Source organism: Mytilus californianus, unplaced genomic scaffold (assembly GCF_021869535.1).
Source record: "Mytilus californianus isolate M0D057914Y unplaced genomic scaffold, xbMytCali1.0.p SCAF_2, whole genome shotgun sequence".
NCBI lineage: Eukaryota > Metazoa > Mollusca > Bivalvia > Mytilida > Mytilidae > Mytilus > Mytilus californianus.
In genome coordinates, this window is record NW_026262668.1 from 34172923 (window position 1) to 34317101 (window position 144179).

General features: G+C 33.0%; 1 protein-coding gene and 2 long non-coding RNA genes across 4 annotated transcripts; 2 read left to right on the plus strand and 1 right to left on the minus strand.

The window, feature by feature from the left end:
• The first annotated feature begins 23906 nt into the window (after positions 1-23906).
• LOC127729766 (uncharacterized) lies at positions 23907-59033 on the plus strand. Its single transcript, XR_007994824.1, has 5 exons — positions 23907-25785; positions 29175-29474; positions 31148-31257; positions 34573-34694; positions 58878-59033. It is a non-coding gene; the product is annotated as an uncharacterized LOC127729766 (long non-coding RNA).
• Positions 59034-59284: 251 nt separating this feature from the next.
• Positions 59285-94573, minus strand: LOC127729759 (3-oxoacyl-[acyl-carrier-protein] reductase FabG-like). 2 transcript variants are annotated; one of them, XM_052237633.1, is made up of 9 exons: positions 94454-94573; positions 88003-88142; positions 69714-69806; positions 69172-69310; positions 68420-68460; positions 63384-63453; positions 61812-61848; positions 61197-61260; positions 59285-59584 (listed from the first exon to the last, which is right to left on the minus strand). In XM_052237633.1, exons 1-9 carry the CDS (start codon positions 94488-94490, stop codon positions 59426-59428), a joined length of 780 nt encoding a protein of 259 aa, XP_052093593.1. In that variant the 5' UTR covers positions 94491-94573; the 3' UTR covers positions 59285-59425. The 2 variants fall into 2 exon arrangements, with proteins under 2 accessions (XP_052093593.1, XP_052093594.1); XM_052237634.1 differs by lacking the exon at positions 94454-94573 and adding an exon at positions 89580-89616.
• Positions 94574-126254: 31681 nt separating this feature from the next.
• On the plus strand, positions 126255-133062 carry LOC127729765 (uncharacterized). Its single transcript, XR_007994823.1, has 3 exons — positions 126255-126380; positions 131333-131386; positions 132329-133062. It is a non-coding gene; the product is annotated as an uncharacterized LOC127729765 (long non-coding RNA).
• Positions 133063-144179: the final 11117 nt, after the last annotated feature.

Consider the following 144179-nt stretch of genomic DNA (forward strand, 5'->3'; position numbering starts at 1 on the left):
GAATGAATGAGGTCTAAGAACTTAAAAATTTTTAATTTACCTATTCAAACCATATCATTATTATTTGCTTTTATATATAAATCAGAAATAATCAATTTAAAATGGAAAATTTTAAAGAAAAAAAAAATCCCTCCCCTAAATTTTTTGAACCCCCTTATGATTCATCACCCCCAAACTCAATCCCAGCTTTCCTTTTGTGATATGGAACCTTGTTGTACAATTTCATAAAGATCCATACACTCACACACAAGTTATTGTCCTGAAAATGCTTGTTTTTTGCCCCTCTTTGGCCCCTAATTCCTAAAATTTTGAGGCAATTACCCCCAAAATCAATCCCAGCCTTCCCTTTGTGGTATGGTACCTTGCAGTACAATTTCAGAGAGATCCATACACTTGAACACAAGTTATTGTCTGGAAACTAGAAAAATGCTATTTTTGGCCCCTTTTTGGCCCCTTATTCCAAAACGTATTGGGCAATTACCCCCAAACTCAATTCCAGCTTTCCCTTTGTGATATGGAACCTTGTAGTTCAATTTCAGAAAGATCCATACACTTACACACAAGTTATTATCATGAAACTAGAAAAATGCTTGTTTTTTGCCCCGTTTTTTGCCCCTAATTCCTAAAATTTTGAGGCAATTACCCCCAAAATCAATCCCAGCATTCCCTTTGCGATATGGAACCTTGTGGTACAATGTCAGAGAGATCCATACACTAACACGCAAGTTATGTCTGGAAGTTACAAAAATGCTTATTTTTGGCCCCTTTTTGGCCCCTAATTATACCCCACGCAACAAGTTGCGGAGGGTATAATGTTTTTGACCCGTCCGTCCGTCTGTCTGTCTGTCTGTCAGTCCTGTTTCTTGTCATCGCAACTCCTCTCAAACCACACAACAGAATTTCACGAAACCTTTATAGATAATAAGGACATACTATGTAGTTGTGCATATCGACAGGAAATTACGATTCAATTCTTTTTCTAGGAGTTACGCCCCTTTGAACTTATTTACTTTAATGTACTACTGCAACAGTTTGTCATCGCAACTCCTCTCAAACCACACAACAGAATTTCATGAAACCTTTTCAGATAATAAGGACATACTACGTAGATGTGCATATCGACAGGAAATTACGATTCAATTTTTTTTCCAGGAGTTACTCCCCTTTGAACTTATTTGCTCAATATACTACCGCAACCTTTTGTCATCGCAACTCCTCTCAAACCACACAACAGAATTTCATAAAACCTTTTCAGATAATAAGGACATACTTCGTAGATGTGCATATTGACAGGAAATTACGATTCAATTTTTTTTCCAGGAGTTACGCCTCTTTGAACTTATTTGCCCAATATACTACTGCAACCTTGTGTCATCGCAACTCCTCTCAAACCACACAACTGAATTTCATGAAACTGTGTAGATAATAAGGACATACTATGTAGATGTGCATATTGACAGGAAATTATGATTCAATTTTTTTTTCTGATACAATTTTTTTTTCTTACACTTATTTTATTTCTCCAATGACAATGTGGGGACATGGGGTATGTGAGCGCGCTCACTAAGGTTCTTTCATTCCTTAACTGTTGGTACCATAACCCCAAAAATCAATCCAAACCTTCCTTTTGTGGTATTGAACCTTATGGTAAAATTTCATGGAGATCCATTCGCTTAAACTAAAGTTAGAGTGCGAAAACCAATGTGTCTTCGGACGACGATGACGACGCCAACGTCATACCAATATACGACCAAAAAAGTTTTAATTTTTGCGGTCGTATAAAAACCTCTGAAATATAAAGCTATACAAATAATTTACGGCGTTGCCGCCTCCACCATCAGATTTTATTCTGTATGCCTCGCATTCTGCCACTTAAAAAAAACCAACTGAAATTAGCTCTCATACCTAAACCTGGTCGGAAGGCTTTCAACTTAACAGTAGACAATGAAATGTAATAGCTACTTACTAGCTTCGTCAATTTTTCTATTTTGTTTTTATCTGATTAAAATTCTGATCTATATCAACTCGCGTGCTCGTATATATAAGCTCATATGCATGAGAATAACAAAATCAGAGATCTACATTTCAATAAGATTGATGTTGTTTACAAGTGTTTGTAAAATACATCGATGCTGTACATATATATAACCCTCTTTTAGTAGATAACCTTTAATTGTCAATTGTAGGCCAATTTATGCTTAATAAGTCATATAAGTGTGTAAGATGGAGTGATTAATTAACCTGTTTCTAATTGTCAATTTATTTTCATAACTTTAACAGAAACCCTTCCCCTTTTTCACCGTTTGCAGTTTTTCTTATTTCTATAAAGCAAAGATATACTCAGACCTGCTAATTCAATCCATTCTGTGTTAATATTACACCGCAGTTTTGGAACTAAGTACAGTTTGATGTGCTTCTACAGTCACCTAAAGAAAATTGGATATTTACCCAGAAAATCATTAAAAACAGCTTCTATCAAAAGACAGAAAAATAACATTTTGGGAGGGCAACTTATAAATGTTAATATCTATAAAACATCTCTAGAGATCACTTGTATCGAATCTTATGTAAAAATTCTGAATTTGGTCAAGGTCACTATTTAACAGCTGAATGAAAATTGTAAATGTGCACCCTATAAGTACAAATGTCAATCTCGAACAATATTTGACAAGGTCAGACGAAACCTGCCAGACAGACATGTACACCTGACAATCATTCCATACACAAAATATAGTGGCCCTATTGCTTATAGTATCTTAGAAATAGACCAACCAACAAAAACTAAATATTGTCCAATGAAATTGAAGTCAAGGTCAGATGAAACCTGTCAGTCATACATGTATGCCTTACAATCATTTCAAATACCAAATATAGTTGGCCTTTTGTTTATAGTATCTGAGATATGGACTTGACCACATAACTTTAACCTTGATCACGGAATAAGGTCGAGGTCAGGTGAACCTTACCCGACTGACATGTAGACATTGCGAGGAACCCATATACCAAATAAGTTATCCAATTACTCATAATAAGCGAGTATTACACTTAGGGAGCTACCATTTGATTTTTATGGGGGGGCTAGGATGAAATTTGAAAAAAATAGGCAGGACAGGAGTTTTGATTAAAAAAAAAGGCAGGATGAGATTATTTGCAAAAAAAAAGGCAGGATGACAATTTATGTAAAAAAAAAGTCAGGATAAACTAAAAAAAAAAGGCAGGACTCAATAGAGTGAAAAATAAAAAGGCAGGACCGAATAGAGGGAAAAATAAATAGGCAGGACAACATTTTTCATCCTAGCCCCCCCCATAAAAATCAAATGGTAGCTCCCTTAACAAAAAAACTAATTTTCTTTCAAGCAGTCACTGAACCATGAAAATGAGGTCAAGGACAATAGACATATGACAGAAGGAAACTTTGTAACATAAAATATCTTCACACAAAATCTGAAGCATCCAGGTCTTCTTCCTTCTGAAATATTAAAGCTTTAAACAAATAGTTTACACCATTGCCGCCTGACCACTGGATTATAATACCTATGTCTCACAAAAATAGCATTTTAATAATTTGGTGCATCGGAAGCACTTTTTATTTATCTCATCGGGAACGCTCAAATTCAATTACTGTAAACCAACAAATTTTCGCGACTTTTGCGAGTAGAAAAATAACGTGAATATAAATCTTCGTGAATATGAAAAACTTGGATCTACCCTGATTAAAATACATCAAGCAAATTTGAAAATCGCGAAACTAAATCGCTGCGAAGTGGTCTAGAAAGGGATAAACGTGAAATAAAGTATTCGCGAAAATAAGTTCATTTACAGTATTTGAAAAATGGCCATGTATAAATACTTCGATTTATATGACTGTAGGGTGCTTACATTTTTTCAGAAACTATCTAAGTTCAACTTTGCCTGTTTGAAATGGAACCTAAAAAAATAGACAAATATAACAACAAATTATTTTGAATCTATGTGTATTGAACTTGTCGACGCCTCTGTCTTTAAAAGTCACCCAAAGACATTTTTTAACAGAATGCCGATGGTTATCTCAATGATAGAATAAATTACAAATACAAGCTTATTTGAAAGTAAAGTCCTTTCATTTATAGCTAAATGTTTATGAAATCAATTTGTTTATTTAGATCAAAAGGTGCCAATTTTGCTTATCCGATTAATAACTCTCATTTTTGTTTGCATATTCCTTGAGGTGTTTTTCATAAGAAGTTTTGTATAAGGTCGATAGAATTGTCTTATACTACCATAGCTAAAAATAACAAATTTGGAGGGTGAAAGTACTGAGAGTTTCTAGTCCCTCAAGGGAAGAAGATTTTGACAAGAAATGCAGCTAGTCACATAATAGTGAGTGACAAAAAAAATGTGAATTAAGGTTATATTTTTCAAAATATCACACATTAAAAACAAAAATTTATTTGTAAAAAATTATTATGCTTAAATAATTGCAAACAATACAAGCTGTCAAATTGGCTCCACTCGTTTTCGAGTCACCAAACTAATCTTGACTTTCATACTGTGTAACACTTAAAACTTGATATTTATACATTGCATTACTAGACCATATGTTATTGATAAAGAAAGAATAAAACCTACCTTACATAAGAAACTTTCAAAACCCCCAAAAAACCTGCAAAGTTTCTACTTGACCATGTTGACGATTGCGGGAAATGAAAAGATAACTCTTACATGTACCGGAAGTGTGATTACGGCGCGACTTTTTACCCCAATATACCCAACATACCCCAATATACCTAAAAAAAACAGTTTAAACATAATTTGGAAGTTTAAAAAAAAAGTCGCACCCGTGTGATTACCCTATGTCCCAGACAATGAAAAACCATGAAAACTGTAATTATAACAAGTGGAAATTTTTAACTATAGATAATCTAACCAAAGTCATATCAAATGAGTTTTATCCATTTTGAAATAATATAGGGCCTCACTAATTAGCGACAAGAAGCGTCAAGAAGCGACAAGTAGCGTCAAGAAGCGACAAACAAGAAGAATAAATTTAGCGACAAGAAGACTATCTAGCGACAAGAAAACTTTAAAAAATATTATTAGAATAAATATATTAACAAAAATATGCATTGACAGCAATAAAGAGATTTTCATTTTTTTTTTATTATATTGATAGATGAGTCAAGACAGGAACATACTGTTCCCAGGTCAAGATAACATTTGGAGGTTTGCCTGTGATCTGAACAATTTCTTTCAAAGAATTAATATTGATGACAGCTTGCATATATCATCAGCAATATTTTGTTTGTTTAATAGGATAGGTACCTATGTATTCTGCTATTGCTTTATTCATGGTTGCCTGTGATCTGAACAATTTCTTTCAAAGAATTAATATTGATGACAGCTGGGTGCATATATCATCAGCAATATTTTGTTTGTTTAATAGGATAGGTACCTATGTATTCTGCTATTGCTTTATTCATGGTTTCAAGAGAATGGCCAGGCATTTTTTTCGAACCAGCTGATTATTTTCAAGGCTTGTAAGAATTATTTCTTTTCATAGAAGCATAATGACGCTTAAGGATGAACAAATTAGAATCATGGTTGGAGTAAAGGACGTGTGTCCCTTATTGTGTTTATACAACAGTGAGCAACTGTTGAACACTCAACATTGTCTTTAATTACCTTTAATCTTCAATCAACTTTAAACTATGCATAAACATCATACATATCGTTTGATAAGTCAATACCCAAATAAAATATTCACGTTTTAGTAACATTATCTTTTCTGGACACTGATTCACGTATAATGCATTTTGCATGCAGTCAGTTTATTATATTTTAGACAAAGTGTTAAAAAATTTATAAAATAAATATATTATTGTTCTAAAACGCAAGAACATGTAAAAATTAATATCATACTATGACAGGGAAAATTCTATATTTATCAATATCTATCAATATATTTAAAAAAAAATGAAAACCACTTTACTTTCCGTATATTAAAATAAAAATGTCAATGCATATTTTTTTAATATATTTATTTTAATAATATTTTTATTAAGTTTTCTTGTCGCTAAATAGTCTTCTTGTCGCTTCTTGTCGCTAAATTTATTCTTCTTGTCGCTTCTTGACGCTTCTTGTCGCTAAAATTCTTCTTGTCGCTAATTAGTGACACCGATAATATAAGTTTTATAATTTCTTGTCACACGGATGTGTTCAGTGTATTACAGTAAATACATTTACTCTCTTTCGGTAGTAGCTAAGGGTGTTAAAAATCACATATACCTTTTCTTGCTCTCTATTCAGTGGCGGATCCAGAACTTTTTGTAAAGGGGGAAGGGGGGTGTCACGGAATAGAAGTTCCTTCATAATATAAGTTCCAAATGGAAACAGTATTCTGGAATATTATTTCCACTGGAATAAATATTACAGTAAATGTTCCTAACGGAATAAATGGTATAGAATATTTGTTCCAACAGGAACAGATATTATGACATTGTTTATAAGAAAGTTTCCAGTGGAACTTCTGTTAGGCGGAACAAATATACGTTGACAGGGGGAGGGCACTGACTGGCCTAATGGGGGCCCGCTCCAGTCATGCTTCAGTGATTCCCTATATAATCAACCAAATTTTTCCCACTAAAGAGTGGGTTAACTATATTAACAAGGTAAATTATTTCTAAAATAAACGCATATATATTTTTGATGTGGTGATCCTGCAAATAGGGTTGATACCCAATAGAAGAAAATTAAAAGCTTACACATGCCTAGGTTGGGAACAAACCCCTTATATATGGTAATACCTGTATAGAGTGATTATCCTTCTATAGAGGGGTATATTTGTTTAGAATGGATTAAAGCAGGAAGATTTTATATTCTAGTATTATTGGGTATAATCTAAGGTATCAATTATTGCACTTTACTAAAAATTGTGACGCCCATGAGTTTTCTGCTCAAGTGACAGAACTTGCAAACTTTTGTGTACCATCTGAACACCTGATCAACAACAATAGGGACAGTTGACCTTTAAATTTTATTTTAATCTAACAATAGAAATCTGTTCATTGAGGCATATATGAGTGGAATTTACCTGATCATCACAGTGAGCGAAATTCAATTATTCCTAAACTCTATATGGTCATAATAATGAATGGGAAAAATTGACATTAATAATGATTATGGACTAAGTTTGAAAATAGATCAAAATAATACAGTGACACAAAACTCCGTTTAATAATTAGGGGTCGAAAAGGGGCTGAAAACAACTATTTTTCTGGTTTGCAGGCACAGTTCGGGAATTAGGGGCCAAAATTGAACATTGTTTGATTTCATCAAATTAAATTGTTTGTTTTATTTGATATGGTCAATCAAACAGAGTTTTAGATTTTTTGATTTTGTGCTTGGTTTTCAAAGTTGGTCCAAATTTGGGTCTATAATTAAACTTTGTTTGATTTCTTCAAAAATTAATCATTGGTGTTCTTAAATGTGTGCAATCTAACAATGTTTTAATTTTTTTTATTTTGGGCCTGCTTTTCAAACTGGACCCCATAAAGGTCCAAAGTATCCAAAATAAAACTTACCGGTAGTTTGATTTTAACAAGAAATGAAACAATGTGGTTATTTGATATGCTGAATCCAACCATGTATTTAGAATTTGAATATTGGACCATAATTGGTAAATGTCCAATTTTAGAATTATTTAAGAACTTATACCACATTAATTTTGTGTCAGAAACTATGCTATTATTACATATTTGCTCAGAATCTAAATTTAGAAATGTTATTGCACAATTAACAGAAATTTTATGTTGGGTCATAGTTGAAAATAGATATAACATCATATCTAATTTTAGAAAACTATATTTGTGGTTTACATCACTGGTTCATGGAAAATAAATTGGTTCATGGAAAATAAATTGATTCACCGACAATAACTTTAGTATAAGTGTATGGATGTGTAAGAAATTTTAGCACAAGGTTCCATACAACAGTAGGAGGGTTGGGATATTAAATTGTTAATCAAGCTCTACATTTATAGATTTATTGCACAACTAATAGAAATTTTAAATTGAGTCATAGTTTGAAATAGATTTGCTGATTCAGATATATTAATTGTGGTGATAATTGTGTTCTATTTAAAGATTTTAACATGTTTGAATATTTTCTTATGGTTGAAAATTCCCTTGGAAATTAAAATAGACCTTTGTCCATCTGTTGAAGTGGAAATGTAGGTAGGTGAAGTTTTTAAATACAATCGTGCCATACATTATGTTATGTTACATCTTAATAAAAAAAATGTTATTTTTAGATAATAATCTATTTTTATTAAAGGATATATTTCATTACAATACATTGTGTAGAAGAAGTTGTTGACATTGATAAATAAGTTGCAGATATTAGTTTGTGACAAATGAAAGTAAAAATATTGGGAACTATTAATTATATATATAAAGTTTGATTACACTAAGCGTTTTATACAAAACACACATTAAGACTTTTAAAAAAATAGTTATAAAGAAACTTTTGACAACTGACTAAAATCAATAAAACAGATACAATCATTGATACACTATCTATCTTTATACTTATTAATTACACCAATTCTGTTCAAAGGGAAGTAACTCAAAATACAATAAAATCATAATTCACTATTAAACACATAACATTATCTCCCTTTGAATACAAATTTCCAAACATTTCTAGGTGGCACAATAGTATTTACATTCCAGTGTTTTGGTTGCTCATTTGTGTACCCTCCTAAGTCAATGTATCTGAACAGTGTGATCGGACAAAACATACAGTTTCTACTAAACAGACTTTCCCAAACTGAGGAAGGAATCACGTGTAGAAAATTATAAAATAATTTTACATACAGGTGAAAAAGAATTTTTGAGAATTTTATATTCACTGCATGATAAAAAAACAAAAACAAAAAGTGGCCTCAGATTAAAAACGATAGCAAAAAAGTAAACGGTCATTCATTTCTAAATATTATATTGAAAGTACTTCAGATGTGTATGTAGAATTTTGGGCAGTGTTAGAAAGTGGAGAACATTCTCAAAAGGCAAAAAATAGTTTGATGACTATTTTGAGGCCCTGCCCCCTAGGACATGGTCCAGTGACTTTGATTTTGTTTTTCTTTGTTGAAATATTTGTTTGTTTTTGAAGATGATTAAGATTATCATAATGTGGAATGCTATACCCCTATTTTTGACATTTTTACCTATTATGTTTGTTTTGTTCACACATTGTTGTCAATATAATGGAATTTTATGCGACTGTCATACAAGTGAGAGGTTTAGCTAGCTATAAAACCAGGTTTAATCCACCATTTTCTACATACGGAAATGCCTGTACCAAGTCGATTTTCTTGGGGCTATTGTCCTAGCGGTTTTGTAATTAGGGGCCAAAAAAGGTCAGTTTTACTGGTTCATGGAAAATAAATTGGTTCGCAGACATTAACTGTAGTATACTGTTAACCGGGAAATTTTTGCGCCATGTTTTTTCACGATTTACCAACAAGATCTAAATTTTCTTGGTTTTGAATTCGCGATGTCCCGGTTTCATTTAAGTTTTTCATAAATAATTTGCAAACTGTACAGTTTTACATGTATTTAAATCAAGTGATAAAATAGATCAGAAATACTTTTTGTCGGTTCACATTTAAAGTTATAAGTCATGTTTGCTTGTAAAAACACAATCAAATTAAACATAGAGGAATGACCTAATTAAGAGTGAATTAAATGCTGACAGTATTACAGCTAATTAATTAATCTTTTAATCTGATCGATCTCGGGGCCGTAACTACATTGAGGCAAATGAGGCAAATGCCTCATGTAGGAATTTTCAAAAGCTTGTCTTCAAATTGTTTTCACGGCGAGTGTCTTGCAAGAAGCAAGTTCTGTTCACCCTCTGACGTCGCCCCTGTTTTTTCGGGTTCCCTGTTTCTCATTTAGTTTTAGTTTTCAGTGTTGATTATCTATTGTTTGTAGTTATGTGTCTTATCTGTTCCCGGGTTTGTCTCTTGTTCATTGATTGCCCTTCTTTATGACTATTGTCATAGTGTTGAATTTCATTTTTAATTAGCAATTTTGTTTTAAACTTGAGTTTTATTATATTTAGGGACCTTTTGTCTAATTTTAAAAACTACTTTAAATTGTAAAAAATATTTGAAATTAGCTCTCGCCTTTTTGTTCTAATGCGGCGTTAAGCGAACACCAATCATTCAATCAATCAATCTTTATGACTAACGCTTCAGTTGTCTAATATTCCTTAAAGTTTGATAATTGTATAATGTATATGGCATATTGTAGTGTTGAAGATATTGATTTTAATAATAATTTGTTGCAATATATGGCTTACATTGTCCATATTTACACAGTCAATACTGAGCCCATAGCCTATTCACGGTGTAGATAAGCCAACGATTATCGGGGCTTGCACAGGCCCCGATTATAATTTATTTTATCTCATTGTGACTTTGAGTTTAATGGTTTGAACGCAGCCAATATGTCATTGGAAAATTGGTTAAAGACTGGTTCTTTGAAAAGGAAAAAAATCAATGGTAAGTGCAAGAGTCCCCCACCCTGTTCCTATAATTTGAATGATTAAAATTTATTTATAGTAAAAATAATCATTTGTTGCAAATACAACTGGTTAAGATTTTCATTGGTTTAAGAAAATTACGGGTTTCAGCACTGGCATAACATGCTGTTTCTACTAATTTATTCAAAATTAAACCAATGCGGAGAATAATTTTGAAATTTCTGACATACCGCCTGATTTTCACTTAACTCAAAATACCCTTAAACTATTGTTCAGTTACGACGAAACCCTTGATGAAGAGTTAACGCTTGTTTATGTAAGCAACGCATTGATAATAAAAATATCGAACTAGCATAGTCAAATTGGCGGTAATTACCATTGTTTACTTCAATTTGATAAAAAAAGTGGGTGTTATATGCCAAAAAGTAAAAAAAAAAAAAGCAAACACTTTGGTTGTTGTCGTTAAATATATCCCCGACTCGGGCGTGGATCCAAATGAAAAACGGGGGGCGGGGTGCGCATTCACATAAAATTCTTGATCAGAATAGACAGATCCGACATTAATCAGCCGGTATACATATTAAAACAGCACAAACATGTAGCAATGAGGTCTTCGAAAAGTTTTTCTGAGTCTACCCTGAGTGTACCTTTTTATCCCAGTTAGGAACTAAATCAAGTTGTAATTGAAATGTGTAATAAAAACCTAATTCACATAGCTAAATCAATGATGATCAGCCCCCTCTTAACTTACTTTGAAAAAAAAACATAATTGATAGGTATTATACGTTTTTCTGCAAGCCAAAACTCAATAACAAAAAAAAAAAAAAAACCAGCAGCCACACACTTTACTATGTGAAATACGATTTGTCCTACATATCGGTCTTTTGATGTTGTCACTACAAACTTAAAGTCGAACATTGAATCTATATATTTTGCTTTGAGACCAGAATATTGTCGAAAAAATAATTGTTTTTCAGATTAAGAAAGGGTACAGAAAACGCTTAGAATGCACGATTTTGCGTCATTTTTTCCAGAGCTTCTGGGGGCCTTAAGCAGCCCTCAGACCCCTCGTCGAAAAATTTCCCGAATATATTTTGCCTCACTTTTTAAAGAGGCTAGTTACGGCCCTGGATCTGTGTAGCAGATACAATGAGGTAATCATTTTAAAACTGATTGACAGGTGTCATTAACATAACAGTAACGATAGTTGTTTATATAAAAATATCCGTTGATGTCCACTTGCTTCAGATGTCTTCCATGTTAATTAGACTATCATGAGTTAAAGTTTTGATCTCTAACATTGACTTTCATCTAGAAATAGTTATGTTTTGTCGTCAGTAAAAAGATGTTTTAATTAAGTTCAGTGGTCAACTACATATCCTATTGATAAAACTTCATGTATGGTCTTCATCTTTGTGTCGGTTTTCTTTGAAATGTTTGCGGTTGTTTTATTTTTATGCTTTAACCAATTTGCATGAAACTTTGGTGAATTGTTTATATCTATTGACGTGAGGTCCCTTTCAATTTTTATTAAGGAGAAGGTCCAGTAAGTGCTAATTTTGGCCTAATATCCAAATACATCTAATGAAAGATTTAGGCATTTTTTAAACACTTAAGTGTCTACTTCAGTCGATACAATTAGTTTATGTTAAAGATTTTAACTAATTTGTCATTAAAGACGCTCAAATTCAAGCTTAAATATGAAAATTTATCAAATATGCCAGAAAACGCCACTTTTAAGATGGTTTTTGTCTAAAATGGAAGTGGCCGCATTCGTGTTCAGTCTCAACATTAATATATGTTATACATTATCATTAAATACAATATATATTTAAATATAAAGACTGAACACAAGTGCGGCCACTTCCATCTTCGACAAAAACGGTCTTACAATAAGCACAAATGCTAAAATTGTTAAGATTTCAGAATTTTTGCATGAAATAATGATGTTAGTACTTGATGCATGTTCACTATATTGTAAAAAAACAGCCCATATTTAAGTAACAAAAGTATTCTACTTTCCAATTGATAGCTAAAAGTTTATATTTTTAAAAACTTTGTAAAAACGCCATAATTTTAAGCCAAAAAGAGGTCTTACCAGGCCTACTCCTTTTAGATTTTACGTTTCCAGATTATGGGGTTTTATTCATTAAAAAGGGAGGATTTTCCAGTTTTTCTGACCATAACGCAAGAAACTTTGGTGAATTGTTAATATCTATTGATGTGAGCTCCCTTTCAATTTTTATGAATTTTAGATTTTACATTGCCGAATCATAGGGTTTTTTTCCTTAAAAAGGGTGATTTTCGAGTTTTCTGACTATTACTCATAAATGCTTTGAGCAGTTTTCATGAAACTTTGGTGAATTGTTTATATCTATTGACGTAAGCTCCCTTTTGATATTTTTTATAAATTTTAGATTTAAAGTTTCTGAGTTTAAATCTATTAAAATATCCTCCTTTTAGTATTTTATAATTTCTGGTATGACATTGAGGAGTTATGGAACTTTATTCTTTGAAAAAGCGACGGGCGAATCATGCGCTCATGGCGCAGCTCTTTATTATACGACCGCAAAAAAATTTTGCAGTCGTATATTGGTATGACGTTGGCGTCATCGCTGTCGTCCAGCGTCGCCATCGTCCGAAGACACATTGGTTTTCGCACTCTAACTTTAGTTTAAGTGAATGGGTCTCTATGAAATTTTACCATAAGGTTCAATACCACAAAAGGAAGGTGGGGATTGATTTTGGGGGTAATGGCCTCCAAATGTTAAGAATTAGGGGCCAAAAAGGGGCAAAAAACAAGCATTTTTCTAGTTTCATGACAATAACTTGTGTGTAAGTGTATGGATCTTTATGAAATTGTACTACAAGGTTCCATATCACAAAGGGAAAGCTGGAATTGAGTTTGGGGGTAATTGCTTAAAACGCTTAGGAATAAGGGGCCAAAAATAAGCATTTTTCTAGTTTCCAGACAATAACTTGTGTTCAAGTGTATGGATCTCTCTGAAATTGTACTGCAAGGTACCATACCACAAAGGGAATGCTGGGATTGATTTTGGGGGTATTTGCCTCAAAATTTTAGGAATTAGGGGCCAAAAAGGGGCAAAAAACAAGCATTTTTCTAGTTTTAGGACAATAACTTATGTGTAAGTGTATGGATCTTTATGAAATTGTACTACAAGGTTCCATATCACAAAGGGAAAGCTGGGTTTGAGTTTGGGGGTAATTGCCCTAAACATTTAGGAATTTGGGGCCAAAAAGGGGCAAAAAAACAAGCATTTTTCTAGTTTCCAGACAATAACTTGTGTTCAAGTGTATGGATCTCTCTGAAATTGTACCGCAAGGTACCATAACACAAAGGGAAGGCTGGGGTTGAGTTTGGGGGTGATGAATCATAAGGGGGTTCAAAAAATTTGGGGGGGGGGGTTTCTTTAAAATTTTCCATTTTAAATTGGTTATTTCTGATTTATATATAAAAGCAAATAATAATGATATGGTTTGAATAGGTAAATTAAAAATTTTTAAGTTCTTAGACCACATTCATTCTGTGTCAGAAACCTATGCTGTGTCAAATATTTAATCACAATCCAAATCATTGTATCAAGCTTGAATGTTGTGTCCATACTTGTCCCAACTGTTCAGGGTTCGACCTCTGCGGTCGTATCAAGCTGCGCCCAGCGGAGCATTTTATTTAGTATGCATTCTACATGTTAATGTCTGTTTAGTGTGTTAAAACTGCAAGTCAAAATTTGGGTAATCAAGTCAATGCATTTGACATGTAATCATGGATATGTTTGGTTGTTTTTTGAAGAAAAAAATAAGCTTTATATCGGATAACTTTTATTAATCTGAATTTCTTTAATAGGTACTGTACAAAGGGAAGTAACCCTTATGGTATTAAATTATTATCTCCCCTATCAACATTATCTCACTTATGTGCTTCAACTGACTGCCTGCATTTTTACATGTACATGCATATTAACATTTTGGTGAAAGCAGTTAATCCTCTTGATCTATGTTGTCATATTCCTTTCATATTCATATAAGTAAATGCCACATGGATTTATACGCAACAACAATAGGACAACAACCCAATGCCAAAGATAATTGAATGACATCTAGAGGTTAATATACAGTCTCAAACAATAGACCAAAATAAGAAAGTACAGCCAATTGTTGAAATGTATTATTACATGTATTTGCAAGATTTAACATATTATATTTTTCACAACTTTTTTAGTACTAGTTTCATCCTACCATTTTATTAAACTGTGAGTTCATTGCCGCTAGTCTAAAAAGGACAATTAGAGAAGCCAATACTATTGGGACATTGATTTGAGAAAAACAAAAAATGTGTCTATTAAAGGGGTAAATAATTGGTCATACATATAGATTTGGAATCTTATTCTATTATGACGTCAGATTTGGACGTCGACTTGAGGAATAGAGGTCGATTAGAGACTGGACATCAATCTGAGTCTTGCATATGTATATATAGTGATTCAGTTGTGACGGTAAATAGACACTGAAAAGTCTGATAACATTTTATAGTTTTGAATGTTTGTTCACCTGTTTACTACAATTAGGTGGAAGTATGTTATATCAAAAAGAGGGGCACTCAGCATATATTAATTTGTGCATGAAGTGACAACTATTTGCTAGGAACCGAATGTTTTTACCACAATTTTGTTTAAAGTTTTAACGGTACGTACATATAATATAAAAAATTTACATGTCTTTTTTAGGACTTCTGATCCATGTAGTTTGGCATGTTTGTTAGATCTATCATAGATGTGGTTATGAAGGGGGAATGTTCATGAAGGGCCTGTTTTACAAAGTATATCACTGGATTGAGCTCTTTGTCTAAGTGTATTCGTAAAGTGCTTAGCTTTGAGCTCAGATCATTGTTATGCAAATGCATTCTTTGTGAAATAAAGATTTGACAGACAACTCACATCTGCACATGATCTGCAAGGTAAGATGATTAAAACTGTCAGCACAAGGAATTGTTGAAGTAGCATCCATTCAATGTAAGTAGTTAAGGGGAGATTAAAGCATTTTATTTACATTTTAACCAAACATTTTTTGTCCAGAAGTCAAATAAAAAAAAGTACAAATTTACCAAACAATGCTACTCGTGCTACTAGCAATATGATGCTAGGTGGTTTTGTAACACTTTTTTTAAACATCTGTACTGCCTGCTGACGATGTCCTGAGTGTAAATGGTCATTGACTTATTATACATTATGTTTATTTATGTAAAAGAAAAGGACAAAATTCACAAGGCCTAATCGATTTCTAAAATTATCTTTTATTGTTCAACATTTATCATTCATTCGTTAGTTTCTTAATTTGTGTAAATGTTAATTACAGCACTTCATTTTATACCACAACAAAACTGCATCTAACTGTACTGGTATCACTTATATTTTTATCCATATACTGTAGATTCATTTATTTTCGTGGGTACCAATTTTCGTGGATTGAGGAAAATTTCTACTTCATTGAACATTTAAATTCGTGGTTCATCTAATCTAATACTGAATCCACAGCAACAAAAATCTTAAAACAAGAATGATTTAGCAATACCTTTTTCATTTTAAGTACTAATAAATCATAGTTCTTATTTCTTCAAGTCTACACTATTTGTCATACTGTGGATTCATTTATTTTCTTGGGTACCAAATTTTCGTGGATTGATGAAAACTTGTATTTTCGTGGACATTTAATTTCGTGGTTTTGCCTAAGTCTGCATACAACCTTATGGAAAATCTGTAATTCGTTGAACATTTAAATTTGTGGTTCACCTGTACCCACAAAATCCATGAAAATTGGTAGCCAACGAATAATAATGAATCCACAGTAATTTATTTCTAGAAATTAAGAATCATAAACAAATTCTTTGGATTTACCAAGTTATTGTACCCCACACAACAAAATGAATAAGTATAATGATTTTTACCCGCCAGTCCGCTTGTCCATCAGTCCTGTCCTTTTTATTGCAACTCCTCTGAAACCATACAACAGAATTTCAGGAAACTTTGTAGATAGTTCGAATATATTATGTAGATCATCATATCCACAAGAATTTTTATCAGTTGACTTTTGTAGGAGTTATGAGCATCTGTATTGGTATCTGCCATATCTTGTAGATTGTCATTACTTAAAATCATTAGGTATCTTCTAAGAAACAATTTCGACATTTAAACGAAATCTTTTACTAATGATACTGGGGAGATCCTTAACAAATTTACAGTTTTTGTGGACAAACAAGAAATGATCACCACAAAGGAACATGAATAGAACCATACAAAAAGTACATGCATGCAGGTTCTCAGATACCATCTTGCATATTAAAATCACATCATGCAGAAATGCACCTAATGTGTTCCACTCCTAATTTTGAGTTTTTGCTGTTATCCAAAATCAAAGTTGTGGAACATATTTATCAGAATCATTTTGTAATCCATGTAAGAGTTTTTTCCTTAAACTGTTAAATGGCTTTCACTGGTATGTTATATGTCAGCTTAAATAGTTGATGATTACACTTCATATATTTTTTTTAATACTAGGCTTGGAGAGAATGCAAGGGCATAGATAAATATCCACTAATACGTCGTCCGAAGACACATTGGTTCTCGCACTCTAACTTTAGTTTAAGTGAATGGATCTCTATGAAGTTTTACCATAAGGTTTAATACCACAAAAGGAAGGTTGGGATTGTTTTTTGGGGTTATGGTACCAACAGTTAAGGAATTAGGGGCCAAAAAGGGGTCAAAAATAAGCATTTTCTAGTTTCCAGACAATAACTTGTTGAACGGTGTATGGATCTCTCTGAAATTATACCACAAGTTTCCATACCACAAAGGGATGGTTAGGATTTGCTTTGGGGGGTTATGGCTCAAACCGTTTAGAAATTAGGGGCAAAAAGGGGGAAAAACAAGGTTGTCCTGGTTAATGGACAAATACTTTAGTACAAAACATAATTTAAGTAGTGTAAGGGAGATAAATCAAATACAAATTGATAATAAAGAATTATTCTTCAAATATTATTTTTTTTTCAAATTTCAAATATTGAAAAATTTCAAGAAGTAATCTTTAATTGCACAGTATGGCACATTAGATTTGTAAAATCTTTGACCACATTTATTTATTTGTAATGCCGAATCTAACCCTGTATTTAGATTTTTAATTTTGGGTCCAGTTTTCAAATTGGTCTACATTAAGGTCCAAAGGGTCCAAAATTAAACTTAGTTTGATTTTAACAAAAATTGAATATATGGGGTTCTTTGATATGCTGAATCTTAACATGTATTTAGATTTTTGATTTTGGGCCCAGTTTTCAAGTTGGTCCAAATTGGGGTCCAAAATTAAACTTTGTTTGATTTCAACAAAAATTGAATATATGGGGTTCTTTGATATGCTGAATCTAACCATGGATTGACTGATCTAGAACAGTATGGTAATGAGTGGCCACAAATGTGAAAAATTATCACCATTTGTGGTCCTAATGTTGAAATTTAATGGTACAAGGGAAGCAAATCATTAGCATGGATGATCATCTAGGTCACCATGCACAGCTATAGTTCCTTTTCCCGTACAAAGGGGACTTAAAGAGGAAACCATTTCTGGAAATGTTTAGAGAGACAAAATTTGGAAAAGTGGGTATCAACTTACCACAAATGGCTACCTACTAAAAAATATAAAGAATTGCATAGATCAATATTGAATAAAATTATTTTTTTTTACAGATACTAGGATTATTTAAATAAAAAGTTTTCCCACCAAATTTTATAATTCTATGAATAGCAGTTAAAAGAGCCAAAAAGCAATTTAAATGCTTCATTTCATATATATGTAACACTGTAACACTCAGAAACGTGTCCTTCCCCCAAACGTGTCCGATTCCCCCAAACATGTCCACATGACGTCACTGAACTGCAAAACATGTCTAATCGTAAAAGGGCGCCAAATCGTGTCATTTGTCTAAACGCCCAAACGTGTCCATTTTTTAATGAACACCCAAATGTGCCCAATCCCCCAAACGTGTCCATATATCAAGCTTAATTTTTTTCTTTTACTGGAACTATTATAAATACGTAGGTTATTTGGTTATTGTTTTTTTCATTAACGTATACTCATTTTACTATTTCATTAAAAAATAGAAATGAATTACTTTAGGTCTTTTTTAAACCGGCAATATAACCTGAGTTAAAGTGGGGGCGTTCGTTCGGCTGTGTTGGATGTAAATGTAAGCAGCCATGCTCAGTTAAATTGTAGATACCTCCCATTCTCTGCACATTAAAACCTTTGTAGCAATTCACTCTTTCATGGTGCCATCAGTTGTATTTTGGAAGGCAACATTTTTTTAAAATTTCCGCAACTTTTATTTAAAACAGCCTCTAGCTAGCGCTATTACATAGCGGAGATTGCAGTAGTTTCTTACTGAAGCCATAAAAAAATCGGTCTTCACTCTCTCTTATTTTTTTTTAGATTAAAATCCCAACTAGTGTTAATCCCAAATAACCGTCAAAATTTAGGCCCAATCCTAAATTCCCGGTATGATAATAGAACCTATATACAGTATTTATTGTTAACATGATGTCGTTCAAATAATGCATGAAATATTTGGCACTGGACGTTATTTCTCTTGTTCGTGTGTCTTTAGTGATGCTCGAAACCTAAAATTTATTAAAAAACCTGAAAACCAGTTTATGATTTGAAGAGCTTTTAAAATATCAGAACTGTTGAAAAAAAGGGAAGTCAATTCTGCTGAAAGCCCGCCATCGGATTAATATAATAGGCATCATCGGAGTTTATTAGTAACACAAAATTTACACAGTAAACGATTAATTCAACTGCACTAGAATTATTTGTATGTTCGCTCTAAATGAGCATGAAATACTTGCAACTGGACAATAAGCAAATTCAGTCAAAAGTTAATACATATGTTACATATTAAATTTGCAATTATGATAATCATTAACAACCGGCATTGAACAAACTAATGCTAATAAATTACTACCTCATCAACTGCATGTTTCCCCCATCATAGAATTGCCGTAAACGTTATTGATTTCATTTAGGACATACATGTATTAGCGCTTAAAGACATGAGACTTTCTGGTGTTTAACAGTGGACACGTTTTGGCGAATAACAATTATAGGACACGTTTGAGGGTTATGAAATCGGACACGTTTGGGCAATATTGAATATTACGGACACGTTTTGGGAGAATAGACACGTTTGGGGGAATCGGACACGTTTGGGGGGATGGACACGTTTGGGAGTGTTACATATATGTAATGATTATATTAATAAAAGGTGAAGTGGGGAAATTTCCAATAAGAAAGCAACACATTATTAATCATTTAAATGATATAAATAAATTATTATTTACCTCAAACACCACATTTTAGTATTAGAGCTGTTCCATTAAAACGCACTCCGTATTCAGGGAAAGCACATTGAAAATACAGAAGCCATCCATAGAACGTAATTTAAAGTCCTGCATATGTTTTGATCATGTACAACATAATATTTTACACCCATCCATAGTGGCAAAAGTTGCCTTCCTTGGGTCCCATGTATATTTTGATGGAACTGCTCTTATATACTATCAGTTAAATTGGGAACATAATACAAATAAACTGTACCTCATTTGGAATTGTTATGTTAATTATAAAGCTTTGTGAACAACTGTAGGTCATCCTACAACCTTCAACAATCAGCATAGTAAGCTTGTTTAATTTCCAGAAAAAGGTATACGCTTAATTGCTGTATAAACTAAATAAAACCTGTCAGAATTACAAAAAAAAATAAGGAGTTTACTACCTGGTCAGGTCAAACTATAGGAAAAAAAATTTGGTGCTTCTGTATTAAGTGTCCTGGTTTAAAAGAAGGCTTAAAGCTAACAGACTCAATATAAGACTTGTGGTTGGATCACATGTCTTCCAGAATATTTTTATTTTCAGGGATTAAAAAAGTATAGACTGGAACAAAACATCATTTCCCTTGGCTTAGGGAGATATGAAGATTTGTTCACCCTCAAAAAGTCATATTTCCCTCGGGCAATACCGGGGGGGGGGGGAGTCGGGAATATGAATTTTCTTGGGTGAAAAAAATTTCATATCTCCCTCAGCCAAGGGAAATAAATGTATAGTGTCACCTTTATTGGGAATGAGTGGAAAGAAGGAGTCTATTAGTTCAACAGCACCTTGTAAAAAGTGTACAACAATTGAAAATAGTGGACATCCTGTGTAACCATTCCCACTGAAAAACATATTGAATATATATAACAGAAAGTCAAGAACTTCACATCAAGAAATGTATTTTTTATCAGAAAGTACTGATATTTACAAACTATAAACAACTTGAACTCATTGTCAAACAGTGCAATAATGAAAAACTGAGTGGAAAGTTTTAAAATAGCATATATAAAAAAAAACATGCAGGTAATTACTGTAAAGGATTTTAGCACCATATAGCAGCACAGAAATAATTAGATTGCAGAGTAAATACCATGTCCAGATATGCAGTGCTCCAAATATAAAAGAGGTTCATACCGGATATTTTTATCGAGACGACGGTTCTCGTTTCTCTCCTCTTACCGTTAAGGTTCCTCACATCATGCGGATAATTCTAAAACTTTTCAAGACTTATCATCATAATACCCTGATCCAAAGTACTGATGAATAATTTGGATGCATATGATATATACTATGAAAAGCTGTATTAAATAACAGAGGTCTTTTAAGGCTGCAGATTTCAAAAATACTTCTGTGGATCACTTCATACTGGTCGAGGACCAGTTACTATCAGTTACCAGTTACCGTTACTTGCCATCCTAGTTAACAACAGAAGCTTTGCATACTGCTATTATATCTTCAGACAAATGTTTTTACTTCATTTGTAAAATATCTGTTTTGTTTGATCAGATTAAGATGGGGAAATGTTCAATTTTCACAGGCACTTGTTTCTATCCATGGGAATGTCAACAAAATAGAAACACTTAGTGCCTGTGTCAATTTTCTATAGATTGTAAACGCGTTATGGGAAGATACATGTGCGGGAAAATGACATTAATCGCTTTGTTACTGTTAGGTCCTTAATTTTTGAAAACTTATCGTTTATAGACATTGCATGATCTTATAGAGATAGCTATTATCTAACCTGGATTAAGAATATACAATTTCTTTCAAAAGAATTTAAAACGACTTATAATTTACAAGATTAAAGTCTATACATCTCTTCAATACAGGATAAAGGGTTATATTCAAGCGACATATTCTTATTGGACCAAATAATGGTCAAACTGGTAATATGTTTAGTTCATTTGACATACTTTCTTCTCTTCTTGCTACACAAAAGCAAAATTACAATATTAATGTCCCGATTACATGTTAATTCTACATGTATCATTTAATAAGTTTCAATAGTGACGGTAAATGGTCATCATACCCATAAAATTTCCCGCAAAAATCGGTTTACTAGTATCCTACTTTTAGTTGTTTATAAGAGGAATTAAAATCAAAGTCCATGGTGCATGACCTAACTTTTGGTAACCCTCCATATGTTAAAAGAATATTTCCCCAAAGACAAATGAAAGAGTTCCCGTTAAAAATTATTTGAGAAAAACTGTGAATTTCTGACGGTAACTGGTCCACTATACTAGCTTTGGAACCTTAGCTCTTATGTTATAGTCTGCAAATTGTCAAAAAATATCATACATTTGTAAGGACATGGTCTGCAAATTGTCAAAAATATCATAAGGACCTAATAGCTACGGTTTGGGAGCTACACTCGCTAGCTACAGAATCATCCCTCTTAAGATACTGTGTGGCACAAGTTTCTAATTTGATCAGTAAGGAATTAGCTGCGGCACAGTAGCTCTTATGGTCCTTTTAACATATTTTGATAATTTACAGACCATAAAGGAGTAGGTTCGATATGGCCCCTATTTCTAGCTACAATTTCAAATTAGGATTTATTGACCAATATCACAATGAATTATAATTAATACAATGACTAATTATAAATAAGAAGTATGTTTTTATGTTGAAAATTGGCGTACTGACAATCTATTCATGACATCACAAATAGCACTCATTTTGATTTTCCATGAAAATTCAATAAAAACGGGTAAATTTCCATTGATATTTTAGACAGGAACCACAGAGTGCATGTGTCTACTACAAAAAAATATCTTTTAACATAATGTTTGATATAACATTTTACATATCTGACTTGAATATTTAGTTTGTCGACGCCTGCCTTTTATATTTCCAAGGCCCAAATCTGGTTAAAATCTGGAAGATTTTGTAAAATTTCGCAAAAATCTCTATTTTTGGGAGGTAAAAATCAGCGCTTTTAAATAAAAATAAAAATAGCTCTATTTGGCTTTCTTACATGTCTTTTCATCAACTTAAAATATTTTTTTATCTTGAAACTTAATAATCGGGGCCAAATATGGTCCTTACCGAACTTCCTCCTTTTATTAAATTTGATTATTTACAGCCTTTGCGTATTATCATGATTATATGTGTATGTATATATTTTTCCTCTGCAAAATTTTTATTTTCCGTTCTGTAACTTAAGTTAATGAAGTTTGCCCCAACCAAACATGAAACCTATACACAATACTTATTACCACAAAACTAAGATCAAATACAAATTTGGGTAGCGTCACTTTTATCGTTCTTGAGTTATGTCCCTTTGTAATGTTGTATGCAAGCGGGGGCATCATCTGTGTTCATGGGGACACATTTTATGACCCTGCTTTTCGTTGTCCACGAATATAGTTCCCTTTAATTAAGGTGTATTTGTTCTTTATTTTTTTCATTTCTTAGTTTTTATGGGGTGGAAATGAAAGAATAGAGCTGAAATAAATTTTTGGATGTTGTATTTTAACTGATTTTGATATGGAAAGAGTGATTAGGCCAGGTGCAAAAAGGTAATATTTACAGTTTTCGGAACATCTCTTGACTTGTCCGTAGGGGTACTCGTGTATTGGCTAAATTTGTAAGATGTTAAAGTGCAATCTTTCTGAATGTTGGATATATGTTTGGACTAGTACTGTACATTACGCACAAAAATAATTTGACAAAAAGACCAGGTGCAATTTTTTTAATGAGACAAAACGTTATAAAGAACTAATAGAGGAATTTAATTGTGGTCTGTGGCCATCTAATTTATGAATTGTATCCAAAGTTTTGATCCATCAACAAACATGGCCACCATGGCTAAAAATTGAACATGGGGTCAAATGCAGTTTTTGGCTCTTATCTCAAAAACTATAGCAGTAAGGGCAAAAGTGACATTGGGTTACTGTCCAAAATAGTTTACTTTTATGATATTTAACTGTTTTTGGTTATTATCTTTAATACACTTATGTGCAGCATAAGTGACTTTATGGTACAATGAAATATTGTAACTTTTAATTGTAAGTCTTTTGATATATGTTCGTAAATTTTAGAAATATGTAGAAAATAGTTTTGTACAGTACATAGGTGTATTATAATCTGACATGAAACTTTTAGGAATTTTGTAATTGATATAGGGGCGCTTCTTTAAGCACATGTTTCAATATGCAGCCTCTTTTTCAAATAGCTGCTGAAGGCAGAAGGTACAGAAATTTGGTGACACTCAATTTCATAAAATGTTTTAATCTAGGCATGCTTTTAAACACACTTATACTAGGTCATTCCATTTGCCATCGGCTTCACAACTACCTGAAATCAGGAAATGATCATAAGACACCAATTAGACTTCAATTTGGCAAAAACTACAACTGTGGAGTGGCATGGCGTAGAAGGAAGAACTATTCAACTTAATAAACCCGAATGTGTTATTCTCCTAGCTGGTGGTAACGATGTTGCAGAGGACACGTCTGTTGAGGAATTGGCATATAAACTGATAAGTTTCTGTTCGCTCCTGACAAATACGTATGGCGTTTGACGAGTAGTAACATGTGCCCTCATGCCACGCTTCCCACAGGATAATTTCAGATTTAAGAAATGTGGATACAATTGGGACAATACAAGTGTCCGAGATAGGGCATACAAGAATATGTATTTCAAAAAGGCACACGAAATAGATAAAATGATAAAAAAACGAGGTTGAAAAATCATCGAAATTTATCTTTTGGGATCATAACAAAAGATTTTCCTTCGAGTCACCACAAACAAAAATTCATGCAAAGATAAATTTATTACCGATGGAGTACATCTAAATATGAAAGGTCAATACCACTTATACAAGTCAATACGAGGAGCAGTTATCAATGCCTGCAAAGAGATTAAATTAGAAAACAGAAATTTCACACGTATCTGAACCATACTCGTAAATTTTGTAATCTTTGGAAAACTTCCGGTGGATAATCGCAACAGGATGACAATCAAAACTTTGATGCATAATCATGGTTCAAGTAGTAGTTACTATAAATAAATACTAGTTAACAACAAAATTTACATATCAATCCCCTATGTACAGTTTTTCGATTGATATCATATTACATATCACATTATCATCATACTTGACTTTTATACTAATGTATGCCATGTATATGTTTGAACTTTTGTTTATGCTTTTCTATGATGAGGGCCTCAGGGAAGATTAGTTATATAGCTAACTGTGTAACCCTCTTAAAATAAAGTATTGTTGTTGCTAAAACTAAATATTTGGTCACCGAAAGGTAAATTATTACGGCGGAAACTTGCAATATTTCAGATAATAACAGACACAAACAAACATATTTAATGATTGAGGATCGTCCAGATTAAAATTATTCAAACAAGGTTAACATGAATAATCAAACTTAAATCCAAAGAAAAATAAATAGACAAATTCAATAAAAATAAAATAGTCCTAATAAAAAAAATTAAAAAAAATTATAATGATTAAAATATTGAAAGTATTGTATTAAGTTTGCATTAGTATATTTCAGACAATGCCTCCAAAAAGAAAATCCTCATATGGAGTGGCAGGTGCCATTAAAAAAATGAAGAATGCCGTCCAGAGGAAGAAAATATCCACAGCTAACCCAAGTAGGCCTTACACCCCACCTAATAATACAGCAGTTATGTCTCCAGATGACATGGAGGACCTGACCAACAGGGTCACAGAAAGGGTCGCCAGCTGCATGGAAAGGAGGATGGAGGAAATATTCAATAAGATTACTTCCCAAGGAAATACTTGCAATTCAGGAGTTCAGGAGGCTGAGATCCAACATCATGTTGACTCTCTGAACAGAAACATTCAAGGTACATGTAATGGAGATCAAAACCATGACAATAACAATGTGGTTGTCAGTCCAGAGGTTCTTGCTGTACAACCAACAGTTGAGAAACAAATTGTTCGAGGGCAATCAGCATTTGTCAGTTGCTCTCTCAAAACAGGGGGCAACATCCCCGATAAGATAAAAAAAACAAATATGGGAGGGAAGATACATTTACTTCCATTCCCTCTTTGATAATGACGAGACCAAATATAGATTACAACTTGTTCAAGGGGCTGACAACCCTGAATTGTCAATTACAGAAGAGAGAAACAAGAGAACATTAACCCTTAACCAGTGGCTATCAGCCTGGAATAAATTTACTGCGATAATATGTACAAAAAACCCTGAATTAGGGTCTGTCATTCCCCACCATATGGAAATTATCCTGGAAATGTCAAGAGAAGGGGGGAACTGGCAATATTATGATATTGAATTCAGGAAACTATAAGAAAGAGGAGAAGCACAATGGGGTGTACACACCTAGAGCTATATCTCAGAGCAAAATTGCAAGTAAAATGTTAAATCTGGGAATGACAACAACAAAAGTGGTAATACTTGCTGGCCAATTGGGGTATGCTTTTCATTTCATAAGGGTTTAGGTTGTAAGTTTGGTGAAAAATGCAAGTTTCAACACAGATGTTTCAATTGTGGTTTCAACCACTCATTCTCAACATGCAAAAAACCAGTTCGGCTTCCTTATAAGTTCACACAAACCAGTAATAACTCAAAAAAGATACAAGGCGGGAATAACCAGCCCTTTCGAGGTGAAAACAGAATACCCTCCCTATCTAGTAAGAGACGACACCTCCTCCCCAAGGACAGAAAAAACTGTCCCCACCAGAAAATGATATTAACTATAATTCTAATGGCAATACACCAGTTAAGGTTGACAGGCTTGCATATTGGTTAAAAGGATATAATATTAAGATGTACAATTACTTAGTTAAGGGGTTCAAATATGGGTTCGACGTGGGATTCAGAGGTTCTGTTCATCATAATAACTTATTATCAGCAAAGACTAAACCCGATATTGTTAGACAAAAAATTCAAAATGAAATAAGTGCAAATAGAATTGTTGGCCCTTTTGATTCAAAACCTTTTACAGAAATGCAATTATCCCCTCTTGGCCTAGCAGAAAAGTAACTGCCTGGGACATATAGAATGATCCACCACTTATCTTTCCCTAAAGGGTCATCAATCAATGACAACATACCACAAGACAAATGCAGCGTACAGTATGCTTCCATTCAAGATGCAATAGAACTGATTAAGACCGTAGGAAGAAAACGTTTTTGTGCAAAAACTGACATATCAAGTGCATTTAGAATGATAAACATAAAAGAATCACAATATAATCTGTTTGGTTTCATGTAGGATGGGAAATACTATAAAACGATAAAAATCTGAAAATGGGTTGTAGTTCAAGTTGTCAAATTTTTGAGAATTTTAGCACAGCACTTGAATGGATCGCCCAAAATAAAATACTGATTCCAAACAATGTACATATTTTAGATGATTTCATGATAGTTGACAAAACTGAAGATGGATGTAAGAAAAAATTAGAACATTTTCTTGCAATTTGTAATGATATGGGTATACCAATTTCAAAGGAAAAAACATTCCAGCCATCGTAGGTCATGAGTTTTGTTGGTTAGGAAATAGACACTAGGTTGATGGAAGTTAGACTTCCCATCGATAAGCTTGCAAAATGTCACAATCTTATAACCGTAGTGTTACAAAAAGAAAAAATTACATTGAGGGAACTTCAATCTATCATTGGTACACTCAACTTTGCTTGTGCAGTTGTCATACCAGGAAGGGCATTCCTGAAAAGACTAATAGACTTAACTATTGGGGTCAAACAATCCTTTCATAGAATATGTATGACAAAATCAGTTAGGCAAGATCTAAATACATGGCAAATTTTTTTGAAGAATTTTTATTAGACCGTTGGTTAACATCTGATCAGCTACATTTGTTTACAGATGCCTCTGGTACATACAGTTATGGTGCTTTGTTTGGTTCACAGTGGTTCTCAGGCAAATGGGACACAAAATGGCAAAAACAAAATATTGCCTTTTTAGAGCTATATCCCATAGTCTTGGCAGTTGAAATATGGGGCCACCAATTCGAAAACCAGTGCATAAATTTTCATACAGACAATAAAGCTTTAGTGTCTGTAATTAATAAACAAACATCTAAAGATGTATAAATTATGTTCCTAATAAGGAGACTAATTCTACACTGCTTGAGAAACAATGTGAACTTTAAGGCAAAACACATATATGGTTAAAAAAATGTATTGGCAGATGCACTTTCTCTTCAACAGGTACAGAAATTTCATCGGTTAGCACCATGGGCAGACACTGTTCCAAAACCAGTTCCCAATCTACCAGATTTGCCAAGCTACAGAAACCCTTAAATCAAATTTTTAACAACATCTTATCTGACTCCTCACAAAAAACTTATAGAAGAGCTCTTATCCACTATAAGAATATGGCATTAGATTTCAGTTACCACTTACTAGTTCAGATCTCATATTATTTAAAGCACATTTGAAAAACAAAGATCTTGCATCAAGTTCTATCTCAACATCAGCAATTGGTTTTATACACAAAATTAATAATTGGCCTGATACAACCGATTCATTCATTATTGATAAGGTGCTGAAATCAGTGCATAAGGGAAGAAATCAAGATATGAGACTTCCAATCACTAGTACGATTTTGAATCAATTAATGAATACATTAAAACAGAAAATATCTAATAGGTATGATCAAATTTTATTCAAAGCAATGTTCACCCTAGCATACCATGCTCTTTTAAGAATTGGGGAGAAGACAGTCAACAACAAAAATTACAATCATGTAATTAGTTTTAGTCAAGCTGTTGTTACACAAAAAATTGTTATCAATTTCATGGACTTCAAACATTCTAATGGAAAACAATTTCATTTAAAAAGAGCTAAGAATAGAAATGACAATATTTGTGCAGTAACGACACTGACAAGTTACTTAACTTTGAGAACAAACAAAGGAGGTACACTATTTCTCAACTCCAGTGGAGAAGCTGTTTCTAGACAATTATTCCAACATGCATTGAATGGTGCTATGAACTTTTGTGGGCTCAGCAGAGCATATTACAAACCTCATAGTTTTAGAATAGGCTTCACCACCGATGCAAGTGCAAAAGGATTGTCCACAGAAACTATAAGAACATTAGGTAGATGGAAATCTGATGCATTCAAATTGTATATAGACAATCAGGTAAAATTTATAACCTTTAGTCATGTTTATCTGTCTTTCAACTGATCATGATATGATGTATTTTGTGAATGAATTACTGACGTTTATTATTTCATATTTTGTACAGGGCTTGTGGGTCACAGCTCGTTACATATCGCATACAGAATAACAGTTCATGTTTATATGGAAACGGTGGACAAATGGAAAAAGATGAATTATGACGCTCATTTAAGCTGATACAAGGACAACCTAAAACCCGAAATTCATCCGTTTACCATTGAATTGACCAAATTTTACTGAGAAGAAATTGGCAGAAACCAGCTTGCTAGGACTGGAATCTTAAAATCTCCCATTTGCGTTTAGTAATATTAAGCAGTAAACTAATAACAATATATAAGGAAATACAGTTATTTGACGAGGAAAATAGGTAGTAATACAATTATTGAATGTATGTCGTTGTTGTAAGAATTCAGTCGTTAGTAAACATATTTGGTCTATTACTGCATCAAGTAAAAACATTTGTTTGACACAATGTCTGTAAATTGTGTCTTTTTAGTATATGGTTGGTTTGTATCAAGTAGATACATTGGTAGGACACAATGTCTGTAAATTGTGTCTTTTTAGTATAGGATTTGTTTGCATCAAGAGATACATATGGGGACACAATATCTGTAAATTGTGTCTTTTAGGGTAAAGGACATTTGTGGGACTCAATGTCCGTACATTTTGTCATCATTTCATCCTTTTCAGTTTAATCAATTAGAAACAGTTGTTGAACGCTATGTCTGTAAATTGTGTATCTTTAGTATATACATTTGTTGCATAACTTTTTAATTTTTTATTAACGGTACGTACAATTATAAGTTTTATCATTTGCATTAGTAGGATGATGGTTGATGCAGGTTTACTTTAGGGCAGCGTTTTCAGCTCCAAAAGAGCTTTATACGTCATGGCGGTATCTGATCCCAAAAGTTGAGATGTTACACTATTATTAACAAATTTATAGTCAAGGGGAGATAACTCGAAATTGATTGACTTTTCAAAAATTTCAATTTCAATAATTGATGACATTTGTTTTTTCACTTATTATATAATATGCTTATGGGTTCAGATTATAATGAAAGTATTGTATATTTAAATTCACAATTGGTACTTATAATTGTAGTGTATGCAAATTTTATACATATAAAAAAGAAGATGTGGTATGATTGCCAATGAGATTACTCTCCACAAGAGACCAAATGACACAGAAATTAGCAACTATAGGTCACTGTATGGCCTTCAACAATGAGCAAAGCCCATACCGCACAGTCAGCTATAAAAGGCCCCAAAATGACAATGTAAAACAATTCAAACGAGAAAACTAACGGCCTAAGTTATGTACAAAAAATGAACAAAAAACAAATATATAACACATAAACAAACGACAACCACAGAATTACAGGCTCCTGATTTGGGACAGGCACATACATACAGAATGTGGCGGGGTTAAACATGTTAGCGGGATCCCAACCCTCCCCTAATCTGGGACAGTGTTGTAACAGTACAACATAAGAACAAACTATAAAAATCAGTTGAAAGAGGCTTAACTCATCAGATGGATAAAAATACAAATACTACAAATACATGTGGACGTGGCTGGGTACTTGTACATCCAAACAACAAAAAGACACTAAGTACAGATCTGAGAGTACTCGCAGTTACTGACAGCTAGTTCAAAGCCACTAACAACTAATAAAAAAAATCATGCATCTAAAAAATGTATCTTTTGACATGATTGATTTTGAAACATAAACTGTCACATCTGTGGTCTGCATCATCATAACATGTGTTAGTTTTAATTCGACTTCAGCGGACCATAAATATTATTATAGATAGAGAGAAATTGTAAATGGTAAAATTGTTCAGCAAAGTAAGATCTACAAATAAGTAAAATGTTTGAAACTGAAATTACAGGTGAGTGATTTCAGGCTCGCGTGAGCCTCTTGTTTATAATTTCAAACATATTTTATGTGTTGATTTGATGAAATTTAGATTCTACAGTTTTGACATGAATATAGGTTTATTCTTCTTTGTTAAACTGTTAAATTTTTTTTTTAGAGTAAAGCAGTATGTTTCTAGGAAACTTAGATGCAAGTTTAGGTAATAACCTCAATGAATTTGAAAGTCATTTACTGAAGTCTCAGGAATTAATGTTGGGTCGCGGAAAGGTATGTTTCTACAAAGTAGCTTTACTATCTTGTATTCAAGTGCAATATTTCTGTATTTAATGTTATGCAGACACTTAAAGGGGCACTAGCTACAAGATATATAAAAAATCTAGAGTATGATTTTTTTTGTTCAATCATTAATGAAAGTGAAATAGTGAAATAATAATTTGCTTTTAGCAGCCAGTATTGTTCAATTTGTCAAATTAAGCTAAGAAACATTGATGATGAATTATTCACTTCCAAGTTAATAATTCGACCTCATTTAATCCGTAATCATGTGAACTTCAATTTAACCCCTTAGCTAGAGATGGATAACGCATGAATTGTACGTGTGCGGTTATTTAAAGGAAAAGAATGTCAACATTGAAAGTGAAACAAAGCTAAATCATTTGATTGACTGATTTGATCCACAAAAAAATCATTCTTATACAGGTAAAAACGATGATTAGCATATATTTTTAATCTATAATATGAAATTAAACAGACCTAGAAAATTCCAATTGCACGCGTTTGCTTTCTATTTATATCTTTATTTATGTTTATATCGCTTATATGACAATCGGAGGTATTTGGAGGTCAACTTGATAGTTAATTAGATGGCGTCAAGACTAAAATACATACTAAACGAAGCTACATATTATCAAGCTCATGCCCTGTAAATTAATTATTTTAGACTTTTTATAATTTGGATAAATGTTTTACATGGTAATAAATCAAATATGAGAATTTGAGTCAAATCAGTGAACATGAATTTGACAGATAGTGCCCCTTTAAAGTTTGTAATTGACAACATTGATATGAATAAGAAGATGTGGTATGAGTGCCAATGAGACAACTTTCCATCCAAGTAACAAGGTATTTTAAGTTGACAATTATAGGTCAAAGTACAGCCTTCAACACGGAGCCTTTTCTCACACCGAACAGCAAGCTATAAATGGCCCCAAAATGACCAGTGAAAAACAATTCAAACAGGAAAATCTAATCTATATACAAAATGAGAAACACCTATGAACCACACCATCTAACGACAACCACTGAACAACAGGCTCCTGACTTAGGACAGGTGCATATAAAATATATAAAAACATTTTGACAGGCGCGCCAACCTTCACCCTAACCTGAGACAGTAGTGTAACATAACAACATGAAATGTATATAATTTCAACATCTGGTTTGTTTTAGTTATAATAAACAAAGATGGAATATGATTCCCCAAATCTTACATGTTCTAGTTATTTTGAAAATCAGCATAATTTAAAATCAACCAAAAAAATATATTGGTATAGTGACAACCGTCTTCCTTAACATCTCTGAAATCAATATTAAATTTTCAATTATCAGGGAGCTTTTTGAATTTTAAAACTTTAAATTCACTATGGGCAAGAATCATATCTTTTATCTTTAATTTTAGAGTTAGCTTTATGAGAAGGAAAATGAAACAATTGAAAAATATGAACAAGAAAAATTATCAATGAGCATGATATCAGTCAAATGTATCATTGCTGCAAAGAACTAGTTCTTGGAATTAAGAAATTAGTGTAATGTTTTATTAATACTAAAAAAATGATGAAATGTTAAACACATAAAGGGATCATTTAATTTATTTAACACTATTTGCTGAACGGGTAGATTTGCTGTAAGAAATGTTTGCATTATTTTTTTATTTACAGATAACTTTTGTTTTTAGCTATCTAATGATTCTACCCGTTATATTTTTGGCTGGGTTAAGAAGTCCAAGCTAGTCTATATTATGGTGATGTCAGGTGGGGAGGAAAAATTGGAACATGATTTGTGTAACTAACTCCTACAGTTTAAACCAACCCAGATTCCTGAAACTTTACAGGAAGCTTGCCCATATGCTGAAGTTGTGCACCTGCTTTTATAGAATTGTTTACAGAATTTTTTTGACATGGGAACTTAGTAATTTTTCAGCAAAGTTAAGAGGGTACCTGTAACTAATTTCTCCTACAGTTTTCAACCAATGTTCCTGAACTTAACAATAGTCTTGCACATATGTTGAAATTGTGCAACTGCTATTATGGGAAAGTTTACAAAATCTCCCAACTCCTACAGTTTTCAACCTAGATCTCTCAAACTTGACAGGAACATTGTTCAAATTGTTTAGTTGGTCACCTACTATTATAAGTTATATGGTTCGCTACTGACCCCCTACGGATCCATAGAGGGTTAGTAAAATCCATAGGGGGTGAGGCCGAAGGCCTTCTCATTGGTTTTCCTGTTTGAATTGTTTTTCACTGGTCATTTTGGGGCCATTTATAGCTTGCTGTTCGGTGTGAGAAAAGGCTCCGTGTTGAAGGCTGTACTTTGACCTATAATTGTCAATTTCCAGACGTGGAAACTTAGTTTGTTGTCCAGCAAAATTTTCAAAAGAGTGTACACATTATATGTTATTCAGGTCTCAGACAGGGTATATAATGTGACATTCCCAGCTTAGAGTTTATATTCCCTGAGCCTTATGGGCCCTAGGTCTATATATTTATCGCATATATACGTGAAGCATTTTGTAATTTGCTGTGAAAATAATTCTATCGTGTATGCAGTAATTTCTAATAACACTTTAAGACATTAATTAAGTATTTGATGTGTAAATCGCGTGATTTTAAATTAAAAAAACATATTATTGACGGAAACATTATTTTCCCTCTGTCAGCCTCCGATGTTCTTTAGGTGTACTGTATAGCATAAGACTACGTCACATAGTAACGTTCGTTATGATGACGTTGTTGAGGTTCCAATTGGGATTAAAAAAAACCTCGTATATATCCGGCAGTTTCCTGAATATATTCTGACATCTCTGTGTTTTTATCCAATCACAAAACTCGACACATTTGTAATCCGTAATATATTGTGTAATCCACCCCTTCTACTGTTTTCAGTGGCGGATCCAGAACTTTTCATAAGGGGGGGCCCGCTGACTGACCTAAACCGCCTATGGTTTTAGACCCAGATCCTTGAAACTTGACAGAAAGATTGTGCATATGTTGAAGTTGTTTACCTGCTATTATTGTTAATAGTTTGAAGAATTCTTATCATTCTTTTCTGGAATTTGGAACTGTAATACTCTGTTATTTTCCAGAAAATTTAAAAACAGGGTAATATTTTTTTTGTAAATAATCACCTTATACAGTTTTCAATCAACATTCTAATTCAAACATCATATAAACAACCCTGCAAATTGAGACTTTAACCCATTTTTATGTTTCTTTGACTGAAATCACATAGCCTTAGTATGACATATAACTGGATAAATAGCTTGTTTAAAACTAAAGGCATGTTTGTATATTTTTATTACAGAGAAGTCGTCCTGTACCTGTGATAATTCCAACAGATGTAAAAAGCACTCTAGATTACTTGTCTGATTCAGACATTAGAGAAAAAGCAGGTTATGGGATGCAAAATGGCTTTTCCCTCAAAATGTTAGTTTAGAAATGAAATATTGAAACTTTGAAGTAAATACATGAAATATAGATGATTTTAGTTGCCCCTCCTCAATGTGAACAATTAAATTATTGCCTTTGTTTGGATGGATTGGAGAGGTTAGATATTCTATAAATTGCTGTGAAAAATTTCATTAGTATCTGTGGTTTTCAGGTCACTTTTGAAAATGCATTTGGACATGTGACCCTTTTAAAGGAATCATAGAAATACAAATAAATATATAAATATTTTATTGGCACAAACACAATAACAATAATTGGCAAAGACCCATATTACAGTACATTATTACAATGGAAACATCATAATGAAATATGTTATTGTTAGAAAGACAAAATCTTATTTCTATGATCTAGACATTTTAGTTATATAAGCACTAGTCACTTTCAGGACTTTTAAAGAGTTGCTATTAAAGGGAAAGTCCGCGATTTTTTACTTATCATCTAAATATGTTAATCTTAACATAAAAAACACATTCACAAAGTTTTAAATTTATATTCTTTCTTATAACGGAGAAAATCAAGTATTTGTAACCTTTTTGGTTGACCTACGTCACTGGGTTGTGACGTTTTAACCCGATTTGTTGAATCATGGGAAAAAATAAAATCTGTTAAAGTCTTAATTGCTTATCAGAATTTTACCTAATTAAAAGCGCACAGATGATCGTTGGTCGTAGTTAATAACCACAATATAAGAATGAAAGAAAATGAATATGCGTTAACCGTTTTGTATTGATTGAATAAAACTTCCTATGTGAAATTATCTAAATATAAATATTTTCGAATTAATTTCATAAATTTTTGTTGAGATTGTTTCATAAAATATCTATTGAACATTTTTACTGATATTGAACTGAAATATTTAACGTTTTATTTACCGTTATAACTTTGATAACCATTTCAATACAAAATATATGTGAACAGAACGTGTATACTACTTTGTAAAGTCATTGTTTATTTCTCGATTTGAGGAGAATTCCTTTGAACTTTACCTTGCAGCAATTTAGCCTCAGGCGTACACAGGTGTGAATTCAAGCGTACACAGGTGTGTATGTTGTCAGTTTGAATGGATTAACAGAAAGAGTATACCGTGTTTAATACACCAAGATGAAATATCCGATGACAATAGAGAAACAATTATTAAATTGTATAAATTAATTGAAAATAAACATTCAATTTTTTTTCAATTCCGGAAGTGTTTACAATATTACAGTGGAACAATTTTCGATTACGTTCTATGCAAATTGCATAAAATTGAAATATGAAGTTAAAAGAATAGTACTTTTAATCTTAAAAATTAAATGTTTCATTTCCCAATTAATAATAATTGCACATCTGTTTAATTTACTTTACCGGAATTCTTTAACTTGTATTTAAATCTGGCGATGTTAAAATGCTAACAATCGTAAAACTATCTTAATTTTTCAGTTTTTAATTGAAAAAAAAAATACAACAGTACAACATGCATGATTTTTTAAATTTTCTTTTTAACATTTCATTCTTCAAAATTAAGTTAATCTGCCAATCACTTAAACGAATTATTTGTAAAAATAATCGTTTATTTCATTAATGGATATACATACATTATAAATCTAAGCTAATACATTATTTTGCTTGAGGATTTTTTTTAACAAGTTTTTTTTATATTCTATGATAATTTTGTGCAATGCTGAACAGGATAGCCATTATTAATCCAAATAAGAAATACAGTAGTTGTAATAAAAGGCATATCTTAGTAATGTATAACTGATATTGACGATTTTAGAACAGTTCGTCCCAACCTCGTTGTTCTTGAAACAATCTTTACTAGTAGACTTGTAAGTTTTCTGACGTATAAGCGCCAGAGGTTCTTTCTAACAGACAAAGCAGACTAGTAGCGTTTCGTTAGTTTGTTTTTTGGGGGCAGGAGAGGCCAACCACTGGTACAGATAAGCAGAATCACCATACAAGCTTATGTTGTCAACACTATCAGAAAAGAGTTCCCATCATCGGATTGGGTATATGAAGGCCAAGAATGTACAAGTGACATGTCTGACTCTGAACAGCTAGTAAACCGACTTAATAATGATCTATAGACATCGACCGCTTGTTCTTGATATTTGAAACTGCATGCATATATACGTTTATGAGAGTGATTATTTATCTTGTGTCTGACGAAAACTAAATGCCTGCATGGTTATATCTTGCCATTTTGTAATGGTTTGATGGGTGTTCACCCAAAATCGTAATTCAAAAATTGTGTTTGTGAGATGAAGATTCACTTTAATAACGAATTTCGTCTATATATTTCACAAGTGTATACCACGAAGAAGCTCTAAAGGTATATTACTCCCATTTTGTTTGGGTGTGAACCATCGATGTTTACAGCAATATTTAATGAATAAGATGATGATGGTAGAAAGAAATATGAGTGTCATGTGGCAAATATTACATGAATGTCGGATCATGAGTTATCTATCTGTATGAAAAGATTTCCAATACAACCATATTGAGTAGGAATTTTGACATGCTATATTCGAGTCGTACTAGTATTACAGGCTTCTCATGTCGTTTGAATCAGACTGACACATCTTTTACTTTATGATGTATGAAAGGTTCTATATATATATTAAATGTAACAATAATCAAACGCCTACAGGCAATAACTAAACGGGTATGAAGTTTTTATACAGATCTCTTTTTATTTACATAATCATTAACAAACTAAATAAATTGAACAAAGAAATTGAACAAAGAAACACAGTGACACTACGATATAGCATGGGATACCGGCTTAAATATCTTTAACCATTCTATGCATCAAGTTATCGCACGTGAATACCAATTTGGAACACGATGTGTGATTTTGTATAACTAAAAATATCAAACGAGCAGTAACTTTGTCTAACAAACATTTTTTTTTTACTATGCCTCTCTTTATCTCTTTTCCTTTACAATTACTATTACCCTTTTCGTCGATCATTCTCTATATAGTATATTGTTCTCTATTCAGTTAGTTTTTTTTTCACAATGCCACTCTATCTCCGCTCCTTTACAATGACTATTTCCACTGTCGTTCTAATCCTTATAAAGATAGGGACATTAGACATAGAAGGAGCTCTCTTATCTTCAATAAATAAATATTGATACTGACTATAAGTGCTGCATTTTTTTACATCTGCATGTTTGCCAATCGTCAAAAGCTTGTATTTGCGTGAAGAAATTTTTTTTCAAAAGAAGGGTCCAGAATCATGACAAAACAGTATTTATTTCACAAAAAATAAGGTCATGTTTATAAAATTTTAAAACTTATTATCAGAAAAAAATAGTGGATAATATTATTATCAGAACATCATTCATTAACAGGACTGGTGGAATTATAATTTCAAACACGCACAAGATAAGCAACGTCGAATACAAATATATGTGGTTCAATAAATGTTACCTGTGCACGCCGGGTACCTCTGTAAATAATCCATGCATGAACCTGTATTATATAATTGTGTAATACGAATTTTTAGTCGACAGGATGTCACTTGAATACACATGGACGTGTATCTAATATACGTCCTTGTGATAACTAACTGAATGTGTCGCTCTGACACGACATCTATCAATAATTCTGACATACCTATTATCAATTCGGGAGGAAGCCAAAATGTATATATATATATATATAATAAGATAACGTAAATAAAATTAAAAAAGACTTTTGATAAAAAATTGAGATGTCCAATTTTTCAATGTTAACATTTCTATAACCTGGGAATATTATACTATATCAACATATCTTGTCTTAGCTAAAACCTCTTCCAAACGTTGCTCCTTGTCAATAGCCGTTAAATATCATAATTAAAAAATGTTATTTATCGTATAACTTTATTAATTTGAAAAATCATCTTGTCTAAATACGGAACTATTCTTTATATAAATCAATGCTTTTTATATAAAAGAGGCATACTAATGAATCTTTTGTAAATCCGTGATTGTTACAAGAATACTGCATTTTTCTTTCTTATAATTGAAACTTTTCTTCCTCATCAAATCTATATTTTTTCTAATCAACGAGATCTTATCATATACGGATTTGATAACTATAGCTATCAGAACTGCTAGGTTATATTGTTATTTAAAAAAGTATAATTACCACCAAATCTCCCTCAAAACAAGATTGTTCAAAATGGTCTTCACACATCAACTTGTGCTTGCTATAGATGCAACTATTTGCTGTTAGTTTAAGGTTGTACAAACATGTCTGATACAATTCTTTCTTTTTTTGTGGGTTTGGGAAAACTATTTAGACTTTTGTCATAACCTTGTCGGACAGAACAGCCGTACGCTTGACAAGACATTTTCATACTGAGTGATCGTCTACGGTAATCCCCGATTGATGATGGGAGTTTTTAACGCACGGTCGGTAAATCCCTGATTCATTTTGGTATTTGTGGTTTTTAGATATCACGTGACTTTTTAGATCGAACATGCCGACAAGATGGCGATATGTCGAGAACTGATAGTGAATTTCAAAAATCGATTTTGATCTCTTTTCATAGAGAATAAAAGTTTTTTATTTATGAACATTTTTTTTTAATGCTTAAAGAACAAAATATCAATTTTTCATTTTTTTGCGGAGTTTCCCTTTAATGCAACATTTCATATTAACCAGATTCCCATTATGAGTTGTAGGGATTATATTTGAGATAATATTATAAAAATCTAAAGTCATCATATTTTTCACACTTAATTAAAAAGTGATTCTCATCTTCTACCTCACACATACATAAAAGTACATATATTAAAACTGAATTATATATATGTGTTATCTAAAAACATGTGATACAATATTTGCTGATTGAAAATAGATGATTGAGCATATATATAATTCTAGGGAGAAACTGTTCATTGTCGTGATTGATCACAGTTATAAAGAAACACTGTCCAAAATCTCTTGTTTAAGGCATCTTTTGTTAGTTTCCTCTTCGGCAGATCTGAAATCTTCAAGGTCGGTCTTTCTGTCTTTAAGTGCCAACCTTGAAAAATAGGCTGTTATCTGCTGCCCAGTTAAATAATCCTTCCTGGAAAATACATATTTCCCCTCCTCTTGCAACTGTCTCATCTCATCAGCTGCTTGAAATGGATCCACTTTTCTACCCGATACCTTCCCAATATCAAATTTTTCCTTCATGTAGTTCACTTGGGATTGACTAAAAACTGTTCTTTTCTTTTTACTCTTCAGTGCCCATCCTCTTCCCGATTCTGAAGTACGGCAGTCACTTAAGTTGCAATCAAGTTGAACCCTTGTTCCGTCAAACAAAGAATTAACCTTTTGCCCATACATTGATTTTGCTTTATCTTGAGTTGTTTTTTCATTGTGATAATCACAATTACCAACAATGATGTGTTGCTCCAGTGCACATTGAGTTTTAAAAGCTCTTGTGCAGCCATCTTTTGGGCAATCATATGGCTGATTTATGGAGTTCTTTTGTTTTTTCGTATTGGTTCAACAAGTTCTTCTTCTTGTGCCATAACTGAAATTGTACTTATTATTTTCAAACAGAATTTTATAATTTTATTTAGTGTATAAATATGATGAAATTCTAAAAATAAATAATCACAGTCAACTGCATTAATTCTCTTACTGAGAAACATGCAAAATGTGTAGCCTTTACTTTTACTGTTCAGTCCAACCTTCCATAGAAAATACAGATTAAGAAATCATAAGCATGCAAAATGCCCGCTGTTGTCTGGATCATTTTCTGTTCTGACTCTTCCACAATATTACATTTTTTTGCTTGAATTTGAGGTTACATTTGTGTTTATCTTGTAATTATTAGTTAACTCTCTTACAAGTACAATAAACAGGTGATGTATCATGTCCAGTACTATAGAAAAAATTTCACATAACATTTCATTGCATATAAGAAAATAACCATCACTGGAAGTTAACCGATCAAATTTTCACCCTTATTCTTCCTGTGTACAAGCTTTAATAACCATGTAACCTCAAGTTTCCAAAATATTCTATAAAAACACCAAATAAAAAAATAATGGTACTTTGAAACACCCAAGATATATGTCTGTGACACAGATCGTATATTGGTATGACTTTGGCGTCATCGTCCGAAGACACATTGGTTTTCGCACTCTAACTTTAGTTTAAGCGAATGGATCTCTATGAAATTTTACCATAAGGTTCAATACCACAAAAGGAAGGTGGGAATTGATTGTGGGGGTTATGGTACCAACAGTTAAGGAATTAGGGGCCAAAAATAAGCATTTTTGTAACTTCCAGACATAACTTGTGTGTTAGAGTATGGATCTCACTGACATTGTACCACAAGGTTCCATATCACAAAGGGAATGCTGGGATTGATTTTGGGGGTAATTGCCTCCAAATTTTAGGAATTAGGGGCCAAAAAGGGGCAAAAAACAAGCATTTTTCTAGTTTCATGACAATAACTTGTGTGTAAGTGTATGGATCTCTCTGACATTGTACCACAAGGTTCCATATCACAAAGGGAATGCTGGGATTGATTTTGAGGGTAATTGCCTCCAAATTTTAGGAATTAGGGGGCAAAAAACAAGCATTTTTCTAGTTTCATGACAATAACTTGTGTGTAAGTGTATGGATCTTTATGAAATTGTACTACAAGGTTCCATATCACAAAGGGAAAGCTGGAATTGAGTTTGGTGGTAATTGCCTAAACGTTTAGGAAGAAGGGGCCAAAAATAAGCATTTTTCTAGTTTCCAGACAATTACTTGTGTTCAAGTGTATGGATCTCTCTGAAATTGTACTGCAAGGTACTATACCACAAAGGGAAGGCTGGGATTGATTTTGGGGGTAATTCCCTCAAAATTTTAGGAATAAGGGGCCATAAAGGGGCAAAAAAACAAGCATTTTTTTAGTTTCAGGACAATAACTTGTGTGTAAGTGTATTGATCTTTATGAAATTGTACTACAAGGTTCCATATCACAAAGGGAAAGCTTGGTTTGAGTTTGGGGGTAATTGCCCTAAACGTTTAGGAATTTTGGGCCAAAAAACAAGTATTTTTCTAGTTTCCAGACAATAACTTGTGTTCAAGTGTATGGGTCTTTCTAAAATTGTTGTTACTTTGAAGCCGATCCATCATCCAAGATGGCCGCCAGCGGGGGACTTAGTTTAACAAAGGACCCTATGGGAAATACATACAAATGTCTTCTTTTAGAGAACCACTGAATGAAATGAAACCAAATATTGCATGAATGCTCTTTATGAGGTTCTGACCAAGTGTTGTTACTTTGAAGCCGATCCATCATCGAAGATTGCCGCTAGCGGGGGTAGCGGGGGACTTAGTTTTACATGGGACCCTATAGGAAATACATACAAACGTCTTCTTTTAGAGAACCACTGAATGGAATGAAACAAAACACAGCATGAATGTTCCTTATGAGGTGCTTACCAAATGTTGTTACTTTGAAGCCGATTCATCATCCAAGATGGCCGCCAGCGGGGGACTTAGTTTTCCATAGGACCCTAAGGGAAATACATACAAATGTCTTCTTTTAGATAACCACTGAATGGAATGAAACCAAATATTGCATGAATGCTCCTTATGAGGTTCTGACCAAGTGTTGTTACTTTGAAGCCGATCCATCATCCAAGATGGCCGCCAGCGGGGGACTTAGTTTTACATAGGACCCTATGGGAAATACATACAAACGTCTTCTTTTAGAGAACCACTGAATGGAATGAAACAAAACATGGCATGAATGTTCCTGATGAGGTGCTTACCAAGTGTTGTTACTTTGAAGCCGATTCATCATCCAAGATGGCCGCCAGCGGATGACTTAGTTTAACATAGGACCCTATGGGAAATATATACAAACGTATTCTTTTAGAGAACCACTGAATGGAATGAAACCAAATATTGCATGAATGCTCTTTATGAGGTGCTGACAAAGTGTTGTTACTTTGAAGCCGATCCATATTCGAAGATGGCTGCCAGCAGGGGACTTAGTTTTACACAGGACCCAATGGGAAAAACATATAAATGTCTTCATTTAGAGAACTACTGAACGGAATGAAACAAAACATGGCATGAATTATCCTGATGAGGTGCTTACCAAGTGTTGTTACTATGAAGCCGATCCATCATCCAAGATGGCCGCCAGCGGGGGACTTAGTTTAACATAGGACCCTATGGGAAATACATACAAATGTCGTCTTTTAGAGAACCACTTCATGGATGAAACCAAATATTGCATGAATGCTCCTAATGAGGTTCTGACCAAGTGTTGTTACTTTGAAGCCGATCCATCATCCAAGATGGCCGCCAGCGGGGAACTTAGTTTAACATAGGACCCTATAGGAAATACATACAAATGTCTTCTTTTAGAGAACCACAGAATGGAATGAAACCAAACATGGCATGAATGTTCCTTATGAGGTGCTGACAAAGTGTTGTTACTTTGAAGCCGATCCATATTCAAGGATGGCCGCCAGCAGGGGACTTAGTTTTACACAGGACCCAATGGGAAAAACATACAAATGTCTTCATTTAGAGAACTACTGAATGGAATTAAACAAAACATGGCATGAATGTTCCTTATGAGGTTCTGACTAAGTGTTGTTACTTTGAAGCCGATCCATCATCCAAGATGGCCACCAGCGGGGGACTTAGTTTAACAAAGGACTCTATGGGAAATACATACAAATGTGTTCTTTTAGAGAACCACTGAATGGAATGAAACCAAATATTGCATGAATGCTCCTTATGAGGTTCTGACCAAGTGTTGTTACTTTGAAGCCGATCCATCATCCAAGATGGACGCTAGCGGGGGACTTAGTTTTACATAGGACCCTATGGGAAATACATACAAACGTCTTCTTTTAGAGAACCACTGAATGGAATGAAACAAAACACGGCATGAATGTTCCTTATGAGGTGCTTACCAAATGTTGTTACTTTGAAGCTGATTCATCATCCAAGATGGCCGCCAGCCGGGGACTTAGTTTAACATAGGACCCTAAGGGAAATACATACAAATGTCTTCTTTTAGAGAACCACTGAATGGAATGAAACCAAACATGGCATGAATGTTCCTTCTGAGGTGCTGACAAAGTGTTGTTACTTTGAAGCCAATCCATATTCGAAGATGGCCGCCAGCAGGGGACTTAGTTTAACATAGGACCCTATGGGAAATACATACAAATGTCTTCTTTTAGAGAACCACTAAATGGAATAAAACAAAAGATGGCATGAATGTTCCTTATGGGGTGCTGACCAAGTGTTGTTACTTTGAAGCCGATCCATCATTCAAGATGGCCGCCAGCGGGGGACTTAGTTTAACAAAGGACCCTATGGGAAATACATACAAATGCCTTCTTTTAGAGAACCACTGAATGGAATAAAACCAAATATTGCATGAATGCTCATTATGAGGTTCTGACCAAGTGTTGTTACTTTGAAGCCGATCCATCATCCAAGATGGCCGCCAGCGGATGACTTAGTTTAACATAGGACCCTATGGGAAATACATACAAACGTCTTCTTTTAGAGAACCACTGAATGGAATGAAACAAAACATGGCATAAATGTTCCTGATGAGGTGCTTACCAAGTGTTGTTACTTTGAAGCCAATTCATCATCCAAGATGGCCGCCAACGGATGACTTAGTTTAACATAGGACCCTTTGGGAAATACATACAAATGTCTTCTTTTAGAGAACCACAGAATGGAATGAAACCAAACATGGCATGAATGTTCCTTCTGAGGTGCTGACAAAGTGTTGTTACTTTGAAGCCAATCCATATTCGAAGATGGCCGCCAGCAGGGGACTTAGTTTAACATAGGACCCTATGGGAAATACATACAAATGTCTTCTTTTAGAGAACCACTAAATGGAATAAAACAAAAGATGGCATGAATGTTCCTTATGGGGTGCTGACCAAGTGTTGTTACTTTGAAGCCGATCCATCATCCAAGATGGCCGCCAGCGGGGGACTTAGTTTAACAAAGGACCCTATGGGAAATACATACAAATGTCTTCTTTTAGAGAACCACTGAATGGAATGAAACCAAATATTGCATGAATGCTCCGTATGAGGTTCTGACCAAGTGTTGTTACTTTGAAGCCGATCCATCATCCAAGATGGCCGCCAGCGGGGGACTTAGTTTTACATAGGACCCTATGGGAAATACATACAAATGTCTTCTTTTAGAGAACCACTGAATGGAATGAAACAAAACATGGCATGAATGTTCCTTATGAGGTGCTTACCAAGTGTTGTTACTTTGAAGCCGATTCATCATCCAAGATGGCCGCCAGCGGGAGACTTAGTTTAACATAGGACCCTATGGGAAATACATACAAATGTCTTCTTTTAGAGAACCACAGAATGGAATGAAACCAAACATGGCATGAATGTTCCTTATGAGGTGCTAACAAAGTGTTGTTACTTTGAAGCTGATCCATATTCGAAGATGGCCGCCAGCAGAGGACTTAGTTTAACATAGGACCTTATGGGAAATACATACAAATGTCTTCTTTTAAAAAACCACTAAATGGAATGAAACAAAAGATGGTATGAATGTTCCTTACAGGGTGCAGACCAAGTGTTGTTTCTTTGAAGCCGATCCATCATCCAAGATGGCCGCCAGCGTGGGACTTAGTTTAACAAAGGACCCTATGGGAAATACATACAAATGTCTTCTTTTAGAGAACCACTGAATGGAATAAAACCAAATATTGCATGAATGCTCCTTATGAGGTTCTGACCAAGTGTTGTTACTTTGAAGCCGATCCATCATCCAAGATGGCCGCCAGCGGGGGACTTAGTTTTACATAGGACCCTATGGGAAATACATACAAACGTCTTCTTTTAGAGAACCACTGAATGGAATGAAACAAAACATGGCATGAATGCTCCGTATGAGGTGCTGACAAAGTGTTGTTACTTTGAAGCCGATCCATCATCCAAGATGGCTGCCAGCGGGTGACTTAGTTTAACATAGGACCCTATAGGAAATACATACAAATGTCGTCTTTTAGAGAAACCCTTCATGGAATGAAACCAAATATTGCATGAATGCTCCTTATGAGGTTCTGACTAAGTGTTGTTACTTTGAAGCCGATCCATCATCCAAGATGGCCGTCAGCGGGGGACTTAGTTTTACATAGGACCCTAGGGGAAATACATACAAATGTCTTCTTTTAGAGAACCACTGAATGGAATGAAACCAAACATGGCATGAATGTTCCTTATGAAGTGCTTACCAAGTGTTGTTACTTTGAAGCCGATTTATTATCCAAGATGGCCGCCAGCGGGGGACTTAGTTTAACATAGGACCCTATAGGAAATACATACAAATGTCTTCTTTTAGAGAACCACTGAATGGAATGAAATGAAATATGGCATGAATGCTCCTTATGAGGTGGTGACCAAGTGTTGCTACTTTGAAGCCGATTCATCATCCAAGATGGCCGCCAGCAGGGGGACTAAGTTTAACATAGGACCTATGGGAAATACATACAAATGTCTACTTTTAGAGAACCACTGAATGAAATGAAACCAAATATGGCATGAATGCTCCTTATGAGGTGTTGACCAAGTGTTGTTACTTTAAAGCCGATCAATCATCCAAGATGGCCGCCAGCGGGGGACTTAGTTTAACATAGGTCCCTATCTGAAACACATACAAATGTATTCTTTTAGAGAACCACTGAATGGAATGAAATCAAACATGGCCTGAATGTTCCTTTTGAGGTTCTTACCAAGTGTTGTTACTTTGAAGCCGATCCATCATCCAAGATGGCCGCCAGCGGGAGACTTAGTTTAACATAGGACCCTATGGGAAATACATACAAATGTCTTCTTTTAGAGAACCAGTGAATGGAATGAAACCAAACATGGCATGAATGAGATGCTGACCAAGAGTTGTTACTTTACAAACGGTCCATCATCAAAGATGGCTGCCAGCAGGGGACTTAGTTTAACATAGGACCCTATGGGAAATACATACAAATGTCTTCTTTTAGAGAACAACTGAATGGAATGAAACAAAACATGGCATGAATGTTCCTTATGAGGTGCTGACCAAGTGTTGTTACTTTGCAGTCGGTCCATCATCCAAGATGGCCGCCAGCGGATGACTTAGTTTAACATAGGACCCTATGGGAAATTCATACAAATGTCTTCTTTAAGAGTACCACTGAATGGAAGGAAACCAAACATGGCATGAATGTTCCTTATGAGGTGCTGACCAAGTGTTGCTTCTTTGTTGCTAATTTACTGTTCAAGATGGCACCCAGGATATTTTATTAAATAACGGGACCAATATTAAACCAAATTTGGCCTCAATCATTATTTGGGTATCTTTTATGATTTTTATCTATCTTTACATTATATCTAAAACCAAAGTAGAGTCAGGTGTGCGACACAGGCTCTTGAGAGCCTCTAGTTTTGGCTTGCTGTCCCCTGCGTAACTGTTGCGGGGGACATGGAAATACCGGGCGTCCGTCCGTTTGTACGTCCGTCCGTCCAGTCTTGTTAGTGCTGTCACATGTACAATTCTTGCCAGATTTTTATGAATCTTATATCATAGGTCTTTATCAGCAATGTCTTGGACAAGTTCGAAAATCAGTGCTGATCATTATTTTTAAAAGAGTTATGTCCCTTGGAAACATTAATTTTATGGAAAATTGCATCGTTAGCGCTCTCATTTGTACAATTCTTGCCAGAATTTCATGAAACCTAAATCATATGCTTATATTAGCAATGTCTTGGACGAATTTGAAAATCAGTGCCAATCAATAATTTTCAAAAGAGTTATGCACCTTCGAAATATTAATTATACAGAAAATTGTCTTATGAGTGCTCTAATGTGTACAATTCTTGCCAGATTTTTATGAAATTTATATTATAGGTTTATATCATCAATGTACTTGAAGAGTTCAAAAATCAGTGCCGATCAATTATTTTTAAAAGAGATATGCCCCTTGAAAATATTGATTTATATGGAAAATTGCAATGTTATCGCTTTCATGTGTTCAATTCTTGCCAGAATTTTATAAAACTTATATTACTTATATCATAGGTTTATATCAGCAATGTCTTTGACACTTTCGAAAATAAGTTCTGATCAAATATTTTTAACGAGTTATATAAATTGTAATGGAAATCACATTGCATTTGCTCTGAAGCCTACATTTCTCTTAAGAAATTAATAAAAAAAGTTTTAAAGAACAAAACAAAAGTGCTTTTTTAGTTATTGTCCTTGTACCTTGGATAGATAAAATATGTGCAAAGCGGGGGACATTGGAACTCTGTTCTTTAATTAAGTCTCCCAAACGAAGTTTGGGAAGACTTATTGTTTTTGCTCAGTTCTTATTATTATTATTATTCTTCTTCTTCTATCTTCTTCTTCTTCTTCTTCTTCTTCTTCTTCTTCTTCTTTAATTAAGTCTCCCAAACGAAGTTTGGGAAGACTTATTGTTTTTGCTCAGTTCTTCTTCTTCTTCTTCTTCTTCTTCTTCTTCTTCTTCTTCTTCTTCTTCTTCTTCTTCTTCTTCTTCTTCTTCTTCTTCTTCTTCTTCTTCTTTTAAATTTGAACTTGTCCGCACCCGTTCTCCAAAACCGCTTGTCAGATTAACTTAGGGTTTCACAATATGTTAGACTAACATGTCTAGTGGTGCAATCAGGGTTTTGTTTGTGCAATCGGGTTTATAAAGGGGTACTTTGAGGGGCAAAAAGAAAAGAGGGTTTTACTATAGAACCCTATGGGATTTTATTTTTTTAAATTTTCAAATGATTATAAATTGAAAACCGTTTGTGATAGACACAATCTTTTTAATTGAAAATGTTCTAAATGATAAAGCCCATTAAATGATATACAGGGTTAGCCCCCAGGGGTCACCCCCACCCCTAAACCATATATATTCTGGTTTGTCATGCGAAGATGGTTTGAATGATATACAGGGTTAGTCCCCAGGGGTCATCCCGACCCCCTGCCATTTGAGAAAGTTTCTAATATCTTGTAAATGGTCGAGATCCCCACCCCTAAACCATATATATTCTGGTTTGTCATGATAAAGCACATCAAATGAAATACATGGTTAGTCCCCAGGGGTCACCCCCACCCCCTGCCATTTAAGAAAGTTCTAATATCTTGTAAGTGGTCAAGATCACCACCCCTAAACCATATATATTCTGGTCTGTCATGCTAAGATGGTTTAAATGATATACAGGGTTAGTCCCCAGGGGTCATCCCGACCCCCTGCCATTTGAGAAAGTTCTAATATATTGTAAATGGTCGAGATCCCCACCCCTAAACCATATATATTCTGGTTTGTCATGATAAAGCACATCAAATGTTATACAGGGTTAGTCCCCAGGGGTCACCCCTGCCATTTAAGAAAGTTCTAATATCTTGTAAGTGGTCAAGATCCCCACCCCTAAACCATATATATTCTGGTTTGTCATGCTAAGATGGTTTGAATGATATACAGGGTTAGTCCCCAGGGGTCATCCCGACCCCCTGCCATTTGAGAAAGTTTCTAATATCTTGTAAATGGTCGAGATCCCCACCCCTAAACCATATATATTCTGGTTTGTCATGATAAAGCACATCAAATGAAATACAGGGTAAGTCCCTAGGGGTCACCCCACCCCCTGCCATTTAAGAAAGTTCTAATATCTTCTAAGTGGTCAAGATCACCACCCCTAAACCATATATATTCTGGTTTGTCATGCTAAGATGGTTTGAATGATATACAGGGTTAGTCCCCAGGGGTCATCCCCACCCCTGCCATTTGAGAAAGTTCTAATATCTTGTAAATGGTCGAGATCCCCACCCCTAAACCATATATATTCTGGTTTGTCATGATATAACACATCAAATGAAATACAGGGTTAGTCCCAAGGGGTCACCCCCACCCCCTGCCATTTAAGAAAGTTCTAATATCTTGTAAGTGGTCAAGATCACCACCCCTAAACCATATATACTCTGGTCTGTCATGCTTAGATGGTTTGAATGATATACAGGGTTAGTCCCCAGGGGTCATCCCAACCCCCTGCCATTTGAGAAAGTTCTAATATCTTGTAAATGGTCGAGATCCCCACCCCTAAACCATATATATTCTGGTTTGTCATGATAAAGCACATCAAATGAAATACAGGGTTAGTCCCCAGGGGTCATCCCCACCCCCTGCCATTTAAGAAAGTTCTAATATCTTGTAAGTGGTCAAGATCCCCACCCCTAAACCATATATATTCTGGTTTGTCATGCGAAGATGGTTTGAATGATATCCAGGGTTTGTCCCCAGGGGTCATCCCGACCCCCTGCCATTTGAGAAAGTTTCTAATATCTTGTAAATGGTCGAGATCCCCACCCCTAAACCATATATATTCTGGTTTGTCATGATAAAGCACATCAAATGAAATACAGGGTTAGTCCCCAGGGGTCACCCCCACCCCTAAACCATATATATTCTGGTCTGTCATGCTAAGATGGTTTGAATGATATACAGGGTTAGTCCCCAGGGGTCATCCCGACCCCCTGCCATTTGAGAAAGTTCTAATATCTTGTAAATGGTCGAGATCCCCACCCCTAAACCATATATATTCTGGTTTGTCATGATAAAGCACATCAAATGAAATACAGGGTAAGTCCCCAGGGGTCACCCCACCCCCTGCCATTTAAGAAAGTTCTAATATCTTCTAAGTGGTCAAGATCCCCACCCCTAAACCATATATATTCTGGTTTGTCATGCTAAGATGGTTTGAATGATATACAGGGTTAGTCCCCAGGGGTCATCCCCACCCCTGCCATTTGAGAAAGTTTCTAATATCTTGTAAATGGTCGAGATCCCCACCCCTAAACCATATATATTCTGGTTTGTCATGATATAACACATCAAATGAAATACAGGGTTAGTCCCAAGGGGTCACCCCCACCCCCTGCCATTTAAGAAAGTTCTAATATCTTGTAAGTGGTCAAGATCACCACCCCTAAACCATATATACTCTGGTCTGTCATGCTAAGATGGTTTGAATGATATACAGGGTTAGTCCCCAGGGGTCATCCCGACCCCCTGCCATTTGAGAAAGTTCTAATATCTTGTAAATGGTCGAGATCCCCACCCCTAAACCATATATATTCTGGTTTGTCATGATAAAGCACATCAAATGAAATACAGGGTTAGTCCCCAGGGGTCATCCCCACCCCCTGCCATTTAAGAAAGTTCTAATATCTTGTAAGTGGTCAAGATCCCCACCCCTAAACCATATATATTCTGGTTTGTCATGCGAAGATGGTTTGAATGATATACAGGGTTAGTCCCCAGGGGTCATCCGGACCCCCTGCCATTTGAGAAAGTTTCTAATATCTTGTAAATGGTCGAGATCCCCACCCCTAAACCATATATATTCTGGTTTGTCATGATAAAGCACATCAAATGAAATACAGGGTTAGTCCCCAGGGGTCACCCCCACCCCCTGCCATTTAAGAAAGTTCTAATATCTTGTAAGTGGTCAAGATCACCACCCCTAAACCATATATATTCTGGTCTGTCATGCTAAGATGGTTTGAATGATATACAGGGTTAGTCCCCAGGGGTCATCCCGACCCCCTGCCATTTGAGAAAGTTCTAATATCTTGTAAATGGTCGAGATCCCCACCCCTAAACCATATATATTCTGGTTTGTCATGATAAAGCACATCAAATGTTATACAGGGTTAGTCCCCAGGGGTCATCCCCACCCCCTGCCATTTAAGAAAGTTCTAATATCTTGTAAGTGGTCAAGATCCCCACCCCTAAACCATATATATTCTGGTTTGTCATGCTAAGATGGTTTGAATGATATACAGGGTTAGTCCCCAGGGGTCATCCCGACCCCCTGCCATTTGAGAAAGTTCTATTATCTTGTAAATGGTTGAGATCCCCACCCCTAAACCATATATATTCCTATTTGTCATGTCTCGAACATTTGAATGACGTATACGGTCAGTCCCCAGGGGTTCCCCCATCCCCCAATGTTCTAATATCTTGTAAATGGTTGAGATCCCCACCCCTAAACCATATATATTCCTGTTCGTCATGTAATGAACATTTAATTGACGTATAGGGCCAGTCCCCAGGGGTTCCTCCCCACCCCCAATGTTCTAGTATCTTGTAAATGGTCGAGATCCCCACCCCTAAACCATATATATTCTGGTTTGTCATGCCAAGATGATTTGAATGATATACAAGGTTAGTCCCCAGGCATCACTAATGCATATAACTTTACTGGACCAAACCAATTTTCACTGGACGTTGCCCAATGTCAGGCGACCCTGGGAATTACGAATTATGGGAGCTTCGTTTGGGAGACTTCGTAACAGCATCCTGTTACAATCATTTCTTGTTTTTTTAAGGCTTATCTAAGTGTTTAATGCTCAGTGACTCCTCGTAACCCAAAATGAATTGAGTTGGTTAGCCATATTATATTCAATAATGCTTGTGGGTTGGAGCTGCCAAGACTATTTTTCTCAAATAAAAGATTTATCTCATCATCAGTCAATGGATCAGCACGCTTTGGTGTGTTTCCTTTTCCTTCCTTTTTTAAGCCGTTTTTTTGGCTTTTAATGCGTTCCTGGTTATATTGAATGTTGTATCATATTGTCCTCTGTTATAATTGTATGTCCATATTTGTGATATTTCAAAGTTCTATCAATGCTTCCAACCATTCCTCCCAGTGAAGATGGCTCGTATTCATTTCATTACCATCCTTTTTTCTGACCGTTAACAAGAAATTTGCCAGTACAACATCTAATTCTGAGGTTGGAATTTGGTGAAGTTGTCTGTTTTCATTAATCAAATGTAGGAAACCTGAAACCAGACCCATGTCACAGGCAGTTTTTTTCACGGTGTTTTTATTTTGTTGGCCATCTATTAAATTCCTGACATCACTTTCATCCATTTTAAGAAAAGACTGATTAAAGTGTGGGTTACTAGCTTGGGGATTTGATATTTGGTCACTGATTATCTGAGTTTCTGTGTTTTGTAAATTTTGTGTTTTATTGTTTGATGCCAAAGTTACAGCTATATTTCCTGTTGTGAGTGGGTTACACTAAAGACCTGAAAGTGGACCTGAAAAGACCTGAATAGACCTGAAGATATACGACTCAAATTATTCAAATTGCAATAACTTTTTTATTATTCAATGGAATTTCCTCAAGTTAGAATTTTATTAAATGTTAATATCCATATTTTATTAAAAATTATTTTTTTTAAATTAAAAACAATGTTTTGATGCCAAAAGTTGGACCTGAACGGGGAAATGAAAAGACCTGAACGGACCTGAAAATCTATGGTCCGACTTATTCTAACTTCAATAACGTTTTTAATATTCGATTGATATCGTTCAACTTTAGATTTTGTGAAACTAAAAGTTCAATTTAATGATAATATTAAAAAAAAATATACGAAAAATATCGTTGGGGTGTCAAAACTCGGACCTGAATGGAAAATTAAAAATCTGAATGAGCCTAAAATTCCGCTAATATTACATAGTACTTCAGTGGTTGTACTATGTAGCTCATTGTTGAAGGTCTTATGGTGACCTATAGTTGTTAACTTCTATGTCATTTGGTTGCTTGTGAGAGTAGTCTCATTGGCAATCATACCACATATTTTATATTCATCAGTATTGTATGTTTGTGACAAAACTCGGACGTGCTGAATGAAACATGAAAAGTCCTGAATGAACCTGGATATATATAGTTAATTCAACATAGCTTATAAAACATTTGCATTTTCATTCAAGAAGAGTCAAAAGTAACTTGTGATAAAAAAAATTAATTTTAATATGCATAAAATGAGCTTGCATTATCGTTGTTATCAGTTACACATTATTACATAATTATACACAATTAAAACACATTATACATTACAATGAAAACACTAATTGAAACAAATGATAATACAAATCTAAAAAGTTTAATCCTTTAATTTCATCAAGATTCCTCGTAAAAATACTTTAAAAAAAGACTTTTGTTCATAAAAAAAACTTAGTGAGTCAACATACTGTAAAAGTGTTAATATTGAATAAAAAAAATCTGGCGTTAGAAAAATGTGTTTACATACTGTAAAATTTTCAATATCCTAATATATAATATATATAATTAAGAAAATATATTTACATAACAAAATACTGTAAAAAAATATATATATAATTATATACAGTACACAATACTATAAAACATTAAAATGCGATATTATTCACAGTCTACTTTAATCACATATATATGTACTCTTGCTCTAATTTAAAAATATGTATATACATGTAGTTAAATACACTATCTATGTTCATCACAAAACCAATCACTACTAACTCCTGCACAAGTTTGATGGGTTCATTTGCTAAACGTAACTCTTCCTTGTGTCTTTCGGACTTGTGTCTGAAAAGCGTCTCTGTCTTGTGTCTGCAAAGCGTCTCGGTATGGTGTTAGTCTGGTGTGTTCAGCTAGTAAAGGTAATGGCAATGCAAGAGACATTCTGATATAATAACGTTGGTAACTAAGTTGTAAGCACTTTGTTGAATATATTTTTATTCTGACTAAAAACTATTCAAAATTGACTATTTATAAAAAGTTAGAGCGTTGATCTGAATTCGCTAATTATTTGATATATGCTTATATATTTTATTTGTAAAATTTATAGTTAAATTTGTGACCGAGCAATATTTAGTTCGTGTAACAAGATTCAGTGATAATCCAATTAAAAGATTAAAATGAAATGTTTATTTAGACTTGTGATCCATTTATCACCTAATATCAATAAAAGGTGTGAATTACAACCGGCACACGTTCATGTAATTAAAACATTCCAATCGACGAACACGCGCGCGTCTTTAAATTACATATGGTTTATTGGCAAACAATACTATTATTTTCAATGTATAATTAGAATATAGCAAAGTACTCTCGACCAATGAAATTGTAGGATTGGATGCCTCTTAATTGTGAAGAATGAATGTAAATCATGTTCTTAGTAAGGGATTATCCTATTATTTGGGTCTATTTACAGTTCAAAACAAAGAGTTTCTATAAATGAGTTACAACTGCCCCGAAGCACATTTATCAGATTGAAAGGATTTATCACACAGTGATTGAAACTGACTAAAAGTTGAGTTGTGAAACAAACAAAAATCTCAAAATAATTTGAAGTTTACTGGTGCAGTAAAATTGGTACCGTGAATGTTATTATGAAAATATTAATAATTTCAAATTACTATAAAATTAAACAATACCAAAGAAATGCAAAAAAAAAAGATAAAAATCTTTCAGATAAAAAATAACCTAAATCTTTAGCTTTCCAAAACTTTGATTACTTGATCAGCGGTTGGGGAGAATAGTTATTTCCAATACATGTATTCCGATAAAACAAAAACAGGAATTTAATTTTGAACATATTAAAAACTTTATTTTTGAACTTTTCCCTGACATAATGAAACAGTATTTGATGTAAAAAGCCGGACCAAATTATTGGCTGTGAAATAAAATTTAGTTGTAACTCAAATGTATTAATTGATTTAAACTGTAAATAAAAAAAAGGATAATTCCTCACTAAAATATTACATGATTTACATTCATACTCACAATCAGGAAACATACAATTCCTACCTTTTCTTTCTACTGTTGTGTCACCTAATATCTATAACGCATTTAAAAAAAAAAATTTCCCATATGATAAGAAAGTCCTTACATCACTAAAACTAATCAATAAATGACATGCCGAAAAGGAAGTCATGCATCAGTTATAAACATTGCACTGACAATGAAACTAATTCTTGAATAGATCATTTGAGCCTTGAGCACTTTACAATATTCTAAGTTTGTAAGAGAATGATAATCCCTTACTTCATGATAAGTACTCGCTAACGCTCGTACTTATTCATGAAGAAAGGGATTATCATTCTCTTACATATACATAAAACAGTTTAAGACATGTTTATATTAATACAGTTTAAGCAAGTTGAATTAGTTTGAATAATTTCAACGGGCAATCTTCTTTTTTTCTCTTAAGGTCCAGGTTTCATCATCAACAAGGTATTTGGTATTCGAATATGTTCCTGTATAAATATAAAGTCATTCGTTCTTTTCAATATAATTTTATTTAAAATAAAAACAAATAGAAAAATAATGTTGTATCAGTTTGAATACATCTACCCGTATGATCAATTCAGGTCTTGTCCTTTCAGGCCTTTTATTTCCCCGACAAGGTCCGATTTTTGTAACTCAACCATTATTTTTTCGATAAAATTTTTTATCATTTCAATGATATATTATACTTTTCCTATAACAAAATTCATATTTCAAGGAGATTGATTGAAAACAGTTAAAGAACTTGAATAAATCTGACCACAGATTTTCAAGTCAATTCAGGTTATTTAATTATCCGTTCAGGTCCGAGTTTTGACACCCCAACGATATTTTTCATATATATTTTTTTAATATTATCATTATATTGAACTTTTAGTTTCATAAAATCTAAGGTTGAAAAATATCCATCGAATATTAAAAACGTTATTGAAGTTAGAATAAGTCCGACCATAGATTTTCAGGTCCGTTCAGGTCTTTTCATTTCCCCGTTCAGGTCCAACTTTTGGCATCAAAAAATTGTTTTTTATTTAAAAAATTTAATTTTTAATGAAATATGGATATTGACATTTAATAAAATTCTAACTTGAGGAAATTCCATTGAATAATAAAAAAGTTATTGCAGTTTGAATAATTTGAGTCGTATATCTTCAGGTCTATTCAGGTCTTTTCAGGTCCACTTTCAGGTCTTTAGTGTAACCCGTTGTGAGTGCAGAAATTTCTGTGTTTACTAAGTGATCTGACAATTATGTGCCATTAAAAGGTTGTATTTTATGGAGCAAAGCCTCAGATAACTCATCATCATATATATCACCCTCAATTTGATTCATATTGTCCAAATCGGACCATAGACCCTCGAGGCGAAACTTTGGAACCTCGTCCATACACCTTATCGCTATTCCCGGCTGACCCGGCCGCTTGAACTTTTGACGTCAACAACAATCACTTTTCCATTGTGGCGTCAGATATTTTGTATTATGACGTCAAAATTTTACGGGAACCTGTGTGATATCCAGTAATGGCGGACAAATAGCGATAAGGTGTATTTTCCAATGCGAAATTGAAGCAGACGACAATAATGCATTTATGACATATAAAATATAAAATTTAAAGAATGGAAGACAAAATATTTTCATTTTTATTTCATATTGCTCTAAATAAATGCTTGAAAACAAACAGAAGTGAACGTAAATTAATCTATGGTTCTCATAAGGTCAAGCTTTACGTCATTGGAATGCGACTGCAATACACATTACGAGGCCACGAAACTTCACACAACAACAGCAATACACAAAAGTAAAATAGAATATTCACCAAATTAGGGCCCCAGGAGGGCATACAGCATACTAGTAAATAATATCATTCTAAACAATAACATCTGCAATGCAATCTAGACAATAGATGTGTAAAATGTGTAATAAAAAACAAAACAAAGAGAAACACACACAACAAAATAATAACAATTTATTATAATTCAATTAATATTATGTTGACATTAACTCAAGTGCACCAGGTAAGTAAGTGTATTTTGACTATTAAATAGACAGGAGGCTTAAGTAGTTTGTGCGGAGAAATCTGTATATAAAACCCACACATTAAACTATGAGGTATACTGCAAATAACATTGAATAACGGATATTATGAATAATCTGCAGTAAGCACCAAGAGTCGATGCTTAAAGGGAAATCCCTCCTTGTCCTTAATGCAGATGAGTCAAACTCCTAAATTTTTGAAAAAAAAATATTTTAAAAATATAATTTTAAGATTAATATAGATTCTGTGTCTAGCCAGCAACGATCATCAAGGGACGGTGCTACAGAATATAAAAATCTTCTTATGATCAGTGCAGGCTTAACAGAGTATATATTAAAGAGTTAAATTGAAATTATTTATTGCAGATTATGTGTTCCTGTAATAATTAGTATCTTTTGTATATTTATAAAATGCAAATAGTACACTGGGATCTTCATTATTCATTATCCAAATTAATTTGTTGTTAGTATGTAAATATTGGAAGTTTGGACACGATTTTAATATACTTTGCATCAATTCCTCTCTTTAATAAATAGGTGTCACATTTAATTAAAAAAAGAACTTCATCTTCAACCTCACCTGAGGTGCGCCTGAGACAAATTCGGTTTTGTCGTAGAGTACCCTGGTATCTGCCAGATTCAATTTGCAATTTGTGAGCAGATATTCTTAATATAGTAATACATTTCCTTTGCTCAAAAAGTTGCATTATTGACAAATAATTTTCAAAACCAAAACTACACTTGATTGTTACATAAGTTTGTAGTTTACCATCTTTATATATATCTAGCTGTTTTTTCCACAATCCTTTGGTATCCCTTAACAATCTGACCACAGTGTAATTTAAATGTTGAATATTTGCCGGTATATGGTTTTCTATACCCGTCATTTTTTTCCTTTAAAAAATTAATTGATCCATACCAAGCAGGCTTATTTGTTTCAAATAGCTTTCTAGAACAATCATGCAGCCTTTAACAAGGTAAATGAGGAATCAATATTTTCTAAACGATGCCAATATCCTAAAACATGTTTGACTATGTCATAATGCAGTGGAAAACGGCCTAATTCAGACAAAACTACAAAATTTGTACTTTTTCTATGAACACCTAAAATATACTTGCAGAATTTAATATGTAGTTTTTCACAAAATATCCTAGAGTAAATTGTATCCACCGATATGGTTTCTTTTTTAAACGTGCAGTAAAGGGATTAAAATATCCCCAAATGCTTTATTGTATGGTCAAAAACATGAATTGCATTTTTAACAGTAGGATTACAAAATTATTCCGGCAGTGGGCGGAGCTTTTTAAAAAGCAATATCTGTATAGTTTGCAAATACAGGCTAGCGATATCTTTTGGGCTGTTAATGTATGATAAGACACCCAATTGCAGGATAAAGGTAGTTCATCATGTCTTATCAAGGAGCGCTGTGATTGGATGTAAGGCTACAATATATTTTTTTATTTATTTATGAATAATTGCAGTGTGTATATTTACAATATAAATTTTGAAACCCATTTAAATGTTTTCTTTAGAATTATTCGAAAAGACTTCCAAACTTTCATAAATTTTGTGTAAAATGACGTTGGGCATGCATGGATACCATAAACAAGCTCCGTTGGAAAATGGTCATGATACTATTTGACTTCAATTTCTAAAACAGAATAATAAAGTACTAATACCACACATAACTGTTTTGTCCAGGTTTTCATTATAAAAGTGGTATATTTAGAAAATGTTAGTATTGTCGCCTATGGAAGAATGAATACTACCGTTTTCCCTGTAGTGTACGCGTAGTGTACTGAGTATACGGAATGGAAACGAGCGCTGTACGGAGATTGCCACACTGAATTGCATTATGAGTGTACACATGCCTAGTGCTTCTGTCACCGACTTCAACCCAATCAATTCACGGGATCATTGGATGAGAAGACGACAGATGCTAATCTTTATATATTTGTTTTATTATTTAAAAAAAGACTAATAATGTTACTTTGACCATAAGTCTGTTTTCATAAATGTTGTTAAGGAGTAACATTCTATTCAATAAATTGTGAATGCTTTTAATAAATAAAATTAAATGTTATGATGGAATTGCACCATGTAGTCCAGAATCGACAAATAGCAAATGTCCGGTAGTAAATGATGCTTCATCAGATGCCAGAAATCGTATTGCCTTGGCGACGTCTTCCGGTTTGCCCGCACCACCAAGAGGTTGTAGCACTTTCAACCGCTCGAGATACTAAAAAGAAAAATATTTTAAAAGCTAACCAATGAAACTAATCAATTCACTTAACAGTAAGTAAAAACATTAATAAGATTGAAAAAGAAAATGAAACTTTACTTATTTGGTGCGTTCACAGCGGATTTACCTTCACGAGGAACGCTAAAACCCCAAACATGAAAAGCTAAGAATGCTTAATGCTTAAATAGCTATATGACCAAAAGGATATAAGAATAGCTAGCGCCACAAAAGGTCAACTTTATCAGTTTCCTAAATTTGTCAATGGGGGATAAAAGAAAGTTAAACGAAAACTATGTGCGTACCAAATCACTGACTTCTGAGCTGAAGATGCTCTCAAGGACTATCGGACTCAAACTCCGAAAACAGGGGTGACGTTGCTTCGCTAAACCTAAAGTCAACTCAGCCGGTAGCAAGGTGGACGTTACCAGAGTTTCGGACTTTGTACCGGACTAGCAGTCCATTATCTAAGTGATTTTACAAAGGTGCTGACCCGTTTTAAGAGGTGATATTACAGTAATCAAGTAACCATGAAAATACGGATACTGTTTAATTAAAATTTGAAAATAATTTTAATTTTAAGGAATGTATCTCACTCATGCGTAGCTCTGGTTCTATGTCCTTGTTTGGCTTTACTTTTTGTCCCTTTTTGGTTTTATCATCTCTTCAATGTTTACAGTAGGTTAAGGACTTGAACATATTTTGTCTCGAGCGTCCATGAAGAGACATTAAATGTCGAGATGCGCATCTTATGAAGTTAAATATGTACCGTAAATGTTATTTATTTCATCTGAATATTTATAGTTCAATTGCTTTTAAAATGTTGACCAGCAACCAATTGAGTGTTTACTGTGCAAAACTATTAAACAATTTGTTGTTTGGTCGATATTGCTCGTGTATAATAGATGTCCAATGAATCCCCATTATAAACATTCTGTATGTGCCTGTCCCAAGTCAGGAGCCTGTAATTCAACGGTTGTCTTTGTTTCTGTGCCTCATATTTTGTTTTTCGTTCATTTTTTGTACATTAATTAAGCCGTTAGTTTTCTCGTTTGAATTGTTTTACATATGACTTTTCGGGGCCTTTTATAGCTGACTATGCGGTATAGGTTTTGCTCATTGTTGAAGGCCGTACGGTGACCTATTATATTTGTTAATTTCTGTGTCATTTGGTCTCTTGTGGAGAGTTGTCTCATTGGCAATCATACCACATCTTCTTTTTAAAGGTAATTCTACTCGTAATTAGAAAAATCTATCGGGTGTCAGTCATATATATATATAATTATGTATACCTGGTTTACGACGAATTACATTGATCATAGTAAAACAGTTGTTTTAATTTGTAAATGAACTGTTTACATGTCTTTTAATTTTTCGAAATTCTTAGGATTATCTACCAGAGGAAAAGATAACGTGAGCTGTATTTGGAATAATCTTTCGGAATATGGGATCCCCAACGCTCTTCAATTTCGTACTTTATTTGATTTATTTTTGTTCGGGCGTCACTGATTTTTTCATGCACTTGAGTTTTAAGTAGACGAAACGCGCGTCTGGCATACAAAATTATAAGCGGCCTTGTATTTCAGTTGAGTTTTTGTTTTTGTTTACTTACCATTTCTTTCATATCGTTTGTCCATCCAGCATTATCTGCGAATGATGTCATAATAAATCCCGGACTGCAAAAATAAATGATTTATAGAAATTACATAAAAAGGAACCGTTTTGACACAGCTTAATTTCATATTGGCCATACAATAACATTTAATAATCAAGTGTTTTCTTTTAAATTCGAATACTCACGATTTATTAGTACCATGTTATCAAGATGCATGTGCATGCAATAATCGGTAAAATGATTCACATGAAATCACAAAAAAAAATAGTACTACAATAGTCCATGCTATGGTAAAAATGCGTTCGTAAGTATTTGTTTTATGGAACTCTGTGCGACCATTATAAAACGGTGAATGAGGTCGTGAGAGATTCTTTCTTTAATTTTTAACTCTCCCTGGACAATACACCTATTTTTGGTGAGGTTTGAAAAACTGTTGTATAGTATTTGGATGTCGGTTGTTTGAATTTTCGTCTTTTGTCCCCCTTATGACCAGCGGACTGATTTCTGTCTTTCTTGTGGTACATAAAGAATACATAATTGTGCATTTCATACTATGCCATGTTCTATTTTCAAATTGTTAAATAGTCAGATTGATAGAAATATAATACTTACTTGACTGCGTTAACCCGTACTTTCTGGGGAGCCAGTTCTGTAAATACATTTTTACATTAAAGAAGGTTTTCGTTTGAAATGTTTAAGTAATTGGATCATTAAGACAAAGATAATATAAAAAAAGTTATAACGCGCTTTAATATGCCCTTATTATTATAGATGTCAGGGCTTTTGTCGTCATAACTTGTACAATTTATACTCAATGTAAGTATCGAATTTATCAAACCCATTAATACATTTGTAAATGGGGACGCAACATGATTATAATTGAATTATCTCCTGCGCCGTTTACCAAAAAATTATAAATAAAACCCATAGATCTGATTTATAAGTAAAGTATTATAACTAATATCGATAGTCTGGACGTCTTTATTAATAGAGTTAAAGACAACAGCAACATTGCAATATATATGTAAATCATACGTAGCCGATACGTTGGTCATAAAATACAAGTTTTACGCAAGGCAAACCTAGTTGTCTTTCTTCTTACAGATAATTGCTTGAATTAGAACTGTAATGTTTAGGTAACGTATAGCATTACGAACAGGGAGATATCAAGAACTTTCTATTTATAAATGAAATAACACTTTATAATTTTTCTGGATTTGCCTTCATCAGGAACACTCAATGCCAAATATTTGAAAGCCAAGGATGTATAAGTAGCGGAACACGTGAAGAGGTATATGATCAAAAGGGACCTAAACATAATAAACAAATTCATATAAGGTCAACTTTGCCTGAGGAAGTTTGAACCTCAGTTTCACATATGCAATTAAGGGAATCGAATATGATGTAATTCGAGGGATATTACACTGTGTTTATTTGACAACAGGATCTTGCTTTAAAACAAAATTTACAAGTTGTGCTTTTTCATGTTGAATTGTCCAGATAGAGATGCCGAGCACAATCAATTAAAGTGCTGATATGATATGTACATTTAAACATGGTTTCATTTCATTTAGTCTTAAATTTATCAGTTGTTATTGGCTTTGCACTATAGCTGTAACTGCAAGTGCTCTCATATCTGTACTTAGTGTCTTTTTTTGTTGTTGTTGGGATGTATAAATACCCATGCAACGTCCGGTCTGTGTTTCTGTTACTTGTTTTTCTGCTTTATATCAATCTGATGATTAAGTCCTTTTCAACTGATTTTTACAGTTTGTTCATATGTTGTACTGTTACACCACTGTCCCAGGTTAGGGGAGGGTTGGGCGCCCGCTAACATGATTAACCCCGCCACATTCTGTATGTGCCTGTCCCAAGTCAGGAGCCTATTATTCAGTGGTTGCCGTTTGTTGCTGTATATCATATTTGTATTTCGTTCATTGTTTTTTAAATAAATCAGGCCGTTAGTTTTCTCGTTTGAATTGTTTTACATTTGTCATTTCGGGGCCTTTTATAGCTGTCTATGCGGTATGGGTTTTGTTCGTTGTTGAAAGCCATACGGTGACCTATAGTTGTTAACGTCTATATCATTTGGTCTCTGGTGGAGAGTTGTCTCATTGGCAATTATACCACATCTTCTAATCTTTATAAAACCTGCAGTGGGAGAATAAATAATGTAACGCATACCTAAGGCTAACAAACGTGTGAACATATCCAAAGCAGCTTTCGCAATACAATAAGCAGAAAGATCAGGAGCCTGCAAATTAAAAATAAAATAATGCTACTGTCACGTGACACTATTATAAAATGAGAAGTTAGGTATGCGTCAAAGAGACATCAACCGAACACAATAAAACAAAAAAGACATCTAGAGGTTAACATTCAAGTGTTATTTCATAAATATACATTGCCCCTACTTTTTTGTCTAATTGTTTTGAATGATTTTAATAGAGACTTCCACGGGTCTGTCTTCAATACCAAATTATGCTGTACTATATGGACCAAAGCACGGATAATTTAATTTGGCAATAGCACAAAAATAGGTGGTGTTTTTATAAAAAAAACTTGTTTGTGATAGAATGAAAAATATAAGTTTGTGCACTGCCCAAATAAAAGTACATTCTTGTATAGAATTGTAATAGAAAATATAAATATGATGAATAATTGCATCAAGCACGATAATTATATCCCACGAAAAAAAGTTCCTAGGGTATAATGATTGTGTCCCGTCCGTCCGTCGTTGTAGGAGTTATGAGTCTTTGAACTCAGGAATCTGGTAAGATTTCGTTTGCTCAGTAACAGTGTGTGGCGTGGGATATATGAGCCTGCTCACAAAGGTTCTTCAATTAGCATAACGAATTATAAAAAGGTGAAAAATATACAAATAGTGCAGCGACATGCACGTAAGGGTGGCTCTCAACCTTAATGGACCAATTTACCTCCACGTTTAATTTCATCAAGCATGAATGTTTAGAGAAATATCGAAACTGTATGATTCACCTTGTCGTAGATTCCAAACATGGAGCAAAACTCTGGAATTTGAGATGAAAGGTCGATAACTGAGTTTTTAAAATTTTCTTTTAATTTCTAATTTAAGCCCAGAGGCTCGTATAGATGTTTTATGCCAGTCTACTGGTATGCGTTCTACATTGTGTTTATAGCACAAACATAATGAAGTCATGTGTTTTTCGTGTATGTATCATCAGAAGTCCATTACTAGACGAAGTGCAACCCGCTATGTAGTAAGGCAATCACGTTGTCCCCGTACTTCCAACTGTGATTGAAACGGGATTTGAGCGAGATTGCTATTAATAGTAACAAAAATCAATGGCCAATTTTTTTGCTATGCATTCTGAGTAGTAGAGATAATTTATGCAAAACACCCTATAACTTGATTAGCACACTGTTGAAAATAATGTTTGATCGTCGACGTGTTAATGAATAGCACATCCTAGCATATTATATCAGTGTCATGAGTCATTATGATGGTTTTAATATTAAATGATAAATATGTTTGTATAATTTATCAATTTAAAAACTACAATTATAACCGTAGAAAAATTGTCAGACGGATTAAAAAAAGCTCACTTCTTAATACAAATAGACTCAATAAACATTTGGTTTTAGAGTTAATTGTGAAAAAAATTGCCATTAAAAAGTTGGCAAGGAAAATTAGGTCGGAGAATTGTGTATCCATATACAGTTCAAGTAACATTGGTTAGGAATGAGTTTAATAGGAATAAACATTCTATTATATTTATTTTAAGAATATATGTTACGAATTACAAATTTCAAGAAATAAGTTTTTTTAAAAGTTACACGGGAATTCTGCAGATATAACCATTTTAGCAAAATTAACAAATTGTACCCTCAATTTTGAAAAAAAGAGGGGAAATTTAATTGTATAACCTTTCTTCAATTTCGAGTATCATCGATCTTGCGAAACTGAGATCTTGACGGTAATACTACCTCGGATGATGGTGTGGACGAACAAAGGTTATCATTTCAGTCAGATATTGTTACATTTATCCGTTAAAATACATGTAAAAATGCCGTTCACCACACGTGCGTTCGACCAAGGAGGTCATATAACCTCCTTGGTTCGACGTATAAATTTTATAGGTTAAAATTGTAGGACAAGTTGCGATCACGATCTTTGTAAACAAATGAGTAATAAATATATATTCTTTATGTAAGTATATATCTTTATGTAAGTATACTTCATACAGAAATATGACGAAGTCTTACTTCAAAAACCTCTAGTTTAATGTGTTCAAATACTAAATCAAAATCCCTGGAATTGTCCGGTTCGAACAGTAAAACCCTTTCTTACAAGTGTGGGATGTATACATTAATAGCAGCCGCGTCAGGTCGGATTAGGGACTTTAAATCCAGTACCTCGCGTATTCAGGATGAATGTTACGATCTCTGATGTTAAATATAACACTTGCGACAACTCTTTGATGGGATATGCATGATATATTTGCCTCTGAACGTAAAGCTAGCAACACACGATAAATCAAAACTTTAATCCGCATGATCTACAGATGTCTTCAATCTTGTGAGTATGAAACAAAAAAAGGACTATTACACGTTGCAACACTGACTCACGTATACATCTTATGATGGCGAACGTAATGACTGACAGACAGGAGAAGAGTATGTCTCTTAATTCAAAATAGCTAAAAAACAAGAGACTTTTGGAATTCGAAGTCATCTGAAGCATCAAATTGTCGGATATTTTTGACAAATGTATTTCGGTAGAAGCGAAGAAAAAACCCCGTCTTTTGCTTATTCATCAACGTATATAGCTTCCTTGATGCCGTAATTAAGTAACCGAGACATAATTCGTCAACACAACAAAAGAGGCAATTATGACTATATTTTGACAAAAACAACTATATCTTTTAAATAGACGATACATTTTCAGTCCGACACGGCAGATTTTGTTGTTCTCATTTGCCTTTGCGCGATGAAAAATGGTACCAATGTATTCGTTTATAAAATTTTATATCATTTTCTAAATGTTGAATTAAAATGAAGTTAATAACTGGCAATAAGAAACCACCGCACTAAGTCGGCTCACTTCATTTACAACAAACTGATAATTAATCATACATTCAAGGAGACTAATTAACAGCTATCTGTGTGATGATAATATTTGTACCCATGATTCCATAGTTATCAAACGAGATTTGGGAGGACCACCTATGGGGCTTTCCACTGATAATGGGGACATCGTGATCGCCTTACGGCAGATTCCATATAAGAAAGTGAAACAACTCCCGTAAGCACGTTAGGAAAAAATCATAAGCAATGAACTTCTGTTTTTGAATACATGCTTTACTAATAAAGATAAAGACAATTTGACCAAAAAAAAAATTATGAGCATCATCCTTTTTAAATAAACAAAGCCTTAAATATTATGTATCTGACATAAGATTTGACAGACTTTATTGTTTCAGACATAAGGATTTGACAGACTTTATTGTTTCTGACATAAGATTTTACAGACTTTATTTTTTCTGACATAAGATTTGACAGACTTTATTATTTCTGACATAAGATTTGACAGACTTTATTTTTTCTGACATAAGATTTGACAGACTTTATTATTTCTGACATAAGATTTGACAAACAAATTGAGTTTCTGACATAAGATTTTGACAGACTTGATTCTGACATAAGATTTTTCATACATAAGATATTTTGACAGACAATATATATTTGTTTTTTTTTGACTGACATTGGAAATCCAATCCCAGTTGAAAGTCATTTTTAAAACTCCTGGAAAATACTGCAGCCTAACATCTAACAAGATTTCACTACAGGTCAAAGAACTTTAACTGTTAGCACATTCAAATGTTTCAGACATAAGAAAACAAGTTTGACAGATCTTATGTAGGAAACATATAAGTTAAAACTATTGCTTGAATAAAGTTAAATGAAAGAATCAACATGTGTTTTTTCTTATGCACAGCATGACTTACAGTTTTAACTGGCATATATTGGAACCTACAATGATTTTGAAAGTTTTTACAGCGATGTTCTTGACATAAGATTTATTGACAGACACTGAGCTATAAAGCAAGATATTTGAAAGTGAAAAAAAATATATATCACAGATGTTTTTGACTAAAAAAAGTAACAAATTTGGGAACAGGGATGTTTGAATAACCAGACTACACTAGTAAATACCAGTATACAAGTGTCAACATAAAGCATTGCAACACATAAACATTGTGTAAAAAAATGGGAGTTAATTCTGTCAAAATTTTTGCATTTTTTCAACTTGTTTTAATCATTTCTACTTTAAACGGAAACAATCATATCCAAAAATTATTTTTATAATTTCTTCTAACATCATTATTCCTCAAAACATTCACAGATTATCTTTAAAATAACAGTAATTATTATTTTTATTTATTTATTCATTTTGACAGACATTTCAATTTCTTATATGGAATCTGCCTTACTATATAGTACAGCTTGCACACTTCGTCTAGTAATGGACTTCTGGTATCATGTATAATATTATAAAAATATATAATTTTGAAAAAAACTAAACGTGCTAAAGGTATGAGTACCATAATGGAAACACAAGGTATCTTATAATTCCATGAAATAACCGATTGTTACAAAAATCTATGAACGCTGGTGGTCTTTGAATACGTCATGTTTCTGTTACTATGTCATAAATCTCACATGTCTATACGATCGTTCATTGTGTTTCACTTCTCTGTATGTCAAATGCTACATGATACGAGCATGAAATCACATGCCGTTCGTGTTTACATAGCAGGAGATGTCGCTACATGTCGATGCTCATGAACTGTTAACCAAATCATTTTCGAATACCCTTTTTCATAATTTAACAGACCGTTCGAACCGACTCTGCGGCGATTGATTGCGGGAATTTTTTTTTTTTTTTATATATATATTTTTATATTAGAGAAAATCCAAGTTTGACATATTTCCGACTATTTACATTCGCCCAATTTTTCTCTAGCGAAAATTTGTCGGTTTCCAGTAGACTGTAACTATTTCTATAAAATTTTCTCTGCTTCATTTTCATGATAGTGTTGTTACGATAACATGGATTAACCACTTGACCCAATGGCATTATTTTTAATGTGAACATGCCCCTTTTTATTTTTACGTCAATTGTTAGGTGCGAGGTGCTTCAATAGACACTATATACATGTATATATCAATGTACTCACTGCACGTTGTCCTAATGTACTAGAAACATTCACGATGGATCCTAAAAAGTAAAAAAAAAATGATGACAAGTCATAATTTTACATTTACTAATTTTTTAAAAAGAAAACTGGTAAATAACGTATAAAAGTATCAACAAAAATACCGACCTCCAAGGTAAATTCAAAAATGGGGAATTCAATAAATACTGTAAGCCTATATTAACCAACGGAACGAATGCATAACAACTGTCATATATTGGTACAGGCATTTTCCAAAGAAAATGGCGGGTAAATAACGTATGTGACGTTCAGGTGTGTTTTTAGAAATTCGAATCTAGCAATGGTTGTGATACATTATTTGTTTTCAAATGAAACTCTTCATGATAATTTTGTGCCATTTTGCAGTTTCAGAGTTGTGGCTTGTGAAAACCCGACTATAAATTAAATAGTACTAATTGTCTAATGGTGAAATCTTGCAAAAATGGCATACATGAACGTAAACAAATTAAGCAGGAGAAAGTCAACAAAAGTTTGGAATAATTAGCTTTAAAACATACTGCTGTCTCGGTGTAATCTATCCAAAAACATTAAATGTTATTATTGTCTCTTTTTTCTTTTGGCTGGATGCGGCAATTTTGCGTGTTCGCCTTATGAGAACCATATAGACCAAATGGAGGACTATATAATATATAATACACGTAATGTATCAGCCCTCACGTTCAAAATCCGTATAGAGCTTTTTTCGGTTTAGAGAATTTGCTATTTGTACTCACCTTGAGTTTTAATAAGATGTGGAACACAAAGCCTGGACAAATTATAACTCGATTTGAAGTTGGTGTTCATTGTATCGTCTAGAGTAGCTGCTGATGTCGCCATTACATTACCCATGTTTCCTTTTCCTGCATTATTGATCTGATATAAAATGAGTACAGATGACGTCAAGATGATGATTGGTGTCAATATTCTTCAACTGTTTCTTATTGCATCATAGATTGCAGATTTTCGAATAGTTGTCAAATGTTGATGCTCTCAGAGATTTTTAGTATTTGAAGTCGAAAACATTTGATACCGAGCATACATATATTTTTAATTTGTTTTTCCTTAGAATTTTATTTCAATGTCACACTGATATCATTGTTTTAACTTGGTTTTTATTTTATTTAATTTTGTTAGAGTAAGTTATTGAGATCTTGCAGAGAACTGTATGAAAACCTGAATTAAAGCTTTTATAATCTAAAATCTCATTATATTGAATGCTGTTGTAAATATTTATTTGTACTTTTTTGTTTTTGACAGAGATAGACGTGTTACATACCAACACATCGATTCTTCCAAATTTCTTGACGGTCTCATCGACTAATGTCTTCAAATTGTCGTCATTAGTGACATCGCAAGGAATAACCAATATCTAGAAAATTGACATCAATATTAAGACATAACAAGTGTTCAACCCAACATAAACAACAAGTTGCTTTCTTTGAAAAAAAGAAATGCAATCTTGAACCTAAATGCCTGTTTGGTATATAAGATCAGATACTTGTTATATAAAGTTGCATGATTTTATCTCATTTTTTTCATATAAGATGTAGAAAAATTGCCATGGATTCTTAATGAAACTATTGTTCAATGTTGGGCATAATTTTCGTGTTATAGAAATCACTTCTCTCTCTCCTATCCCTTTCTCTTCCGATAGATAACTTTACAATATAGTAAATAGGAGGCAACCACTGTATGTTCCATTCTGATGTGTTGTTTTGGAAAATAAGAGGTAGCTTCCTGGCTAAATAGATATAAGAAGATGTGGTATGAGTGCCAATGAGACAACTCTCCATCCAAGTCACAATTCGGAAAAGTAAAGTCTACATGTAAATGTAAAAAACAATCTTTGTTTTGAAGAAGTTTAATGAAATGAATCATGATTATTTGTTTTTGTAGCCAGTTTGAAAATAGGTCAAAAGATAAGCTATATTCTTATTTGTTCACTCCGAACTAAAACCGTTTTGGAAAACCAATTACACTGGTTTATATGGTTTGGTCATTGGCTACCATATTTAGAATATGGTTCATCTCAATTTATTTATACTCATATAATGATATTGTTGATTTTTTGTTTTATACGATTGTGTGACAGACAGAGGGAAGCAGGCCGATAACAGTGTCAATTCGGTATAGCTGATGTCCAGTACGCAATCAAAAAATCGTGTTTTTGCAATCGCATGTCCGTTGAATACGGATATTGATTTTGAGAAAAATAATTTGTTACTAAGTTGTGCTATTTTTTGCTTATACATACAAACGTATAAAACAAATTGACGGAATTCCCAGAAACTTGCACTGATTTTTCCTTAATTTGCCGGGACATGAAACCCTCGCGGTTCACGCAACTACTGTTGTATAGTTCATGAACAATAAAATATGTTTAAACTAAACAAACTACCACGATATTTGTAATTTATCTAGTCTGATATACTTATTCACATATGGAGCAGGATCTTCCTACTCTTCTGTAGCTCGTGAGATCACTCCCGGTTTTTTGGTAGGATTCGTGTTGCTCAGTCTTTAGTTTTCTATGTTGTGTTTTGTATGCTGTTGTTTGTCTTTTGGTCTTTTCAGTTGTTTGCCATGGCGTTGTCAGTTTTTTTTCAACTTATGAGTTTGAATGCCCATTTGGTATTTTTCGCCTCTCTCTTAATCAAACACATCTTGATTAAATTTGAACGACAAATATCCAATCATTCGTTGACGGATTCTTTGTTTTTGCACTCATTACTTTAATAATTATGCCTTGGGTGTACATACTCTTAGCTATAGGAACCTGGTATAGGAAACTACAAAATGTATATTGAATTTCTTATAGTTAAATATAGAACCAGTAGAGGATAAACTATGTCGATTTTGTAGTTCACAAAATGTTGAAAGTGAACTACATTTTCTTATAAACTGTACATTTCATAATGATATCTGACAAACTGTTTTTAGCGAAATATTAGTGTTGCCTGACTATATGCAGCAAGATAACCAGGGAAAATTATCATTTCTAATGGTGAACCATCCAAGGAAAATAGCTAAATACTTAGCAGCATCACTTTTCCGTAGAAAACAAACAGTTTACTCTAGTTAACATTCTTAAACTTTTTCATAAACTTTTGAAGAACCATTTATGAACTGTTACAAATGCTAATTCTTAAATTATGATTATCTTTCTCTCTAATTTAAATTTAGATTGACAATTAACACGTGATATTGAAACATTTAATATATTGAATTGAAAGTAAAAGGTGACTTATTGGTCCATTGGGCAGGGTGTATTTTGTATGTCGGATTATATTTTGTACATATATATATATATATATATTTATGTTGATTTACACATGTCACTATAATAAACAATTTACTTACTTACTTACTTATAAAATAAAATAACAAATATTATTTAGCTAAAATATAAGCTTTGATATTGATTGATATGTGTTTGCTTAACACCAAGTGGCAGTCAAGCATAATGGGGATGAAAGGTGTATCGAAAAAAAGGTATAATGAAAAGAGATGGTTCTCCTACATGTACATACCCCTAGAAGAGTTTTACGAGGGATCTTCAACGTACAAAAATACTACTTCCTATACGAATAAATGTATAGACATAATGTTAAATGAACTAAGATGCGTCTGTTTTCTATACGGGATGTATAAATACACAGCCACGTCCTATTGGAATGAGAACTTTAAATCCATTGTATTATTAAGAAGACTTCACAAATATGTATGGCACGCCTGGACCACTTTTATAGATAATCCTAGATTATCTCAGATAAACTAGGATTATCTCACTATTTTACATTAAGCTCAGATAAACCGGGATTATCTCGATTTTTTTTCAGATAATCCCGGTTTATCTCAGAATTTTAAGATAAACCGGGATTTTCTCAGCTTAATGCATATTTGAGATAATTCATTATATTCTTCACAAAATTAGATAAATAATTAACTGGAGAAAATCCGGGATTATCTGAAAATTCTGAGATAATCCGGGATTATCTGAGAATTTTGAGAAAATCGATTAACTGAAAAAGAGTAGCCAATAGAAAGCCACGACACATTGGAGGAAAATTTCATGGTCATAAGGGATAAGATATAGATACAATGGTGCATCTATACAGATAGAGAAGAATGAAAGATTACGCTCTTACGGGAAACGTTTTAGAAGTTTTAAATTTCCAAATTTGATAAAAATAACAATTGATTTATTCAGGATGTACATGTATGACAAGTGTATCGATAATAATGAAGATCAGAGGGATCTAGAATTTAGAAGTTTGTCTTGAGAGGTTTTTTTAAGAGAATTTGAATGTTATATCCGTATTTGTCTTTATGAAGATAGTGAAATATGTTACATAAATCTGGCATCCGCACAATTAACGAGGACAAATAACTAAAATGTTGAAACAAGTTAAGCAAAGTTGAAATACACCATTTCGAAGTTCTAATGAGTTTCCTTTTAGAAAGTTATAATCTTTAAAAAAAAAAATATCACGCGCCGTTTTTCTTTCCTTAATTTTCCCTATTAAAAGAGTAAAATATGGTGCAGGAATTTATCATCCATTTATTGCAAAGTTTTACATTTTAGTACTAATGTCTTACTTGGTAAGTTGTATAAAGTGTTTGTTGTCAATTAGATAATCTAATCATGATAATGACAAATGCCCAATACCTGAAATATTTATTACCTTACAACTAACAAACGCTGAAGGACGCCATACTTTGCAATGGATTAGATCTATATTTGTTAACGTTTTCAAATTAAATAAACTGAATGGATTTCTTAAAATTATCAAATGGCTTTAATATTATTACAAACAAAACGAAACTTTTATTTAACATTTTTTGCAACTTTTATCTTTATTTTTGTTCTAAGAAAACCTTTCTTGCTTGGTTAACTAGTATGTGTTGATTACCTTCACTAATTACTAAAGATCAGACGACCTAATTAAGGATTTTATAGACCTAATCAACATGATAATTGGTATCGAATATGATCATCGGTCATGCATGACATATTCCAAATAACGGCGCGTGTTAATAAACACTTCAATAACTTCTGAAATATTCAATTAATTTTATTCAAACAAAAATATTAAGATAAAAAAATAAATAATTTATCGGACGCGTACCCTCAACGCCCACTAAAATATCTATTACATGTCCTGAGTGCACTCAGGAGGCCCTGAGCGGTTTTAAAACGTACCGCAAAATTATTACTTAAAATAATTTTTGTTGACTGTTAAATGCAATACATTTCAATTCATGGAGTGTCAGTGAGTTATAATATATTTTACAAATGAGGGCCCCACTTTGATAGTCCAACTTGAACACATTGAGCGATCGTATATATGCAATCAGGAACAGATGTATCCACGAAATTATATTAACATTTTATGAACTTGCCTGCTTAACTAAATCATGTTTTAGTTATAACATACACTTTTAATGTACTATTATTTATAAATCAATGTTTAAAATTCACATATATGTGCTAAGGTTAAAACTTCATGTAATATTTTAATACTTTATTCTTGTAAAATTTTTCATTAATAAATACTGTTTAAACTAAGATTAAAATTTCATGTGTCATACGGTCATTCCAAGTGTCATTCGGTCATTCGTGTTACGTATCTCCAGTACTTCTCTAAGAGCTAAAACTACCAAAAACAAGTTCACCAGAATTAATTGAAAACTTCCAGAAAAAGCTACTAATAAGCTTAAACTCTCATTACCAACTTATGTAGCAGATGTTACTATCAACATCCTAAACGGAATACTACCAGTAGAAGCCCAACTACATATCCGAGTACTTGGACTATTGAACAACATCTGTATCAGCCTGAAAAAAGCAAAGATAAATTGCTAGCTGACGACAACTTAAACTGAAAAATAGCCAAAGTTCTAGTTGCGTGTCGCTATAAAACATATGCCCAAGAAGTACGATCTACAAAATGGTACATGGACAACACCGTCAAAAAAATATTATGGACCTCCAACATCAAGAAAACAGTACAGAGCTACTAGTCTTAGAGTAACTTCAGTAAATAGCAACACTGTATTCTAGCTTCAAAGGCCGTACGGTGACCTATAGTTGTTAGTTTAAACACATTTTATTGTTCAAAAATGACAAATGGATTAGACACAAGTTTTTCAACTTAGTAACGTCTTCTCCTATTGTTGTCAATTTCTGTGTCATTTGGTCTCTTGTGGAGAATTGTCTCATTGGAAATCATATCACATCTTCTTTTTAATTTCCAAAACGACGAGTGTAAAAAAAAGCAAATATGCAAACATACAGCCTGATTTATATTTACAACAAAAACAAAATGAAATACAGGAACAAAGACTCAATTACACAATATGTCATGACGGAAGAAGGCACATGCATTTTTGGAAGGGGCTAAAAAAAGGTCTAGTGCCAAACCATACCTTAAACTGAAACTGTACACATGGGATAAGACCGAAGTCAGAACTTAAAAAAGTAAAAATTTGTTGAAAAAGGTCCAGGGTACCGTTTCACAAAGCCTTCGTAAGTCTACGTGTCATTGTACGTTCATCGTAAATAAATCTTAGGTTTTACAGCCGTTTCACAAAGCCGTCGTTAGTTAAGATGAGCGTAAATAATACGTAAATCCTGGTGTAACTTACTACAGCTATACCCAGTCGTATCTCGATCGTAGTTTTTCCGCGAATATGAATTAAACCATATCTAAGATGGCCTTATTCTTGATCAAGATGCCGCAAATGTTAGAAGACGAAGAAGAATCTTCAATATTAGAACCACACTTTCTTCGTTTGATCATTTTGAAAATGAAATGGATATTATATCCAGATACAGACTGGATAGACACAGTATCAATGAAATAACACTGGCAATAGAACAGATATAAAACATGATACAAATAGGTCCCATGCACTTACTCCTGAAACGCAGGTTTTGTTAGCTTTGCGCTACTCACTGGTTCTCCGGTAAAGCGCCCATTTTATGACGCTGATTTGTCCCACCGTAACAAAGCAAAACTAACGACTTCGAGTTATATACCCGTAGCTTGTTATACTTATATCTGAGATTTTTATATTTCTTTATCATATACTTAGCATTAATATGATAGCTTTTGCATATGTGTAATGAACGGAAGTACACAAGCCAAAATTTCCCACCCGGGCTGATAACCCATATCAGGGGCGTCTCGTGCAAAAAACCCATAACAGTGCCTCTCGTGCAAGTTACTTCCGGTATTTCCGGTATCGTATGTTTACTTTTCCATTGTGGCGTCAGATATTTTTTATTATGACGTCAAAATTTTACGGGAACTTTTGGGATGTCCAGTAATGGCGGACAAATAGCGATAAGGTTTATTGGATCCATGCAGTGGTAAATCTGTTTGTACAGAACCAGCTGTTACTGAAAAAAAAGATGTTAACATGGCTAAATCCGATGATATAGATTTTCAAAATGATGCTAGTTTACAATTAGTACTTGCTAATAAATGCCATTGACAATTATGAATCATCTCATATAGTACAACATGTACATCAACATAGTAATAATGATCATAAAACTGTAAATACTTCCTCCATGCTTCCAGCTTCCAAATTTTTAATGTTTCAAAATGCCTCTATAGGAAATGGTACCATAATATATGTGGAGGTAGTGATGCTATTGTTGGACAATTATAGTGTATTTGTTGGATTCATGATTTAACTTCTTTAAAAAGTTTTTGACTGTTTTAGTTATTTCATTTGTTTATTTGCCTTACATAAAACAATTGTCGGAAGTATATGATAAAGAGATTAATACATGGCCTTTTCCATATCGGCCCGGGTATCATCCCTCGACCCATATCAGCACCTCGACTACGTCTCGGGCTGATATGGGGGTCTCGGGATGATACCCGGGCCGATATGGAAAAGGCCATGTATTAATCTCTATTTATTATCTATATTTTTAATTTTTATAAAGTTTAGTACATATTGCACAACGATAGCGATCGTACCGGCCGTCATAATGTTTTCTTCGTAAACCTGTAATTCGCGTTAACGGATAGAAGATCAAGCAAGACTAAATATTTAGCACAACATAGAGTGTGATATGAGTTAAATTTGATTATAAGGTTACCATAAATAATTTTGTTTATAAGGTTACCATAAATAATTTTGTTAAATCGTCATTTATTCCAAATCATATATATCAGTCTTGAAAACTAAACAAAGTTGAAAACTGCAGAGATTTGTTAAGCATGTAATCTCCGTGGAATGGTATATCCTAAACAAACACCTATTTTCAAAAATAAATTCTACATCCAACAGATCGATATCGGTGTCAACATTCAATTTTAATACAGATCTTCAGATTCGCGTATTATGTTTTATAAATGACGAAATCATCGAAATGTAATCTCGTGGAATGTAATCTCCGTTCACGTTTTTGTGAAGAGTGCTTTCTTTCACGTCCGCACTTCTATCGAGTATGGCATGCCAAATAAACATTTTAGATAATAATTACGGATGGCGAATATATAAATTACAGATCAATAACTTACATTTTAATTCAGACGACATAAGAAGACACCATGTGACAATTTTAATTAGTCAATTGTTTTAGTGTAACAGAGTTGCTTCTTTTCTTAGATTTACAAAAAAAAAAACACAAAAAAAAAACCGAACTGGATGTTTTTATATCAATATTAATGCAAATAAATAATTTTAACCCGTTTTCAATATTAAAGATCTGAAACTTTTATTATTAATATAAATTTGATACAGAATTTAATACGATTAAACAATTATGCAAGTAGTCATAAAAATTGCTCTGCCTAATGAGTTTGATAAATCATATTGCACAGGGAGAGAAGCTTTTAAATACTTTCTTTCATTAAAAATGAAATTACGACGTCGGCTGAGAGGGCATGGTATATATTGTCCGTTACATTTATTAACAACACCTTGTGAAAATATTCTTTTCGAAAATAAAAACAGTTAAATAGAACAAACAAAACTATCCGTCACAATGATATATGAGGGTCTGGATTAGGGGGGGAAAAGGGGGGTGGGTGGGTTTTACATTTCTGTATTCTGTAATTCTTTTGGCCATTTTTCTCTATTCTGTAAGAAATATGCTTATTCTGTAAGTTCTTGTGTTCAGATCGTGCATATGAAAATTTCCTGTTGTATCATGATTTTGACATGATAGATCTTTTTGTCTGTATCAACGACATATGTATGACGACACTACCCCGTGACCCCTCACCCCTGAATCGGTCACTGTATTGCATAAATGATACCATTTATCAATTTTGATTAATATGATAAAAATAAAACACGGGGGAAAACTATTTTAATTTCTTTGTAATAATTTGGATATCTGGGATAATAAGCAGTAGATAAGATGACATTATGTATATTGATCATACATGTATTTGGTTTGTAATATGAGGTACCAGTACTGCAATCTAATCAAAGTACCGGTAGTAAATCGTAAAAAGTAGATTTAAGAGAAATCTGAAATCTGATAGTATAAGAATTCGATCACCTGAACTAGATATTATCCTTGATAGCCCAACTGTCCAACGTTATCATTTGAAGTGAAAAATATTTGAATCTACATTTTAAATTGATACAAAAAATCAAAATTCTCTGCTCTATAGATTTTCATAAATGGAGTCTAAAATATATCCATAATAAATGCACCGTATCAAATGCATATATGAGAACAACTACTTAAAAACTGCTACGCGTCGCATACTATGTATAGAGACATCCATAATAAATGCACCGTATCAAATGCATATATGAGAACAACTATTTATAAACTGCTACGCGTCGCATACTATGTATAGAGACATGCATCATAAATCTAAGTTAAAAGACAAATTTAAAAAAGAAAGGAATTCTAAAAGCTTTCTTTGACAAATTTTATACTATCTTCATTTTAACAAGTTTAAATTACATTTTCTAAAATAGTGATAAGAACTGTTTGTAATGTTGTAAATTTAATTCGTTTGAAATTTTTATTCAAATACGCTGTTGAAGATAACTAAGCACCAATAAAATACAATAATTTTGTATTTTATAAATTAGTGTCTTCGATAATGAAAAATTCGTCATCGAACAGTCTCATTATCATGTCGGTATTCGAAATGACTCGTTTCATTGTTATTACAAAAATAGGTCATAATAACATGACAGAGTTTTTTTTGCTTCAGAATGTTCTAGATAAATATACAAAAAGCAAATTTTAGACAATGTACCCTCATAAGCCTGGAAGTGGCTAGTCACATATAGTTAACGGCGTTTTTCTCACAATGCTGTTCTACCTCCATAAGCCTGGAAATGTCGTGGCGGGTCACATATAATCAATCCTTCTGACTTCATAAATTTTGTTAGAGAGTCGGCTGAATTAAGACGTTATATGATGAAAATCAAATAATTTCCTTCCGTGAAAATGGATCGCATGTACAATAGAAATGAATCGCCCCTACAGTGAAAATGAAAGTCTAGTATCATTATTCGACAGTAAACATGAATCGCATAACGAAAACAGCATAGTGGAATTTAATTCAATATCAACAAGCTGAATAACAAAACCTATTTTAAGTTATACAACATTAATAATTATGTTAAAAGGTACATTTTTTCTGCAAATGAAACTTAACTGCTGCTTTTAAATCTCTTGCACGCTCTGTTCGTCAACTATTCTTAATATTTATCTATTTGTGTATCAATTTTACACCTGGATGGCTGTAGGCGCGATGAAAACCCGTCCGCATCTCATACCTAAATCATGAATTTATAAAAACAGTACACATTATATCTTATTTCTTATTCTATTCAAAAATCATGAATTTGTCTTCTGTTTATTTATCATTCTACATTAGAAATTCATAACGGATACAGTGAAAATGGTATTTCAGGATTCACACATTATATACAATTGTTTATTTTTATTGGACTTTCTTTTAATTCTTTTTCAACGACAACGCATGCAACTTCTTATTTCTTGTTTGAAAATTCTCTCTTGGTCATAAATCTGCATGAAATATTTGCCACTGTACGTCCAGAAAACAGCAATCAATCAATCATATCTCCTCTAAAATTGCAGTACTATAATAACTTTAGACATTATCAAATAATTGTTAAAAAATTCGTTTAATCCTTTGATCAGATATAAACACGTCTCGTCACTCTCCTATTATTTCAAATTTCCGATACAAAGAAAAAAAGTATTATTGAATATCAAAGGAAGTAACCCATCAAAGATACAAGGCTTGTGTTTCGTCTACAAATGAAAAACATACGAACACACCCACTCACCTGATTCGCTCGTCCTCACAAATATAAAAATTCAAAATATAAAAACAATTATATACAAAATAAAGGATAAGGTCACCCCGGATGCCGCACAAATGCCAAGGCAACGAACGAGAAACCGGAAAGGACATACTTGGATTCCAAACCGATACCACTAAATGCCCAGCTGTATTCCTGGTAGAGGAAAGCCGAAAATCCTACAATAAAGCATCTCGGAAAGAAACTACCGATCCATTAGGGGAACAACAGCTAAAACCCTCAGACATCAAATAGATTGGTCTGATAGTTTCCCACATGGAAACTACTAATGGATTCCATCTGACCACATGTCTCAAACAAACCTGAAAATATCTGCAGTAACTTTCCTCAACAAAAAAATATAATCCAAAACATAAAATATAAGATGTAAGGATAACAATATTTATCCATGAAACCAATTTGGCAAAACAATTTCAATGATGTTGAAGGATTCTCTCTGCAAACATTTTCACGTCCGCTCTCATCAGCATGCTCGACTCATCGATCTGTGAAAGAAGAGTGTGCCATATTCCGATTTAAATAAACTACGATTCACACCTCCTGTTTACAGCTAGAGTTCCGTTTTACGATACACTTACGATGATACACAGTGCGTAACTTGCGATCAACTTAGTAGTCCTTTACGATGCCTTTGTGAAACACACGTAACGGGAACGTAGAACCACACGTAAACGGATAGTAAAATGATACGGTGATCGTAAGTTAAAAAGGCTTTGTGAAACGGTGTCCAGATCAACACAATACAGACAAAAAAAATATACCAATAAATAGGACACAAAAGAACGATCTGATAGTACTAGCATTTTATAACCTAGTTCAACATGTTCAAAGTCAGTAAACTTTGATAGATCATACAGAGTGGTGATAGATATGAAGAGTGGTGGTAGATGTACAAAATGGTGATATATAAACGAAGTGGTGATAGATATACAGAATGGTGATAGATATACAGAGTGGTAGTAGATATACAGAGTGTTGATAGATATAAAGAGTGGTGGTAGATATACAGAGTAGTGATAGATATACAGAGTGGTGATAGATATACATAGTGGATATAGATATGCAGAAAGGTGGTAGATATACAGAGTGGTGATAGATATACAGAGTGGTGATATCAATACAAAGTGGTGATAGATATACAAAATGATGATTTATAAACGAAGTGGTGATAGATATACAGAATGGTGATAGATATACAGAGTGGTGATATATATACAGGGTGGTGGTAGATATACAGGATGCGGATAAATATACAGAGTGGTGATAGATATACAGAGTGGAGATAGATATGCAAAGTGGTGATATATATACAGAGTGGTGATAGATATACAGCGTGGGAGTAGATATACAGAGTGGTGGTAGATATACAGAGTGGTGATAGATATACAAAATGGTGATAGATATATATATTGGTGATAGATATGCTGAGTGTTGAAAGATATACAGAGTGGTGATATATATACAGAGTAGTGATAGATATACAGAATGGTGATAGATATGCAGAGTAGTGGTAGATATACAGAGTGGTGATAGATAAACAAAGTGGTGATAGATATATAAAGTTGTGATAGATATGCAGAGTGGTGGTAGATATACAGAGTGGTGATAGATATATAAAGTTGTGATAGATATGCAGAGTGGTGGTAGATATACAGAGTGGTGGTAGATATACAGAGGGGTGATAGATATACAGAGAAGTGGTCGATATACAGAGTGGTGATAGATATACAGAGTGGAGATATATAACGTGGTGAGAGATATGCAGAGTGGTGGTAGATATACAGAGTGGTGGTAGATATAAAGAGGGATGGTAGATATACAAAGTGGTGATAGATATACAAAGTGGTGATAAATATACAGAGTGGAAATAGATATGCAGAGTGGTGGTAGATATACAGAGTGGTGATAGATATACAGAGTGGTGATAGATATACAAAGTGGTGATAGATATACAGAATGGTGATATATAAACGAAGTGGTGATAGATATACAGAATGGTGATAGATATACAGAGTGGTAGTAGATATACAGAGTGTTGATAGATATACAGAGTGGTGGTAGATATACAGAGTGGTGATAGATATACAAAGTGGTGATAGATAAACAGAGTGAAGATAGATATGCAGAGTGGTGATAGATATACAGAGTGGTGATAGATATACAGAGTGGTGATAGATATACAAAGTGGTGATATATATACCTAGTGGTGATAGATATACAGAATGTTGGTAGATATACAGGGTGGGGACAGATATACAGAGTGGTGGTATATATACAAAGTGAGGATAGATATACAAAGTGGTGATAGATATACAGAGTGGTGATAGATATACAGAGTGGTGGTAGATTAACAGAGTGGCGATATATATATACAGAGTATTGATAGATATACAAACCAGTGATAGATATAGTGGAAATAGATATACAGAGTGGTGATAGATATACAGAGTAGTGATAGATATACAGAGTGGTGATAGATATACAGAGTAGTAATAGTTATAGTAGGAACTTGTTGAATGTCTTATAGTGATGGCAAATACATGTTGAATGTCCTATATCTCAAGCAGGTACTTGTTGAATATCCTATATCTAAAGCAGGTACTTGTTGAATATCCTATTGGTATAGTAGGTACTTGTTGAATGTTCTATATAGTAGTATATAACAGGTACGTGTTGAATTCCTACTGTTATACTAGGAACTTGTTGAATGTCCTATACTTATAGCAGTTCCTTGGTGAATGCCCCAAATCTATAGCAGGTACTTGTTGAATGTCCTATAGTCATAGATGGTACTCGATGAATGTCCTTTTGATTTCCCGTGTGGGTTATGGTTACCAGAAGTAGAGGTATGCATGGTATCTAAAATTACCCATAGCACTAGACCAGTAAACGTTTTGAAGCATTAAGGTAGAAGGTGTCTGGTTTGTCACAACGACCACCTGAACTATTACTGGCTGTCGGCCATGATAATAGAGGTAGAGATAGAGTTAGGCATTGACCTCTAAAATGGACCAAATCATTTATACATTTAAAAATTATAAACCAAATTCATGAAAGAATCCCACACACTGATTTTTTTCTGAGACTTATTTTTCGACATTCCAATTTTACACTGACAGCATGTTTTATTTTGGTCTCGTAAACACCACAAAGGACCTACTTTGAGCACAAAAAAAATACAATGTAGCAGAAAGAACCACAAAGGAGTTTATAAGAGCACAAAGGACCTTATAATCACTGTTTTGTAAGGAAATAGTATTTTTTTAAATCTGTATTTCAGAAATGTCAATATATGCTTTGCTTTATCAAATTTTATTTTGAACAAAAACAAAGAATCTACAGAAATGTTCTTACTTGATGAATCTTAATTTGCTGTGAGGAACAAAAAGTGCACATGGTGCAATAAAAAAAGGACTGCACAGAGCTGTCTTTTGGGTATATATTTCGTTGGGCTGTTTGATGAAACAGATAATATACCTGTCTAGATAACCTCGATATGTAATTGTAATAAAAGTATATCATCATTCCGTGAAATATATGGCCGTGAAGAATATATTTATGAAAAACTCTCTGAACTTTATACCTTCTAATAAAAAATTTGACAAAATGGTTTCTATTTCTCCCTTTTTTACATCAACAAACGATGAACGATGTCTTTGGTCGTCGCTTGTGTAAATGTTTATTAAATAAATATTATTGTATTTGATAAAGTTTATATGTTTTTAAAGACTATATTTTTTAACACCGAAATTTAAAAAATGTCATGTTTTAAATACTATCATTCAATACACTAAATATAGTTGACCTATTGCTGATAAATTCTAAAAAAACAGACTTATTGCATATAGTATTAGTAAAATTAAAAAAGAAAACATTATTTTGTGCATTCGTCGACTTTGAAAAAGCGTTTGACACGATTTGGCGAGACGCAATGCTTTTGAATAATATGAATGGATGTATGTATAATGTTATTGTAAATATGTATCAAGGTACTAAGTCATGTATGTATTTCATATAACAATTCCGAGTCTGATTTTTTCCCATGTAATAACGGGGTTAGACAAGGCGAAAATTTATCGCCTTTTCTTTTTTCTCTATTTTTGAATGATCTTGATTCATTTTTCCAAACCTGTAATATAGAGGGCCTAAAATCAGTCTCAACAGAGCTTGAAGAAAAACTTGGACATATTTTTAAAACTTTTCATTATTCTGTATGCTGATGATACTGTGTTGATGGCCGAATCCGCAACTGAACTCCAAAAACTATTAGATTGTTTTCTAAATTACTAATACACAGATGTATGGAGGCTAAAAGTAAATGTTGATAAAACAAAGGTCGTGGTTTTTTCAAGGAGACGACCATCATGTAATTTTCAATTTTTCTTTAATGAAAAAAAACTGGATATCGTTGATGAATTTAACTATTTGGGCATAATTCTAACAAGAACAGGTAATTTTAATAAAACGAAGCAATTTAATGTAGAAAAGGCTACAAAGGCTTTTTACGAAGTGTTAAGACTAGGTCGTCTACATAATCTTTCTATATGTAGTCAGTTGGACTTATTTGATAAAATGGTGAAATCAATATTACTGTACGGTTGTGAATTATGGGGTATTGGAAATAATGAGATAATTGAAAAGGTACAACTAAAATTTTGTAAATTATTATTAGGTCTGAAAACATCAACACCCTCTTATATGATTTATGGGGAGCTTGGAAGATATCCTGTAGACTTGGACATAACAATTAGATTGATCTCATTTTGGAGGATATTAAATTCTGGTAAAGAGACAAAACTATCATATACTTTATATGAATTGTGTTATCACATGTCTATTAATGACAATGTGCATTTTTCATGGTTAAACAGAGTAAAGACTATTTTAAATGAATGTGGTATCCCCGATGTGTGGGAAACGCAATCTTTTATGAATTGTAAATGGTTAGTTTCATTCATCAAGCTCAGACTTAAAGATCAGTTTGTACAAGTCTGGCATTCTTTGCTTGAAAACTCACCAAAAGCACTTAATTATAAACTTTTTAAAGATTTTTTTGGAAAAGAAGATTATTTTGAAATTCTTGGGAACAAACTGTCTATTGATTTTTGTAGATTTAGGACCACAAATCACAAGCTCCCTATTGAACAGGGTAGATAGAATAATATAGTTAGAAATAATAGATTGTGTCTTCTATGTAATAAAAATAACATTGGTGATGAATTTCATTACATATTAGAATGCAAATACTTTGAAAAAAACAGGAAACATTGTATGTCACATTATTATTTTAAAAATGCAAATACTGTTAAATACAAGCAGATTATGTCTTCAAAACACAAATCAGAACTGATTAAACTTTGTAAATTTATAAAGATTATCAACACAGGTATATGTGCTCCTGGCTAAAATGTACTTCATATATTGTCTGAGCAATAGTTCTGTTTGTTCTGTCTTATTGTAAATATTGTACATATATGTCTTCTCTATACCTATGTATATAGTTTATTGAGAATAAAGATAAAGTATGAGAAAAAAAGACCAAGACTCAGACACTTAATTTTGACAACTGAACCATGAAAATGAGGCCAAGGTTAGATTACACCTGCAAGCTAGACATGTACACCTTACAATCATTCCATACACCAAATATAGTAGACATATTGCATACAGTATAAGAAAAACAGACCAAAACACAAAAACTTATCTATAACCACTGAACCATGAAAATGAGATCAAGGTCACATGACACCTACCAGTTGGACATGTACACCTTACAGTTCTTCCATATACCGAATATACTTGACCTATTGCTTATAGTATCTGAGATATAGACTTGACCACCAAAACTTAACCTTGTTCACTGATCCATGAAATGAGGTCGAGGTCAAGTGAAAACTGTCTGACGGACACGAGGACCTTGCAAGGTACGCAAATACAAAACATTGTTATCATGTTACTCATAATAAGAGAGAAATTATCATTACAAAAAGTCTTAACTTTTTTTTTAAGTAGTCACTGAACCATGAAAATGAGGTTAAGGACAATGGAAATGTGACAGACGGAAACTTCGTAACATGAGGCATACAAAGTTTGAAGCATCCAAGTCTTCCACCTTCTAAAATATAAAGCTTTTAAGAAGTTAGCTAACGCCCCCTATGTCGAGCTTTCTGCGACAAAAGTCGCAGGCTCGACAAAAATCCAACTGATTGTCTAAAAAGATAAGTCCTGCCTTAAATATATTCAAAGAGACAGTTTTTTTATCACTGGATTGTGCGTTTATGTCTTGTGTTAAAATATGCTAGTTTTCGAGTCAAAAGATATTATTAGAATAAAATATTAGAGAAAAAGATTGAACAGAAACCATAAGAATATAAATCTTTCAAAATTTCTTTTTCGTGCATGAATTAAAATATTGTTTTGAACAGTCTTAAACAAACTTTTATTACTTTTTTCCTGTTATGTGAACATTTATTGGGGGCAGTTGTTATATATTAGCACTATAACAGGTAAAGCTTTGACAATCTTGTCACCTGTAATTACATTTACCTGTAAGAATAAAACGTTTTGGTTCAAGATTTAGAAACAGAACGAAGAGGTTTTCTCCTGTGTTAGCGAGTACACACACATTTTGTATTCAGACAATGTACATTTATTGTTTATATCCTACAATTAATAACTGGCGCTTTAAGGTTCGTGGCATATAAACTCTTATGTATTTAATTATTTTGAAAACAAAATGAAAATTATGTCCAATGAATAACAATGATGAAATAATTGTTTATTCCATAATTGAATCGTGCATTATGTGTATTGGATTACTTAGTTGCCTTCTTTCTAGTGCTATCTATTTTGTTTACTGACAAATGACGAAATAATACAATAGTTAAAATTAAATATTTTACAAAACTTTGTCATGATTAAAAAATTAAAACCGACTGAATGAATTAAAATATGAGAATTCAATGATTATCGATGTTGAAATTAGCCGTCGGTAATAAACAGTCAGTTTGTGTAAAAGAAATAGCTACCAAATTTGTTTATTATGTATGTACAAAGTATATGTATATTGTATATAATCAGCCCTTCTGTATATTACTTGTTTTATAATTGATTCAACAAATTTCGCTCGTCCAGGTGTCAATAACGGTGATGTTCACACCACGAGTAGTGATAAATGACACAATAACACAGCGATCGATCAATAATATAAGTAAAAATTGCGTGCCGTATGCTGAATGTCGCCCCTCCTCTGAAAAAGGACGCTAATCTTTATATAAAATCTCGCAAAATTATGACCCATATTTTGGCACATCCCCGTTCACCCATTAATAATAGGAAGTGAATTCGTCACCATCATGGTTTCAAAGAGAAAGTAAAACGTTAAACGCCGGATTTTCGTCCAATTAAAACACTCGTTACATTGTTCTTTTGTATATTTAGATTCCGAGATAAACCTAGATTTTCTCGAGAAATGAGATAATTCATTATGTGAAATTGAGAAAATTAATTATCTGGAGATAAATTAGGATTATCTGAAAATCGATCAGAAAAACCTAGATTTTCTTAATATTTTGAGATAAACCGGGATTTTCTCCAGATAATGAATTTTCTGTATTTTCTGAGATAAACTAGGATTTTCTCGAATTTGAATTAAGCTGAGATAATCTTAGTTTATCTGAGATAATCCTAGTTTATCTGAGATAATCTAAGATTAATTAATAAAAGTGGTTCAGGCGTGCCATAAATATGTTTACCTGTGTATTATCCATTTTCACTTGATTATATAACATGTTAAATGGAGCAAATAAAATATGTTTACACTGAATCTGGCACACAGTTAAAACTCCAGTTTAACTATTACGGAAAAGAACTTGGTAGTAGAATTACTATCAAATATAAATAATGTCTCTTGAAAAGGGAGTGTAATGCTCCCTGCAGGTTGGAGAATACTTGCAACCAATCGTGTAGGGATACATCGATGGTATGTTACAACGCAAAATATATGATTCTCCAATATTCCCTCTTTTTCCGAGTCGCAGTCTATATTTCACTTTAAAAACTGACCGACTGAATTTATATTTCAATTGTTCTCATCCTGAATATGGATTTATTATTAGTAACTGGACGTTCAGTTTGTAAACAAACAACAACGAATTTAAATTTGTGAATAACTTGTACTAAAAACTATTGTAGGCTTTGCTTGATTCTAAACTTACATCATTTTTTGATAATCCTTTAGATTTACACAAGGAGGCTACTTTCTCAAGATTTTCAACATTTCTAGCTGCTAGAACTACCTTTGCTTTGCTCTCAGCAAACAGTAATGCAGTTGTTTCTCCAATACCTGAACTTGCACCTGAAGTACAAACATATCATTCATATATATATATATATATAATGATGTATACTCTCAAACATTCCATAAAATAAAGGGTAATAACCATTTGTTACAAACGTCTAATCTCACACGTGTATGCTGTTCTTTTAAACGGTATTCTTCAATACTCATATAAATATTTTATAGTCACTATGTATTTCCAATATGACAAATGTCAACGAGACTCGTGACTTCAAGACGATGCCATAACGGGGGGGGGGGGGGGGGGGGGGGCGCAAACGTCAATGATTCTGCTGATTAAGAAACAAATCATGATCATAATTAGTACGTAATTTACAATTAATATTTTAAATTGTGTCCTAAAAACCAGATTTTCTCTGGAAATGCAAAAGTAAAATTGGTGATAATCGAACTGGATCTGTTTTAATAGTCATTAATTATAAAAATAAGAAGATGTGGTATGAATGCCTATGAGACAACTCTCCACAAGAGACCAAAATAACAAAGAAATAAACAACTATTATAGGTCACCGTACGGCCTTCAACAATGAGCAAATCCCATACCGCATAGTCAGCTATGAAAGGACCCTAAATGACAAATGTAAAACTATTCAAACGAGAAAACTATCGGCCTGATTTATGTTCAAAATAATGAACAAAAAACAAATATGATATACAGCAAATAACGACAAGCACTGAATTACAGGTTCCTGACTTAGGACCAGCACATACAGAATGTGGCGGGGTTAAACTAGTTTGAAGGTGCCAACCCTCCCCTAACCCAGGACAGTGGTGTAACAGTACAACAAAAGAACAAACTTTTAACATTATATTTCCTAAATTTTTGAAATGATTTAGTGGAGGCTAACTGAAGTTACTTCCTCGAACCAACAAAACTGCAATATTCCGCTTATCAAGGAATTATATGTAAAAAGTGAAATCGATAAAATATAACTGGATCGGTGTTTAGTGGTCTCTAACAACATTTTCCCTTCAAATGATTTGGTGGATGGTTACATAAGTTAGGAAACCAATTTATGGAAGCTCGTATGTTACGGGAGTAAAACTATATGCACTCGTCGCATTTCAGCGGGGGCTCATCAAAAAGATGTGGGTTCTATATTATTTAGACAGTAACCCAAAGATATCTAGTTAAGAGTTCAACATAAGTCGTCAACAATTTGTTTCCATTCAATATTTCAAGCACTTAATCGCAATGAGTTTTAAACGTTGTAAATTTAAGTAAATAGAGTATTTCAAAGTTCTGCCATCCACGCAAAATTTTCTAAATAACAAACAACTGTGGAACATTATATCAAAGTTCCCGTCGTCCCCTAAAAAATCAAAAGGTTTTGATGCTAGACCGACATAAACCCCTACTATGCTAAGCCTTTTTTGTGAACATATACGTGTATTTTAGAAAGTTTTTCTGAAAAAAAGATAATTTATATTTACCTGTTATGATGGTGACTTTGTCCTGTAAAGACGCCATGATAAGTTACACTTATAGATATATCAAATGGAATTTGAGAATTATTTAAACACCAGGCGGTGCTAAGGGGACGACCATTTGATATTCTGGTGGGGGGGGGGGGGGGGCAGGAGGATTTTGAAAACAAATAACTCAGCCTTGATAATAACAAAAATGAATGGTTTGTTCTGTGGTAGTTTGAAAATAAATAACCTGACTTACAATGTATTGAAAATAACTTGGCTTGTCTTTTAAGCCATTAATACATGTATACATTTTACCCTCTCTAATAAAGAGTTCCATTGCTTTTGTTTAATTTCAGTTGGGTATTAGCCTGTCAAAGTATGAAAGATCTAGACATCTTGTGACTTTGATGACCTGACAATCTATCACATTTACCTAATAAGTCCCGTATTGATTGTAAAAGCCCATCATACACAATAAATTACTTTTTAATCAAACACGATATCTATGATTTAAAACTTTAATTATATTTGATCGTTACGTATACCCTTTTATAATGATAGCTAGTGCCAGTATCAGTAAATGTTTGAAAATTCGGATATTTTGTTTATATGAAAGTTCAAGGTTTACCAAGTTTAAAGGTTTCGTATAGCAATTTATGATAAGGGACTTATTAGGTCTTGCCTTGGAAAAAGGGCAGCGCTGGTCATTTGAAAATACAGCCTTTTTATTGCCCAATAAAGATTTTTCTAAAAAGAAATATCCCCCCATTTCCTAAACAAAAGAAATCATGCACCCGCCACAATTTATATGGTTTTTAGTTTATCAGATATATATTAATTGGTTTGTTATGAAGTTAAAGAAGTTTACATCTTACACATATTTAATTTGTTTCTAATACTAATAGAGACAGCCGACTAATAAAAAAAATTGGCTTTAGTAAATTTAATAACATCAATTAACGGGGCCACCAGATGCACATTTTGGCAATAAATGTCTACTCAGTGATGCTCGAAGAGCACATATTTAAAATCATTTTTTGATAAAGCATTGTTATATATACAGAATAGTAAGTACACCAAATTGAATCTTTACAAGAATTATTTCTTAACAAGTTTAATTAAACTGTAGAATAACGAAGATGTAAGAGATATAACTGAAATACAAAACTGTAAAGTATATTGCCATCAGATTTAAAAAAAACGTTGCTCATACATAAAAAAAGTCTAATAGAGGGAAAAGATGTTTCTCTAAAATGAGCCCTGAAAAGGCAAACGAAATCTATTGGGACTGGATCTAAATAAACAAAACTTTACGACAAAAGAGATGATTTCAGCTTCCCAATTGTGAACTTTCCATTTCTATGTAGCAACATTCCAGCAGCGCCTGCACAGCGCCTGCATACGGAGTATATATCTCCCAATTGGTACGATATTCCCGGGCTTGTATTTCCTATCATGATTTCCTTGATAGAGGATTGCTGCTCACAAGGAAACTATTAAACCAAGAGTTCCAAATGGTGAAGTTGAAATCATCCCTTCGTAAATTTTACGGACGCCATCACGAGTTGGTTGACCGTTATGGAAACACCGTTTCACAGATGATATCGGATATGTTCCTTATGTCCTAACTACAATACCCTTCCCTTTTCACGAATGTACCTATCGAATTAGACTATATACCGGATTTGTAATAACATAAGCAACACAACGGGTGCCACATGTGGAGCATGATCTGCTTACCCTTCCGGAGCACATGAGATCATCCCCAGTTTTTGGTGGGATTCGTGTTGCTTAGTCTTTAGTTTTCTATGTTGTGCCATTTGTACTATTATTTGTCTGTTTGTCTTTTTTTTTCGTTTATTTTTGGCCATGGCGTTGTCAGTTTGTTTTCGATCTATGAGTTTGACTGTCCCTCTGGTATCTTTCGTCCCTCTTTAATGGTCCTTAACATTACTAAATTTCAAATTATGTGCTTGAGCTTACTCAAGAGCCTGGAACCCAAATTTTGCTATATTAGCTTTCTAAGGATATATCTATGGAAAGCCAAAAGTGAAATCGGTGAAATTCAATTCGATCTGTGTTTAGTGGTCCCTATTATAGCTAACACTGAACATTTCTAAATTTCAAATAATTGGGTGGAGGCTTACTCAAGTGAGCATTCGGAAACGAACAATTTATGGACGGGCGTTCGTAACGAGATTATAGCTATTTACTTTTGTCTCAGTTCGTTGGGGCTTGAAAAAAAGATTTGGGGTCTAACTCTTTTAGACAGCAACCCAACATTCCAAATAATATAAAAAATAGAGGCTCCAAGGAGCCTGTGTCGCTCACCTGATATTTTTGTTTACAAACAATGCAACAATAATACTTTTTTAAAGGAATCTGTGTGGATCAAAATCTTATCTTTCGTTTGATTTTAACTGTTTTCAACCCATTTATCATTTTAAGTTTTCACGGTTAAAACACACATTTCAAGTATGCCGTGCTGCTGTTTCATGAACATACATTTTTATATATTTTTTGTATATCATTACTGGTAAAGGATCATCAAAGAAACATTAATCGATTTTGCCATGTTTATTATAAGTTTTTCAATTGGTTGTCACAGCAAAGTTACTGATCATTATGGAGACAAATAAAAAAATAATAAAATTTGTCATTTAAGGGCAATAACTCCTATAAGAAGTCATCTGACTGTTTTGACTTAAGGAGACAGTAGGTAGATTTCAACATTCTGAACATTTTGTCCCTTTTAGATTTTCTCTACTCATAGCAGTTTTCAAGATAATAGACACAACTTGCATTTTACCATTTGGCCATGTTGGTTGGCAGGCGGGGTCATCGGACACATGTTTTAAACTAGATACCCTAATTATGATTGTGGTCAAGTTTGGTTGAATTTGTCTAGTATGTAGTTTCAGGGGAGAAGACTTTTGTAAAAGATTACAAAAATTTACCAAAAATTGTTAAAAATTTACTATAAAGGGCAATAACTCCTTAAGGGGTCGATTGACAATTTTGGTCATGTGGACTTATTTGTAGATCTTACTTTGCTGAATATTATTGCTGTGCACAGTTTATCTGTATCTATAATAATATTCAAGATAATAACCAAAAACTGCCAAACTTCCCTAAAATTACTAATTCAGGGGCAGCAACCCAACAACGGGTTGTCTGATTCGTCTGAAAATTTCTGGGCAGATATATCTAAACCTGATGCACATTTTTACCCCGTCGTTTTTGCTCTTAATGTTTTAGTTTGAGAGATATAAGCCAAAATCTGCATTTAACCCCTATGTTCTATTTTTAGCCATGTCGGCCATGTAGGTTGCAGGCGGGGTCATCGGACACAATTTTTTTAACTAGATACCCTAATAATGATTGTGGCCAAGTTTGGTTGAATTTGTCTATGTAGTTTCAGAGGAGAAGATTTTTGTAAAAGATTACAAAAATTTACCAAAAATTGTTAAAAATTGACTATAAAGGGTAATAACTTCTTAAGAAGTCAATTGACAATTTTGGTCATGTGGACTTATTTATAGATCTTACTTTGCTGGACATTATTGCTGCTTAGAGTTAATCTCTATCTATTATAATATTCAAGATAATAACCAAAAACTGCAAAATTTCCCTAAAATTACTAATTTAGGAGCACTTACCCAACAACGGATTGTCTGATTCGCGTCTGAAAATTTAAGTGCAGATAGATCTAAACCTGATGAACATTTTTATTCCCATGTCAGATTTACAGTAAATGCTTTAGTTTCAGAGATATAAGCCAAAAACTGCATTTTACCCCTATGTTCTATTTTTAGCCATGGCGGCCATGTTGGTTAGCGGGCGGGGTCGTCGGACACAATTTTTAAACTAGATACCCCAATAATGATTGTGGCTAAGATTGGTTAAATTTGGCCCAGCAGTTCAGAGGAGAAGATTTTTGTAAAAGATAACGGACGACGGACGACGACGACGGACGACGGACGCCAAGTGATGAGAAAAGCTCACTTGGCCTTTCAGGCCAGGTGAGCTAAAAACAGAGTTCAACATTCGATCTTTAACAATATGAATATATTTCCATTCAATATGTCAAGCTCTAAACCACCATGATTTTAAAACGTAGTAAATTATACAGAGAATATCAGAGATATGTTATCAACACAAAATTCTCTAAAAATCAAACAACTCTGGACTCTTTTGAAAGTTCCTGTTTTCCCTAAATAATCTAGGTGTACTCTTAGACCAACAAAAATCCATATTTTGCTATACACGTTTCGTGAACAAAAATATGACACGGGTTATGTTCTTCTCATATATTTTATGACGGTATAATACTAAATCCCTAACAGGAGGGATTGTGCCTGATATTCATATGATGAAGACATAATCTTTCTCTGTTGTTATTTATGTATTATTGTCATGTTATTTTTTTTTAATTTGTTACCTAATCTGACATCGGACTCGGACTTCTCTTATACTGAGTTTTACTGTGCGTACTGTTGTGCGTTTGTTTTTTCTACATTGGCTTGAGGTATAGGGGAAGGGTTGAGGTATAAAAAACATGTTTAACCCCGCCGCATTTTTGCGCCTGTCCCAAGTCAGGAGCATCTGGCCTTTGTTTGTCTTGTATCATTTTTAATTTTAGTTTCCTGTGTATAATTTGGAGTTTAGTATGACGTCCATTTTCACTGAACTAGTATACATATTTGTTTAGGGGCCAGCTGAAGGACGCCTCCGGGTGCTGGAGTTTCTCGCTGCATTGAAGACCCATTGGTGGCCTTCGGCTGTTGTCTGCTCTATGGTCAGGTTGTTGTCTCTTTGACACATTCCCCATTTCCATTCTCAATTTTAATTTTACTTAAGAATTTTCTTGAAAAAAAACATGTGATCTTTACCTGTTATGATGGTGACTTTATTCTGTAGAGACGCCATGGTAAGCTACACATTTAGTTAAATTAAATTGAGTGTGAAGGTTTTTAAACACCAGGAGGTGCTGCTGTTCGCGTTAGTTACAGTTTGTTACTACAACACAGGGTTTTAAAAAATCCATAAAAATTCAGAATGTATTATGAAACGCATGTTTGCTCATTAAACGTGATCAAAATTTATTCATTTCCAAGCAAGAAAGATCTAGATGACACGTTGTCACTTTGTTGACCTGACAGTCTACCATATTTACCTAAAATATCATATAAGGATTGTAAAGGCCCTTAAGAACTTAATTGAGGGAGCTACCATTTGATTTTTATGGGGGGGGGGGGGCTAGGATGAAATTTGAAAAAAAGGCAAGACAGGAGTTTTGAGTAAAAAAAAGGCAGGATGATCATCTTGGCAAAAAAAAGGCAGGATGACAATTTATGTAAAAAAAAAAGGCAGGACCGAATAGAGTGAAAAATAAAAAGGCAGGACAGAGATTGCAACTAACCCCTAGCCCCCCCTATAAAAATCAAATGGTAGCTCCCTTAAATATCCCTTCTAATACGTCATTTCTGGAATCATGTCTTTCACCGGAAAAGATCGTCAATTTCGCACGCCTTTATGACGTCATTTACCAGATAGAAGGCGCGCCTGTATCCCTGTTCTATTAAAAGTTTCCAGCACTTTCATAATCGTCATTCTGTAGGGTAGTATAGAAATAATTTTTATGTTCCGTAAGTACGTAATCTTGATTCCCGTACGACTGAGGGAGGATGACCATCTTATTAGATTTTAATTTCCCAAATATTTTGTACAGTATAAAATCAAACTTTTTCACCCGTTTGCTCAACGTGTGTTGGAAGTGACGATGCATACATTTTTGTCACGTGGTGATGGAAGTCATATGACAGATTCGTCTAAAAACCGTATCCCGGAACTGCCGTATGAAACACGATATCTACGTTTTGCACAAATTTTATTTCATTTGATAATTTTTCTTTTAAAAAGTTCTTGTCCTGATATTTAAACTTCGTCCGGGACTCACTCCCATATTTAGTTTAAACATAGTATATTTAAGAAAGAGTTCATGGGGGCTTGAATTTATTGTGATTTTACAACGGGTTGGCCCTTTATGCTAAATATTTTACCACGAGCGACAGTGTGGGATAAAGTATCAGCATAAAGTTCCAACCCGTGGTAAAATCAATATAAATTGAAGCCCATATGTATAATTTCTATTCTAATAGGACAAGGACAGTAATTCTTTGGGATCGAAGCGCTCTATGTGAAGGGAAATGTTTGCTGTTCCCGTAATTGAATACACTATTAGTATTGACGTTTTCATGTTTTGACGACTTTCAGTTTCCCATTCGTGCATTTTCCCGTAAAATCCTTACATTCTTACGTCATCGTTCAATGACGTCATTTACACCATCTGACGTGAGGTAAATCATTCATAAAAAGCATACGACGTGGTAGTCGGATAGGAACAGCCCAAACAGTTGGAAAGCAGGTCACGGTTTGACCCCAAGTTTATCAGCAACAATAGAGTCACGTGACCGTGAAAATTCAGTAAAACTACGGATGAGACAAACCTCACTTTTACTCACTAAAATACCACTGTCATAGTAAAAACTTATTGATCAAAATAATCTTGAATATACATAGTTTTAACTCGTCAAAACTTACACATCAACTCAAAGTCCTTTATTCTTTATTTTATCTTCAAACTTGAAGTTTGTGTGAAAATTGTCAAGGCTCCTGATCGAAAAATCTAAATATTTTCGAGGAAACTAAAAATGATGGGCTGAATTTAAATTTAATAAAGCATCTCATTAAGACAAACACTCGATATGAATATCTAGGCAATACAGTTTTGGATACGCAAACGTCAAGTTATGTTCAACACGAAGCGGTGGTTTTTTTGCCGATTTGTGCAAGTGGTTATCTCCCCTTGATATAACCAGTCAAAAATAAAAACCCACCAAAATGAATAAAAAGGAGTTTATTTTACAAAAATCAAGAAGAAAATAAAAGAAAGTCGATTAACAACTATGTTATTATAATAGTAAGAAGAGATACTTCTCTACTTTTCAGAGAAGGATTACAGGTAAAAATTAAAAGACAAAAAATTGGTAAAAATTAGATCTAGAAACCTAGCTGAATTGATATAAATTAGCCCTGGCTGATGAAATTTACTTTCAGTTTGTAATTTTTATAATGGGATATGGGATCACTCCTAATGTAACTACTTCTAACAATGTTTAATTCAATAAAACATACTGTATACAATTTAAATAATCTTTCTGAAAAAAAATAGTACTGACCATTTATATTTTATATTTTAATAAAGTGGGACCAAGAGTCACAATTTAGTTTCTTCAAAGTAAAAAAAGCCTTTTAACTCAAGCCTATGTTTCTTAGTTGAACAGTACAGTACTGCCTAGAAAATATCATACAGAAAAAGGATAAGTTTACCAAAAAAATGACAAAAATTCTGTAAAAAAACTAATGCTTAAAATTATAAATGAAAGTGACATAATTTTGAATTTTAAAATCATTATTATGTAAAATTTAACGATTTGATTAGCTAGTACAGTAGCCCTTGTCCAATTTCTCAGGGTATTTTATAGTCCAAATAATTATGACGTCTTGAAAGGCTATTTTAAACTTTTGCATTTTATAGATTATGAAAGTAAACATTTTGAAAAAAAATTGGGGCTTCTTCTCTTCAGGTTGCTGTAAATTCTGCTGCTTTACATATTTATAAACAAAGTATTGTATATTTTACCTGAATAATTGGATATTAATCTCAGAAATGAAAGTTGGTATGACAAATCTTGTGCATTTTACTTTAACAATGATCAATGATGATTAAAATTGACAAGATCTTGCCATTTGAATAAATTCAATTTTGTAAGCACACATCTCTATGAATTAATTTCTTGTTTGACTTGAAAAGCTAGTGTTTGCTCTTATTAATGTAGCTTACTTAGTAAAGAGATAATTGATAAGCAAGGTTTTTAACTTATAAAATATAAATATACTATTAACTGACCTTCATTTCCTTTTTTCATATGTTTTTTCCTCCGGAAATTGTCTTTGCAATGAACTTATATCTCGAATTTGACATACACAGTCATCTCAGTACCAGAATCTATGACAAACGAGACGATTTTAATTTTAAAATTATAAATTTCCCCCACCTTAGTAGCAATATACCAACTTCACCTGCATATGGGATATACATTTCCCAACTTATTCGATATTCAAGAGCTTGCAGCTCTTATTCAGACTTTGTAAAACGTCACCAGTGTCTGAGCAGAAAGTTGATGAACCAGGGGTATGTCAAAGAACGTCTCGTCCTTTTTCTAAAAAAGTTCATCGGAAGGTACCAAGACCTTGTTGATAAATATTCCGTATCAACTTCACAAACAATACATGATGGTCTTGAAGTATAGATTCTGCATACTGACGTTGTTTATCATCTTAACAACGTGTAATATTGTTCTTTCATTTGTCTTTGTTCTATTATTAATATTACTTTTACTGTTTGGTTTGTTTTCTGTGATATCCATTTGACGTGGCTAGGTACTTATACATCCCGTCAATGTGTTTGTATTATCTTTAATTTTTACTGATGTGTTTTGTATATGCGACTTTTTGTGTTTCTGTGGTTCTTATAACGTGACTCTGTACTTTAAAAGATCCCGTCATTATGTTATTGTTCTATTATATGTCATTATGTTATTGTTCTATTATAAATTTGAAAATACTTTGAACGACAAACGACAAATTTATTTTACTCGCGTAGTGGTATTTACCATATGTGGATTCTTAAGGGTTCTGAAGAACTTCTGGACAATTATAAATCTCGGTCTATTTCTGAAATTAATTCTAACATAACTTTTGATTTTTTAACCCTGTATACCAACATTCCCCATGTGAAATTATAAAATTGTTTTGAATAGACATTGAATGACAAACTTTTTTCTTATGTGACGTTTACATTTTCTGACGTCAGACACGCGAAGCAATGAATGTGGGTCTTAATTTGATAGATGCTTTTGTGCTTTTTTTGTAAATAATTGTTTGTTTTGATATTGTAACACAGTGATGACTGCTGTACCCATATTTTGACTATTTTATTTATAATGTCTGTTTTGTTCACGCATCGTTGTAAATATAACGAAATTTGATAAGACTGTCGTACAAGTGAGAGGTTTAGCGCTATAAAACCAGGTTCAATCCACCATTTTCTACATTTGAAAATGCCTGTACCAAGTCAGGAATATGACAGTTGTTGTCCATTCGTTTGATGTGTTTTGTCATTTGATTTTGCCATGTGATTAGGGACTTTCCGATTGAATTTTCCTCGGAGTTCAGTATTTTTGTGATTTTACTTTTTTCTATTGCTATTTTTGTGCTTTTGTTTATCCATAGGCCATCATTAATTTGTCATATTTGCTTCCAGTATAAATGAAATTTTCTTAGACCTAGCCTATAGTTTCAAACGCCATAAAGAATAACTTTGTTTGTTGTTTCACTTGTCCAATGTGTAAATTTTCACTATGCACATGACCCTGACACATATTTTGTAAACGTTATATATGACGTATGTTGAAAAAGAAAACAATGTCACCGTCAATTTGTGTAGGGGATCAAAAAGGGGTTTAATTACCTTAAAATGGAGATATCGTATGGAATTGTGAAAAACAACAATTTTTAATCACAATTTCATTCATATCTATAATAAAATCAGTATTTTAGAGTACTTTGGAAACAGGTACAATGAAAAGAAGTTGAACTTTACTGTTTTGAAGTAGAAACGCAGCCAAAACCAGGTACAAATTGACATGACTGGTGGTCACCAAAATTGATGTATAATAGTAAAAAATGATGGCTTCATAATTGTGTAGAAATTTGAAATAGGTTACCCGGTTTCATTTAAGATTTTTAACGTTCTATTCCATATTTGGATACGCAAACGTCAAGTTATATAAATTCGATGTTTTTGGCGAACAAAAAAGATGGCTGATCATTTTTAGAACGGACAGGATAAAGTAATAGCAAATAAAAGTTATTTTCGACAATGTTTCAATGTCGTATTGAAACTATATTGTTCACAAAATCTACAAACTTTAAAAATCAGTTATAATAAAAGCATGACAAGTTGAAAAAAATAGTTTAAACGTCGATTTTTTAGCTGATTTATTTCGCGGACTTTTTGACGTCACCGACGACTGTAGCGCCACCTAATTAATTCCCCCTGCTATTGTTGCTGATAGAACTTGACGACAACGGACGTTTCCAAGGACTTGCTTTCCAACTGAAACAAATCACGACGTTGCATATCAGCTGACATATGAATATATTCGAATTTTACCACGGGTGTGTACTCAAAGCGTTTGAAGAATATCATATCAAAATTGTAAATTTAAGAAAAATAGATAAGACACATGTAAAAGATACTTATAAAATCTTCTCCATAGTGCAATAAGAAAATACAACAACATAAACATGCATATATACAAAATTTTAATGTAGAAACCATTTATCAAATATAATACGATGTTCAACAATGAATGACGAAAAAAAAAAAGGAAAACAAAAAGGAATAAAAGATAATTTATATGATATTACATGTACGTATGTTTTGTTGATGATTACAATTTATATGATATTACATGTACGTATGTTTTGTTGATGATTACAATTTATATGATATTACATGTACGTATGTTTTGTTGATGATTACAATTTATATGATATTACATGTACGTATGTTTTGTTGATGATTACAATTTATATGATATTACATGTACGTATGTTTTGTTGATGATTACAATTTATATGATATTACATGTACGTATGTTTTGTTGATGATTACAATTTATATGATATTACATGTACGTATGTTTTGTTGATGATTACAACGATGTTGATAGTCAGTGCCAGTACCAGTTACAGTTTATAAAGGTACAAAAAATCTGTTTGTCCTTCTAATAAAATCTTGAACATGCTTGGAAATTCTGATATTTTGTTCATATGAAAGTTCAAAGTTTCAGGAAGTAAAGAGTTTTGTATCGAAAACATATTTTCGGGAAGCCAAGAAAGATTATTGAATAAGGTTTCTTTACAGGTAGTATATTTTTAACAAGTAAAAGGGATCGCTTGTAAGTAAAAAAAACACACTTTTTCTTTAAAATTTTAACCAAGTTATCTTCTCTTTGTTTATCTCTTATTTAACGTTGACTATTACCCTTCCTATCCTGACAGTTAAAAAAGTGGCAGCAGATACAAAAAGGACAACAAAAACTCATTTCGAAGAGAATAAAAAAAAAGAAAGAAAACAAACAACATTCTAAAAATCACTACATAGAAAACTAAAGCCTGGGCAACACGAACCCTACTAAAACGAGAGTGATCTAAGGTGCTACGGAAGGGTAAGCAGATCATGCTGTACATGTTACACCCGTCGTGTTGCTGATGGTAAGAACAATTAAGTATTACGTCCCAGTTATATCGTAAATAATGTTTTTTTTCTGGTCGTCAACAGATTGTATTCATTGTAAAACTGTAAGTCCTATCCTTTTATTTACATGTTAAAGTTTACATTTTTCTTCAATCAATGAATACTTTGCACATGTATCTTCAAACCTTAAACAGAATCTAGACTTTTATGTTGTTTTTACAGTTGAATTTTCTTTTTTATCGCGTCCATAATTAATTGAACGTTGAAATTTGCATTTTTTGTTTATATTAAAATAAGAAGACGTGGTATGATTGCCAATGAGCTCGACAACTCTCTACCAAAGACCAAATAACATAGCAGTTAGCAACTGTAGATCACCGTACGGTCTTTAACAATGACCACTACCCATACCGCATAGCAAGCTATAAAAGGCCCCGACATGACAAATTTAAAACAGTTTAAACGAGAATACTAACGGTCTGATAAATGAACAGTACATTACTAGTAAACGAAAAACAAATATGATATACAGCAGCAAAAGACAACCACTGAATTACAGGCTCCTGATTTTGGACAGGCACATACATCATGTTGCGGGGTTGAAGATATTAGCGGGTGACGGGGTGTTATAGCACAACATATGAACAAACAATCAATATCAGTTGAAAAGGCCTTAACTCATCAGATCGATTAATAGCATAAAAACAACAAACAAAAACACTAAGTACAGATCTGAGAGAAATCGAAGTTACTGAAAGCTAGTTCAAAGCAATAACAAGTCATAAAAAATCTTGTATCTAAGAATATAATATCAACCAGTACAACTGTACCATCCACTGGGTCATGTTTTTTCCATCTTTTTAATACATTTAGCTGTTTGGATGCTTTCAAAGTCTATTGCTACTCCTAAAAGTTATACCTTATTTTCGCATTCTATTTCAATACCTTCTATTTAGTAAATTGAATTTTAAATTTGTGTCTTTATTTTTTTACCTACAGCTATCACCGGAAATTTTTCTGAAGTAGCTTTCATTTTATTTATTGAGAACCAATTTATCAAAATTTTGCTTTCATCTTCTTGTGTATTAATTAATTTATCTGGGTCATTATCTGTATAAGAAAGGGTGTTGTCATCTGCATAATTAAAGAGTTCACTTTTATGAATAAAGAAGAAAATGTCATTTTAAAAAATATTAAATAATGTCGGCCCCAATATCGGTCCTTTTATATATATTATATATATTAACTGTAATATATTAAGTTCATTCATACAGCTGATGTTTCTTAATTCTTTTTATACTTTTAACGGAAGCTTTCTATCAAACAAGATAATGCATGTTTTGAATACTATATCCAAAATGTGTCAATCTCTTTGATAAAATTATCGTAATTATCATCTCACACACAGTTCCATATGACATGAGCACGTGAATTCACACAAGATTCTTTGGTGGGATAAGTACTCTTCATTCTTTGGTTTTCTGTTAAGTGTCACGTGACTTTCTTCGACATATGGGTTTTTATTTACCCCTGTGTATCTACTTACTGATTTTTCTCACACCGTCGATCTTCAGTTTGTTGCTATTTGGATATATCAGGGCCTAAACTGGTTTACAAATTACCTTCCAATCGAATTATAAGTCTTACTCTGCATGTATGATGAATACAATTCTTTTTGGATCTCTGTACTTACTTGAAATGGGAGAGCTCTTAATGTCTCCTCTAAAGGTAAATATAACAGATCCAAATCAAAATATATGCAATGCAGAAAGTTTGTTTAGTAATAAGCACGAGCATAAATCCCGCTTGAATTTTCAGATTTTAGTCTTTCGGTAATACACTTGAACCAATATAAAATGACACAAGGGAAGATTTTATGATTATATTATAAAATGTCTTTTTAAAATTTACCAGATATAAATTTTCATATTCTTGAACCACGAAGCTTAAAGGGATGACGAGACTATAGATATCCATGTGCCTGTAGTGTAGTCGTTAAATAAATAATGAAATCATTATCGAAATTATGAAAATATTGTATTTTGAAAAAAAAATATTAATGTGCATATTCGGGTTTGAAGGAATTTTTTTTTTAAATTTATTGAGGATTGTTTTTTTTTTTTTAATCATTGCAGATATCACTCAATAGAAAAGCACAATTGATTGATAAATACGAAATTAAATGGATGCTTTGATATATGAAATTGAATTATGTTATAGTTTCAAATTTGTATTTATATTTGAAATTTGTATCTGTTTAAAGACCGTCACGTTGCATGTGTTTACAATGCACTTAAAAAATATCAATACCTCTTTATATTACATAAATACTGGCAGTACATTTTGTACAAACTAAAACATGTCAGATTCGGGGAACATTGGAGAAATTGATCGCATAACATGGTAATACAATTGTTCAAAGCGGCGTTACTCAATTCCGTTTTATGTAAAAATAAGGAGATGTGGTATGACTGCAAATGAGACAACTATCCACCATAGATGAAGTGGATATAAACAAGTATAGTCCAACACACGTCCTTCAACAATGAGAAAAGCACATAACGTATAGTCGGGTATAAAAGGCCCCGGAATGAAAAATATGAAACAATTCAATTGAGAAAACTAACGGCCTAATTTATAACAAAACAATTTACGAAAAACAAATATGACAGACATGAACCAACAACAACTACTGAACTACATGCTCCTGACTCGGGACGGGCATATAAAGAATGTGGCAGTGTTAAACATGTTTGAAGGCGCCAACCCTCCACTAACCTGGGACAATGGTGCAACAGCACAACACAAGAACAAACTATACAAAACAATAAACGAAAAACGAAAAAACAAATATGAAAAACTGCAATAAATGACAACCACTCAATTACAGGCTCCTGACTTGGGACAGGCACATATGGAATGTATCGGGCTTAAACATGATTGAAGGCGCCAATCCTCCCCTAACATCGGACAGTGGTGTTACAGTACAACATAAAACAAACTATAAAAATCAGTTGAAAAAGGGCTTAACTCATCATATCGATGCAAAACAGAAACACACAAACACAAACACAGACCGGATGTGGCAGGGTATGCATACATCCCTCACAACAAAAAAGACACAAAGCACAGATCTGAGAGTCATCGCAATTACTGACATCTAGTACAAAGCCAGTAACAACTACTTAGTAATAAAAAGTTATGTACCCAAGACTAAAATATAAATCAGTAAACATCCAACATCCAAAGGATTTAGTGTAAAGACGTCGTTACCAGTGAGAGAAAAACACGACCTTGTGCAGTGCCAAAATATAGGTACCGACAGATTGTAGTACCGTGAATGTTATGTTGTTTTGTGCGTCAATCATGATAAAGAACATTTTCTATCAAATCTGAAAATGTCTTTAACTGTCATTTTGTTGTTTTGTGTAACACTAGTAAGACACAAAAACGCCTATATACTGACGTAACAGCCAAAAATGTAAAATAAGTACAGTCAGCTGTGGTAGCTTTTACGTGATGGCGAAGTTATCTAGTAATTCGTACCACTGAGCAGTGTAATCATTAGGTCCGGCTCTTCTGTGTAGACATGAAACATATTACGTAACAATAAGAAATTTCTATGCAGCGGTAATTAAAAGGTCTACGTTTTGTTCGGAAAGATCTTAGTAGCCCACCACTTTGTTTTGTTATACATTCACATCTGTGTATATGTAGATAGACACGAACTCAGAAATACTTTCAACGAAAAAAGACCTCTTCGAAGTCATTCGTTAGTAGTATTAAATAGGGTAAAGGGGGATTTGACTCTAAAACTTCCGACCCTTCACAACCTTCAATACATTTCCAATAGTAGTTAAAAATCGCCTTGACTATATTGATTTCTTCCTGCTTGGGCGTAATATACACCAATTACTTATTTTACTTTATTTTGCTACTATAATTTAAAAGTACATGGAACTGCAATTATTCATAGTGTATATTCATTAATGTAACTGTATTAAAATCTAAATGACCACTGAAATAACACATTCTCGTGTAAATTTAAGATCAAAAGCTGACATACAATAAAGCGTTTTAAAATAAAATGATGCGTGACTTTTTTTAAATTATAAACAGGATAAAATATCTAAACGTAATGTTTTAATTAATGTTCCTGCAATGGATTTCAATACTTAATACCATTTAATGAGTTGTAACATAGTATTTAGATGACTGACGTCATTGTGAACAACAAGAAAACTATGTTTTTGAAAAAAGTAGTAAAACATGCTTTGTTCAATGGCAAAGTCGGTAAAAGTTAATTATGTTCTTATTCGCCATGCTTAACCGAACATAGATTATTCATACAATAAAACTAAACACGTGTATCAGAAATGATATCTTCTTGTGAGAGTATCATACTTTTATTACAAAACATATAAAAATTCCCCAAAAATCAATTAAGTTTTCTACATGATCTGCTAAAACAAATTACGACTCATTCTCAGCTACTATATAATACCGTTGTAAGTATACATTATATACGGTGCTAAACACAGCCATTCAGTAAAAAATAAATATGCATCAATCTACAAAACCGAAAATATAATGTCAGTATCAACTATCATGAATAGCCGTAATAACTTTTCACACACGAACATCAGAGTGGCTTTATAGATGAGGTTGAGTAAGGGGTGATTAATTTAAGCAAGGCAGTTGTACGGAGTATGCTACTCAGGGTAAGGAAGAACTTCGGAAGATTACAGCATATATTTATTTGATTTATATGAAGCGACAAGCAAGAGAAATACGGGCCAAATCTTTCGATACCTGGACTACCTGTATAATTTGGAGAAGAATACCTGCAATGCGACAAATTACATCAAATGAAAACCATTATAAGCCTTTCATGTATTCTTAAACTCGTGTTGCTGTCAACAAACACGAGTTATACTAAAACAAATACATGTGCTTCCGTACTATTAATCATTTGTATATAAATTAAAGTACATTTTGTTATTTGACACTGAAAACTTTTACTACCCAATAAAGCTCTGTTTATGATATTGAAACTAGTATCTCTGCACATTCATATTTGAGAAGACTAACACTATGACTATCACATTTTGCCAAACCTGTGCAAAAGACGGCAACTTTAACAGCTGCACACTTCAAACTACAGCGATAATTTGATTTATTTTTCAAGGATTGGACCGAGAGAAGTTAAATAATCGTTTTGAGAGAAAGAACAATTTTACCACAAATCAGGGAAATTAGACCAAAATACTTTTCCAACAGTGTCGGTCAAATGGCCCGAGTGGACTTGAGAACACAGTTATGTAGCAGTGCATTTCTTTTTGACAATAAATGCAAATTTAAAAAAAATCACAACTGCTCTGTTTCAATAAGATTTTTATAGTGTAGTGTACTACTTTGGAGACAATTATATCATAATTATAGAAAAGTCTGTCTATAGTTCAGATTTACTGCTTCAGACATATTAATTTTTGACTATTTTCGACTGGACCAAATCACTACTTCACCTAAAAATTCTTGCCCAATTTTTGTTAACATGTAATTTCATCCTTTACTTACTATTTTAGTCATACAATATAAAGATATAAATTTGGTATGTGTATGAAAAAAAAATTGCAAGTTATACACTGTCTGCGCACTAGGTACTATATTTAAAAATCAAAAAACGATGACTGTGTCCCCGGACCAAATGCAGTGACTTTTCATACTATTGTAGTGGTCCTGTCTGACGTAAAGAATGCAGTTAAAATCGATTTTATTAATAAAATAAAACTATAATATTAATACCAATAACAACGTGAACGACATATGTTTCTTCATTGAATTAATTGGCTTGAGAGCAAACATTATTGAAGCAAATGCGTCGTACAACAGGCAATTGGGTGGATGGTACTCCGGAGGACTGGAAAAAGTTCGTACTCATCGGTAACTTCTTTGTGTGATAATTTGAACAGATGATTCTTATTACAACTACTTGCTCTTCCCATGCAAGCTTGAGATGAAGCAACGAAAATAATACTAGTACTTTATAAATTCCGTACATCCGAAGCGATTTTCTCGGTTTACTTTCACCAGGAAAGCTCAAACCCAAACATTATCCGCGCTTATCTGGATTTGCCGTCACCGGAAACGCTAAAACCCAAACATCTAAAAACAAAAAATGTATGTATACCTAAAGAGACTAGCCAAATCCTTCTAAGGTCAAGAACACACTAAAGTATTAATTGGGATATAGTAATATGGTCATCCCTTTGACTTCTGCCGTTCCGATATTAACGTTCTTGCTAAAGTGGGGTGTCCGTTTGGCTAGGCGGGATGTTTAGATATGCAGCCACGTCTGATCGAAATGGGCACATTAAATCAAGTCTACTGTATAGAGAGTCCCATGCTCTTTGCACGTTAAAGAGCCCATTTTTGAAGGATTTGTTCTCGTCCTGAACATGCATGAAGCATTTGCCATTGTACGTTAAGTTTGTTATATTTTTTTTTCAATCCAGAAGTACTGACTTCTGAGCTGGTAATACCTTCTGGTAATAACAGTCCATTAATAGCGGTAACACTTTATAGAATAAGTGTGTCCGAAAGCCTTTTTTTGGATATATCTTCATCTGACATCATGAACGTCCAACAAAAACCATTTAAGAGCCAAGAATGTTTAACTACTTAAAAAGTATCGCCAAATTCATATGAGGGGTTATTAAAGGGTTCTCAACGCCTGAAAACAAATAACATAAAATATAACAGGAGTACACCTTGTTTTTTGAATAACATTGAATAATTGAACATTCTTTACTAGCGTGTAAGTTAAGTTTTGATTTACAAATATATAATTATAGTTTATTGTTTTCTGTTTGGTATTAAATTAATAATTAAGATCCATTTTGTTACATCTGGTGATCCGTTTACTTGGCAATTGCCATGGCAGTCAGCAGGGTTTAAGAACATCCGTTGTTCGACCTTATAGTCAAATGCGTTTTGTTAAAATATACTTTTTCACTCTTTTGGTCTTTTGGAAAATGTTGTTTGTGTTGTATTTAGACCCCTCTACCAAGAAATTTGTTTTGCATGCACACGTACAAAAATTGCGGTTTTTATCCAACGCAATCATAGGTTTGAACGTTGTTTTCAATTTTGACTTGTTTATATATAAATACAAGTATATATAAGTACATATAAGTACGTCTAAACAAGTGACAACTCTACGACAGATCCATCCATTAGATCACCAGTGAAAGTGATACACGGCTGAAAACACATTTAATATTCATAACTACTCTAAATATCAGCACAACAATGTTAAATCTGCAAATTTGCGGAAGCAAATTTTTGTTCTTCCCTCGCCGGGATTCGAACTCATATATTATATTAATAATTACTCTAACTATCAGCACAACAATGTTAAATCTGCAAATTTGCGGAAGCAAATTTTTGTTCTTCTCTCGCCGGGATTCGAACTCATGCTATTGGGATATCGTAACAATACCGCAGCTTTCGGTGGCCTAGTGTTACCTTTCCTCGTCAGTATAATCTAGAGTTGTAACACAGTACATGATATATTAGGCATGAAGATGGAATTAATTGCAGATTAGCTAAATTATCTGTCGTAAAGGATCGTAAGATGCAGTCACAGAAATAATTAATTGAGACATAGGCACTAGGCCACCGAAAGCTGAATTTTGTTCAGTCTATGTGGTCGAGTGGTCTAGAGCGCTGGCCACAGTGCAGGCGGTATTGTCACGATATCCCAATAGCATGAGTTCGAATCCTGGCGAGCGGCGAGGGAAGAACAAAAATTTGCTTCCGCAAATTTGCAGATTTAACATTGTTGTGCTGATATTTAGAGTTGTTATGAATATAATGTGTTTTCAGCCGTGTATCACCTTCACTGGTGATCCAATGGATGGAGTTGTCATTTGTTTAGACGTTCTTATATATATATATATATATATATATATATATATACATGTGTGTGTGTTTGAATAAAATCATTGATCACAGTAAGTATAGTGTCCGGCTGGTATCGGATTTTTCGAGTGATTTGATAGAGATTTTTTTCAGTGTGACCACGTTTTCGAGTGAATTTGGTCAAAAAACACTGGTCAAGCTAGTATCCAGAATAAGATGAATGGATCATACTTGCGAAATAGCAGCAAATCGATCGGGTCGCATGTAATATCACACGGAAAACCTGGCCTACACTCGAAAAAAGTAAACCGATGTACTCGAAAAACACGATCTCAGCCAGACACTATACCTACCAGGCGATTACAAACACGTAAAGCTGTTACGGTTTTCCCTCTATTTTCATTTTTTCGCACTTTTTTGGGGGGAGGGGGGGGGGGGCACATTACGAAGGTACACAATATTCAAAGATGAATAAAAAGAAAACTGCCATGCTAAATAAAATGATACACAACGTCAATACTTGGAATCTATAACTCAAGACCATCCTGTATCATTTGTGAAGGTGACACTGAAAATTTATATATTAGGTCTTGGTTGGTATCTTCGGACGAACTTTTTGAGAGAAAACAAACGAGATGCTCTTTGACAAAATCCTGGCTCATTAACTTTTTGCTCAAACACCGCAATATTCAACTGCAATAATAAAACACTAGTCGTTTTTTTCTTTCTTAATAGTTTTTTTATTCTTTAACAAATTTACTATTGGCAATTGCACTTTCTTTTTATAGAAGAAAATAAACTTCTAGTATATTGAAATATCTGCTATTTATAAAACTTCTTAATTTAACTCTTACAAAAACTTGTATTTGGAAATAACATATTAGAGACAATTATAAAACGCTAGAGTCCTAATTGCTTTGTCTTTATGTAAACTTGAAAAATACAAGAATCAAGAATACAGAAAGCAGGATCAATCTCCCGGTTAAGAGCATCTTAAACAACCTTAAAGCAAACAAAATTTTAAGAAGTGCAAGAAGAACTATTTAATTACATATTGAGGCGAAAGATCAAATGTTTCATTTTGAATTTTACATGTGAAATAAGCAAGATTTTCTAATTAAATGCAGAAGAAGTCAAAATAGTTACTCTTGTCGATATTGTTGATTTTGACATTCTAATTCATTTTGTTTGTATTTGAACCAAGCTTTGTTTATTATACAAGAGAGAGGCGAAATATACCCAAAGGGATATTCAAGCTCATAAGTCGAATACAAACTGACAAGGCTATAACAAAACACGAAAAACTATCAAAAGACAAATAGCAGTATACAAAACTCAACATAAGAAAACTAAAGACTGAGTCACGAACCACACCAAAAATCGTGGGTGACCTCCAACATACATGTAACACTAAACATCTGAGTTATTATCAAGAAGAACAACAGAATACCTAATTAAAAGAGTCCTCGGTGGCCGAGTGGTTTTAGTAACTGTCCCTAGCCTTTTAACACTGAGGTGGAATGTGAGTTCGAAACCCGCTCGTGGCAAGGTGCGTTCGAACACGATCTTAAATGACTAGGATTGACAGTTATTCTGCAGAACAAAGTCGGTGATTCTTTCCAGGTATTCTGACTTCGTCCGCCGATAAAACTGGCCGCCATTATATAGACAAGTGTGTTGAAAGTGGCGTTAAACATCAACAATCAATCAATCATTTAATATTAAGATTAAAACAAACAAGTTCTTATTAATGTCCAAAATTGATGTACGGATGCTGTATATAGCTTATGTCGCTGTTAAAATGCATGATTTCCAAATTTTGGCATGTCTCCTCCTCTACCGATGGAAAGGTTGTTATGGAAACTAGTTTTAAAAAATAAAACAAATTACAACAATACCTTTGTGGGCATGTCAACACCCGTCCTAGAAAGAACAGAGGAGGGAGATTGCAAAACATTTGGGAAAATTCAATGTATGATAACTAATTAATTAATTAATTAATTAAGCAAATGACAACAATCCCGCAATGGGCACGTCAATGGTTTTACTCATTGTTGAAGGCCGTAAGGTTACCGACAGTTGTTAACATTTACTTCATTTGGTCTCTGGTTGAGAGTTGTCTCGTTGGCAATCATACCACATCTTCTTATTTTTACATCAAACCACTCTAAAATGGCAGATAAAATGCAAACAATTGGAAAGAAAATAGATCACACTAATGTTGCCATTTTAACCAATACATTCATGAAGTACATCAGACTTTTTCAGACTTCTGGAAGCAACAAAACTAAAAAGACCTTTATTGAGCATTTAACTATGAATTAATGTCATCATTCTACTACGTTCTAGTGTGTGTTATTAAATGTATCACAATATATTGATTTACTATAGATAATTCGTCCATTCATTTATAAGTAGGGTTTTTTATCTGACAGTTACATGTATACAATGTAGGTTCTATTGTGTGTCTTGATTGTGTTAATAATCTGTCATATATTCTTTTACTATACATTATACTATATTTCTGTTTCTTAAGATAATTTTAAGCAGGTTTCTTATACTAGTATTTAGTTACATGTACTTCTTCTGTTTTTTTTTTCATCCATTTCCTTACTTTGATAGTCTTTATAATTATGATGCAGCAGCATTATTGAAAAAAACACTAGTGCATGTAATATATGCTGTTGGGTAGTAAACGTTCAACCATCAATCTTCTTGATCTTTTGTTTTTACATGTATTTGATAATAAAGTGGTTATTTGGTCAAAGACAGGTTTACAGTGTTTATTTCAAATTTTCATAGTTCTCACCATTCAACAATTGCAATGGTTTGTTATTCCTGATAAGACAGTTTTGTATGGGAGGAAGCATCTGAAATGGAAAGTATTACAAAATTTGATATACCGTCACGGCTTACACGAGCTCCGTCTTCCTATATCTTTATCTTTGTGTGTGATGAATCAGGCTGATGCTTCAAGTGATTTTCAATTAATTTCTCAACTTCGGTAGAAATTTCGATCCAGGCAGTCTTCCAACATGAATAGTCTTATTTAAATCTGAACGGCACTCAGTCGGCATGTAAGATCGGGGAAGTTCATCGGAAAGCATTGTCAGTTCATGGTATGCTGCATCACTGATGCAAAACTTGTCCATTAAGAAAACAACATTTCTGATTTCGTTTTTTTTCCTCCTGGGATAAACTCTCATAGTTTATTTTTTTTCGAAATCAACCGAAACATCTTTGCCTTCTTTACATTTAAACAAAAGAGACTTAGGTTTTAGTCCAAAATGATTACTTTACTGAAATTAAATGACAATTCTTTCCCATGTAAACTATGCCAATGAAGTACAAGAGTGCACACGCTGAAATGTCTCGCCTACTATACTGACCATTGATTTTATATTGATATTCCCAAATATAAAGTTTTGCTACAAGTCAGGAATATGACAGTTGTTTTCAATTCGTTTGATGTGTTTGAGCTTTTGATTTTGTCATTAAAATTTTGATAAGGGACTTTTGGAGTTCGGTATATTTCAATTTTGTTATTTTACTTTTTAATAGTATTCTCTTGATGTACATGTGTCTTCGATTGGTTATAGTTGAAAATCATGTGTCCAACATCTTTAATAGAAATGTGTATTCTGTATAACGAAGTGTATATTCACAACTACTCTTAGCAAATGAGGTCTGTTTGACTAAGCTGCATGAATAGATGCGTATCCATCATGCATAACAGATTACAACACAGCATCCTATACAATGCTGTTTGTACTGCAAATAAAAACTTTTTGGGTAATAAAAACCTTCAAAATGAACATAAAAACAGACTTTTAAAAAAATCGACTGATAAATCGTCCTGAACATGCATGAAATATTTGCCACTGGACATTAAAGAACCAACAATCAATTACAAGAGAGGAACCACCGGTAGATATTGACAAAAGGAAACAATGCTTTCAAAATCCTGCATGAATTAACAGCATAATTTAGAACGGCTGATAATGACATTATATTTTACAAACTTCTCATTTCAACATTGACATTTCTTACTTCCAACTTAACATTTCTCACTTCTAAGTTGTCTTATCCCAGTTCCAAGATGACATTGTTCACTTCCAAAATGACATTTCTCAGTTGCAGAAATGTAAACTTGGATCACTTGCGAACTTCAAAACGCAAAACGTTGTTACAGTAATATCTTAACTTTCGTCACCTGTGAAATTTTAGAAATATACCAGTTCATATCGCACATTACTATTTTTGTTAGAATAAAATTGAGAATGGAAATGGGGAATGTGTCAAAGAGACAACAACCCGATCATAGAGCAGACAACAGCCGAAGGCCACCAATGGGTCTTCAATGCAGCGAGAAACTCCCGCACCCGGAGGCGTCCTTCAGCTGGCCCTAAACAAATATGTATACTAGTTCAATTAGGGACTCTTTTTTTGTATTTTTTTCATTAAAAAAAATCCCACAGAGTCCCTAGTTCAGTAATAATGGACGTCATACTAAACTCCAAATTATACACAAGAAACTAAAATTAAAAATGATACAAGACTAACAAAGGCCAGAGGCTCCTGACTTGGGACAGGCGCAAAAATGCGGCGGGGTTAAACATGTTTTTTTGAGATCTCAACCCTCCCCCTATACCTCTAGCCAATGTAGAAAAACAAACGTACAACAGTACGCACAGTAAAACTCAGTTTAAGAGAAGTCCGAGTCCAATGTCAGAATAGGAAACAAAAGAAAATAAACAAAATGACAATGATACATAAATGAACAACGGACTACTAGCAGTTACTGACATGCCAGTTCCAGAACTCAATTAAACTGATTGAAAGATTATGTCTTCATCATATGAAAATGAAGTACAATCCCTCCCGTTAGGGGTTTAGTATCATACCATCATAAAATATATGAGAAGAACATAACCCGCATCATGCCAACAACTGGTTTTAGAATAAATGTGTTTAATTCCGATGCAAAGACCCTATAAGTGAATCAATATTAAAGCCAAAATATGCAATCTTTAATGACCTGACAACAGTATCGTAACTATATCCCTTCTTAATAAGTCTGTTTAAAGGTTTTGTTAGCTTTTGAGGGGAATACTGACATTTTTGTGCTTTGTAAAGAATATTACCATAAAAGATTGGATGTGAAATACCCGAACGTATAAGATGTCTGCATGTTGAGTTATATTTACGAATGATGTCCTTATACCGATGATAAAATTTAGTAAATGTTTTGACTAGTTTATGATATCGAAAACCCTGGTGTAATAATTTTTCAGTAATACATAAATTTCTCTGGCTAAAATCTAAAACGTTGTTACATACACGAGCGAATCGTACAAGTTGAGATATATAAACACCATAAGATGGATAATTAACGATAGGAAATGAAAAATCATCTCTTTTATCATAAATTTTTGTATTAAGCTTCCCGTTAATGATATAGATATCAAGATCGAGGAAAGGACAGTGGTCATTGTTAGTATTAGCTTTATTTAAAGTAAGTTCAACAGGAGAAATTTCTTTAGTATACATACTGAAGTCGTCATTATTGAGAGCCAATATATCATCCAAATATCTAAAAGTATTGTTAAATTTTTGTATCAGATGTTGTTTCGATGGGTCTTTCCTGATTTTAGTCATAAATTGTAACTCATAACAATACAAAAACAGGTACGCAATAAGTGGTGCACAGTTAGTCCCCATTAGAATTCCGATAACTTGACGATATACGGAATCTCCAAAGCGAACAAAAATGTTATCAAGTAAAAGTTCAAGGGCAGATATAGTATCAAAGCATGTCCAATTGACATAGCTCTTTTGTTTGTTTCTACTAAAAAATGACCTAAAAGAGTTTGAACATATGTATTCGCATTCCGACTTTTTAAATGCCCATTTAATTAGGTGTGTGAATTTTTTTCTAAATAAGAATATGAGGCAAAGTGGTATATAGGGTAGAAAAATCAAAACTTTGAACACATTCAAAATCACCAATATATGCATGCAATTTATCAAGTACTTCCAACGAGTTTTTGACACTCCAAAAGTAGTTAATTCCACTATTTTCAAAGGCCTTATTTGAACAATTTATTTCAGGTTTTTGATTGTACCTAGTGTACTACTAGTAGAATAGACAATTTAGTAGTGGAACAATGACTTGAAGACGAAATAAATCTATATTTGTAAGGTGATTTGTGTAGCTTCGGAAGCCAGTACATAGCTGGGACTTTCATTGTATTTGGTTCTGCTTGTAAAGAAGTAGCTAATGGTTTATGTTTGTTACAGATATCGTTTTCTGAAAATGAAGTCAGTTTGAATGTTGGTGAATTCGTGATTTCCTTTTGCAGAACCTCAATGTAAAATTTACGTCAAACTATAATGATATTATTAGCAGCTTTATCAGCCGGGACAAATACAAATTCCTTGGCTAGTTCTTTTAGTTTATGTTTGATAGAAGCATATTTATGCAGTCTCTGTTGTAAATATCTAACCTACGTCATTTTTGAAATTTTAGAATTGTACAAGCGTTGTTCGGTTTTAATTGTATAAATTTAAAGATTGTTATAGTTTTAAATCAGAATAGATTGATATGATTCATTTTACATCATAATCATACTGGTGAATGATATCTGTTATCCGAAAGTTTATAGATAAACTCTATATTTAATTTTTCCTTTTTTTAATATTGATGTTGTTTTGTACACTTATTAGGCGTTTAAATAATTTATTTATTGTGTACAGGTATCGTTACTTTTAACGATCCAGCGCCCTCGTAATAAAAATTGTTGACTTATATCTAGACGTTTTATCTTATAAAGTGCCTAGAAAACCAACCTAATAATGTTAGAGTAGATCTAATTCTTTACTTCCTCCCAAACCGGGCCTGGAACCTGTACTTTTTACTTCTCACTACGACAACACCGCCTAGCATTGCACAGACGCCTTATACCCTCATCTAACTATAGCTGATAATATAACTTCTTTGGTAATGAAAAAAAATATATATACAAGAAGATTGTACTTCAGAAAGGAGTGATGTACATGTATGATAAGGCCACTTTTTGGCCCCTTGAATTAGAAAATCAAATCCGTCAGGTGTTCATAAGACATTCATTCCGGGTTTTTTTTTTGAAATCAGTACTGTGTCTTACATCCTGGAATTAATGCTGCAAACATTTTACTTTTAGTGCAAAAAAAACACGTCAAATAGTGACGTAAAGTTTTCAGACTATAGTGACTGGTTCCTTTATTGGTACCATTAAATAATAATTTAGAAACGCTTGAATTAGTGGACCATTTTTGCAATTTTAGAGGCCAAATAATGACTCTTATGATACCTCCTCCTTTAACAGAGTGAACTGACTTCTGGTTCTTAGGTTGGTCTGTTTCAAAAACTTTACTGCTAAAATAAAAAAAATCTCTACATCATAGGCTTCAAAGTCAGCACATTTTGGAGATATTGTCAAACTTCGATAACTTTGTGCATTTAAGGACCTTAAAGCTTTAAGAAAACCTTGGCCGCAACTTACGATCCAAAATGTTCTGTAACCTATGTGCCATGGTTATTATTGAATCCATAAACACATTTTTTTTTCTGGATCGGAGATGGCTGTCAAGGTGAATTATGCTAAAAACTTCGATAAGTTATGGGAAATTTGGACCAAAATGACATTACAACACACAAACTTCATAATGTATAATGATGTATAATGTGGGGTGCCAAAAAAAGTTATTTTGTATTATAATAATACTAATATCTCAACTTTTTCATTGTGAAATTTGAAACATCTTTGCCCGATAATAAAAAAAAAAGAACAATAGAAAAGGGCCAGTTTTACGCGGCCCTTCGTGAACCTACACCTTTATTATCTCATCGTCAGTTATTATTATTGGTTTTATTCTTAGATTCAGTAATTTACGTGCACATTTGTAAATGCATATTTAGTTAAAATCTTAATGATTAATGGTATAAACACGTGTAGTCATCGATTAGCTCAATGTTTTACAGCATTAAAATATTGAGTTTTAAAACATAACAATTATAGGGAAAACAACTCAATTAACTTGCAGTTTGCATTTATAATATTACGTCACGACAAGACCAGAACATGCAACGTAATTCCAGCATGACGTCATAAAATTGTATCCTTTTTAATTGATCTGAATAACTAAATATATTTAAATTGTAAAGTTTAAGTTGTGTTTTCCTATTGAAGAAAATAAAACTAAAAAATAACATAATACCGCCCATCAATCTTTCTAATTTATTTGGTTTTTTTTTTTCGTTTCTATATTTAAATGTATTTCTTTCGCTTCCATATCTATTGCAGTAATGGTTTAAATAAACATGCTTTAATCTTTCACATCCATACATGATAATTCTCTATTTATTTATTTTTTTTTAAATATCAAGGGAAAAGTACTAATAAGTCATTAACAAATATTTATCAATGAATTAAACCTCTAATTTATCCCACTCAATGATATCTTATTATCACGTATACAGACCAAAACACCTCCCCCGCACTGTCGAACATCAGTTGCACTAACAAATCTCTCCCACGACGTCCAAACATTTGTAACATCATGATCATGATTGTAATTATTTGGATGTAAACTCATCGCGATAGGTCCTTAAATTTATCTTTGTTTACACCTTTAAAGTACTAAAAGTCTATACTGAAAGAACTGTCAGTAAGGTTTATACTCTTTCACTAAGTGATGATACTGACGAAATCAAATAAAAAGGATAAATTATTTTATAGATATATTTTTTGAAACCATATCTCAGAAGAAAACATTGATTTACATTACCATAATTATCATCCACATAGTCTGTGTCTGAGATTCTGATTGGTTGCTTTGGGAAGCAGTTAATTTCTGTAAATTATAAAAAGATCAATGCCAGAGTGGTGATTCTTTGAGACTTCAGCAAATTGTGAACTAACTGTCGTATTTGACGAAATACGAAACGCCAAAAATGAATATTAACTTTTCAATTTATGTGGTATTTTTAACAACATTATTATGCATAAATAGTAGTGCTGCAACTGATAGTACTAAAACTACGGACGAAAAATTATTGGCTATTTGTGAGTACATTTGTAAGTAAGTATATTTATTTTTTGGTTGGTTTCTATAAGTGTCAAAATAATTGTTTTCAACGAAATGTTCCTTTGTTTCGCTTTTTTCAATATTCTACACACTGTTAAATGTATAATTTTTTTCAAGCATACTGGGACCATTCAGGTAAGTCTCTTTTTAATTTACAAACTTTGAGCGAACTCTGTCTGCATGTATTGTGTTGTTAATATATATATTCATATACATGACATATTCCGTTCCAAAATAAGAGTAAGTTACAGGTATTGATAGCATAATTAAGAAAGGCTGGTAATGACATTCAATTTTAAAATTCTCTTTTCAATGTTGACTTTCTTACTTTCGATTTAACATTTCTCACTTCCAGGTTCACTTTCCTCAGTTTAAAGTTGACATATCTCAGTTTAAGAAATGTAAACCTGGATCACTTTCGGGCTTAAAAACGTAAGGTGCTAAGTTACAGGCATCTTATTTTCGTGTTTGAGTTAAGTCATATCGTATCATGACTTTTGACTAATGAGTTTGGATGTCTTTTTTGTATCTTTCACCTATCTTTTAAAGAATACCTTTTCATGATTTAAATTTTTATAATAAAAACTACTTTGAACTCAGTATGTATGTATTTATGCGCATAAGCTTAAAAAGTTTCTAATTATTTAATGAAAATATGGTGACATCCTTTATAACACGGTCTTTGAACTGTAAAGAGGGGTTAAGGAAAAAGATAAACAGTTCTCTATGTGTTTTTCTTTTTGTTCTCTTGCACGAATGCATTTATGTTATTTGCATGCAATGAATATTAGATGGTCTAATGAAGAAGACTTATTTGATGTGTCTCTAAATTTTAGTGACTTCAGCCTTAAATTCATTTAAGAAATGAATGCTTCTTTTTGTAATTTTATTGGGGTGTAAAAGTGTTGACCGAAGCACATGAATCGCTTCATTCTAAAAATGTGTACACGATCAACACTTTTCGAAAGAAGCATTCATCTCTTATAAAATATTTGTATGCTAATAAGACCTTAAAAAAAGTTTTTCTTTTATTTACCTGTGCACTTTTTTTGGAAGCATGTGTCATTACGAATGTAACATTTCATTTTGATATGAATGTTGATTTTTTGAATGACGTGCGATTGTTGTTCGCCAATCAAACTAACGGATTCTCGTGAAACATACATGCAATGTAATTATATTGTATTTAAGTAAACGTTGATTGGTTATTCCTGATACATGTGTCGTGCTCACTGAATCAGAATAATTCGTTTTTAGTACTAAACATGCATTGGTACTGCTGTTCATGGACCTTCCATCGCTTATGGTACCACCTTTCTCAAGTATCCAGTGCTCCGGTGTTTAGTATGATTTGAATGATGCATTTAGACAATTTTCAGTCTATGCATTATGTAAATGTGCTAAAGCTGTCTTCCTGAACATTCATGAAGTATTTGCCACTGGACGTCAAACAATCGATTACTTAAACTAAGATCGAAACACACTAAGCCCTTAAACGTTTTTTTTTTCTTCTGAATATTCTCTCCAGATCTATTAAGTGTTGATGCTCTTGAACATTTTATTTATTTGTCTTCTCAAACTTCTCCTCACGAGCATACCTATCGATTTTTTTTCAAAAACACCTGTTGTATACACCAAGGTCTGTTTTTATACAATGTACCAATCCGTCGATTCTATTGCTGGTAAACTAGAAGGTTCCATTCTCCCAGTTGTCTGCAGTGCTTCAATATTGCCATGCTTTACATGAAAATGTATATCAAAAAATTAAGTTTGTAAAAGTGTGGTTGCAACTACAATAGACAAAGATGACTTAACACGACTGGCTGTATTGCTGGGGTCATCATGATGCGTATAAAAAACTTCTAGAGGCAGTCCAAATTTCTCCATCTCCCTCTATCCAAGTCCAGAGCATTAATGTGAATGAAATTATCATGATTTAACGCTCAATTTCTATAAACATTGATATGCGACTTGAAACTTAGGTTGCAAATAAAACCCATCCATGTTGTAAGAATCAATCTCAACTTAAGAAAGGTAGAGGTGACACATTTGCATGATACTCATATATACATGTATATTAGAGAACCATTTACTCCTATTTAAAAATGTATATAAATCTATTTCGATATTTCTTTAAATCATATTTTTATTTTTATTCTTGTTTTTATACTCCAGCTTAAAATTGCTACAATTATATTTCTGAGAATGCTAACACAAAAATAAAACTTGCTTTTTTCCATCCCTAAACGAACCCCAAATTGTGAAGAAAAGTGACGTGACATGAAATCGACTTTGCACGAAAACATTTTGTTACTATATTTGGTAGATAAAGACAACAGGAAGTGTTGTAGTTGCAGTATGAATGTCGTTAGTAGTCATATTTTAATGCTTTATTTGTAATTTTCAGGAATTTTGTGTTGCTTGCGTGTCTTTGGTAGTCTGTTAACTTAATTCACTGTATTTCTACAGTAGACTGTCATTAGATTTAGAGCTTTTCATACTGTATGTTCACTTGTCTATAGATAAAAATCGTTGTGTTGGTTGGGGAGGGGGTTGTCTCATTGAGAAATTCCCAAAATCTGTTATTAATAGTGCAATGTCACATGTGGAGCAGGATCTGCTTACCCTTCCGGAGCACCTAAGATCACCCCCAGTTTTTGGTTAGGTTCGTGTTGCTCAGTCTAGTTTTCTATGTTGTGTTTTGTGTACTGTTGTTTGTCTGTTGGTCTTTTTTTTTTAGCCATGTCGTTATCAGTTGTCGCCTCTCCTTAACAGCTCAACATTACCAACTAAAAATTTGAAACATAAGGTTAAAGACTTCAGTACATTTATCCTATAACACATCGTACGGTACTGATTTCAGTGAGCATTATACGTGTTTATGGTATTAAAACACCATGTATGTTGTGAAATACTCATTTATTTTAATGTTCCCATTACCGATTAATTATTTCACACTAGATATAATATAGCCTGAAAAATAGTCATGAAAAATACCAATTATCTCAACATTTGGAAAACATAACATGTTGACTGTTCAATTGACTTGCATGGCATTTTGACCTTAAATGATTGGAAACAAAGACTTTATCGGTTTTAATTATTTATTTTTTCTCTCTTTTTGACGACTTAAAAGCCACATTTTAACGTATACCTTATTCATGTGTTCGACTCATCTTATCAAGCATTTGTAATGACCATTTACTCTACCAACAGTTTTTTCCCTTGAAGATCGTTTGAACAGTTTTTTCTCTCTCTTAAAACCAGTCAGTATATATATTTTACAATATAGGCGTTAAGGCTTTGTTATTCTCTTTTTTTAAAGATAAAGCAAATACATTTGGGTTGTTTTTATTATACCTACTCGTGCAACCAATATTTTGTTTTTTTCGGTATAATATTTTAAAAACATTGTTTTTTATTACTTTCGTCTCTTCCATTTACTTGTTGAATAAATTTTGTATGTGTGACAATTATAAAACCGATGTCTTTCAGCATTTTTAGTTAAGCATAACATTTCTTGGTGCAATTTCTTGGCGACGGTCACGTTTGGACAGTCCAAAAGAATATAAACCGATATCGATTTTATCGATACATTTAATCCAAATTTGAAAAGATATTAAGATATAAATATAGATTTTTATGAAAAATGTGCGAGGTTGTCCTGTTTCTTGGTCATATTTAGAGTTTTTTTTTTAATATTTAACCTTTTGTTTGTTTTATTTTATTCAAAGTACTCAACCCTTTACCTTTCCGTAAATTTAATTACTTAACTCTCCCCTTTTTAGCTCACCTGGCCCGAAGGGCCAAGTGAGCTTTTCTCATCACTTGGCGTCCGTCGTCCGTCGTCGTTAGCTTTTTACAAAAATCTTCTCCTCTGAAACCACTGGGCCAAATTTAACCAAACTTGGCCACAATCATCATTAGGGTATCTAGTTTACAAAATGTGTCCGATGACCCCGCCAATTAACCAAGATGGCCGCCATGGCTAAAAATAGAACATAGGGGGTAAAATGTAGATTTTGGCTTATATCTCTGAAACCAAAGCATTTAGAGTAAATCTGACAGGATAAAACTTATTATCAGGTCAAGATCTATCTGCCCTGAAATTTTCAGACAAATCTGACAACTTGTTGTTGGGTTGCTGCCCCTGAATTGGTAATTTTAAGGAAATTTTGCAGTTTTTGGTTATTATCTTGAATATTATTATAAATAGAGATAAACTGTAAACAGCAATAATGTTCAGCAAAGTAAGATCTACAAATAAGTTATTGCCCTTAATAGTCAATTTTTAACAATTTTTCGTAAATTTTTGTAATCTTTTACAAAAATCTTCTTCTCTGAAACTACTGAGACAAATTTAACCATACTTGGCCATAATCATTATTAGGGTATCTAGTTTAAAAATTTTGTCCGATGACCCCGCCTTCCAACCATCATGGCCAACTTGGTTAAAAATAGAACATAGGGGTAAAATGCAGTTTTTGGTTTATATCTCTGAAACTAAAGCATTTAGAGCAAATCTGACAGGTGGCAAAAATGTTCATCAGATTTAGATTTATCTGCCCTGAAATTTTCAGACGAATCCGACAACCCGTTGTTGGGTTGCTGCCCCTGAGTTAGTAATTTTACAAAAATTTTGCAGTTTTTTGTTATTATCTTAGATATCATTATAATATCTAATATCTAATACTATTAATTATGATTTTAACCTTATTTTACATGATTTCCAAAGCATCAGTAAATACAGGTGAGCGACACAGGCTCTTGAGAGCCTCTAGTTTAATATATCAAACTCTCAACCCTTCCATTTTTTTATTTTAAATACTAAACCCTTTCCCTTTTTATTTCATTTTAAATACTCAAACCTTTCTCTTTTTTTTATTTCTTTACTTATTCAACCTTCATTCTTCTAATTTTATAGCAAGTACTCTACCATTTCTCTTTTTTATTTCATTTTAAGTACTCAAAACTTCCTGTTTTCATTTTTCATTTTCATTAAATAGTTCTCAATTCATTCTCTTTATCTTGATATGTGGGAATTACCAAGAGTTACTTTGAAGAGCGTTTATAGGAAACCAGAGAAAAAAAAACCCAGTCAATTCTTTAATTTCAGTATAACAGACGACTAAAACTCAGGTGCATGTGAAACAATACTAAATTTTATAATCTAGATATCGCAAGGACAGTCAATACAAACTGACAACAGCGAGTACTCTCTAACAGTTATATATTTAGTGACGTTTTTACCTGTGGTTGTAATATTGAATAAGGCCCATAATTTCATCACACTCTTTACCAAGTTTGATGTATAAATACCTGCTGGAAAAGCCGAGTTTTTGAAAACGCCCATAACCATTGAAATCAACAAGATTGACATACCGTAGCAAAATGTCTCCCGCGCTTTTCACAAATTAAAACACTGGAATCTAAGATAACCGATTATGTGGAAATGCACATTTGTCATAAAGAGCAAATTCCTGTTAATGTCATTAATCTTTATGACAGCTATTCAAGAAGCATGCAAACTGAAATCTGTATCATAGTTACTGCTAGTAGGATGATATCGCTGTTGGTGGACTGATCATCCCCAAGGGGACCATCCTCCCAATAGAAAGATATAATTGTAAATGGAAATAACACACATACAGTTTTTGCGCCCGAGGCGCTTTTCTGAATTACTTAATCAGGAACGATCAAACTAAATCATTTGAAAACCAATGATGTATAAATACACGAACAAGTTAAGGGAGCTATGATATCAGAAGGGATCTAAAAAAAAATAGCCGAATTCATTTATTGTCAACCACTTGAGGGAGTTGGAATCTTAGTTTTCTTCGTAATTTCTAATTCTATCAACGGTGAATTTATGGAAAGTTTGTTATAAATCATGTCAGTACCGAATCACTGACTACTTACGGCTGATGAAATGCTGAGTACTTCAGCTCGGTTGTATAATGATATTGTATTAAAACTAATATTGCAATTCCCTGATTACTTGCTATTGACCTTTTTGGTGTTGATGCTCGAAATTATTTAAGACGTTATTTTTTCAAAAGTTTGACATCCAACTTGCCTAATCAAAATTATTTCAGAAATTTATGTCTGACTGGTGCACTGAAGCAGCACCATATTACGTTTATTATGCCCCGCATTTTTTTTTTCACATCATCATGTTTATTATGTTGCGCTAAATTACGGTTTTGACCCCGATTTCACTGCCACTGAACATTGAAATATAGTGCGAGCGGGGCATGGTATCGTATGGTAACTGATTCTTGTATTAAAGATTATTTCTTGTAGAATTTCATTTTCATGAATTAAAAAAAATATGTGTTACAGATTCAATTTGACATAACGAATATCTAAATCTGTAATTACCAATATAAAAACAAAAATAATTACGAGAAGTCATAACTAATTCTAAATTTCAAAATAACAAATAAAATCTCTTTTGAAATCCGTAATAATGAATCGGCATTTGAATCTTAAATGCTTTAAAAGGGGCTTCCATACACATTTGATTTTGAAACCTCGAAAGTAAAATGATCACTTGTTTTTAAGACTGCTTTATAAATTAATGAATTCAGTACATATGTTATATTGTATTTACCACTTCTATTCCCACATAACGCGCAGAAAATATTGTTAATAATAAGCCCAAAGATCGTGTTTGTACCTTGAAAGACTTTAGGCACGTGTACTTTACCTTTCGGAACTCACATGCACGACATTATTATAATTCACATTTAGATAATTATAGAATATTGAAATATTGAAAAAAATATTTAACAAATAACCGAACAACACATCATAGCAATTCACGAATGCGCGTTGTGCATGAATTAATTGTCCTTCTTGTTTAATTGAGAGTTGATTATTGTTGGATATTGGAATTTTTGGATAAGTCATTCATATTATTACATTGATATTGGAATTTTTACTGGAAATAAAGAAAAAATGCAAGGAACTATATCTTTTTTATGCATTCTCAACGTGTTGATGCAACTTCATCGACAAAGTCTTGACAACAACAATTGAATAACATTATAAAAAGACAAATAAAGATGGCTAGAACCCATTTGAAAAAAAATGGCAATTATTGATACAATGAATGTTCAAACCCTGTGCCACTGGATTTTCTTATGTATTTCAAATTAGGCAAAAAAAAAAAAACTCTTCCTTTTTCAGATGGAACCACCAGAAACATTTCCAATTTTTAATTTTTTGGATTTCACTCCTGAAGGCATTTTCAAATTCCAAAATGTATACTTCTATTTATTATTAGCATTCATCAAAATGGTTTATAAAAGGTTATATATTTTTACAATACTCAAAACGCATAATATTTTATCAATTATTTACCATAATTAGTTGTTCCCGTAGTTTATAATGTAAATACATGAGATTTTTATTTAAGCATAAACATCGTGACACGATTAAGGGTTTACAGAATCAATGTATTCATTAAAAGTCAGAAATACTGATAGCTTAATAGAACGTAATACGCTTTCGACAAATCACTGATAAACAGAATAATACACTTGTATATAATTTAAAGGATCATAACTGTCAAGTTTTGATACAAGTTCAGAATCGATCACTCAGCATGACTGATATATTTCAATGTTTCTACATATAGTTACATGTAGTACAAACCGTTACGTTTTCGTTGTAAACATAAAATATAAAAAGACAAACACGTCCTTTCAGCTTGTATTGGACAAATCTTAAATATAACATCCACTTAACTTTTGACGTCATCATCCGTTTTAAATGTTTCTGAAACAAATTGGCAACACGCCTCAGTCTTTAGTATTCTGTGTAGTGATTTTGGACTTGTTTGTCATTTTGTCGTTTTTTGTTTTTTGTTTTTTTTTTTATTTTGCCATGGCGTTTGTCATTTTCTCCTCGACTTCAAGACTTTTGAGTTTTAAATGTTCCTTTGGTGTCTTCCGCCTCTTTTTTAAAACAAACCCCCTAGCTGAAGCCAATGTGTTAATTGAACACTAACTTGACCAAAACTTACAAAATTTTTGGTTATTCCACCAAAATATAAAACTGATGTTCCAGCTACAAATACAGAACATAATATTTCAAAATTGCAATGAGTATTTTAATTTAAAAATGACATCCGAAAGAAATTGTCAGATTTTAAGAAAACTACTCTTATGTCTTCAACTTTGTTGTGCCGTTTGATTGCTGTCTCATTGACATATTGATATACTTACTTTATGGTTTTTTTACAGTAATGGAAAAGGTTGTCCTGCAGAGTGCCCTCAAAGATATTTAGGACCTTGGTCAAAACGAAGTATAAATGCGTACAAAAGAAATTCTAAGCGAGCTTTCCATCCACATTCAGATTTACGGGGCATCTCGTAAGTACATTCACTTTGTTAAATGCTTCCATAATTTTACATAAATGTTGGGTACCAAATGTTTGATCTTGATTTTATGATGTGTAATAATTTATTTTACTGTATGCCTTATCTATATTTTTTGTGTTCTATTTGTATATTTATCACAAGCTTGTTGAATAAATGGCAATAAAGATTTAAGTTTAAATTGAATATAGAATTGCTTTGGTAACATACAGCATTGTTTATGCATTTTGCTTATACTATATGAGATAATATTACCGAAAACATTATCCCAAGACTATTTTTGCAAGCATAATCTCTAACCTTAATAATCCACCTGGAGTTGTCCTGGTTTGATAGTTATGGTACTATGGATCTATTGAAGACTGCTGACTCATGTTCAGTTCTATATCGATATATGGGAAATATTTTTTATTATCTAATTTCAACTTTTCTCATTATTCAACTTCAGAATTCGTCACTTTGGCCGTAATTATCTTTCTTTCAAAAATAAATAGTGAAGAATATAAATATTTAAGGTTTCAGACCCCCCAAAAAATGGACTTTATGAGGAAAAAATAAAGGATGCTAATGAATGTTTCCTTATATTCTAATAAATGTATGGGGTGCGGCAGGATTGCTAACGAGAAAAAATATTTTAAGACCAAATGACAAGGATGTAAGCAACTACAGGTCACCGTATGGCCTTCAACAATGAAGAAGAATTTCACTTCCGATATAATAGCTTCATAGATATAAGAAGATGTGGTATGAGTTCCAATGAGACAACTCTCCATCTAAGTCACAATTTGTAAATGTAAACCATTATAGGTCAAAGTACGGCCTTCAACACGGAGCCCTGGCTCACACTGAACAGCAAGCTATAAAGGGCCCCAAAAAAGGCTAGTGTAAAACCATCCAAACAGGAAAACCAACCGTCTAATCTATATGTTTTATAGGTCAAAGTACGGCCTTCAACACGGAGCCTTGGCTCACACCAAACAGCAAACTATAAAGGGCCCCAAAAGGCTAGTGTAAAACCATTCAAACAGGAAAACCAACCGTCTAATCTATATGTTTTATAGGTTAAAGTACGACCTTTAACACGGAGCCTTGGCTCACACCGAACAGCAAGCTATAAAGGGCCCCAAAAATGACTAGTGTAAAACCATTCAAACAGGAAAACCAACGGTCTAATCTATATAAAAAAACGAGAAACGAGAAACACTTATGAACCACATCAACAAATGACAACCACTGAACATCAGGACTTAAGTCATGTATATATTAATTGCTACACGCCCTAGTATACACAGCTACATTTGGACATGCACCTTTTTAGTACTATAACTTCACAGTACTAAAAATGTACCTAAATAATGTAGTACCTCCATACTATTGTAATAATCGAGTACCAACATTTTACAGTACTAAATTTTTTACTAAATATTTAAAGTACTAGTTCTGTACCTCCATTGTGTAGTACTATGAAGGTACAATAATTATAATTTTAATCGGATACGTAATCTTACTATTTTAAGTGCAATAGTTTTACTGCAGTGGACTGGTACAAATAGTTTTTGTTCCTAAAATGTACTACACATTAAAAGGAAAAAAAAACTGTTACTTTAAACTTGAAGTACAAATCCAGTACTGTGAAATTGCGCATATGAAATAGTACCACTTTGAAGTACTTAAAAAAGTCCTACATTATTTAGGCATATTTTCAGTACTTCAAAGTTACGGTACTCAACAAGTACAAAAGCAAAAAGAAGTTGTGTAAATGGAAAATTATTCTTTAATATAATAAAAGAATACTGTACACGTTGAAAAATTAGTATGACTATGTATATCATAATTAGTACTACAAGCATTTGAACTTGCAAACATGCTGAATTTGTAGTGATTAATTTATCGTCTTGTTGTCTGAAATACCAATACAGGATTCATTTTTTGTATACTATATATTGTGAAGATGGTTATGCCATTAAAAAAAACATCATATCGCTTAGGCTATTGAGAATTTCATTTACAGTCACACACTTGAGAAAATTTACCCAGAACGCTGCAGATTTGAAATGTCCTATTTATTGCAAGGCTTGAATGACACACATACCCCATCTTATTTATATTATCAAAACATTACAAAGATAAATCATTGCGGTTTTTTCTATATAAAATAAGGAGATTGATTGATTTATTTGTTTGTGTTTTAACTCCATTTTCAACTCACTATTGGCTATTTCGTTGTGGCTAAATAAGGAGATATGGTATGATTGCTAATGACACAACTATATACCAGAGTTCAAATGACGAAGATACAAGCAATTATAGGTCACCGTATGGCATTCAACAATGAGACTCATTATCCGTATCTATAATGCAAACTAAATGAAGTGAATATAGTTCATACTATGGAAAATTATGAAGGATAATAAAATTTTAATCAGAGATTTAACTATAACGAAGCATGCTTTCGGTGTGATATAAATTCAAAGCTAAATTGTCATGATTTTAACAAACTTAGTTGATTTGTTTATCAGCACGTCTTTGACCTTTCCGGTATGTTTCACGATCAACTATCTTCCTAATCAAGACTTTATGCATGAGTTTTAGTGCTTTAAATGACTTATAAAACCATTAACAGTATACACTCCTTTTCAACTGAAGCGACAGTTTTCCTTTGAATATAAGTTTTATAAAAAACCGTAAACCAAACGCAAGAAAATCTTTTTCAAAGTAATAATGAAGTGTAATAAATTGCTCTCATTGAATTAAAAAATTATTACACATGTCTTACCTGCTCCTGCTTTAAAGGTAAAATTTATTTGAACTTATAAGATGTAAGCCATGTTCAAGAAAAAAGTAAAATCACAAAAATACTGAACTCCGAGGAAAATTCAAAACGGAAAGTCCCTAATCAAATGGCAAAATCAAATGATAAAACACATCAAACCAATGGATAACAACTGTCATACTCCTGACTTGGTACAGACATTTTCAAATGTAGAAAATGGTGGATTGAACCTGGTTTTATAGCGCTAAACCTCTCACTTGTATGACAGTCGCATCAAATTCCATTATAATCACAACGACGCGTGAACAAAACAGACATAATAGGTAACATTGTCAAAATATGTATACAGCAGTCATCACTGTGTCACAATTCCAAAACAAACAAACATTTAACAAAGAAGTACAAAAAGCATCTATCAAATTTAACAACCACATTCATTGCTTTCTTATATATGTATTTTAAATCAACCCATAAAGGATTGAAATATTTAAAGTCCTGTGACTGCATTCACATCTACTCTTAGTGTAGAGTCGTGTGTTCGACGCCAGAAAATGTAAACGTCACACAGGAAGAAATATTAAATGATTTTGTCGTTCAAAGTATTATCAAAATTATAATTTCACATGGGGAATGGTGGTATACTGGGTTGAAAAATCAACAGTTTTTGTTAGAACTTATTTCAGAAAAAGACCGAGATTTAAAATTATCCAGAAGTTCTTTAGAATTTTTAAGAATCCACATATGGTTAATACCACTACGCGAGTAAAATAATATTTGTCGTTCAAAGTATATTCAAAATTATAATAGAACAATAATTAACATAATGGTATTATAATAGAACAATAACAAAATAGCGGGATCTTTAAAAGTACAGAGCCACGTCATATGTACCAAAGAAACATATAAAGTCAAACGTACAAAACACACCAGCAAAAATGAAAGGTAATAAAAACACATTGACGGGATGTTTAAGTACCGAGCCACGTCAAATGGATATCACAGAACACAGACCAAACAGTAAAAGTAATATTTATAATAGAACAAAGACAAATAAAAGAACAATATAACACGTTATTAAGATGATAAGCAACTTCAGTACGCAGAATCTATACATCAAGACCATCATGTATTATTTGTGAAGTTGATACGGAATATATTCGTTGCAAGGTATAAGTTTTATCATAGAGTTCTTGTTAAAATTAAATCATGTGTTCTACCAGGGGCGATCCGAGCCGGAGCACTCCTGTCAGACCACCCTAGCTCGAGTTTCTTTGTTCTGCATGCTTTCCTTTGTTCTGTAACATTTTTGGCAGGAACGTCAAATCAACACTAAAACTTAGAAATATTTATACGGAAAAGACTTACTATCAAAATTTGTGTAGAAAAAATCCAGTATCTATGCTGGGAACTCAAGACCTTTAGCATATAGACCCACGAGTCATACCACTACACCAGGACGACTGGATACAAACTATGTTAATTTAACATATTTAAACATTGTGTTCGGGGCTCATAAAGGGTATATACTATATAGTAATATATAAAGTATATTATAATGATTGTGTGGCGTTCTAAACTAGATTTTATGAAGCGTGAAGGTTTTTATCTAATCTAGAACAGCTTGGATGTAAAATAGTTATCCAATTCGGACTTGAAGTGCCAGTGTAAGATCACCCTCTGGCCGGAGACCAGATGGTGACACTGATCTTACACTGACACACCGCGTCCTCGTAGGATAACTATTACTTAAACGACAGTGATGTAAATAATGTAATCCTTATGTCCATTCTTTTGTTGGTCTAATCCTCGTGAACCTGTGAATATATTTAACTACTACTCGTGAACCAGTGGATAGATTGAGGTGAATTTTAGAAATTCTGAAGAATATAATGTCATTGTGCATCTCTTTTTCATGTATTTAGCAAAAAATGTTCTTTCCAAAAGAAAAATATGAACTTTTCCGTATCTATAAAAACGAGTAGTCGTCTCTTCCCACACTGCTTACTGGATTTCAGAGAATTTCAAATACCTAATGATAGTGTTTACTTTGTATTTTATTTTAAATCCAATGCTTTTAAGGAGTTTCCACATGGACTTTTCCGCAATAAAATAAAAGGACAAGTTTGCCATTATTTTTTATTACCTCTGTCCATTAAAAATATTTCTCTTCTAGGTTTGACGATTACGGTTGGTTTATGAAACTGTTGGGCCGGAATAATATTTGAGAGTGAGTATTATCTATTGTCTGGTTCGAACAAACTATTTATTAAACATTAAAGATACATTCTACAATGAACAAATGTTTATAAAGTTTAGTTTGAAACAAGCAAATATTGCTTAAGTCAATTTGTCTCTTCAAATTATTAATAAGATGGGTATCGACTTGTCACTAAAAGGATTAATAATTGTTAAATTTAGATTTAGCTTTACAAGTGTACCAGAGCAAATAATCTCTTTTTTTTTAAAGTTTAAAATTAAAGAAACGTGCTGAAACAAATAATAAATGAAAACAAAAGTTCTTAAAAAAAAACATAATTTTATGATTTGTATGAGAGGAACAAAAATTTTTAGATGTAAAACAGATATCCTAAAACCGCTTTAACCATGCATGACACACTCGACCGTAAGAACGTATGTCAGTTCCATACGCTTAATTGGCTGTTGCAGGATTTTAAAATTTTCTTCGATATAAATAAATATTACGCTTTATCATTGATTGATTGGTTGATTGATTGATTGGTTTATGTTCAGGAATATGAATTATTGTAATACACATGTGTCAAAGTGAAAACGAGACACAACATGTTAGCAAGTTAATGTCTTGTCACACACTCGAGGTCACACACAGAGTAGATTAGTCCTAAATCACACTTGACAAATTGGATTCCTATTATATTAGATAAGTATTGCTAGAAAGTTAATGAGCTTCTAGAATTGTACCATCCTTGTTCCAAATGGAAGTGACGTTATATCACAGTCAACGAATGTCACGTGGATTAGCCGATAATCAAGTTTGGCATTCAGATTCCCATTACATTTTATTTACAAGAAAGTTATTGAGCTTTTACAGTAATATTGGTTTTCTTAAGCATACCTTTGTTACAAATAGTGTATACTAAAAGTATACGGATATCGAATTCTGATTGATTGTGTTTTTTTTTAATTTCAGGTGCGGAATCAAGCTGGTTCCTGTATACACTATAATTAAGAACAATGGAATCTCAAAAACATGTATACAGATATATACCTGAGAAAATACTTCCAAAGGATAAAGCAAATATTTAAATATTACAGAAACTTTACATTTTCATTCAGTTCATTATACCCCACTCTGGCTAAGTAATGCAAATATTTAGTGATCATTGCGAACCCACTTTGTTCTTTCGTCCGTACATTCGCTTGTCTATTCACACTTAGTGTAGTTCATATCCATTTTGTTGTTCGTTGCTTATAGTGGTTTCACACAGCAAAACATATCCTATATCAAATCCACAAGAGGCGGTGGGGCATTCTGTATACGCTACTTCTTCTGGACTAGTGACTGGCTCCTCTAAACGTAATCTGACAGGATTTCAATGAAACATTCACAGAATCTTCAGTACCTAATCTATTGTGCACATCCTTTTTTTATTTTCTGATCTGAATGATTTTTAGAACTACCATAGTCGCCTTATCTTTTCAAACGGGAGGAGAGCGAGAGTACACATATGAGGATTTTACTCATAGCCTTTTTTGTTTTTGTTTATTTTTAGTTTTATTAGAAATTATGCTTACAGCGGGTCTGTAAATCTATTGTTTATAAAACATGTTCTATACATATATTTTTGAGTGTGTGATATTTATTTAAAATGTAAGAATTTATTTGTTTTTAAATTAAAAAATGTTTTCAATGTGAAAATACAACAGTTCTTTTTCTTATCAATTTTCAGTCTTTATTTTTCATTTCATATATAAACCGTTTCGGATGTTTCTAGGTAGTGTTTTCGCCTTGAATGTAGCAAGTCATGGGTTCTCACCCGGCCGTGTCAAACCAAACACTGTAAAATTGATATTTGCTGATTCTCCGCTAAGCACCCGACATTTGGGAGTAAGAGCAAAGACTGGTCAACTCGAAGTCAGAATGATGTGTCAGGGTAGGGTGACATGTCTTCCTACAGACTGTTATTTTGTGAACTAGCACGTTGAAAATCCGGCTCAACGTGTCGGTCAAGTACAAATCATGATTCATATTCATATCACACTAACATGTTTTCGTCCTGAATATGCATTTCATTTGCCACTGGACGTTAAAAATTCATCCATCTATCCATTTAATTCATATTTTTTATGACTTAGACATGTATTTCTAATAATACATGTACGTGTATGCTTATACTTCTTGACTAAACTCGTGTTAAATGTAAGAATATATACGCTTAAAAAATAATTAAAATTAAGCTTGTACATGTAGTTGATGAATTATCGGCAAGCTTCTAAAAATAAACCTATACGAGGTAACCCAAACCTGAAGACGTAATACATTCTTTATTTGTAGAAATTGTTTCACAGTGGTATGCAAAATGTTTTGCCTGAATGAAAACATTTTGAACCCCACTTGCGCGTCGGTTAGCATAAAACACTCGTATAAATTGCAACACCAATTGCAACTTACACATATTGTTTTTCGATTTGATATAACTCGTACTGGCTGAGTTTTCATCGTAGTTTCTGCTTCAGTTAATGTTTTTCCAAACATATGACAATGTTTATTAATAAATGAATACATTTTTTTTTTCTAATTTAAGACTTCAAATATTACCAGTAATGGGGAACATTAGGCTAAATTAAATTTTGAAAAAAATCATCAAATAACAATATGATTTACAAATGCAAGAGAAAATATGTTTTCATTCCCATATTTGTCTGTTTATACCGTAACCTATAATATAAACAGAATTCGAATATGACGTGCTTCTTTCGCTTTGTAAACAACACCGTGATAAAATTCTCGATATATCTATACTTAGCGCAGACTCAGAGATGTGCATATTGGTGGCTGTTACTATTTACCTCCCACGTAAATCCACATGTATCGTAACCTATGTGCAAACACTATGTCGATTTCGTTGTGTTCAAATTGAAATTGAAAAAGAAACTACAGAACCGTTATTCCTATTATAATGCATAACAAAAAGAATTAATTCACAAGAGCTTAAAAAATGTATAAAATCAAAATAAAATAAAATTCCGCGAAATTTCATGAATTATCTTGGCACATTAACGTCGTGTCATAATATGACGTCATACGAACGAAAACTCTCAAGCTGATGGTTTTCCGTAATGTATACGCCCTAAATTCGGATAATATTGCATTAAAATGGAGTTTTGAGGTAGCTGTTGTTTCATTTTCTATTCCATTGCATTATTTGCACATTTGTAGATTTTAGCAAGTCAACATGGCGGCTCACTCCTTAGTTACGACATGTCAACTCTGGATTTGAAAGTAAATAGTAGCCAACGAAAAAAAAATATTTTGGTTAAGAATTATGACATATGGCAAAATCAAAGGTACTTTATTTAAATCATTTGCACCACGTGACTTTGTCCCTTTTGATCAAATTACTTCCCTTAGCTTAAGATTGAAAATATAATTTATTATAGATTTGCGGATAATCCAGTCCTTTTCCGTCATGTACCTAAACTTCCTTTGGCGGATATTTACAAAAATGCTGTGTAAATTCTAAGGGAAAATGCTTAAAATTTGACTTTTTACGAAATGGGAAGGTTGAAATCATCATGTTTTTAAAAGAATTTGGCCGAAAATTCAAGAAAGCAGGTGGTCCGAGTACACAGTTATTTCGTAGTGCATTTCTTTTAGACAATAAATGAAAATTAAAAAAATCCCACCTGCGCTTTCTCAATAATATTTTTACAGTGTGTTGTACTACTTTTGGGACAAATTATATCAAAATTATAGAAAACTTCATCGGCTCTAACTCAAAATATGGACAATTTCATATTAAGGGGGTCTTCAAATCTTTTGACAGCTTCCGAAGTGCTAATTTTTAACATTTTTCAGCTGGACCAAATCACTACTTTACTTTAAAATTCATGACCCAAATTTTTTTACAGTGTCATTTCACCCCCCTACTTACTATTTGAGTCATAAAACATGGAGAAATAAATTTGGAAGGGGTATAAAAAAAATCGACAAGTAACACACTGTCCACACTAGGGACTATATTCGTGGACAACGAAAGGACAACGAAAATCAAAGGACGATAACTGTGTACCCGGACCAGGTAAGTTAAAAGTTATTTAACTTCAAAATTCAACCTACAAGGTGTTTCCCTATATGCGAACAAATCATGAACAATATCTTCTTGCATGTGTATTTCTGTTTTGAATCTTGCTATTTTACGATTTTACGTCATTTTATTTGATCTTATATAGCAAGTACACAATGGTTACGCTTCCGATTTTTAAACTAAAAAGGCCGAAAGATTTCAGAGTAGACAATGTCCATTTGTACACGGACAGAAGCCTAAAAACATGTACAATTCACCTATATGCGAACAAATTGTTCATTCGACATAGGTATTTGCATATTGGCATTTTTATTAAAAGGGCTTATATAATCATATTGTAATGGCTGCCGTCATGATAAGGCAAAATGGCCGCTATGCAAATTAGCAAATTACCCCAAATTTTGCCATATGAGAATTGAACACATTTTTTCTAGTGCTTATTTAAGAAATAATTCATGTAAGACTTAGATTTCTTTGAAATTTGTAGCTTTTATCTTACAGGGGGTAAAATAGAACAGCCATACACACGGCAATCTTACCTTCGCTTCAGTTTTTTAATAACCGTTTTTGTCCTATTAGAATCGAAATAATTCGTGGAAGCCATAGATCTGTTGGACATTTACACATGGCCTGGGCCGTGATATTCGTTAATTTTATCCCTCGCTAACGCTCAGAATAAAATTCGAATATCACGGCCCAGGCCATGTGTAAATGTCCAACAAATCTATGGCTTCCATGAATTATTTCTTAAACAGTATATAGGCATTAAAGATTAATTCATTATTATGTTATAAGCTATTCAATTTGATATTTTCTGAACATTGAATTCATGATATAGGTTGTATTTATCATTTCAGGACAAATTAAAGACTAATTATGTATGTTGTAACAATTTAAAATGAGGGGATAACATGCTTCGTGTAGTTGGTTGGATGTAGTTAGTTAGGGGAAGTTTGTGTGTAGGAAATCGTTTTCCAACTGAAACTCTCGAAAAGGTTATAATATGTTCTACATTCTGAGTAAGGCGACCGACGAGCGTAACTTGCAAATATACACAGATATGTGAAAAGCACCGATTGTATTGCATAAAGAATAGGCTGCTTACGGTGGGATACAAATTTGTAGAAATAAAAATATATTTCGAGGAAAGGAAATACCAGTTGAGTTTGTCCTTGTTCATGTCAATGATCCCCGTTAGAGAAACTAACGTTCTAAAGCAATATTCTGAAATAATATTTCATTTTCCTCTGGTGGTGGACTGTTCATCAAGATTATCACATGCCCAGTAGCTCAGTTCTTCGGTACTGGCATGAAAATATGGATATTGCTTTATTGAAATTTGCTGTTAATAAAACTTAGAAAACGGTTTTAAACTATAGAATGCGTTTGTCTCATGCATAGCTCTGACTCCTTGTACGGGTTTGGCTATACTTTTAATCTTTTTGGGAATTGAATCAGCTCTTCAACGTTTGTATTAGTTTTTGGATTATTAAACATTTGGCCTCGAGCATCACTGAAGAGCCACTAGGTATCGAAATGCGCATTTGGTACAGTAAAATTGGTAACGTTAATATTAATACAAACTGCTAATGTCACTCAATTTTTCATTTACGTTCACTTACTCAAGGTCAGAAATTTCTGGGGGGTTAATATGTAGTTATTCAATAATCCACTCAATTGTTATTAAGGCATGGCCATTTTCAACATCAGCAAAAAGTAAAACGCACCAAATTTCATGTAAACTAAAATACGTCATGATTATTTTGCTCCCAAAATGTGTTTCCGGATTAACCTTCATTCGGTTTTCTCGTGACTATCATTGTATAAAATGTATAAAAGCATAAAAAAAAAACATTTTATGAAATATAGAAGAGCATAAAAGCAAATGGCATTTTATAAAATGTTGGAGAGAATTATTAATAAAAACAAAATGTTGTTAAATGTTGAAGAGCATTAAAAGGGAAGATATTTTATAATTGTTGAGACACAAACGTACTTTTATAAAATGTTGAAGAGCCATTTACAGCAAAAAGGCTTTAGACAAACAAAAACGTTTGAGGTATACTTTGTCTGATGACGTTACAATCTCACAATTGGCCAATCACATAATCTTATGAGTACAATTTTTAGATACGATAAAATTGAGAATGGAAATGAGGAATGTGTCAAAGAGACAACAACCCGATGTATCTTTAAAATCACGCCAAATACCGAAGCACTTCGTTAAATGATGTTCATTTCACGATCACCCCGTTCTCGATAAAATCTTAATTGAGACATGTAGCACATACCCATTAAAACAAACATATGAGTGGATTTTACGTTTTTCAACTACAATGTGCTCAAAATTTGCAATACAAAAACGAGTTTTTATATATGAGGGTTTGGATGGGGGTTTACAGAATAGAGAATAATGGGCAAAAAATATAAAGAATAGAGAAAAATGGACCAGAAAAAGAAAGAATAGAGAATAATGAGATGCTAAAATATAAAGAATATAGAATAATGGGTAGAAAGTATAAAGAATAGAGAAAAATGGCCTTACAAATTATAAAATACAAAAATGAAGGAACCCCCCCCCCCCCCTACCCCACCCCACCCCCCTCCCTCATCCAGACCCTCGATTGATTCCATGGATCATTTTCATATACAGCGTTTGAAAGAGATTGCGCTATACAGGAAAATGTATTAAGTTTCATTGTAGTATCTTGTATGGAAATGTTCAAATTAATGAAAATTTTGTTATTTCAAGCGAAATATGCTAACTTTTAAATATCAATAGACAATAATGCTTGATTTCTCAAAATTGCATGAATATTGCATTAATGCCCTCCGTTCGTAATAAGAAAAAATATGTTATTCAAATCTCAAAAGAATGTCTTTAAAGTACTCTCCACTTCTATTCAATTGCAAGTTACGAATCTATAATTTAATTTTGTGCTTATTTTGTCGTTGGAGATATTTCAATCAATTATAACAAATAATGTTGTACGATAATTATAGTAAAGATGGTATTTCAGATTCTAATTATTACCAAATGAGTATTCTCACTTCTTTAATTGAAATTTAAATTATCATTAGAACTGAAGGTTGAGACGTGTTCTAGATATTTGTTAACTGAAAGCACTATTTAATAGCTTCCAATGAATTTTTGCACACAATGCAACGTGGAATGCGTTCTAGAGTAACAACTGTTCTAAAGGTTACAAACATCTTGTATTATACTATTGTTATTAGAGGCAGTATAACCAGATGTAGTAGTAGTTGTTGTAGTAGTAGACCTTTTCAACAACTCTCGACACCGACTATTGACACCTACAGTTAATATGAGAAATAGAGGGGTCGTATCAAAGATAAAAATCATTCAGGTATAACATGCATGTAACATATACTACACATTCGAGTTGAACGGTATTATTTTGAAAAAGGACGGATATTAAGCAAATATAGCTATTGTGGATTTTCTGTGTTTTTTTCCCTTTCTTTCATATAAAACTTATTATATGTAAGCATTTATTTATAAACCATTTCTCTTTCAATTCTATAAATCGAATAAAAAAAAAAAAAAATCTGCAATCTATTCACATCCGAATCCTTTGCTTCTTCGGTAATATCATTATTAATATTTAGCTGTACGAGTTTTCCATGGAAGACCGCACCGCTTACCAATAGCCGTTAACTCGTTTTTGGAATGTTATTTTTTTTACTCTTTTCTCTTGTCCCTGGATTTGTTTTTGTTTCTTGATTTTCCCTTTTGTTGATCTACGCTTCTGTTTTCTACTCTTATCTAGTTTCACTATGCTTCCCAATTGACTTTTTAATTTCACCTTTGACCAAACATAGGGGGAGCTGTTGGATCCAATTATATAAGTAAAACCCCCTCCGAATATGTTATGCGACGGTTCCAAGCCCAGAATATGTTGGTCAATGGTATATTCTTTTCTCGGAAGAATTTTTATTTTACAATATTATGCTGCGGCATTGTATTTGATCTCTTTTTTTTGTCGGGGCCGATCAGATCTCGCTGCTTGGTAATGATTACCCGACAGTATTGAAGATCACGCGGTAACTCTTAATGTCTGTTTTATGTGTTGCATTGTGTGATTTTATGCTTTACTCGTGCCGTGTCCATAACCCGTGTCTGCCTTTTCCCATTATTGTCAAAGTCTGTTATGTGCTTTTGGAATTAAAAACAAAATATAACCAAAATATGAAATAGGACATTCGCTTTATCTAAATGTTCTGTACAACTTGTCACTAAATACAGATTTAAATTGAACATAGTATGAGTGAATTAAAAAAAAAAATGCTAAGTACGAAGGAATCTTGAGGCCAAAAATAACGGACTTTGTATAGAAATGTGCCGCCCATGTTAATAGACATAAAACAATTGTCTGTTTAAATATTTACTACTTTTATTTTCCTAGTTTAAAGTAGCTTTAATCTCATCTTCTAAATATATTGCATAGAATATTAAAGATCTCACTTTCATTCATTCATGGGGGGTCTGGATACTATTCTGTATTCTCTTACTTTTAAAGCCATTTTCTATTTCTATTATTTTGCCCATTGTTATCTATTCTTTTTTTTTTGCCTTTTTTTCTTTATTCTTTATTTTTTTTTGCCCCATGATTCTGTAGTATTGGTTCATTTATGTCTATTCTGTAAACCCCATCAAGACCCTCATTCATACTCAATTCAAAAATAAAATTAAAGAATTTAAATCAGCAAATGGTTTATAACAAAAAAAATATCGTTGTGGTGAATACATATAGGCAACAACAAAATCATTTCAATTCAGTTACGGTTAACCATTATATACACCCATTACTACTTTGAGACGACCACTTACATCTTACCTGTCGTAGTCGTTGTCAACTGTAGGTGTAGACAATTGTTGAAAAGGTCTAGTAGTAGATATACATTGATAAGAAACTGAGGATTCAACTCCCTCAGGCAAATGTGACCATAGGTGGATTTGGTTATTATTTTTATGTCCTTTTTGGTCATATAGCTCTTCAACTGTTTAAGTTTTTATACATTCTTGGCTTTCAAACATTTGACATTGAGCGTTCCTGATGAAGGTAAATCCAGAAAAGCGCTTTGGACGCATGACATTTATAAGGTGTTGTTTTCATGTTTTAGTAGTATTATAATTATATTTGTTGTAGTTGTTGATCAGACGCAGAAATTACGTATACATTGCACTATAAATTCAAATTTCATGAAAATCCCATTTCGATATTTTTTTCACATCAGTGCCATTTTCAAAAAGTAATCTAATATGCTAAAATTTGCAGTATCATAACTTCATGTTTATACTTGTAGGCCTTAACATCATTTAATTTATATCGTAATTACTATTATGTAAATGATTCTAAATAATAACTGCTAAAAAATTGTTCAAAACTTAAATATGATAGACTGTATCAAATGTCATTATTATTCCTACAAACTGATAAGAGCATTCCTAAAAAAAAAAGCAAACATTTTATTAAAGGTAGAGCTATGAACTGTCTTTCATAATTCGTTTACTTTTGTTGTTGATGTCTTTTCATGCAAATTAATACAAAAAAACTTTAAATTTTTTTAAGATTTCAAGCAAAAAAATGTGTACATACATTGTGTGTATACTATTTTTATCGAGAAATTGAGCAAACTGCTTTTAACAGAAACAAGACTACAAAGGCAATTGAAACGTCAATATTTTGTATCTGAAGCCATACAAGATATTATTTGTACTTTATTTAGAAAAACAACATATCAGATATGATACTGACTTTGGATAAACTCATTATAGATAACAGGATTAAAATTGTGCACGAAAGGAAGATTCATCAGTGACTCTCGAATAAAAAAAGTTAAAGAACAAGAAAAGGCCAAATAAAGTAAGATAAGTGTCGCATTCTGACATGGATTAGTGTTACACCTTCAATTATATCATTTACACTGTTACCTAGTACATCAATGAATGAACTCTTATCATGACGTGATAAACTGCTGAATAATGAACAAAAATTCTATTAATAATTTGGTTGTTATAAACTCAACAGTTAAGCACACAGATTCTACACATTTTCAATACCTTTCTAATGATATAATCACCTACTATTGTAAATATACGCCCTACAATATCTCTTTCAATCATTAAAAACGCCTTAAACTTACATTAGACAATCTATTGATGAACATCCCTAATTACAGGCGGTAGCTGCAAACATTTTGCAAAAGTGTGAGGACACCTTGGCTTTGTAACCGACGCGAATAACCAGTATATAGCGATGTTAATGAGGATGATATCTCATTGTACGTCAATGCTCAAGTTATTTGATTTGATTTGATTGATATTTGCCCTCAATTCACATATTTTAACTATAATTTTTGTCAAAACAACCTTTTACATTTCAAGCAGATCAATAAAAAACATATTTGATTTGATATTAGCTTATTTAATATTATTAGTTTAAGATGTGTATATGTACAATTACTGCACCTTTGTTACTGCATTTTGTTGTTACTTTCTTGTACGTGTGGGTCATTTTGTGTTGAGTTGTTGTCTGTTTATTTCGTTTGTGGTTTGAATTCTGTATTTTCGGTACATTTCACATATGTCTTATTTGTCAGTACAGTCGAGTTACTCTTGGTTCGTCTACAGGATTTTTGTTTTCATGTGTGTTTACTTTTTGGTCTTGAAAAACCGACATGGTTAGAAAATATAAATGATAACACCATTACAAACTAAATTCCATTTTAATATTTTTGTCATGGTTAGAAAATACATAAAATAATACCATTGTAAACTCAATCCCAATTTAACATTCTTGTACTTGTCTATAAATAAAACAAATCTATTTTATTTTTTGAAAATTTACTTGTGATAATATAAACGTCAGAAAAATACGTCACTTTTGTGACGTTGTTCCATTCATGTGACGCGCAGTTTATTTATTTTTCGTTTATAGTGTCCTGGTGTGCTGTCGTAAATTCATGGGAGGTGTCCGTTGTTATTCTGCGTGTTGTAATGTACTATTATATTATCTATTTATGTATTTCTCTGTGCTGAGTGTTCTTGCGTTTGTTTGTACTGTATTCCTGTCACATAGTGTTGTCATTTTAGCGGTATTTTTAACATTGCCGTATAAGCGGGAGGTTTTGTTAGCCATAAAACCAGATTCAAACCACCATTTTTTCTTAAAATGTCCTGTACCAAGTCAGGAATATGGCAGATATTATCTACAGTCCGTTTCTATGTATGTTGGCGTTTGCTTTTGTTATAGTTCAGTGTTTCTGTTGTTCCGTTGTTTTCCTCTCATAGTTGATGTGTTTCCCTCGGTTTTAGTTTGTTACCCGGATTTTGTTTTTTGCTTATTCTAATTTTGACTATTGAACAGCGGTATACTACTGTTGCCTTAATTACTGGTGATTTTTTACTTATAAATTTAAAGTATAGTATTATATGCCCATTCATTATGATTATAGAAACTAGAAAGACCAGCACAGATGGAATTGAAAAGTAATTGGCATTACAGACCATATTTTCAATGTAATTCATTACTTTCAATTACTTGTAATTGAAAAAAAAATCATATACAGATAACATTTAATTACAGGCGAAATTACAATTGTATTTTTTCAATTTCCCAATGTCTAGTCCATATACAATCCTCAACAATTATATCTTTACATTTCGTCAAGCTTAAAAAAAGAACCCACTTTAAATATTTTTGAATATATTTAAAAGAGAATATTATTAGTTACATAGTGTGCTAGTGACCTAATACGGTATATATGGTGTCAGTAAATTCCATATGGGGTGAGAGCGAAGCATTACGAAACTACTTCTATTGATCATATAAAAACAGATGCCAACAATAACAACTTGTTAGCTTTAAATGTGTTTTATGAATTTATTTCAATCTTAATCACCAATTTCTTCGTTTGTTGAAACATTTAAGATTTTTTTTCAGTACCGTTTTGTTTTTATAAAGGGACGTAACACCACTACTAACCGTGTATAGAAATAACCTAATATGGAATATACACGGTCTCCACGCGATAACCAATCATATTCTAGAAATGTATAGGAGGTAAGATAATAAAGAATCTACTATGAACACCAAGTAAATTCTCAAATGACATAAAAAAACAAAGCACAACAGCTGGCAAAGTTCCCAAATTGGTACAGACATATGAACAGATATCAGCGTTAAACTAGTTATATGATGAGATCTCAACTCTCATTTTAATTCAAAAATTTGCAAAAGTTACATTTTACTGATAAAACTTTACTTTAATTCCACTTGACGTAATAGTGCTGTAGTCTTACGTTACTTCCATAAATGAAACTGTTGATATGTATATTAGATAAATACACTTTGAGTAAATTGCTTATGAGACATTTACCCATCATGGACAGTAATTGAAGGGGTTGGCCATGTTTTTTATTTTAAATTTAAATACAATATATTTAAACTCTATCAGTTCAGTTGTCGAAAAAAAGATACAGAGACAACGGACCATAAACATAATTTAAGAAACAAAGAGATTGAATTTTTTGTTCAAAAATGTCTGTTCCAATTTAGGACTAAGGCAGTCAATTTCTGTTGTTCTCATTATGATTTTCTTAAAACTGGTAAGCATAGGCATTTTTTAAGAAGATACCTTAATGTCTAGTACATCTGTTATTCTATTTTCTGAGGTGCATTCCTATGAACAAACAATATTTCATAAGTA

Excerpts from the sequence above, each read along its gene's own strand:
- LOC127729759 (XM_052237633.1), bottom strand. The coding sequence starts at position 94,490 with ATGGCGTCTCTACAGAATAAAGTCACCATCATAACAG. Across the intron at positions 68,461-69,171 it reads ACATCTTATTAAAACTCAAG|GATCCATCGTGAATGTTTCT; the intron begins GTGAGTACAAAT and ends TTTACTTTTTAG. Across the intron at positions 61,261-61,811 it reads GTACGGGTTAACGCAGTCAA|TCCGGGATTTATTATGACAT; the intron begins GTAAGTATTATA and ends TTATTTTTGCAG.